This window comes from Parus major, chromosome Z, assembly GCF_001522545.3.
Source record: "Parus major isolate Abel chromosome Z, Parus_major1.1, whole genome shotgun sequence".
In the NCBI taxonomy this organism is placed as follows: domain Eukaryota; kingdom Metazoa; phylum Chordata; class Aves; order Passeriformes; family Paridae; genus Parus; species Parus major.
This window is the reverse complement of record NC_031799.1, coordinates 23,915,397-24,059,575: the sequence shown is the minus strand read 5'-3', so window position 1 is coordinate 24,059,575 and position 144,179 is coordinate 23,915,397. Positions and strand designations below refer to the sequence as shown.

At 39.8% G+C, this 144,179-nt stretch overlaps 4 protein-coding genes and 1 long non-coding RNA gene across 8 annotated transcripts; 3 read left to right on the top strand and 2 right to left on the bottom strand.

The window, feature by feature from the left end:
* The first annotated feature begins 43,438 nt into the window (after positions 1–43,438).
* Positions 43,439–54,284, top strand: LOC107215904. The gene is made up of 3 exons (XR_001525290.3): positions 43,439–46,304; positions 47,580–48,923; positions 49,691–54,284. It is a non-coding gene; the product is annotated as an uncharacterized LOC107215904 (long non-coding RNA).
* Positions 54,285–59,951: 5,667 nt separating this feature from the next.
* Positions 59,952–100,423, bottom strand: ENC1 (ectodermal-neural cortex 1). Of its 3 annotated transcripts, none has more exons than XM_015652270.1 (3): positions 100,342–100,423; positions 66,483–68,296; positions 59,952–63,054 (listed from the first exon to the last, which is right to left on the bottom strand). In XM_015652270.1, the coding sequence occupies exon 2, from the start codon at positions 68,282–68,284 to the stop codon at positions 66,515–66,517; it is 1,770 nt and encodes a 589-aa protein (XP_015507756.1). In that variant the 5' UTR covers positions 68,285–68,296; positions 100,342–100,423; the 3' UTR covers positions 59,952–63,054; positions 66,483–66,514. The 3 variants fall into 3 exon arrangements, with proteins under 3 accessions (XP_015507756.1, XP_015507755.1, XP_015507757.1); XM_015652269.3 differs by lacking the exon at positions 100,342–100,423 and adding an exon at positions 72,880–73,067; XM_015652271.3 differs by lacking the exon at positions 100,342–100,423 and adding an exon at positions 72,698–72,829.
* Positions 100,424–100,443: 20 nt separating this feature from the next.
* On the top strand, positions 100,444–117,559 carry HEXB (hexosaminidase subunit beta). Its single transcript, XM_015652272.3, has 14 exons — positions 100,444–100,776; positions 100,869–101,026; positions 104,358–104,423; positions 105,203–105,249; positions 105,455–105,565; positions 108,104–108,205; positions 109,728–109,857; positions 110,579–110,759; positions 111,749–111,835; positions 112,413–112,485; positions 113,140–113,314; positions 114,173–114,263; positions 114,494–114,598; positions 117,371–117,559. The coding sequence occupies exons 1-14, from the start codon at positions 100,490–100,492 to the stop codon at positions 117,432–117,434; spliced, it is 1,677 nt and encodes a 558-aa protein (XP_015507758.1). The 5' UTR covers positions 100,444–100,489; the 3' UTR covers positions 117,435–117,559.
* A 146-nt stretch (positions 117,560–117,705) lies between these two features.
* Positions 117,706–135,712, bottom strand: GFM2 (GTP dependent ribosome recycling factor mitochondrial 2). Of its 2 annotated transcripts, XM_015652261.3 has the most exons (22): positions 135,345–135,660; positions 135,039–135,130; positions 134,652–134,741; positions 134,024–134,108; positions 133,012–133,057; positions 131,923–132,020; positions 131,258–131,383; positions 130,772–130,860; positions 128,219–128,307; positions 127,919–127,979; positions 127,638–127,823; positions 125,750–125,830; positions 124,880–125,028; positions 124,216–124,356; positions 124,036–124,135; positions 123,312–123,501; positions 122,059–122,135; positions 121,402–121,540; positions 121,088–121,273; positions 119,567–119,682; positions 119,146–119,328; positions 117,706–118,611 (listed from the first exon to the last, which is right to left on the bottom strand). In XM_015652261.3, exons 3-22 carry the CDS (start codon positions 134,712–134,714, stop codon positions 118,483–118,485), a joined length of 2,334 nt encoding a protein of 777 aa, XP_015507747.1. In that variant the 5' UTR covers positions 134,715–134,741; positions 135,039–135,130; positions 135,345–135,660; the 3' UTR covers positions 117,706–118,482. The 2 variants fall into 2 exon arrangements, with proteins under 2 accessions (XP_015507747.1, XP_015507748.1); XM_015652262.3 differs by lacking the exons at positions 117,706–118,611; positions 119,146–119,328; positions 119,567–119,682 and adding an exon at positions 119,762–121,010 and having other exon boundaries at positions 121,043–121,273; positions 135,345–135,712.
* Positions 135,713–135,720: 8 nt separating this feature from the next.
* Positions 135,721–141,460, top strand: NSA2 (NSA2 ribosome biogenesis factor). Its single transcript, XM_015652290.2, has 6 exons — positions 135,721–135,938; positions 136,146–136,333; positions 137,900–138,050; positions 138,375–138,554; positions 139,621–139,813; positions 141,181–141,460. Exons 1-6 carry the CDS (start codon positions 135,936–135,938, stop codon positions 141,246–141,248), a joined length of 783 nt encoding a protein of 260 aa, XP_015507776.1. The 5' UTR covers positions 135,721–135,935; the 3' UTR covers positions 141,249–141,460.
* The last annotated feature ends 2,719 nt before the right edge of the window (positions 141,461–144,179 follow it).

Genomic DNA, 144,179 nt, shown 5'->3' with positions numbered 1-144,179 from the left:
GTTTAAATCTGTAATACCTCCTTCAGAGGGTAGCAGCAGTTGCCACTCTGAAGTCCATGGTTGTCAGGGTACCTCTGGATCTGGCAGGGCTCTCATCTTCTAACAGGGCTTAGAAATGAAACATTCTCTCCATGCAAGCAGAGACTAGATTTCTATCAGAGACAGAAATGGGATTTCCAGACCACTGCCTTAGCTTGGCTGGTTTTGAAATCAGTAAGCATAATTCCCAGTGGCAGCAGAGTTAGGTCAGTGAGATTCAGTGAAAATGAAAATTACCAATGCCTGTAAGTGCATGACAGTCCTCTGGATACAGAACAGTGCCTGCTTAGCTTTTGTCACTGTTTTGCATTGACGTGGTTGCATATTTTCTTTGAGCAAAAGTCAGATCCTCACTATTAATGCAAAATACCAGAGGCCAATTACTTCTTAATATTTATAGTTTGCTGGCTTTTTATAGGTTTATTGAAAAAGTGATCCTGCAGAAAGACCTGTGAAATATAAATTCTTATAAATGAAATTTAAAGCCATTTTGTTCACTCTTCAGATCTTGCCTGGAACCTTCTTCTGTGTGGAAGTTTTGATTAGACAAAGGCTTATCTGCTGGAACTTGATGCCTGTCAAAAGAACTGACACAAACCAAAGAAGGAGAGGTGGGAATTGTTCCCTATTTTTTCCTGTTCCTTGTCCCATATTTTCTTTCATTTTCTTTTTCATTTATCCTAAAGTCTGGGGTTTTTCTGATTACTGAGAATTTCTCTTAACATATTAATCTACTCTGCAAAAATTGTTTATATGTTCTTTTTTTTATAAACTTCAGTGACCCCAGATTAAATATAGTCCCTCCTAACTGCCAGTCAAACACACTTTTAGATTCAGAGTTAATATATTTTAATAGGGAAGAAAATACTTTCCCTTTACTGGTCAGCAGCAAAAAAACTTCTGAACTCCAGAACATAACTGTGCCCTTGTCACATCTACATTAAACCAGTAGAGAAGTTTCTTCTTACACAGAAACATTCACCTCAAGAAGAGAGCCTACTGGAAATTACCATTTACAGAACTAATCTGCTCCATCATTTGAAAGAAGTTCTGCATGACATTGGGGCAGTCCCAGGCCTCAGTCACTTTGCAATAGACACCAGGCAGCAAATTGAGAGTGTGCCTTTAGACAGCCTGCAAAGAGATGTGCAGTTCAGCTCATTTTCATGTGTCATGCCTCATAGGAAAGCAGGAAAGATTTCGTGCAGAAATTCCTGGCTATAATTCTGAGCAGACAGAGGTAGGTCAATGGAAAAAAATAAGCTTTTTTAGAACTCTAACTTTGCAGATTCCATCACATTACAAATGTTTTCTGACTTTGGATGTTTGTCCATCTTTTCTGTAACACAAATTTGCAGAGCTCTGATCATTTCATTGGATGGTTTTGGATTTTTTTTATAATGATGATAATAATATAAGTACCAAACTACCCACTTTGCTATGATCAAAGAAAAATGTCATATGTATCAGCAGACACAAAATAGCTCTAGCAGAGATTGCTAGAGCCGGAGGATATAGCCCCCATTATTCGTATAGAACACAGTGCTGCCAGCGATCATTATTCCTAATAGCAGTAATCCTCCCTGAATGGGTTTATTAAAGTGTCCCCAGAATCACTGTGGGCTGTTAATAATCTGGTGGTAGCAGCCTGCTTTGCTATATCTAGTGCTTAACCTACACTTATTCCTGTCATTGCCTTTTCCCCCCTCCACATTAATCATCCTCTGAAAACATTTTTAATATTCTCTCTTGCAGCACAGCAGGACAATGGCTTCTAATTGCCATTCTGAGTCTGCTTATTCTGGCTCGTCTGCATAAATATAATTGTAAAATCAGCAGCCTCTGAGACCCCTGCCCTCCCTGTCCTGCTCCACAAGCAATTGCAGTGGTCTCTTCCAGTCTTCTTCAGAGGGAGCCAGATCCTGCCCTCTACCCCATGCTCTCTGCCCAGACACCACAGTTCACTGTGGCACCCTGCTTCCTTGGCTGTCCAGAGAGGGTCCCCTTTTGCAGAGGGAGTATCAGACTCCAGCCTGAAGCACTCCAGATGCTCCTCTGGCAACCACACTGCAGGAGGAGTGGGGTGAGCCTGCATGCTGATGAGTGCACCCCGACACACGCTGATGGATCCTGGTGCACGCTGGATTCACTCAGATACAGTGCTGGGAAAAGAACCCCTTGGCATAAAAATGTGACCAGGAAATAACCTCATCCTCTCAGGTCTACAAAGAACCCCAGAATACCATGCACATTGTATAACAGCAGAAGTTTACTGTGTATTTTTTTTTTCCATTTAGCTTTATCTGAGTTTTCTGTTTTGCAGAAAGCATCAATTACCCCAGCCAGTCAACTTTCCAAAGGCATGCGCCTCTTTTGATGGAAAAAAAGAGGTCTCAGTTTTGCAAGTCTCAGTTTTCAGTTTATTTCCCTTTCCCAGTGAAGGTTTTTTCCTCAAAAAAATAAAGATAATAAAATATCTAATTGTGAGAATTTCTGTCAGTAATGCAATTAATCCTGCTGTTGAATTCCTGCCATCTTTGATTAGGTGATCAGTTGATGCTTTGCAGAGATGCAGCAGGAAAAATCCCAGCATTGATTTTCTTAATAGCTTTGCTGCTGTTTGGCATTGAATACCGTTAATATCTGGGCACAAAAATATGACTCAATTGTGCAAAGAAAACACATATAATATTCCCTATAATTGTTCTGCTTAGATAGCTGTTGTATTTTTATAGATGAAACAAGATAACAAAAACAATCCTTGAAGTACTATTCTCATAGGCAGTAGGATTAAGGGTATTATTCATAAGGAGAGATGTTATTTGACACCTCATACGAAGAGTAGAGTCTTTATTTTAAAAAGTCTCTTGAATTGTATTACCCCTAATACAATATTAGAAGAATTCTTTGCCTTGCTTCTTTATTGTGAACAGTATTAGAATTGTATAGGGTTTCTGTTCTTATTGTTGAACTTTGACACCTTTTCAATTTGCTTCTTTACCTTAATTCAAGACCACAGGAAAGTAAATGCATCCTTCTCAGTCACCGACATCCAGCATACAATATTTTTAAAAGCCAAGGCACAGAGGGTTGTTGACTATATCATCTGCATTAACCACTAAAGGGAAGATGTCACCTAAATCCAACACAGAATAGACTGAATGCTCTCTTCAGCATTCTGGCAGAGATAACCTTTAAATGGATTCTATACACTTAAACAATTGGCAGTGAAAAGAGGTATCAGTTAATCTAGCCTAGGTGTCAATTGGACAGCTTCAACTTACTACTCTGCCACTGTTCACTGTATATCTTACTTTTGTCTTAAAATACAATTCTTATTCAGAAGTTTGGAAAACAGATTGGTGGCTGAGGATGTTCTGAGGAAGCAATTGGCTATGAACATGAAAGATGCATTAATTGCTTTTGTCGTGTCTAGTTGTCTCTGGTGTTCTTAGACTCGTTTGGTTATAAACATGTGCTACTGTCTTGGAAGATCTTTAAGGCCAAAAGTAATGGGAAGAACAGAGATTTTAGTGTGCCTTGAAGACATCCAATCAAATTACAGTTAGATAGATCATCTTTTCCAGGTAACTGGCTGTCCAAGACATTTTTTTTCTTCCAATGGCAAAAGATATGAGGGTGGTAAATTACCAAGTGAGGCTGGTGAAACATTGGGACAGTTTTCCCAGGGAAGTGGTGGGTGGCCCATCCCTGAAACATTCAGTGTCAACTGGGACAGGACTTTGAGAGACCTGACTTAGCTGAAGATGTCTCTGGTCATTGCAGGGGGATTGGACTGGTCTATGTTTAAAGGTCCCTTCCCACACAAAGTAATCTATCATTATATGGCACAACAAAAATCATATTGTAAAGCAAAAACTCCCACAGCAATTTCTAAAGGAACGAAAGTTTTGTATTTCTATTTTATGCATGCAAAAGACAAGACCATAGGCAAGACCTAAGTCTCTGAACATACCCCAATCAGAAATTGAATTTGAATCCAAATAACTTGACATTCATGCTCTACCATCAAATTCTGACACTATATTCCAAAACATTTCAGATTTTGGGGGTAATTTTGTTATTCTTAAACTGACATCGCAAGAATATGCTGAAAATTAAGTTTATTCTCTTCCCTACTGTTTACATTTGAGCTGAAAACTGTCAACTGAAAGCAAAATTTTTAAATTTTTAATTTTTTTGTAAACTCAAAGCACAGAGACAGTACAGAAGAAAAAAAAAAAAAAAAGAGAAAAACCCAACAACATCCACCGAACACCAACACCCCACATACAATACCTTTGTCCCTTTAGAAAAGGTTCTGTACTAAGCTCAAAGGATTAGTTTTCACCTTTCACAAGTGCAGTTAATTTTGTCCTGAGTAACATCATATACCTTGAATATACTTCTGTTAAGCAAAGCAATAATTTGAAACATGGATAAGATGCATCAAGCCTCCAGTAGGAAGCTATGTTCCAGGAAGCAGAGATATTCAGACTTTCATTTGAAGCTATTGTAAGAAGTAACAAATAATGCTTTATACTGCCAGGCACACACCTTCACAGTCACTACAGAGAAAGAGCAGTGAAATTCTATAAAACAAAGCAATGGATTCATTTATGAGTTCTCATCCAGTAACCCCAACTCACTTAATTGGGACCTCATCTTGAGGCCACAGTGAAACCACTTACCCAACGAAGTCAGAGACAGCATTCAGAATGGTGAATAAATACTTCTAATTATGGTAAATCCCCAAACTGCATGGAGTTTTGGCAGACATTTCATCAAAAGGTGTTAATGCACTGTGGCATTAGGTGTGTCAGCTTGTTTTTTCCCAGAAGGGACTGAAGTGTACTAGAGGCAAGGATTTCCCAGGTTTGTGTGGAAGAACCATCTGTGATGCTTTAGAAAGACTCATCTGTGATTTCACATGGTGTTCTGAAAGGCTCCATTGACACTCACTTTTCACAGTGTTTTCTGACATTCACAGAGCACAGCGATGTTAGTGTACTCATCTGTCCTTTTTACTGGTCTTTCCATAAGTGGTTTTGCACTTTCACATTTCAGTCTGAACCAAAGCTTGTCTTTAACTAGAAACTCACAGTTCATACTGGCAATAAGTCACTGTGACACAGAAGGAAAGTTAGATACTGGTGACAGCCTCTGCAGACCACCCTCAGTATTTCAAAGCCATGTTGTGCTTCACCCACACAGTTTCTATCACCATTTTTTATAACCACACAGCCACCTGTTCTTTTTTAAGAGCAAAAGTCTGTGGACTTCTTTTTAATGCTCTGTTCTTCCTACAGGATCTTCAGCAAGTCAAAAGCTTATGTCCAAGAAAAATTTCACTCCTCATGGTAACTTTAGAGGAGCAAGGATGCCATTTCAAATTGATAGCTACGTGTGCATTAGTAAATAATTTCATATGCTGAGAAATACACAGACAAACCAATGCCTCTGCATTTTGGACAGTGTTATTTAGCTCATTATACAGGTTTATTCCCAGTCTGAATGGCACTTACACAGTTCTCGCCACTAACAGCCTACCAATGATTAAGCTGAGGTGTTTACGTGAAACAACAGTTACAATATCTGGACAGTGTTTCTCAAAGGAAATATAGAACTGAAAATCTATTTTCCAAATTTCAGGTTTATAGTGAAACCAGTACCAGACTGCAAATTATATCTGAAAAAAAATGTCTTCCAGGTACACCTAAAAGAAGATAAAGTATCAGGGTCATGTAGCTGTTTACTGCAACAGCTTGTGTTTAACTTAATTAAATGAAGTAATGTACTGATTTTATTTCATTTCTAACTGAAAAGCTTCAAAAAATATGCCCTCGTGACATTATTTTATAACATCATTTTATTCCTTACTCAAAGGAAGCCAATGTAAGGGGACAAATCTTCACACAAAATTGCACTGGTTGCAATTGCCCTTTGCTAGCATCCAGCCTCTCTGTAATTTGGGATGCACCAGACTACCTTGTCAGTGTTTTAAAAGAAAGAACCGACTGTGAGATACCTGTGTGTTTTGAAAACAGATAGAAAGGACTAGATTAGGTGTGCCACGGCAAAATAAGCTGGGAACCCACTGCCCTTGTGCAAGTGCATTTTGCTTAACTGTCCTGTTTAAGGCTGCACAGAGGACAGATGAAGTACATCCACTGGTACAGCCTAGAGCTCACAACACTTGCAAAGGGGAAGCTGCACAGTTTTCAGTCCCTTGTAGTCTTATCAGTCTGTGACAAGGAGTTTAGCAAAAGGTTTTAAAACAGAAAAAGTTACTAAAATTGCTTTAGACAGCTGCTATATGAGGTAGCAGGTGGTGAACCTACCCAGAGGTCCCTAGAAATATTATTCTTTAAAAGGTCTTATATTTCACTTACTTCAGAAAAGTGTGTGGCACTCTTGCCTTATGGGAATGGGAGCCGTAGAAATGGGAATGAGTGAATACATTAGCGAAGGGCCTTCAGCTTCTCTGAAGTATTTCTCTCAAAGCATTTCCTCAGTCCTGTTCTCCATCCTCAGCAGCTCATCAGCATACCAGGCTGACACCCTGCTGGCCTCCTGGTAGCCTCCCCTACCAACAATCTTTGTCCAGGTCACAGCAAGTGACACATATCTAGCTAAGCACTACCCCTTCCACCCCTGCCTCTGTAAATCACACGTTTAAAATTATCATTAAAATTCATGTTCATCACACAGTCTTCACTCATGTCAACAGCAAAAATAAAAAAAACAAACAAACAGAACAACCAACCAAACAAACAAAAAGCTTTATCACAACACTGAATGAAAGTGGACAATTTACACACAACTCACCTCCTGTTCCTTCATCACAGTTATAACAACAGACATTCCTCACAGTGACTCCACTCTCTCCCATTGTTCAGTCCATGTTTTGGCCATTACTGCTCCCCACCACCACCCTTATCTCAAATTCCTCATTCCCCACATTAGACATCAAAAAGATTGTGGTGATTTTACCGTATGAATGACAGATGCCCCACCAAAGCTGCTCTGTCACTCCCCTCCTCAGCTGAACAGGGGAGAGACAACCTGACAAAAAGCTGATTGGTCGAGGTAAGACAGGGAGACACACTCAGCAATTAACCATCATGGACCAAAAAAAGGACTCCACTTGGATAAATCAGTTGATTTTCTCACTAATTCAATCAGAATATTGAGATACTGAGAAGTAAAACCAAGTCTTCCACCACCACCACTCCCTCCTTCATGGGTTTAACTGTATTCCAGTTTATCTGCCTCCTTCCCCACAGCAGTGCAGGAGGATGAGAAATAGGGATTGTTCATCACACCTTTCTGCTGCTCCTCAGGAGGAGGAGTCATCCCTTCCCTATTTCAATACGGGATTACTCAGCATGATCCCACAGCAGACAGTCATCCATGAACTCCCTCAGTGTAGGCCTTTCCCAGAGGCTGCTGCTCTTCACAAACTGCTCCAGCATGGGCTGCTTCCATGGGGTGCAGTCCTTTAGGAATGCACTGCTCCAGCACGGGTGCCAGTGGGTCACAAGTCAGGCTAGCCAACTCACCCCAGTGTGAGCTTCTCTCTCCATGGGGCCACAGGTCCTGCCATGCTCAGTGTGGGCTTTCCATGGGGTCACAACCTCATTTTGACACATCCATATGCTCTGGCATGGGGTTCTCCATGATCTCTAAGTGGATATTGGCTCCATTATCATCCTCCATGGACCCTAGGGGCACAGAAGGCTCCTCATGGCATTCACCATGGGGCTGCAGGGGAATCTCTGCTCTGGCACCAGGAGCACCTCCTCCATCTCCTTCTGCACTGACCTTGGCCTGTGTAGAGCTGTTTCTCTCACATATTCTCATCCCTCTCTTCTCTGGCTGTAGTTTGCTTCTGGCCAACTTTCCCTCACTTCTTAAATACTTTATTCCAGAGGTGTTGCCGTAGTCACTGAGGCTTGACCTTGTGCAGCAGTGGGTCAGCCTTGGAGCCAGCTGGCACTGGCTCTGTTGGACGTGGGGAGAGCTCCTGGCAGCTTGTCAGAGAAGCCACCGCTGTAACCAAAACCATGCCATGCAAACCCACTACAGCTACACTTTGTAAAGAGCAGTGGTGTAAAGCTGAGCTCTGTCGTGGCTGCTGCTGGTACACAAGGATAGCATGGCATTTTTTCAGAGCTGACTCTCCACTGTCACACCAGTTTAGCCTGAAACAACCTGCGGTTCTCACGGAGCTGTGTGTCTGTAGATGCCACCACTACTTTTTTTAGCTGTGTGTTACAATTTTGTGCTGTTCTGGGCATTGCTTATAGCTAGAGGGTATTATGCTTCCCTGAAACTCACATAAACTCTGTTGAGACAAAGTTGGCAATTAAAAAAACCCTAACTGCTGTTTTACCACCTAAAGTTACCCTGTTATCTTTAGAATTCAAGGAGAGTCTCCACCTAATTCAGGTAAGTGGCCAAACAATGGTATCTTAATATCAACTCTCTCTGTCTTCTAGGTTAACAAGATGGTCCTTTTTAGGCAGGAAAAAAAGAGATACATTGAGGGGGGGAGGTTTGTACTGTTGGACCTAGACAGGTGCTACATCAATGGGAATAAGTATATTAATCTAACACTGATATAGATATTGAAAGATTAATTATAAAATTTAATACACTGTGCTACAAATCACCATGTTTAAAAATCCAACTGATTGCACAAATTATGTTTTTTAGGGAGACATTGAGCATTTTAGATTAAATCTCTTTTTAGATAAAAAAATAAGTATCTTCTTTAGGGAAAGCCTTGGTAAATTTCAGTGTTTCCAAAGAGAAAGAGTTCAAATCTTGCAGGCTACAATAAATTCAGGATTTTGTTTATATCTGTTTGTAGAGAACAAAATTACTTTCTAATTTGATGGGAAATTGCAAGCAGTTCTAATTACATTCACACCACTATCTTAAGCATAAAACTGTATGCAATAAATTGCATACTACATAGTCTAATATAAAAATATAATAAAGATTTTATGTCACAAGTTTGAAATTTCACTAGCCATAATGAGAATGCCACTGATGTGCTAAGCAGTGCTGAGACATGTATTAATACCAGGTGTTACATCCTTTTACCAGATAGGTCATTGTCTTAAAGAATACACGTGCTCTTTGCAAATGCATCTGATATTTTCCTTGCATTTAAACACACAACAAAGTAAGACTTGTGCTTCTCTCAGGAGGCACTTCAAAGTTACTTCAACAGCAGCCTGACAGAGAGTTTGTGCAGAATAACATTTTATTACAGAATTAGGCTAAGATTTTAGTACAATCTAAAGGCAGGAAACATGTTAGTTTCCATGGATTTCCTAGAGTGCAGGCATTCAAGTTGCATCCTTCTTTCAGGAAACTAAATGAGCAGACTGAACCACTACTTATCCTGACAATGCAGCTTGAGAGGGGGAGAGTGGAATGGCAGGCACAGATGGACACCAAATAAAAAGTAACAAATTTTAAAAATAGGATATTTTGAACTGAAAGGAACCCACAAGGATCATTGGGTCCAGCTCCTGGCCCTGCTCAGGACACCCCAAGAGTCACACTACATGCCTGAGAGCATTGTCCAAATGTTTCTTGAACTCTGCCAGGCTTGTGCAGTGACCCCTTCCCTGGGGACTCTGTTCTGGTGCCCAACCACCCTCTGGGTGAACAAACTTTTCCTAGCATCCAACTTAAGCCTGCCCTGACACAGTTTCAGGCCATTCCCTCAGATCCTGTCACCGCAGAGAAGAAATCAGTGTCTTCCCAGGACTATATCTAAAGCCATAGTTTTTAAATCTCACTTGGGAAAAAATACTGTTCCCAAGTTTCTCCAAAAATGCAAATGACACAAATCAGAGAAAGTAGACAAGAAGTACTTGAAATATTCCACCACCTCTCTTTTTGCCAGCATCCACTACTTGTGGGCTCAGAGAGGAAGACCCTTTGATTTCCAAATCCTCTGGCATGACTATAAAGGACCCCTCCTTGTTTGAATAGTGTTTGACCCAGTAGGAAGTCATGCTTCACTGGCCCATCCCACTCCCATCATGCAGTTTTAATGGCCTGCAGTAACAAGTAGTCCAAGGAACACGTATGACTATCTGTCTTTTGGCTTCTTCACTCCTCTGTTTCCTGGGGAACAGAGACCTATCCAAACCTATAAATTGTCAATCTGTCTCTCTCATTCACCTATAACACCTTCTTCAACTGCATCTATATTTTACCTGCCTGTCAAATATGGTTGAAGACTCAGAAGTAAAAATCTCCAAGAAACGTTATGAAAATTCATATTTTCATAGAAGATTAAATGTCAAATTACCTTTTGAAGGGTGAGATAAAGCTAAATTTTCCTTATCAATCCAGAGAAGCTTCATCTGGATGGCCCATAAGCACACAAGTGCTGTCGAACTGATGCACATGCCCATCTTTCAGGGAACAGTCATGTTCACCTCCAGTCAAGTATACCAGTGTGAGAGGAACTGGGAAGTTCACTCCCCCAGGTTAGGAGAATGGCACTTCAGAGAGCAACATCAAGGTCGTGGTAAGATGATGAGATATTCCAAAGAGAGGGTTAGTAGTGTTTAGGGCACACACAAGGCAAATCCTTCAGGAAATCAGGCTGTCTTTTTCAAAGGCTTCATTGTGGTGTGACATATATAAACAGAGACAGTAGGGAGGAATGCAAAATACTTTGTGGTACACTGATGCAATAGAAATACATTTTAACTCTGTGCCATATTGAAAAGAAGTGACATTATAAATACTGATCAAAGAGCAAAGTCATGTCATCCTATGGAAATAATCTTGGTCTAGACATCTTAGCAGACTTAGCTCATTAAAGAAGGCACCACCCTCAGACAAGAATTTAATGAGGGCTTTCACAGCACACAGGCAAACGTTGTAACTGGATAATTCAAATGTCTGAGCTGATAGTGAACAGGGTATTACCTCAAAAATGAAAAAGAACTCAGGATCTCCAGAGCCTGAATTCTTAAAAAATCTTTCTCAAAAATTGTAGGCTCTCAGTCACTGTAGTTTTGTTGACTAGAGAAGACTCCCATTGGATGTGAAGAGTGCAGCACCAGTGACCTCAATCAGAGTAGATGTTACAGCTAATTTTTTAATTAGAATTTGCTCATCCAAAATCCAACCATTAGAGCAGCCAAGCGCTATGTGCCATCAGTATCCTACTACTAATGCCCTGTAGACTGCTGAGAAACGGGGATTATTCTCCAGGAATACAGGGGACGGTATCATGTCAGTATCTGAAAGAATTTTATGCCTGGTTTAAAAGTAGATAAAAGTCCATCACTCCAGCAGCCTTATTCTAGAGAGCTTTATGAAGGAGAGCCTTTGTGTATATGGAAGAGTTTGAAGTTCTGTATCACATTCACACCACCAAATTTTCAGATATTCCCTAAGCTTTGAAATAACACTTTCCTCCACTTTAACTACCTTGTCCAAGAGAGTTTTATGCTTTTCTCTTTCAATATATTCAATATATTTAGTTGGGTAAGCATGTAACCTCTGTCAAAAAATGTCAGGGAAAGTATGTAAAAATAATCTACCATTTTATGGAATCCTAAATATTAGAATCAATCTATTAAAACAAATTTCTGTGAAGCTTGCTGCTGCTACTTGGCATGACTGGCATAATTCAAAATACTGTTGTCTCCTGAAATCTGGACAAAGTCCTTTCGGTACAATTTCTGCGTTTTCTGCAGTAAGACAAAGCTGGCAGCCTTGGAAAAGCACTTCCTAGATCCAAATTCTGCAGTTTCAGTTTTCAAAGTAAAGTCATAATCCTGACCAAAGTTTTCTAAATATGGCATAGCCTGATAGTTCAATGTTTTTAAAAAAGGAGCTGTATTTATTTGCAGCTAGAGAATATATGTGCCTGCCAGCATTTAACTGAAGTCATTCAGCAGTATTGAATTAAACATTTAATTGAATACATTCAGCAGTACTCTAGAACTGTACTCCGCCATTCTGGAAACATACTGCTGAAAATCCAAATGGTCTCATTAAAGAAGATCATCTTATGCTTCTGCATTCTTTGCTACCTCTTCATTTGCTGTTGTGAGCAAGGACTTTCTGTCGGATTTATGTAGTCATTGTCAACTTAGAGTATTCTATAAAATCAAGATTTAATCTAAAACACAGGACAAATGACAGCACTTAATATCTGGTTTCTACCCTGAGAATTTAAATAAAATCATCATGGAAGAGGATAAGAAGGGAACATCTTGATCCAGGGTTCATAGTGACCATTTTCATTTTCAGTGTTGTACAGAGGGCCCCCATATTCCCACAGGCATGTTTCTGACTCCCAGAGCTGTTCCTAGCACCTTGTGCATTAAGCCTAGTTCGAATAGGTTTAAAGGATTAAAGGACTGGTTCAGAGAATTAAAAGGAGTAGTTATTCTCTTGATTATATCACAAGACAAATATGGCCAATTCTAGCAGAGCTGAGTTACTGTTAATGGTAAAAAGCATCAGTAAAGCCAATAGCTTTGGAAGGTGCAGATTCACCACCTAAAACCAAAACAGGTGGCCTTGGACAAGTCCTTGTCTCTTAGCTACAGGGGGAACAAAAGTGTCTTGCTACCCTACAGAAAATATAAAGATAAAATGAGAATGGCAATGGAAGTTATATGCACACTTTCAACATTTTCCATGGTGAAATTTTTGCTACAAAAGACCAATATACTATTGATCTGTTCTCTGTGGTGGGACAGCACCTGATGGAATGGCCTGAAGTTGTTTCAGGGGTGGTTTAGGTTGGACATTAGAAAAAGGTTCTTCACCCATAGGGTGGCTGGGCACTGGGAAAAGCTCCCCAGGGAGGATGTCACAGCAGAGCACAGCTGGTGCTGTGACAGAGTTGAAGAAGCATTTGGACATTGTTCTCAGGCACATGGTGTGACTCTGGGGGATGTTCTGAGCAGGGCCAGGAGTAGGACTCAGTGATCTCTGTGAGTATCTTCCAGTTCAGGATATGCTGTAATGCAAAACAGTAATAATACATTTATAATAAATATATTATAATAAATAAATAAAACAGCAATAATACTTCATAATACAAAAGTAGATGTTAAAATTACAAGTTATCTAAGACAGAAGCTCATTAAAACCAAGATGACCCAATCCATGCGCAAAGGCTAGTCAGGCTCCAAGAAAGTTGTTCTGGTCACTCACAATACTGCTTTCAAACATCACTCCTAACTGAAAGCCTTAATACTGTGGGCTGCAAGATTCGATAACATTGTAATTTAGAAATTATTATTATCTTCCAATTTTGTAAAGCCACAGGTGAAATGAAATCCTGCCCAAGATGGATAATTCTGGGAGGTGTCAGTCACACTGCCTTTGGCTAGAACCAAGTAGCGTTGGGCTCTAGGAAAAATACATAAACAGATCAAGGAAATTAAACAAGTTTGTCATTTGCATGTATGCTGCTCCATAAACATGCTCACAGTAAACTCATTCCTCCCATCACTCTTTCAAATACTGTTTTTCTTTCTGCTGACCAGTGATTTCAAGAACATCACATTTTTGGCATCTTTCTTCCTGAGACGGAATGAGCTTCTTGCTGCCTGTGCCTCATCTGTGCATTGCAAGGTAACATGACAACCAGCAGCTTCAAAGAGTGCCAGGCTGTGTGAGACAAATAACTTCTTCCTAAACTAAAAAGTGGTTTAAACTAAATAGCTGTGTTGATAAATTATAGATATTAAACTTGCAGGAACCAATAGCATTCAGAACTTATTCATGGTTTCATTGACTTGCAAGAAGAGAAGGTTTCTAATGGTTCAAAATACATGCAAATACATCCAGACTTCAGTTCAGCTAAGCCCCTGAATTAAGAACTAGTCCAGCCCATCTGTTCATACCATTCATACACACAGAAAAAAACAAAGCACAGCACAGCAATTCTGAGAAAAGCACCTTAACTCAGGGCAATTAAGTAGGTCTTAATGTTCAGAGTTTGGGGATGGTGCTCTTTTCACTGAAAACTAGCAGCTTCTTTGGTAGGCAAGATTTGCTTTATAGCAAGTCCATTTTCTCTGGTTCAAATCAGATAATGAGAACATTAAACCTAAGCATATTCCAAAACAATGCTTCAAAAATATTTTTTTAATTCCATTTTGTAATAATCTTATATTCCTAAATAAAATAATTAACAAATAAAATCCAGCAAGATTTATAAAAAGCAGCAATTATGCACTAGCCTGACTGCTGCTGTTGAGGGAAGATGAGAGACAAATATTAAACAAAAATAATCTTTCAGGTCTGAAACAGAAGCAGTAAAATGTCAAGATAAATACAGGTAAAGAATAATTGCTCAGTTTCAGCTTAATGATAATCAAATAAAGGCTGGTCAGGTTGTATTAATTCACAGGAAGAGCATATGCCTTAGAGCAAGTCTGATTTCTAAATGGTAGCACTAAATGACTGCAAAGGCAGTAGGCTTGCAAAAGACTGATGGACTGTTTTTACTAGCGGAACGTGTATTTTTATTCCCATAAAGAAATCAGTAAAAAGTACTGGCACTAGCTGCATATTCCATGTTCTTTAGCTTTTTGGCTGTTTGTCCTCAGTAAGTAATTTCCTAAACTATGACTTACTTGACTTTAGACTAAAACAAGGCTGCAGCCTTCTTCACCCAGAAGATTTTTCCCAGATTATTGAGTGTTTTCTTTGAGATTTCTTTTTAAAAAGAAGTTTTAGTAAGATTGAGCTCACAGAAAGTCTATATCTTATTAAAACATTTTGGACTAGTACACAAATTTTTTTCAGACCTGGCTTTTCTCCATTAAAGCTCAATGAAACACTGTTAGCTAGTTGCCTGCTTTGCAAGATCATGAGCCAGTTGCTCAGATTTCTTTACAAAGTGAAAAAAGCTTTTCTTAAGATGCTGCAATACTGATGCTCTTTCAGCATCAGTAGGCAAAAAATCCCTCAGCTGGCTCAGCTAACAGAAAGATTTGTAAACTCTATGCCCAGTGGTATAGTTTGTTTGCAATACAGTAACACAGAAAGGTACCATCTAGGGAAAAGGACCTGCTTGTCTAAATACTGCATTTTCTCATGCATGGGAAAGAAAGGTCATTTACAAATAAACTGGAATCTACACAATTCACACAACTTACTGTAAGAGAAACTAAAAGCAGAGACCAATAACTATGAAGACTCTCACACTTCCATGTTATCTGTGTAGCTCCCCAGTGTTAATAGCAATTGCAGAACTAAATTTGAATCAGAATAACAATACTACTCATTACAAAGAATTATTTTCCCAAGTAGGGTATTTTGCTTGGAAAATCTGAACAAATTCGTTCAGTTTACCTCATGCCTAGCCTAACTATCATCACTACAGCCTTCACAGGTTCTGCAGTTTTTGGTATCATTAGATGACTTAATTGTAGGTTTCAATTGTCAGTGGCAACCAGCACTAAGCCTACAGCAGAAAGACTAAGTGAGAATGTTATGGTCAGGTTTATGATGCTGTTTGATTTATGGTCCTCTTGATTTACAATTTATGCACTAGTTACAGTCAAAACAGGAAGTGATACTAATTGAACAACAACCGGCATGTTGCCATAATACAAGTCAAGGATAGATCTTGTACACAGGAATTGTGTAAAAGAAAACAAGTTAAACCTGATAGCATGGTACAAGAGTTGTTAAACACCCCAAAGACACTTACTAGCACACCATGATTTACACTTGCCTTTATGACATGGCCTGGTTACCTAAATGCCTTTTGATAGAAATTTCCAGTAATAAAATCCAGAATAACATAGAATGTATTTGTAGAATAATTTCTGTTAATGGTGTACAAAATCCACAAATTAGTCCCTTCCACAGTCCTCAAGTTGAGACTTTGTTTTCAGAGTACATACAGCTCTCATTTTGTGCCTCTTATTTGCTTTTCCATTATTTCCACCTTCAATCCTGCCAGTTTCACAATTAATATGTTTCCTGATATTCCCACTGACACACAAGTACAGTATTTCAGGCTCCAGGTAGAAAATAAAAGTATGAACAAGCCAGCCCATTTATTGATAAACTAAGGCATAAAAGGCACTGAACAGTCAGTGCCGTGTCAATATTTCTCAGATGTGCATTGCGGTGCAACCCAGAGAAAGGTTTATAAATATCCTATTATATTCCCCACTGATGCATTTCCTGTAACCCATTTTGTTATTTCTCACATTCTGCAAGTTTTACAAGTTAGACCCATGCAATTAATCTCATTTAAAATAGTCTGGTTAATTAATTAAACTATGCTTCATATGAACACCTCTAACTAAGGCAGGATTACAGCTCTGAGCTCCCCTTACCTCTAGGTTGAGTCACTTAACATCTCTTCCACTCATACCCAATATAGGTTCTGTTGGTCAGGTACAGGGCTCCAGAAATTAGTCATATATCAGCCAATGAGTATATTTAATGTAAAACTGAAATAAAAACAAACAAAAATGTCTTTAAATTAAAAGGGGATATCTTTAAATTAAAAGAACCAAAGCTTCATGCGCTTGTTTTGGAATTCCTCAGAAAAGTCACCACTACCTCAAAGTCTGAGCCTTTTAAACAGCTTCAAGCTTTGGAAACACAACTCATTAAAATTAATATATTTTCGTATGTGTGTTTGGCTTTTTAATCCTTTTGTAATCTTGTTTTCTGTTTAATTTTTCCATGGGCCTTTATAGTTTTATCTGAGTTAAAGCCATGCTGGAATTCAAGTCATGCTGTCTTTGTCTTTTTTTTTTTTTTAATAACCAAACTTTGTCTCTGCTTTGATATCACAACTAACAACTGAGTTTCATTCTAGCATTATGCTGGTACATAGAACTTCAAACTAAAGAAGTGACATATTAATGTGTTGTTTGGACAATTTGATGTACAAACTGTATGGTGTGAGCCAGACATGACAACCTAATTCTATAAAATTTCCATTGCCTTTTTCAGGCAAAAAATATTACGAGTTCAGTAGTGTGTTTCATTCAAGTGCATCTTTTCACTTTCCTGGTCTGGATATTTGTTCTGTCTGATGTCTAAGTTGTATAGAAATGATGTATTAAAAAGGAAGAGCAATCTTGACAGTTTGTTACTCAATATTCAGATAAATATAAAGATAAATTAAATCTCTTTTTGCAAAGTACTTTCAGCTCTGAGTTTATCAGATCACTACAGCCTGAACATTTGCAAGACTGGGAGCCTCCGGCTACGAGGCAAAGTGTTTCCTAAAGTGATTAATGTCAGCTGTGAGGAAAGGAAACAGGTAGCACTTAAAATTAGAACAGAAAATAAAAATGTAAGCTCAGTTAGTTGCACTAATGCCAGTGATGGTGAATTTAAAGACACCCTGAAGACAGTAGCTTGTCATACTGCAGGAAAACAAAACACTGGAAAGCTAACCATTTATGTTAAGACAAGAAGCTGATTTTCTCTTTGTATTGTTATGTTATTTTCCTAGACAAAAAACAATATATATATATATATATATATATATATATATATATATATATATATATATATATATATATATATATATATATATATAATAAGATATAATCAAGAATGGGCAGTCTACACCCTGGTTTTAGCAACTTCAAATTGTTGCATGATGCCCTTTTTTTCATCTGTAGGGACTTTAAAAGGAAAGGGACTAGTTATTTGTAGTTATTTTAAATAATTGTAAAGTTACTAAAAAACACTATAAACAAGGTTCTCTGAGTGGAATTCCTTCAAAATGAGGATCCTTTTGACTTCTGACTTGTTAGCCATCTCATATTCTTATACAAGTCTTGGCAACGTGTCTTTGTGTGTTCTATTAGGGATTGTGTAATTATAGAAATATATAGAATGGCACACTAACAGGAAAATTGGTTCAGATTCCTAAGAGAATTTGTCAGCTCTGCTGCAGGCTTCCTAGCTAATTTAGGGAAGCACTTTCAGAGTTGTTTTTCGTTTCATTGTGTTTAAAGTGATGATTTAACTCAATTTTGCCTCTGCTCATTCTAGTTTATCTGTTGAGAGCCAAACCCAGAGATCTTCTTACATGTGGTTAGTTAGCATGAACCTCAATAAATCCCAAATATTGCCTGAAGTTTATAGGAGCACATAACAGTCTTCTACTGCCATGATCAACATACTTTGCAAAATAGACCCAGAAGTCCTGTCAGTTTTCAAAACAAGGCATTGTATTTCATCAGGAAAAGAAAGCAGCTTTATTCTAACCATGTATTTTGATGCTCATAGGTACATCAAAGTCTCATCACCATAAAGAAAAGAAGAGGGTGTGTACATTAGCATTTTACTTTGGATGAGAGACACTTTTCTGAAACCAATTTCACAATTAGTCCCTATTAACAATATTTTGATTTGCACTGCAGGTGGCCTCCAAGAATAAAATTAAAATCCTTTTGGATGAAACTAAACCAGAGAATACACTCTGAGAGTACAGCTAATACTCTTTAAGCTCCCATGGACTTTAAGCTCACAGGACCAGATGGGAGCTTCTCAAAAGTGTAATATACATATACACAGATCATCCACAAAATGCACATAATTTGGATGCTGAATATTCAACACCACACATTTCAGTATACTTAGATGTTAGGAATGATCCTATAATTGTATTTTGAAATATTTTAAAGTTACTCAGTTTACTTTATGTAAAAGTTCAGCCTCTACAAAGTCCCATTTTGTTTCCATGGCTTTAGGCACCTTAACTCAGTTTTTCTTCTACACAGCCAATAACAACCATGTCAGCAGATGCAGGTCTCTGGTTGAGAACTTTCAATTGCCAACTTCTGAAATAAATAAATTCAGAGTTGGACCTTGTCTTTTTCATCAACACATGCACTTCTCAGAAGCACATACCAGGATTATCAAGTAGCTATCCAGTTAAGTGTCAGCATCCTCTGTCACCCCACTTTCTTTCTCCTCCTTCCTTCTCTTGTTTCTGCTTTTGTTTGCCTGTTCCCACTCCCTCACCACACATTAAAATCCTTCATGAGCTGATTCACATTGCTAACCCAGTGGAAAACTGTTTTCTTTTTCTGAGGCAGGTGAGGGATGACTAAGCTAATGTTCCATAGAGCAGGTGAATTAAACTAACTCACAGGGACAAAATCAAATTGAAGACAAGAAGTACATAAGCACAAGAGTTATGAAGAGGAGGAAGTCCTTCTCCTGTAGCTTTCACCAGTAATGCTCAGTTTCAGCCCAGTTACTTCCAATCCCCCTACCTTTTAGAGCATTTTACAGCTAGAAACTCTTATCACACACCTGCAAACATGATTCATGTGCTTCAGAACTACGTTGCTACAGACAGATCACAGCAAACCACAGCCTACCTCCACTTCCCTCACCAGCAGTGAGAGGATGACCTATCCCCCATCTCTGTTTGCCCTCAGCTGGCTTGCATTTCACATCTCATGAAGCAGCTTTTGGTGACCCTTTCCAATCCAGCAAAGGTTTTGTACACACAAAACATAGATGTTATGACCCTTCTATCATCTGCCTTTAATAATCACTCCCCTTAGGAACTATGGGAATCGAAACCTTCTCTGTTCAGTTAATGGATCGATTGATATTACGAAGTACAGGAATCCAAGAAATATCCAAGCTTGGCTATTTCTAGTACTAAGAAAAGTTTATACATAGTGTGCTGAGCCAGTTTCTGTCAAAAGCAGATTGATATTATTATTATTGTGTTATTTCAGGGAGACTTTTATGTTTCCTCTAATTCCAAAGAGAATATTTTGCTGTATTTCTGCATATCTGAAATATTAAGGATTTAGAACAAAGAACTGAGCTTTGACAATTGTTTTCCAGCAGCTTTTGTAAAATAACTCAGTTGGCTTGTTTATGCTGGAAATTTTTTGTCTGATTTTTAAGACAGACTCATGTAACTCTATTCTCTTGCAAATGGATTTTTTCTAGTTTTAGTTTCTATTATTTTATAAATGTACTATCAATAACTATTGGAACAGGGAGAACTACTTCTTAAACCCATATGACTACAGAATTTTAACAATCACAGTGTAATCACTAAGACTTCCCAGCATGCACAAAGCCTAAGATGCTCTAACAGCTTTCTCTTCTGGTATCAAGCAGAAACCCCTAGCTCTACAGTAAGGGAAATTAGACTAATAAGAAATTTTGCCTTCTTAAAATAGCAGCAGTTTATAATCACACAAGTCTTTATTGCAGAGGTGTGTAAATATCCAGATTGTTTCAACAGTATGAAAACTTCTGAATGTCAAAACCCTGTTTATTTCTCTGTGAAACTGGAGAAAAGAAGTCTATAAACAGGGGATTCTTTAAAAAAATAAATTAAATTTCCTTGAGCATGAAGGGCTGCTGTGTACATGTTGTACTCTCTGCTTTTAAGGGATGTTGGGAAATTGAAGAGCATGCAACAAAGTAGTAAGAAAAAGGTACAATTGTGAACAACTCCAACAGAGTGAGTAGTGCTGGCTTCTAAACCCCTTTTTTATCTAGTTGGGAAGAACACAGAATGTAGCAGTTGGGAGGAGGTGAAGACAGGTATATTCAAAATAGTCTAACAATGTGATTTGCTGAACTCTGGAATACGCTACCTAGTGAAAGGTAGCCTCTTCTCTCCTGTTTTTGTATCAAATTTGAACGTCCTTCTGAAGTGAACTCTGAAAGGTATTCACCCCAGCCATGCACCAGTCTGCAAGCAAAATTCAGTGGCCTGTGTGGGATAAGTTTAGAGATCCAGCGATCTGTCCCAAACTCTGCAGAACTGTGACTGACACCAAATGAATTAGAAACAGGATCAGGCTGCATAAGTTCATTAACTTAGTGAAAAGAGATCTAATGAATAAGTGGCTCTACAAACACCCAGCACAATTATTTCTATTTGCACCCTCAAACACTCCTCACTCCAGCTGTTTGTCAGGCAGACGAAGCCTGTCATTCACTCCTTTGTAGCTCTACCCATTGTGCAAAACCTCTTTTCTTCTACTGAGAAACCCCTTATTTTGGTCTTACGGAGAAACCTTTAAGAGCTGAGAGAGGGAAAGGGAGCCTTTAGCTCAAAACAAAGGGAAATAGGGCTTCTGCCAGCAGGAGGCTAACAAGTAAATGACAATTTCTGTATTTCTAGGGTCTGAGAACAATCTCTGCAGGCAGTGTCAAGCCCTATGTCAGTTTCCTGTCCTGCCAGCCTTCCACAATAGATCATATCTGTCTGGGAGAATAAAACCTTCCTTCTCCAGTAAAGCAGCTCAGCTAGCTCCCAGGCTTAATGTTCCCTGGCTTGGGCCATTCCATGTGCTACCCCTCCACAACCCTGAGGCTGGCCTAAATAACAGCAAATTATAGCTGTGTTGAAACAATCAAGTACCAATAATGGCAAAGGCAGAGCATGGATTACATGCCTTGTGGACTCTGTTCGTCATTTAATGTTCTGCATTAATAGTCACTCTACTGTAAAATAAGGTAAGGTCTGTGACAGATGGAAATATGACTTGAGTTTGTTCTGTGCCTTACAAGCCCAGAGAAGAGTGAAGGATGGCTGCACTAAGGCAAGTCATTTAACATCAGAAACTAAGCCAGCTGCAGGGAGCTTTTTCTCTAAGCTTTCTAGGCAATTCCTCTTGATTGACTGGGAGGAAAAATCACTTCTGTGCAAATCAGATCTATTAAAGCTGTCTCTGCAAAGGCCAGGAGAATCTTCTTCCACAGGAAAAAATACAGAAAAAGAAGAAGAGAAAAAATAAATAAATAGCTCACTCACGAGGTGGAGGAATTCTAGAGAGAGCAATTCTGACCAATGTGCTCTCCTGCACCCGATAGGCACATTACATATGAGTGAAAAGATCATTAGGAATTGAATGTACCCAGCTGATACAACATGCCAAGACCTTTCTCAGAAGCACAGAGGGAAGTCACTGCATCTGAGGAAGACTTTCTCTGAGGCATCATAATTTAGAGTCATCCTGAGAAGTCTTTTTTCAGCATTTTTCTAATAATGTTTTTCTTCTGCCTGCTCCCTTTGATTTTTTTTCAATTTCTGGACAACCATATTTGTAATGGAAGAGAACACTTACAGAAGAAGCAGTGAGGTATGTCTGTCTCAATTACTGCTTATAATATGCTGTTCTAAGTGCAGCTTGATTTCTGTGAAAATGCATTGCTGAGACATCTCCAGTGATCAATGCTATTAGTTTCAAGGGAAGCATGAATTTTGCCCAATTCATGTAAGAATGAACCTCCTGTTGACTTCCAAGAGGACAGAAAATTTTTATACTCAGATCTCAGAGTAGAAAAGTACAAAAAAAAAAAAAAAAGCATTCAGAGCCCTTACAGTCAAATTCATTAGTGAGCTAAGCAAGAGTTCCTCCTTCATATGTCCCAACATAAACAAACATTCCTTTTACATGCTCTTGTGTGACATGTTTAATAAGCATTCTTTGATCATTCTTTGATCATTCTTTGGTACAAATAATTCCCTTTCTTAATTACTGCAAGGCAGTAAATAAAAGAATAGCCCTTCCTGTGATAAGAGTAACTAAAAATGTAGGAAGCGTTCTTTTTTTACGGAATTGACCTCTTGTTTAGTAAAAACAAAAAGATCATTTATTGTAAGTGATCCTCTGCCAACAGCCCCCATGCCTGTTACTAATTTCAAACACTTTATGTTCTCCCTTCAGAAAGGCTTTGTACTCTTTCCCACTCATTAGAAGATGGCTATTGTAAATAGCACTTCCAGCACTAATATTAAATACAGAAAGAAATATGTTGAAACCAGGTTATGGCTGTAAGGCAAACTGACACAAGCCAGGAAATTCGTAAGCTAAATCCAGCCCTTAGCTAGGGCTGTTGTGAAAACAAATAAGTGGGAGTTAGCAAGGTGCCCAGGGTGAGTGCAGAGTGTGCATTTCCTGGCTTTTGTCAGTCGATGTCAAAACAACAACCTGACGTAAACATTAGATTTGCTGTGTTGAAAAAGGGTGTTTCATGCAGGGAAGAGGGAAAGGCACACCTACCTACCTTCCTGTTGTCAACTCCCAGGATTCAAGGAAGGATGGCACATGATCACAATGCCTGCCCTGGCCCTCAGCGACAGAGAGCATGAACCCACTAAGCTGGTGACCTACCAATTCCCAGGATGAATACCTCACAGCACACACATTGAGGGGTGTCCCCTGGGTAGTGAGTAGTCTCATTTGTTTGGTTTGTCCACACAGAGGGGGAAAAAAAATAAATCAAGATCTTTTTTATAGGCATGTCAAAATTCTCTTTTTCTTCACCTCATGAGCATCACAAGCTGTTTTGTGTGGAAGGCAGGTATGCAGACTGGGTTGAAGGACCATGCTGCTGTGTCACCCAAGGGAAAATGCCCTGGACAGGCCAAAGCGTCTGCCAGGGCTGGCATGAGGCAAACTAACCCCTCTAGACACCCTGGTGTACTACAAGTAACAAAATGCCCAGTTCTTCCCTAGCAGGAGACACTTGGGAACATGCCATCCTTCATGCTGGAGCACAGCTCTGCAGTTTGGCAGCAGCTCTGTGCATTCCTGTGGGCTCAGGAAGCCTGTCCCTAGCTGGCTAGAGGTACCAGCTTTGCCCCACAAGTGCTCCAGCAGTGTGCCAGTAGCTCAGGGAGGCAGAAAAGGGGTGAGCAGCCTGATAAATGTTCATTTCCTCCAAAAAGTTAAATTACTTTGATGAATATTGTCTTGACAATTAATATTGTAGCAGATTTTCTCAGTAGGCAAAAAGACAAACTGAAGGGGATGGGGACTTATCTAGAAAGAGTTTCAGTTTTGTAGAAACAGTTTTTCTTTTTCCCATACGGAAGTGAGATGTGTAAAATCAGAGGACTCTGGTATTTTTTCTAGATCAAGAAGGTAGGAGCTAATTTCTGCAATACCCATGAGAGGGGAGGGAAAATATCTTGGCCTAAATCCTTTCCTTTTAAGCAACACATCTGGGGAAAAAATAGTTTCAATATCATAATTAGTATTTGATTTAAACTAGGTTAATTAAATGGCTTCAAACTTCATATAATTAAAAACACACTGTACATAGTTTCATTGATACTAATTCTTGTCAGTTCAAGTTAAACTGAAAAGAATTTGAATCAAGCTGTGCTTAGGCTGTTGGTGCAGCTTTTTGGACCAGTTCAGCAAGCATACACCATCCCCTAACCGAGTGCAGATCTCGTACAGCACACCCTGAGGTCACAATAAATATTTAATTGCATGACTTATATTTTATCTGACTCAGGAGGCTGACAGAAATGCAGGTGGTCAGCTGAGTGCAAGCTGAGAGAAAACAGGTGAGTCAACCTCATGCTGAAGTGTTAGCTTATTATTCCATGATGCCCAGTCTTTGAAGGAATACTTATTTTATAACCTAGGAGAATAACGAGGAGACTGCTTATGGAATTAAAAGTTCCCAGCTTCTAATTAGAAGGAGAATAATTGCAGTGTCATTTGTAGGGATCTTAGTAATTTATTTCATTTTCAAGACAGGTATATTTGTGCTGTATAATTTTCATTCATATGCCAACCAAAACAGGACACTTTTTTCATTCCTCGTGCTACATGTTTTCCTTCACCTTCACCCTATATTGTATCCACCTGGAATAAAAAAAAAAAAAACACATAACAAAGAAATATTAAACTTTGAAAGTCACAAAATGGAAAATTTAAGATGTTTTGGAATTTCCCATATTTTTTGTTTGTGTTTTCTTCCTCCTTACATAACATATTATTCTTTGAAATAGTGTAAACTCACTTCTTTAGCTGTTATTTACCCATTCCATTGGTGATTTTCAGCAAAATTTAAGGAATCAACAATTCCTTCAGAATTCCACTAAAACAATCTAACCATTTAGTCACTCGTGGTCTGGAGCCTTTTTTTGGTATTTTAGGTAAGTAAAATAAAGTTCCCTCTACTTTAGGCTCAAAGTCTAAATTGGAGACAATATCATCTAAGTGCATACTGCAACAAAGATGAGACTTCAATGAATTCCAGAGTTATTTATTTAAATGCAGTTTTTCATTGGCAAGCTACCACTGAAAGACCTCAAGAGGAACATGGAGGGAACAAGGGGAATTCCATCATTCCCACCCCGCAACCTCTTCTCCCGGACAGAGGACGAACATCAAGAAAATAAACCAGTCACCAAATATAGCACAATGGGCTTTTCCTCCTTAATTACCTTTTAAATTCCCAGCCGAGCACACGGACCTCACACAGGATTTCTGTGCTATGTATTACAACCAGTTCAGCTGAGTGATGAACCTCAGAAAATAAAACTGTTCTTCGTAATGGAGCTGCTGACAGAGCGGAGAGCATCCCCACACAGCAGTGTGGTTTCAGAGGGGCCGGTTCGCCCCTATCCCCGTCCCCATTCCCATCCATCCCAGCCCGAGAGGCGTTTCTCCCTTTGAAAATCTCCTTTTGTGTCTCACACCCCGATGGGCTGCACCCGGCCAGCCTGTTTGCTGCTCTTTGGGAGGCTTCTGCTGTTTCCTACATCAGATGGAATTTACCTTCGTGTAATTATTTGTTCTGGGAGCTTTGATCTCCACTTCCCTTGTAACTGCAGTGCAGTCACACTTTGAACTACAAGAAAGTACCAATTTAAGGCTCTTGCTGAAAACACCATAATAGTTAATCCTAACAAAAAGGTGTTAATTGGTCTCCTGGTGATTCTAAGCCGCAGTCACAATAGGTTCTTATATTTGTTTACCACCACTGAATTTCCTCCTCATCCCAGTAAAAGTGCACTAGATCCCATAAACTTTTAGGCAAGCTCATGGTGTCTCAGTTTACGATTTAGGGTAAAACCCAAGTACCTATTAGTGTCTGAGGGGCAATTCTGGCCCGATCTGATGACACTACAGACTGGTAGTTTCCGAGTCAGACATTGGAGACTGCCTACTCAGGCAGAAGTAAAAATTTAAATAACTCCAAAACTCTTTCTGAAGCAAAATAAGGCCTGTGTATGAGATGAAAGCTGTTTCTACATATAATACGTTTGAACCTTTGGCCCTGACAGAGAAATCATAGAGCTGGGGAGGAGCATATTCTTCTTCATTTTGGAATCATCCTGCTAAGAAGAAAGAAAGTGTTTAAATATCTCAAAATAATGAAAGCAGCTCATCATTTTAATCTGCACTGATAGATTTTCAAAACATTTTTTTGCTTTTTGTCTTACACAAACAAAGCACTTACTTTTAATGTAACCACTGAATTTTGGTCACATCCGTTTCTCTCAGAAAAAAAAACCAATAACGTTATTTGAGTGAAGACACTGAAAGTGATCTTTTCGAGCCCTCTGGCTGTTTCTTCAGTGCAATGACAAAAGAACCAGACAGAACAGCAACTTAAGTGCTTAGGCTGCATATTTGTGGAGGGCACACGAGTCTGCTGTTGATCGAAAGGTTACTCATAAGATAAACATGAAATGGTGCAGGACACCAGAATCCAGTCCAGCTATTCTGACTTCCTATGGACATTTCAGCAGTCTCAGTGAAGAGGAAACCTCCGCCTCATCCTCCCACTTTTTCATTTGGTATTCTCACAGGCACTTTAAAAAAAATTATTTATTTCTGCTCAGCCAACTCTTCCCACTGACCAGCTCTCCCAAGGTGAGTTTTCCTTTCATCCTCTTCCTGTGCTTACAGCATTTCAGAGTCAAACACTTCAAAAGTCCTGCTGAAAACACCAGGAGAGCCAGCCCCCCCCTCACTGAGGGCAGCTCTTGAACCCTGACTGAACTCCTAGTTCTTCCTGGTATACAGTGATGCAGATTTACTGTGGCATGATTGCTGTCAAGGTACATCCTACATCCCTGCAAGAGTGCTCTTGAAGACCAGCTCAACCTTCCTGCTGAGAGCCTGTCTACCATCCCCAGCCCACATGGAGAGGGCTCCATCCCCAAGAGCAGCCCTTCCTCCACAGGCAAAGGCTGCCCTTCCTCTCTCTCCCCTTATAGAAGCAAGATACACCTGAATTTCTCAATTGTCTTGGTAGATGTCCCACGCTGTGCAATGCCTCCACAGTGCACTCCCGTGTAGAAAATCCCACTAAGCCTGTGGATGAGCAGAAAAATTATATCATTGTGACATACTTCAAACTGCCTCATAAGCGTGGGAATTCAGAAAGGGAATATTGGTTGTGGGAGAGGAAGCAGTGTCCAGCAGGCTTGCTGGGAAGGGGATGATCTATGTACGGATACAGGCTGAAGGAACAGAAATATTTACTTTTGCTATGCTTCAAGCAATAATCTCGTATATCCAAACCAGGATCAGGTACTGACACTTTCCTATCAGCAAAAGCCTTTGTGAGTTGTTAAACATATGCGTGCACACTCAGTTGCAAACAGCTAGCCCAGGGTACAGTGAAATGGCAGCCCTGAAATGAAAACACTGCTACAAGGGTTTATGTCAGAAAAGCCTTTGTTTTACTTTTTCATGTTTGTTTTGCATTACTTTCTAGAATCTCCTGAATACAATCCAGACCTTTGGCAGCTGCAAGCTACAGTCTGAGGCACTGATAAATTTATTTTCCAAAATACCTGCAGTATTCTCATTTTGTCACAATGCCCCCTGTGAATGAGGGGAGGGGAAAAATATTTGCCTGATCTCTCAGGGATGTTACAACTTAGAGCCTTTGCCTTTTAACCCTGAGGAAGCTGACAGATGCTCTGAACATGTTTTTGTGTTCACGGTTAAGAGTTTGAATCTATGCCTTCTTTTTCTAGCTCCTACAGGCTGTTTTGTTCTCAACTACTTTTCCCATGTTTTTGTTTGTTTTTTTTTTATTTGGGATTTTTTAATCTAATCCGATTAGATAATTAAACATTACATGCAATTTTACTATGCGATAGTTATTGGGTTGGGGTTTCTTTTCATTTTAGGGGTTGTTTTGGGGTGGGGTTTTCTTGTGTTTTAAAAGAAAAAAAAAACCAAAAAAACCCAAAGCTTTTAGAATAAACTGGGCAATATCGTCCCAGTGGTCCTGCTCCCAGGATATTTTTAGGAAAACAAGGAGGTTTACAAGAGCAACTTGATACTACAAATCTAATCATAATCATAGATCACACTTAAAAGTTACATTTCAGGATTACATAGGTTTAGCAATGAGTCTAGGTGGTAAAAAGAGTAAAATTCTTGCTATGACAGATGACCAGCTGGAGTTTAATACCTTTGTTTTCAAAGTGCAATTCTTAGCTGGGAAAATGGGTCTCTACTCTATCTTACATAAACATCCCCTTGCAAGTTACATGTCTGCAAAAAGTCAATCACAGCACTTTTTTCTCATCTGCATACTTCATGGTATGTGTTTGAAGCCCACAGCTCATATTACAGCATGAAGATGTAAGGAGGGGAATTAAAACTATATGATTACCTGGAGTAGAATGAAAATGACTGAGACAAGTTTTTTGGTGTTTTAACTGTGTCAAAGTCAAAGTTAGCAAAGAATTTTAGTCATGCCTGGGGCTTGGAATCAGATGGGTTTCTTTGCTGAGGAAAAGGGCTTCTGGCAGTAAGGCTTCATCTTCTTTGATTGATTTACCCTAATTGATAAAAACAATCCAAGGGAACCATATGTTTTATGGCTGCTGGCAGCCCTCAGTAGGTTCATCCTGCCAGGACATACACAAAAGTAGGAATTTGAGGCTGAGGCAAGAAAAAAAAGCTCAAAGAGAGTAAACAGTAGTTTAGTGTCACTCACAAAGGTTCTGAGAAAGCAATTCTTGTTTGTGGTCTGTTCAGAATCAAACACATGCTCAAGCCAGACCCTATTCTCATCCTTCTTTGCAGGACTTTCAGTCTTAATCAGCACTGATTTATAAAAAAAAATAAATAAAATTCCTTAGTTTTAATTGCTAATGACTCCTAAGTCAATCTGGAGAAAATATCTGATCAAAGTCAGCAGTAAACAAAGGCATAACCAGTTGCAAAGCCACTGGTGATGCATTCTGATTTCTTGCAGTGCTGTTGCAGTATGTGTCAGTTAGACATCACATTGAGAGGCATGGCAGATGTCTCAGGAAACTATCCCTATCTTCTAGCCACTGTTCCACTCCTCAGCTGAAGAAGCAACTCAGTCTCTCAAGCCACTCTTCCTCAAAAAGTGCTAATGTAATTAAAGTTACAAAATATTTAAAAATAGTCATGTAGTATTGATCTTTTCAGAGAGGTATGCCCAGAAATCTGGAACTGAAAATCTCTTAAGAATAGGCTGTCTCCTTTCAAGTGTCCTGGTATTCCCAGCTGCCATCGTGGTAATTCAGCATTTCTGGTAAAAGACAAATGAAAATGATAGAGCAGTAAACTCACTGTAATTTACACCATATGGTAAATTAATACAAATCTTTAAAAATTAAATTATAATTGGATTAATTCTGTCTGGCATGCTTCATCCAATCTCTGAAAGCCTGTGGCTAGTGCCATAGCTATTAGTCTGCATATTGCTATTTCAGAATAAGGAAAGCAACCCTAATTTATTTTAAAGGCAGCATCCAGTGCAAACCTTGATATAGTCTATGTAGACAATGCTTGAAAAATTTCACAATTCAGGATAAACATTAGTCCACAAAGCAGTCACCAACATGTGATTCTTTCCATAAAATGTGCTTTTCCCTCCTTCCCCCACATATACACCACAGTATTCTCATATCCTTCATCACCACCTCCCCACCTGTTTATACACATTTTGCCTATGTCCCTTCCCACTTTCTTGCAATGTCCTTGCTTTATTGAGTTTTCCTACACAACACCACAGATCTCAAATACAGGTCACACTCAGGCTGCAGTTAATCTACCTCACTATATTGCCTCTTAAGTATTCCAGGCTCCCCCAATTTCCTTAGCTAGACCACAACAACCCCCCCAATTCTTCCCCATGTCCCCAGTCTCCTGCAGTGATACTCACAGCTATCCCTCTCTCTCCTCTGCTCCCTACAGCATCTTCCCACTACAACATCCCTCACACTGTCTGACAACCCCAGCCTCAGCTGCACACTGATATTTGCCATGGAGCAGTCTGCATGCACCACAGCTGGTGTGGAGCCACCCAGGCACTAGCTGATATGCATATTGCAATAGGCCTGACCACCCAGGAACACAGGGATTCAGAGAGCAAGGTGTGCACCACAAGCCTGGCAGCTGATGCCTTGCAGCAAGCCAGTGTGACATGCTGCCTACCAGATGCCCGGCAGATGCAACAAATGGCATCAAGGATGGTATCCCAGGCCTCTGCTTTTTCTGATAGGCCCCATTCAGTGCAACAGGAGTTTTGCCAGCTGTTTCCATGGGAAGTGGGACTGCATCCTGAAGAACAGAATGAGCAGCAGCCTCCCTTTCCTGTGATGTTAGTTTTGCATAGCGTGCTTATAACCTGACTGCACCCTTACAGCTGGCACCTCCCAGCTAGACTCTGGTGCCCTTATCCTTGGAAGGTGCACCAAGCACAGCCACAGAGCTCTTTCTTCAATGTTTTTAGACAAGTCTTCCTTGTCAGAATGCAAACAAAAGTCTGAGCCTGAGTGCACTGTCATGCTGAATGTGCTTCCACAAGATACTGTGCTCATTTGCTCATTTACTCGCCTCTGCTCTCTCTCTAACTTCCAGAGTGCACAAGTGTTTTGGGGACAGCAACTGTCTTTTCATTCTGTTACTGCACAGTATCAAAGATATTCTGATCTCCTGCCCAGGATTACAGTCACCAAAAGAGGGTCATTAGCAATCCAGCAAAGTCTTACCAGGCGTTCTGTTTACAAACAAAATGCCTGAAATTAGAAAGGAGAGGCTTTGCCACCACAAGCTCAACAGAAAATTTGCTCTTCCTTTGGGACAATTGCTTGCAGTGAAGAAAGGCTGCTTGGTGACATTGGGGAGTGAGCCCTTTTTCCAGCTGTTGACAAACAGTCTTGGTTCAAAGCTTCCAACAGAGCATGTGGAGAAGCCCTTTCATCTTCACAAAGGTGAATTCATGCTGTTCTTGCCAAAATGAGGTGGCTTCTTTTATTTCCTGTTATCATTTTCCACACTTCTAAATGCCCAGGAACAGTCTGCAGGCACATTCCAGAGGGGATATTTAATATTTTATTGCCAAGGAAGTACTAAAGAATTGGTTCCCATAGTCACTATCTGCAAAAGTTTTCCCCACAGGGCTCATGTAAGCAGAGAGCATGTTCCTTTCTACACCCACTGTTCCTGCTGAATACAATGCCAGGAAAACCCGCTGCTTCCAGCGAGGCTCATAAATCTCCTTGTTGATCCCTGACAGTTTTGCTTGCCTTGAAGAAGGAATGAATACACAGGCTTGAGATCAGCATCCTAAGCCATTATCAGACCTTTAGAAAGGTGCCAGCTGCATTACCTAAAAATAGCTCAGGTACCCTGAGAAAATATTTCCTGCCAAACTGTAAACTGAAGAGCCTATTGCCCAATTTACCTCTAACAGCTGAGAGGCAAGCAACACACACCTCAGAGGTTTGCGTATGAACTCTGAAGAGGAGTGAATTCAGAGTGATTTTAAAGTGAATTCTTTAGGGTAAATATTTTGTTACTGGATAGCCATCAGTGCACAGTTCTATTTGAACTTGTCATCTCTGAGGCAGTCTGTAACCCACCACATCTGCATTGGGTCTTGCATCTTACTGTGTAAATATTTTAGAATCATGATGGTTTTCAGTATAGCACCTGTTTCACAGCAAGTCACATGTGTACTCATTAATGCTGCCTGATTGACCACAACAGCTCTCTTACTCCTCCTATCATGCCAGTTCTGTGAGTCCTTTCAATCCAATTGCCTATGTATAGGCAAGACACCAAAAATGGCTTTCTAATTAATTAAGTTATTCACAAATCCTCCTTTTTTCCCCCTAAATAAATCCCAAGCCATAGCTATGCCAAATAAGCAGATTACTATTCTGCCTTACCACATTCTCCAAGGTTGTGTGCATCTTGCTTTGCTTCTGTTGTACATCAAAATACCTCTCTTGTATACTGTGCACTTCTCAGGCAACTGTTTTCATGGCTCATGCAGTCATGTACACGTGAGAATAGCTATATTAGCAATGTTGAAGGATGCAGTTCATAATATATTTTCTACTTGGCAAAGATGGTTTAGAAGCTCCAGTTCCTCCATCCCAAGAGCTGCCTATTTCTTTGCTATGCCACAGCCCTGGGTGTCTTTGGTAATGCTATGCACTCCTGTCTGCAACCTGGTTTGCAGCATGTTCCAACCACCACTAGAAGGGTGGTGGCTGCAAAGGAGGGTGGGAAAGAATGACTGAATGAAGAGCTGAGGATGAAGAGAGATTTCCCAAGCTGACTTTGTTGTTGAAGAAAACATGGAATGACATCCTCAGATGGAAAAGATTTTTCTTATCTGCTCTCCTGCCAATTATCATCCCTTCCATATCCATAACATGAGCCAGCACAGCTACACAAACATGTAAGATATCACAGAATAATAAGTTTAGCCGCTGTGAGAGGCCTTAGATCAGATCAGTTCTTAGGAAATCTATTTGGTAAGACTGGAGATTATACAGCTTCTCCAGAGTAACATTGCCAAGCATGTAATTTGAACTCTGACTTTTTGAGACAAAGAGCTTTTACACCTACTTTCAAACTACTCTAAAGTCACACCCAGATGATACATCAGTGGTGTTCTGCACAAAGAAATCGTACCAACACAACTTAGGTGCTATCACCAGATTAATTCTGAATCAGCTAGTGGCCACCTAAACCAGGTTGAAAAACAGGTACAGTGCCTGCCTCTGACCAGAATCACTACACATTCTCAGTCTATGCCCTGAAGTCCCACATGAACATGCCGTTTATATACATAAGACTCTCCAGTACATCCAGAAGCCATTGTGACTAGCAGATGTGTTGTGCAGTACATTTGGGTGCATAATTTCCACCACCTTAAACACATTAAATTTACTATGCTTGCAACTATGCAGAGTGTGTGCAATACCAATAGCAGATTCAGGTATCCGAGTGTCCCTATCTGGAACTATTACACAGAAATATAGGCTACATGAAAATGCCTCTGTGCCAGTTTTCTACCAGCCCCATACACTGCTAAAGAAAAACCAGTCAAAAAGGCACAAACTGTTCCACTTCACACAATGTGCTGCCTCTGTTTGACCACATCTATTCATTTTTCTAGTCATAAGCAGGATATTCTAGTTGTTTGCAGGTAGCTTCATGTTTTCTTGAAGAGCAAATAATGCCAGGTTTGAACAGGGGCCAGCAAGAGACTGTGGAGATTGCAGAATCTACATGAATTAGTATTGTTTTCTAAGTACTGTGATATCTTGATCTGATTACTGAAGAAAGCAAAACATGTAGGAAGAGAATAAAATGGATTTTGTCACCCTTCAGGCAGAAATTACATAAGAGAACAGTTGTATTTTGATCAACTACATTACCATTGAGTAGATAGCTCAGTTAATTCCAGGGAATCAGTGGCAAAACTCCTATGGATTGTAATTGAGCCCAGATGTAATCCAGTAATCAAAACCTGTTTGGTCTTCTTTGGACTCTGTTTTGACCAAAAGTTAAGTGATATAAATATGGTGGGACAAACAATCTAAGGACAAAACAGAATTCAACAGTATAGCATTCTGAATTGAGTAACTCTCAAAGATTTAGTGTTTATCTGTGTGCACGACTCATAGATTACAGAATTTATATGCATAAAAGTCTCATATATCAGAAAAACAGAACAAAATGGTCATTAGGATAAATTTACCCTTCTTTTACTTGCATAACCCATAATTCTGCTGAATCACGTTTACTGGTGGATAATATGCAAGTACAAAAAGGCTGTATTGAAAAGCCAAAACCAAAACAAAACCCACAACAACAAAAATCATCATTCACAATGTAAAAATTGCCCAGTAAGACTCTTCTATTGTGGCAGGAATTGATGGGGAAATTTCAACACATCTGTTAGACATCAAAAGGAGCTGAGATAGCACAATGATATAAATGTGAGAGCAAAATTGTTATAAGACTTTGGCTCTCAATTAGCTCTTTGTAGAACCAAGATAATTAATTATCATGGATTAATGAATGAGTCTGCCTGCTTGTACATAAACTGCACAAGTAAGAAGAAGACTATTTCAAGATACAAGACATTTACAGATCAGTACATATGTATGTATAGACATATACATACAGACATAGATCAGTACAAGAAAGGAAGGTACATTTAAATGATAAAACAGCAGGAGACAGAATAGACAGAACAAGTTCTTTCAAGAAAGTTTCAGGCAAATTTACTTTGGGGTACATTTTGGAAGCATACTGTTCAATGAAATGTCAAATGACTAGCCCAATTGCAACAATATTGACCCTTCATATGAGAAACCCTGCCTCTAGTGACCTCTGCATTTGTATATCCATATAAAGAGATATTTCCTTCTCTCAGGGAAGCCAGATATCTACTAATATGAGCACTAGAACATTCATAAAAACTTCTTACATAGCCCAGGAGAGAAGGAGGTCCAGTCTGGGCACACTTTGAGTCACCAGAAATCAGAGGACAAGCAGAGAGGCATCATGTGGGTTGTGGGATATTTCTTCGCAGGATTATCTGGATGAACTGCAGCAATTAAGACTTCATCTGAGCTCAGAAAAATATTATACTCTTAACTCTGCAATTTTGGTTGACATTTTCTCATTGTGTCATCTAGTGACTACATATTTATGTGTCTCCTAGTTTTGTTCTCATCCTGCAGTAAGGAAATTGGCAAGGGTGGCTCCACTACAGTCACCTCACAGCTCCCTCCTATCCATTTCTCAGTGGGAAGAAAGCCAGACATTAGCCAAGATAAACCTCATGTGATCACTCACTTCTGCACCCCTGGATCTGAGAGAAAATGAGCCTTACTAGCATGCTGAGTTCTTAGAAATGGAGATAGTTTCCTGCTGCTTCCTACAAAAAGTTATCTTCCTAAAATGTTATCTGAACTTTCTCTCAACTGATGCACAAACAAGTTGGAAGAGAATGAGCAGAAAGTCCAGCAATCTACAAGTTTCTCCAGACATGGGTTTTAAATATTGGATGACCTCAGGACACCAGTTACAATGAGGTTATTGCCATCAGAGAATTCACTAAGTTTTCACTGGGAGCAAGCAGGGTACCTCTACCATACATAAAAACAGTTGGGTCCCTGTGCTGGAATTGTTTTAATTCTTAGCTTCCATTTCCTCTTGCTGTTTATGGAGGGCAGAAGGGCATTTGCTTGGGTTTGGCCTGTATAAGTATTGGCCCTGTATCATTTCGCTAAAAAAAAAAAGGTTCAAGATGATTGATATGAGAACAGTGCTGGAAAAGTTATGTTACAATTTCAACCATAACTGATTTCACTTGGTGCTATTCTGTGGGAAATTAAATCAAATACAGTAGCAGAGCAATCTATCAAAGAAAACTGGTTTCACTGAGCAGCACTGAGCAGCAGTATCTGCTTAAAAGTATGTAACTCCTAAGCATATGAAACAAATGAGTTTTTCCATTTCTTTCATTTCTCATGTCTTAAGAAAATGGGATCTAATTCATAAATTGTGATATACAAATCAGAAAACCTCTAAGAGGCAATGTGTGTAGGTTAGACTGTTCATTCAAAATTGTTCAGCAACTCTACCTTCTTCCCCAAGGCTTATCTCTCAGCCACATGTGTCCTAGTAAGAATTATATGATGTGAAATTGTTACGGACTTAAAGAATGTGCAGGGAAATAACTGACTAAAGGATTAGTCATTGCACTCCTGGAATCCACCAATAATAAGGTGGTATCTTTGCCACTAAAAGTAAATTTTCACAGTGACATTAAACTACATTAGGCAATTTGGGAGAAGGGCAGGCTGGGTAAAATAAAGGCTTTTCACAAGAACAACAGAAATAATTGGTCATTCAAAGTCAGTTCTGCTGACTCTATAGTGTAAGTCTTGCAGGAGACTGCAAGTAGGTAATTTGGCTTGAATTTCTCAAGTTTACCCATGCAGAATAAAACAGTTCAGAAATATGTAGACGTCCTGGATGCCAATGTTGCTTACTAAATGCTATGAGGAAAGTTATACTATTCTGTTTGGGGTGTTTGGTTTTGTTTTTTTTTTAATTGGAAAATGGAAAGGTTTAATTTTTTTATATAACTTCAGGGTATTAGGCTTTTATTTACATTTCTTATTGGTTTCAATGGCAATGGTTGGGATGGACTAAAACTTCAATTCTCCGTGAGTCCTCATTCAAGTTTCATCACTTTTAAAGAAGCAGAAAATCACAAAAAAAAGATTGCCCACCAAGTTGAACCCAAGCGGTTCAACAGTAGTTTAAATTAGTGGGCAGGGCTGTGCAAGGTGATACCTTTTGGTGAGAGGGTGGCTGTAAAGGCAAGAACAGTAATCTCCTTAGCCACTGCAGCCAGAGCAGGCAGGAACCATGGCTCAGAAACCTTAGCAACTAATTTCCTTTTCTGCTACTCTACATCACCTTCTTCCATGCATATACTTTTCCCAGTCTCATTTGGACCTAAAGTGGCAAACATAGTTTGTGGGACTTAAGTTGGTATTAAATTCCTAACTTTGTCATGATAAACTACCAAAGCACTATACCTAAGCAGCAGCTCTCTTCAACTTTTTTAACCTCTACTCTGCCCTTCTGCCTTCTCTAAGCCTGCATTGCTCTGACAAGTCATCCATGCAATGTGAACATGTACATCACACATAAGACTTCTAATGGCTTTTCTTGTATTGGTGATGTGTTTTCATCATGGCACTCTGCCTGTCACTTTCTGTTAAACCTGAGTATTACATCTCAGCAGCAAGGAAGAAGCCTACTCAGTAGCAAAAGTTTTTTTTCAAGACAAGAAATGTGCACAAACACATCAAGGATACCTTTGACTGCAATGTTTCCCATTACTGTACTGTATCACATTATTTGAAATCAGGAAAATCAATACATTTTCAGACTGTTTATAGTCAATGTATATTAATTATACTAATTAATATATTAATATATCGTAATTAATTAATTAACTGCAGGCCCAACAATATTGTGGTTCACAATGTCACTCTAAAGCTGGCTAGAAATTAGACATTTAGATCTACGCTGTTGCATGATTAACAACATATCACTTTTCATTTTTGCACCTCAAACTGTTTTTCTGCTGCTGAATGCACATCAGAATTTAGTGCAAGTTAGCATAAAAAAAAAAAAAAAAGCCAAATGGGGATGGGAGAAGGGATATATATTTTCTTGTTGTGTCCCTTACTTATATAAAATGTAGCACAAAAGTATTATAGAGGAAAATATATACTCAAAGATATTAGCTACAGAAAAGTAAAATGATATTGCTATAATTTCACATTAATTCATTGTTTCAAAATATTTGATTTCTTGCTGTCACACAGCAAGATTGTCATTAAGTGTCTTACCTGAATCACTGAATCACTGGGGAAGGGATCAAGCTCTGAGGCGAGGAAGAGTGTGGTGGTCCCGCAGTGAAAATAGGTAGCAACACAAGTGGACGTGCCTCAGAGCTTGCAAGAGAAATCCAGATCTCCGAGTCCTTTTATGTTTCCACTTATTATAGACCTGTGAAAATCATTGCCCAGAATGTGATAGATGTTACTCATTATTAATATGTACTGTTCTCTTAGCTAGATCACACTTCTGCATTACCTTTGTATCAAAAGTGCTAATGGTCTTCTTTGATATAGTACCACCACACCCAAGAACATAAGGAAGAAACTTATCTGATGATCTGATAGGAAGAGCAAAGGAGCTGATCAAGACAGCACTCCTGTACAAAATTCCCTGCCACCAGAGTGGGAAAGGTACTTCTGACTCTAGCATGATTGCATGTGAGAGTTGTGGTGGAACAGGACCAGGACTGGCCACAGCATGCAAATTCTACATTCTGGGGAACTGAACAGTTTTGGAAAATGTTTTCTTTTTAAATCTGAATGAATGTTTGATGAAAGGCTAAAGATGCACACACACACACACTATCAGCGACACTCTCCATGGCGCTCACTTGCTGGGAAGTGAGGGAAGCTGCAGACTGCAGCTTTTGTTACACCTGATCTGAGGCCAGGCTCAGGACCTGATGGTGAGAGCAACTACCCCAGGGCTGCTGTCTGACTTGAATGTGCTCATCTTCTCTCTCTTCTCATTGCCTTTCAATGGAGAGTATGCAAAGAAGGCTCACCATATGTATTCCATGTTCTTAACCTCTTTCCATAGGCATCTAGATTCAACCTGACAAAAAAATAGGATCTTTGATCTGATCCAGTAGAGTCAAATGTGCTCCTCCATTTCTTCCTCTCCCTTTTATCTGGCACCCACTCAAAGCTCCAATCCTTTGTGAGAATCCTTTGCTAGCTGTCTTCAACAGAGTTGCTGTGCTTCTCAAAAAAGATTCCTTTTCAATAAATCAGAATTTTGCAATAATATTTCTTATTATGGAAAAACTGTCCAACTCAATCTTTTTAAGAATTTTCTCTTACAAAGGAGATAAGCAGAAGTTTATCCTTACGTTTTGCTGATACCATTGAGGTTGTCATGCAAATAAAGTCTCGTTGACTGTGTGTGCAAGTCCTTGAAGTTTAAGCCCAGGTTCTTTCCTAGGTAGCAGCAGTTTGTCTCAGGCAGCAATGTTCCTGGCATCCCACCAAATCCATGGAAAAGTTGTGATATATCTCAGGAGGCTCTGATTTAGACTTTATCTGCATAAACAGAAGTCTGGGCCAATACAAGATATACCTATCTCCATTTAAAAAATCATAGCACATTAGAAACCAAGTACCTTGAGGTTATCTTACTTGGACAGTTGATCCAGATTATTTCAAGAGCATTCCAAAGAAGATCCAGTCCTTGATACAACACTGAGAACAAAATAGATTTGTTCCTCAATTAAACTAAATGTCATGCTTTGTGTAGCCGTAAGGAGGTGGTGTATAAAGATGGAAAATGTCTGTTGTGCTTCAGTCCATGAGTTGTCCCAACAACTGCAACCATAAGCCTGGACAGACTGCTGCCTACGCTAGCCTGTTCCAGCATGCCCACAGTCCAGAACAGGAAGGAAACATAGCGCTGAGCTGTCACAGATGAGACTCCTCCAGGCGTTTAGTGCATCAGAAAAGGGCTATAGATGTTTTAGGATCATTGGCCCTAAAACACTCCCTAGGAATTAACTGGTTTTCAGTGACCCAGATAGCCAAACTTGAATAGATCAATTAATTACTCCTATGACATTCTCCAGTGACCCATAACCCAGAGCTGCAACTGCAGAATCTTGCTGTACTTGAGCCTTATGAATAACAAGTTCCCAAATAGCCACAGCAGGCAATTTTGCAGGATGTGGAATAGTCATTCTGACCCCAGGCTCCTGACAGCTCTAGTGAAGCTGGCTGCCTTTTTCCTTACAAGCCATCAGGAATGACTGTGCTGAAGGCAGTGCCTACACTCACTATACCTCCTGCCAGAGCAGCTTTAAGCACATAGTCCCACAGTGCACTCAGACCTGTAGGGCTGGCCAGTGCTCAGGAAATCCCACAGTCTCTTTAAATGGCAAAAATAACTTTTCCTAATCTTCCACAACACTGCACAATACATGTTCCAGATATCTCAAAGCACAAAGATGAAGGGGGAGTAAATTTTAAAATTTCAAATAGGATTCAGCTTCTCAGTTTTAAGGAAATCTTCAGGTATGACAGCACAGTCTTTTTCACATATTTATATTGAAAAGGCCTTGCAGAACAGCCAGCAAAGGAGCATAGGTCAGCAGTTGATCTGTTCTGAAATTACAGCCATAACTCTGGAATGCTATTCCCTCTACACCAATGCTGCTGTAGGCACTTACAAAGTACCTGTAATACACCTGAGTGCACACAAGTGGTTGACCCTCTGTGCTCTGCAGAACATTCTTCAGTTGCAACACCAGCAAGGTTTCAGCCTCAGTGTCTGATAGGATTGGGTTTTGTGAGAGGTCTCTGGTGAGTCTTTCATACTCCTTCATACATTTGCTTGGGAGCAATCAACGTAGACTGGTATTTCTTCTACCTTTCTCTCTGAGACAGAAAAGACACCATTACCCTGCAAATGACAATGGTTTCTGCAACTGATAGTGAAGGAAAAGCAGAATAAAAGGGTATGACTCTGCATGACAGTATATCCCCATTCAGCATGGATGTACGTGTATGTGCATCTGCATGCACATGTTCAAAAAGTGAAGAGACAAGTCTCAAAGAAGTCAACTCCTGGTTTCAGCCTTTGCCAACAGCCCTTAATTTTCATTCTCCTAGGTGGAGTAGAAGAGATCCTAAAACAAGGGTCCTATCTGATTTCAAGATGATTTTCAGGTGGGGAGAAAGAAAAAAGGGAGGGGAAACGGCCTTTCTTGTCACCAGTAGTGGCTACATGTTGGTGGTGTTGAACAAAATTAGGGTTTCAGCCCTCAATCCCTCAAATCAGCATATCTTGAAGTTTTCTTCAAAACAATCCCGGACAATTTATAACATTTGGAAACCTATAAAACAGACATTAATGGAAAAGTTAGGAGACTGGATAGTTTATTTTAGCATAGTTAGACAAGCCATTCTTAGAAAGAAAGGAAAAGACAGAATTACTGAAATGGAAGTAGTGGAGTTTATAGCGGAGAACATAGCAGAGTGGGAGAGAAGCTGCTCTGAGACCAGTGAATTGACTTGCCTCATCCAGATAAAACACATGAAGAATCTGCATACCTGTTCTCCCTGGAAAGGCATGGTTAGGTGAGACCAAGCTATGAGTTACTCTCAAGCAGAAGAGTGGTTCCCAACCTTCACGACTGCCTTGAGTTCATTGTGTAGCACTAGCTACCCAACCCTGGATGCCCCAAATTTTCCCCTTTCCACATGGTTGCAAGTTGCTTTTGCAGTATCAGTGACCTGAATATATGAGAGCAAAACTCTCAGAGAGAATTAGATTCAAGAGGCTTGAAGCTTCCCAGAAATCTGAAAGAACTGGCATTTCAGTCTTCATGGACCACTAGAGCCAGTTAAAAGGTCAGAAATAAAAGGTTATTGACCTGTAGATTTTCTTGAGACTCTGAGGGCACTGTGACTTCAGCCCTTGAGTTCTTCTCACAACACAGGGATCATAAAGGTTTTGCAGGTCACTGACCCCACAGCATATGAAATCAGAAAAATAGCTGGTAGATTACTCTGCATTTTATATTATAAAATCACATAAATTACTAAGCAATATCACTAACTGGAAAAGCTTATGAAGGGCACAAGTAATCCCACTGCAAGAAATACTAAAAAACATTATTTAGCCTAAATTATACAGCCAGTCAAATTAGAGATCATACGGTCCTATCTGATCTTACAGTCCACTAATCTATTGTTTCCCTCTAGCAAAACTAAGTCCCTCTATGTCTGGTTTTAATTTTTCTTGTATTTCTTAAATTATATTTCTCGTAGTCTTCCCAAAATATATGCAGCTATCACTTCTTCAAACAAATATATCCCTGCATTTATATTATATTATTATATATTATGCCCAAGGAGGGTTTGTTCTTGACATGTTGCCAAGAAAGCTTGAGAACACAAGTCTCTCTATCACTTTGATCATGAAAGACAAGTGGTTGCAGTAATTTGAAACTTTATTTGACAGGATGGAAGTAAGATAGGAAGTGAAATGTTAAACTTCACTGTAAAGATCAACGCTTGAGAAACATATAAACAGAACAGAAGTGGATTTTAAAAAGGTAATACAAAAGGAGGGAAGGACTCTGGTATACATTTTACCAAATGCCCCTTAAATGGCACTTCCCTCACGAAAGTGAACTCTTGATTGTTGCTGTGCTTAGAGCACTCTCGCTATTTCTAGAAAGCCGCTGGCTGGCAACAGCAGATTGCTAGTGATTAACAATGCTAATCGGCATCAAAATGCTGCTGCAGCCTTATGAGCACCTTTTCACCCACATTCTTCCCTCACAGCGACTAAATCCTTGAAGTCAATAGAATTAGTCCTGATCCAGGCTGGTGGAAATGAGAGCAGAATAAGTACCTTGTCGCTTCAACTGATAATCCTTGTAATAGTCTTCTTCCAAAGGAAAGCAAAAGGCACTGCCTGAAGAGGTTACCACAGCTTTCAGCTAGACTGAATATTTTACACACAAAGGAAAGCCTTGGAGAAATTACATCAGAAGTGGATGTTTATTTTAGTTTGGTTGTTCTGACATTACAGAGCAACTCTAGCTTTGCCTCAGGCCAAAAGCATATTATATAGATGAAAGGCCAATACCTTATCTAGCCAGCCTGATCACAATTAGGATAGGACCAAGCAAGAGCAAATTTTGAAGATGTTAATAGTTGCAGTATTTTAAAAGATTCAAAGAGCTGAGGTATTCTTTGTGCTTTCCTTTATATGGAGTATATGCTTCAGGACCACTGGCAGCCAATATACTAAATGAGACACTAAATGAGGCATTGTGGTGCCTGCTGTTTTTGTGATCTTCTCCAGGTCAGCCGGGTTAACAGCCCCAGAAGTACACATCTGTATCTGAAGCACTAACCACTACTAGGGACCACTGCACATAAGACATAAATGCAACACAGCACAGCTGCCACAGGCATTAAAATTTTCTGAACTCTGCTTTGTATTCCAGTGTTTGATCCTGTGGAGAAGGACACATAACATGTAGTCACTGGATAGTAAGCTAGTAGTCAATTTTTTCCCACATTAAACACCCCTTTATGGATGTTTTCATCTCACAATATCACTGGGCAAATGAAAACTGGTTCACCTATTTTTCATCAAAGGGCACAAAATTTCAAACCAACTCACCCAGACCATGGAGGAGGAGCAGGTATGGGAACCTGCAGATCAGATGATGTACAGCAACCTGTTATCTTCAGTGACTTCTTCACATGAAGAACTCTCACGAAGTCCTGTAGCTATATTAGCTGTATTAACACCACACAACTGGGAAACCCATTTTCAGTTTACATATGAGAAACAAGAATTCAGTCAACCCTAACTAGAGATTTATGAGCCAAAGACTAAGCCACTAACCTTCTTGCTATTGTTTTATCTAAGAAAATCAGTTTCAGCAGTTAGCCTTTTTCTTCCTTGTAGTGGTTTTGGTTTGCCAATCTGAGATTTCCCAGCCAATGCACCAATTAGATACAGTGGGTTTTGTGCTGGCCAAATGCCAGTGCACCTACTAGAATCACTGACTCATTTTCTGCTCTGAGATAGGATTAAGCAGAGAGCAAAGCAGGCTCAAACTTTAAAAGGTATACAGAAAACTTTATTTAAAAAATTAAAAGAAAACAATGTAAGAAATCAGAATAAACCTTCAGAACACCTCTCCTCCCCCCACACTTTCTTTTCTTTCCTACTGACAATGTAAAGAGACAAAACCTGGGACCACCTCTAGAATAGTCTTTCTTCAGTTCTCTTAGGGAGAGGAGTCTCTCTTGCCATTCCATGGAGACTTCTCCACAAGAAACAGGTCTCTTGAGGCTTTTCATTTCCATGAACTGCAGCCACCTGGAAATCTGCAATGGTGAAGTTTCTCCCATCTTTTTTCAGCCTTCCCACAGCTGCATTCATGGGCCATGCCAGCTTATTGGGGTGCTATTTTAAGGATGTGCTGTTCAAAAACAAAGGTTCTCTTCATCTATCTCTGAGATTATCTTCAACTCCAATAACAGAGGTCTTCTTCTTCTTCTTCCCTGGGAGCAAACGGTCTTCATCACCTTTACCTCTCTCTATTCAAACTTCTCATTTGGATCACACCTACTCCAACATATGCTTCAGTGTGGGTGCCTCTGTTCATGGCTGTGGTTAGAACTATAGTCCCTCAAAATGCATTCCATGAGTTACAGGGAAAAAAGTCTGATGTATTGATCATATCTTCAGCCTAGTCTTACAAGAGAATTTCAGCCCAAGACTAATCTCCTCATTCTCTTCCCATCTGGGACTTGACTCCTTCTTCACTGACCTTCACGTCTTCATGCTGTTCTCTACCAGTCTTCAGTCATTCCATTCTCTCACTCTAGAGAGGACTGAGGTCTACAGGTGTCATCTATGCACTAAAAGAGTTAATCTTACCTAAGCCTTGCATGAGGGACTGGCCTCTCGCAGTTGCTCCTGTGATTCCCACTGGGAGCGGCCTTGGAGGCTGGCAGCATTGATTTCGGCTGCATAGCCTCCTGTGGTACCCGGACGGCTCTTTTCAGCATGATTCCAGCGGCCACGCTGAGGGGCTGTGTGGGAACCCAGTGGCAGCAGGAAATGGCCAGGCAGACGCTCAGGAGCCCATGCTGTGGCCCAGCCCAGCCCAGAGCTGCTCCCGGGCCCGGCAGACCCCAGCTCAGCGCGGGCTGGGATGCGTGTTGGCAGCATGGTAGCGGCTGAGGACGGCCCAGCACCACCAGGCCGCGGCAGGGAACTCCTCTCTTCAAAAGCCGGAAGGAAGAGAGCTTTTTCTAGGCTTGTTTGGTTTAAAATGTGAACCTCAGAGAGGCGTGTTCAGCTCCTTAATTGGGTCATCAGCATGCCTATTCTCAGAGACAACTAGCAATTGGTTTTTGCCGGGCACAGAGGAAGCTCTTAGCAGTATCTCTTAGAAAATCACTTCCGTGGTTGACTCATTTCCTCCTCACCAAAAAAATCAATTAATACAAAACCAGCACATTCCTCCAGTGAAAACTTGATCATTACTCCTTTGAGACTAAAGTGCACATCAATCTCTGCAATATGAAGCCTGGAATAATATATTAGGACCTCAAGTGCTTGTTGAAGTGATCTGTGAGATAAAATCAGACAGATGTCATTGCCAATACCTGGCTGGTAGGCCAAGTAAGACGGTGATGTATCCACTGATCTGCTTTCAGTCTGTTTGATTCTGAGCATATTTTGGAGAAAGAAGGAAAATAGAACATTCCCATGATATTCTCCAGTAAAGAGGAATAAAAGAACCAGAAATACATCAGTAGGCATCATAATAAGCACTTGAGAAGCAATAGCGATAGCCTGATGTCTGTAATTCCTCCAGAGCACTATAACAGCAGAGCCCCTGAAATGTAACTCCACTTGATCTTTCCACTCTTTACTTATGCTCTGACATCTGAAAACACTTGTATTCTTGTTTCTTATGCTGGACATCTTGCTCTGGGCATAGGTTGAAACATCTGCATGCTGTGAGGTGATAAATATTGACATATGGTATTACAATAATAACAGATTACATTTTTCTTTTGTTGTATTTGATAATAGAGATGCTGGAACTGTTAACCCCAGTAGGACTGGATCTTTTCTGTTGTTCTCCTCCTACTACTGAATACCTCCACACTGCTTCCCTCTCTTTCTGTGAATTGCTCCTGATCAATAGCTATTGATCCTCTCTATCCCTTCCTTCTATAATTTGGTCATTACTAAGAGCTGAAAGCCTTCTCCACAGCTCATTACCTAGCTGTTTTGAAATTACAACTAAAAGCAGAGCTGATTGATGCACACTTTGAAGCAAGAGAAAGAGAAAGAGCAGGAGAACATTCTCCTGCAGGAAGAGCCACAGGATCTCGTATTCTTCCCGACCTGTTTCAGTTAAACAGTTTCTTCCTGCTCCCTTAGTAGTTCTCAATCTCATACTTGTAGAGCTGGGAATTTGGGCACTACTGCTGCTGACACAGTGTTTGGGGTAAACTCAGGCACCAATGCTGCTCAGTAATTCTTGGATCAGAATTATCTTACCAGAAAATCTTGGTTGATCTTAGAAAACTGGTGGTGACTGAAGCAATAGGGGTACTTTCACACAGATTTATCCAGCAACATTAGTATATAACTATTTAAACAGTTCTCTGAATTGCAGTAACTGGTCAAACCTGTTCTAACAATACCTTCTGGCATTGAGAGCAAGCAACTCCAGTGAAGCTGCTTCTGGAGGGGAGCTGATGTTTCAAATGAAAGTATTTTATATTAGTTTGGACTTTCTCCAGGCAACTGTAAATTATTTTTGGGACAGGGCAAAGTCCTTCAGCTATCTCCAAGATCAATCATCATTCTTAGTTTGCAGCATTCAGTATATTTTTTTTCCCACCTTAGCAAGACATATCATTGTAGGGAGATTGTTTATTCCCACCGTGTAGTTTAACACAGCTGTTAATGACTTGTGACTTCCTCATGCAGTCAGGCAGAGAAGACTTGTTTCATGCTAAGCAGGTAAGGTAAATTTAAACCAGATGATTCCAAAAAGGATGGGCATTAAGGGAATTAACATAATTTTATATATTGAAGTAGTGGGGGCAAAGCATGGGAGGAAAACAGCAATAGATTGGGAGCTCTCAGTGATTACTTGGAAGATTTGTATTCAAGAAATGACTGGATGTGGCACTTACTGTCAATCTAGTTGACAAGGTTGGACTCAATAATCTCAGAGGTCTTTACTAACATAAATGATTCTGTAATTCTGTTAGACAGGAAAAACAGCTCAGTAGGAGTTCTAGAAAAATGTCAGTAAGAAAGTTCTCCAAAGTATTTATAAACCTTGACTTAGAGAATTCACTTGATCTAACAAAGTTCTTGGTCAACTTCTAACTTGTTCAGTTGGACTTCCAAGACACACTGTGAGACATTAGTTGCACGACAAGAAATCAGCTGTGAGAATACCACTTCATGAGCTGTCATGTGAATCCAATTTCTTCTGCCTCTCCAGTTCAAACAACTGAACTACATGAACATATGGAATTAAACAAGTCCTCCCTTTATGTAATCGCAACATTGGCTGGAGTGGAGGGATGATGCAAATGAAAGCTTTTTGTAACATTTTACAAGAACCTCATTTCACTGGAACAGGTAGCAAACTGGTATTTGCAATCAATCTGGTTCCAGTAATTAGAGGGATCTTCTAAATCTACTCCTTAGTGGCAAGAGACTTTATTTACTTGCTAATTAAAGGCTCTTTCTTAAGCTCTCTCAGAAGAGATATTAAAAAAAAAAAAAAAACAATAAAAAGAAAAGAAAAAAATGAGAGAATGAGAATGCGGGGCTGAAAATACTTCTTAGACTCTAACCAAAAGAAGAGATTTTACATTGATCCACTAGCCCACGTGAGCCTCTGTTTTGAAATGTCTTATTTCCTTTGATAGAGATGAGGGTGAAAGGGAAGGTGCATGTGTCATAACAGCTTCATGGACACAACTGAGCTTACCAGAGCCCTGTGCCCCAGCAGTGGTGGCACACCTGGGCTCTCTCTTGTATGTACTGGCTGCATGGCAGCAGTCATGCACTGTCATCAGTGCTGCAGGGGACAGTCCAGGTACTCCTAGGCAGGTAGTATACAAGAGAGGTGGAAAGGCAGTAAGGGACTGATTAGCACAAGTGCAATATTAGCACAATTTTATGACAGACAGACTGATCAGGGAAAAAGTATGTATGTGATATCTTTACATGTCAAGATATTTAACTTAGAACAAAATTTCTTGTGTTTTGTTCTAGCCATCCAGCTCATTATCTTTCAGACTAAGGTGGTCCAGAAGTCTGCATACTATTTAAAATCAGAACTTGTTTCTGTCCCACACCACAAACTTATTTTTTAACCCCCTGTTATTGTAGCATAAAACAGTAAAAATTACAGCTTGCATGGTTATATCCCTGTGTCTCCTTCTATTCAAGTGATTGCTCAGTAAAATCACCCACACAAAATTCTCTGTCCCTCTTTGCCAAGGTGGAACATGAAGTCTTTCACAGTGGACTTGTAAGAACAAATACATAAGCAACCATCTGGTTCCTGGGATCTGTGTCAGTGGGCATAAAGTAGGTATATCAGCTAGGGGAGCATGTTTGGGCTGTTCTTAGATCCTAATGTTAAGCTGCAAAATCAGACTTCCCAAAGGGAAGATTTTGATAAGGCATCTAATCAGTTGTGGAAAGTTCTTTCAGATTCAGTGCTAAATTGTGTGCTGGGTGTCATTTAGTCAGGCAGAATTGAGTTGTCTTCCTGCTCCAAGCCAACAAGAGCTCAGGTCAGTACTCTCAGCAAGTTGCTACTACTCCAGCTAATATAGTCTGACCCCCTACGAGGCTTAATTCCTCAGATTTAGAATAATGTTATCTATCTCCACACGGCTTTCTGTCAGTCCAGGCCACAAAAAGAAAAAACAGTCTAGCCACAGAATATGGCACTAACTGTAAATTATGTCTAGTTTGTTGTTAAAAGAATGGGGCTGCACTCATCTTAAAGGTAATACTCTGAACATTTGCAGTGATTTACTGCATAATAAAATATTTAATTTGCTACTACTTATGTAGCTCACAGCCTGGATTAGAAAGATTTATTCAAGTCCAATGCAGATGTCTCTTCTGCCCTGTGCAACTTCTTACTCCATCCTTATCAGCATACAAATGAGTGAATTCAAACAGTGTGCTGAGCATACATGCGTGCTGCAAAGGATAGCTGAGTATGAGGACAAGGGTACTTTCTGTGTGTACACCTGTATTTAGAAATGTGTATATACACACATGCTGGTAAGCTTTGATTCAGAGAAGTCAATTGAATGTGAGAAAAAGTGCAATTTATTGGGTCTTTGATTCAAAGGAAGTTAATTTCAGGATTCTCTAAAGAGCCTGTTCTTGCATACCAGCTCTCCCTTCCCAGAAAAGTCCAATTTCCTGCCTGTGTAGTCCTGACCTTCCTGTGGAAGGCTTGGGAAGCAGACTCCAGCCAGGTACCTGCAGTGCTCAGTGAATAAGCACAGTAACAGGGCACCACTCAAGAGACACTATGATGCAACTCTATGAAGAAAGCCTTCAACTACTGTAATAGCTGTAATACATCAGCAGGTAAGTGTGAAAACAGGATAAAGTTTGATACAAAAGCATCTTAACTGCTTGTATTTTGTACCAAATCATCTGCCTTTTTTTTCATATGGTAAAATCTGTCTGAGTATTTTCGAATAGAGGCTGCATAAAAGACCTCAAGAGACAGGTTGTATGGCAGTGCTCCCTTTACTGGTTATGTTCACAATCCTGAATTCAGCAGAAAACTACACTCCTGGTCTTCTGAGGACTATCTGTCTTATTCTCAGTTCTTGCTGTCTCATAGTGATTTGCTTTTCCAGCAGGAGTAGTCTCCTATCACTGCTCTCTGGTCTCTGTATAGTTGTCACTGTTGGGAAGTTTCTTTCTCCACCAGTTAGGTTAGCTTTTGCAAAGCTCTACCTCAGTTTCCTCTGTCTTTTCACGTATCTCCTCTAAGTAATTCTGCTTATTTAATCGTGCCTTTGGACTCCTTCCTCATTCATAGGAGGGAAGTGTGACAGACAAATAAATCTTCAGCTGTCGTCACTTCTCCCCTGGCAAGAAGAAGAACTGACAACCAAGGCTTTTCCCACGGCTGAGCAAACTAGAACCCATGGGCTACACGTTTGCCAGTAAATTAAACCACTAATCTGTTGTGCTTAACTGCTACAACAGGTCTAGGCATACTTTCTGCCAGGGCAAATTTATATTCTTCTAAATTTACTAATTTACAGATACTACTGATTGAGTAGTAGATTCAGTTCTTGTAACGGGATGTTTTTACTTCTTCACTGCATACTTTTCAACAGGAGTGATCTGTCTCAATTCACTGATCAAAAACTGCTCACAACATGCAAAAGGCAAAACCTGCTGTGGTTAAAGTCAGCAAAGTGCAATGCCATGCAGCTTGTTCTGTTTGTGTAAGTAACTCCAACGCCCAGCATCAATCAAGAGGTGAAAGTTGCTGACAAAGGCCACCTTTCATGGAACATTTCCTCATCCCACCATTTTCTCAGCCCTTTGTTTCTCTCCTGGGAAACAAGAAGCTTTTTTGTTTTGCTCTCAAATTCTCCAAAAGAGTATGTTTCCCAGCAGTGTCTAATAAAGTTCCCTTGGAGCACATCACAGTTCTCCATCATCTTCTGGTGATGAAGCCTCATCCTTCCAATACTTGCAGGGAAGAGTGTAGAGAAGTCACAGAGCATGCCGTCTGTAAGATGTCCTCAGCAGCAGTCACATACAGCTCAATCTCCTCCTTGCTGACAGCAGGGACATGCAGTACACAACTCATAGCCAAACTCTTCACTCCTTTGTCATGAACTGAACTGAAAGCATAAGGCTATTCAAATCAAGTCATATTGTATGGAGGAAGGGCAGTCCTCCAACAGGCTTCCTCCTTGGAGATCTGTCCCCTAAGATAAGAAAAAACTACTTAGTCATGGTGACTAAGCTGTGGACCCCTTCCTGCTTCGGGACCCCATGTTATCTCCCTGTAAACTATTGGTCATTTTACCCTGGTCTCAGACCATTGGTCCTTCTCCCGATTCTCCCCTTCCCTATAAAAACCCCAGCTTTTGCCCAGCTCAGTGGAAGTCATCACTGGACCCCTTTGCTGCAGCCTGCCAATAAAGGACCCTGTGGAATGCTACACGGTCTCCCATCTCTCATCTATGCACAGCTGGGGTAACCCATGAGAGGAGCTGGGCTGATCTGAGCTGATCACTACAGAACTGAAATCACATCTAAAAGAGCTGATCATTTGAAGACCACTCATAAGAGTTACGCCTGGCAGAAACTGCCTGAGACTCCCTGGACAGCCATTCCTTGCAGGACCCCTGTCCAGGATAGTCGCTGAGAGTGCTGGAAGTTGGAAAGACCTCTGAACCAACCACCAACAATATTCAGCACTTAGGAAGATGGCTTCCAGATGGGAGACATAATTTCTTATTCTTCATAAATTATGCGGTAGCACAACCTGTTGCTTCCACTCTTTTATTCTACCTAACCAAAAGTGAAGTTTACACTTGATTATTTAAGCAGATGTAAGATTCTTAGCAATGACAGTTAGACTTCAATCTCATTGGTTTGCAGTCAGGAATAAGTACTGCAGGGAACATGGGCTTATATAATGGTACATTTTCACCAGGTACACACTCCTGCAGATCTAAAAACTGCATATATTTTGGTAGACATAGCAGCATCAGAGATCAAAAAAAAAAAATCTCTCAAGCTAATAAATACCAATTTGCATTAACTTAAATGCCACATTCAATGTTGCCAGCAAGTTTGAGATTTTTACATTGGAGGCAGAGAGATGCCAGCTCCTAAATACCTCTTGCAGGCCTTATTAACAAAAAGCACCCTGTTAAGAAGGCTGCAGAGAGATTATGTATGATCAGATGAAAGCAGGATTAGATATGAATATCTGAATCACACTAAGTGATACCTGAGGGAGGCTGGAAACTGAAATTCATATACAGATATTCTGCACTGATCTGATAGTCCCACAGCTCATTAAACCCTTTGTAGCTCAGGCCTGTGGCACTATGATCACATTTCTTTAATGCAAAGAGATAGAAGTGAACATTTTAACTATTTTAAATTTTGGGGTTTTTTTAATAGCAAGTATCTTGAAGAAATAATATTCAATTTTTTGGTTGAAAATATATATTTTTTTAGCTGTTGTGGTTCAAAAACAAGATGTAAAAGATTGTGGCTGGAATTCATGAAAGGGAAACAGTATAAATCTAAGTGTTGAATGTGCAAGGGCTCTTCCCTACAAAATTCTTGTTCTCAAAGTATTTTTACCCACATAGAGCTGTTTGAGAGAAGGTTTGTGGGCAATGGCCACAGTCAAGGCACCCTCCACATTTATTCTTTTTTCCGTGTCAAAACAAAACATGCAACTAGTTCTCTTTTTCTGATCTATAACACAGGCTATAACACTGAGCTGATGGATAAACCGTGTCTTTTACTATTTGTGTCAAACACAATACACTGTTTACTCACTTGCTAATAAACTTATGCCTCCTAGAAAAGCCTCTCATACTGTAATTTTAGAATTTTCAACACCTTCTCTGCCTACAATATATCAGTGCCAAAAGAATGTGCAGTTAGCAAGATTTGTACTTTGTTGGCTGTAGGTCTGCACACATCGTGCTCTATTTCACACTCCCATTTCCTACTAATTTCTTTGTGAGCACTGCACTACCACAAGGATTCAGAATCAAGATCCAGCTACAGGCACAAAGTATCCCTTACTGGATAACAACAGGAAATATTTTCCTTCCAAACCATACAGATTTTAATATATTTTCTAACCAACTGCCCCCCATCTCTGTCCTTTGGAAAGATACAACCTGTCTAAAAAATAACAGTAATTGTCTGGTGCCTTATCACAAAAACATTGATCCTTTCTTTATTGTACTATGAAAGTACGTACCTGCATGTGGTGGAGCGGCAGACTGTATCTTGTATACATGATCAATATATTCAGGGTTCATAGAGTAAAAGTCCTTGTAAAAGAATCACAGAATTATTAAGGTTGGAAAAGACCTCTCAGATCACCAAGTTGAACCATTAAGAAGACACAATATATGGAGTTTGTAATTTGATAAATACCGCCCCCTCCACAAGAGACACTAAATTCAGCGGGTATATGATAATACATTCTTCTTAATTTAGTACCAAATCTTGGTTATATGGGTCAGAGGTAGCCTCTACTAGATTAAATAAACCATATATATATTCATTGCAAACTGCAATAAAACATCCTTTCTACTATTGTGCCACTTCAGCAGACGATTTTAAAAAGAGAAACATCTGTCTATATTTAAAATATAGCTAAATTGAAGAGATATATGACCTGATGGGAGAGAGTGGAGACATATCCAGACTCCAGAGCAGGGCCCAGTGACAGCACAAAAAACAATAGGCACAAACTGAAATATAAAAAATTCCACTCCTACATAAGCAAAAATATTTTACTGTGACAGTGATAAAACACTGGTTGCCAAGAATGGTTGTAGCATATCCATTCTTGTAGATACACAAACCTTTGGACATGGCCCTGGGCAATGACCATGGCCATGGTATGACTGACCCTGCTGGAAGCTGGGGTGGAGGTTGGACTGTACCTTTTCCAGAGGCCCTTTCCAATCTCAGCCCTCCTGAGATACAGTGATTGTGTGATGCTTGAACATGCTGGACAGGGACTCGTTTTCAATCTTCATACCAATAAAACTACAAAATTATTATGTGCACCATTTTCCAGTTCAAGACTTCTGTCCTGTACTGCAGGCTCAGGTGAAATATGAGGTGGAGAAAGAGCATTTCCCAGAGCTGGAGCTGCTGGCAGACGTAACTCTGGCACCGGTTACAAAATGCTACAGGAGAGGCAGTACACAGTCTCAGTAACTTCAAGGAAAATCTCTCATACCCAGGAAAGCAAAGAAAAGCTCCTCAAAGTTAGCTATGTCACAGGTTCCTGCTGCAAGGTTTCTCACACCTGCTGTCATGCATTTTATCAGGTGCATCCCTGCAGGATGCTGAGCTAGAGTAACAACCAGTCCAACTGTAGCCCTAGTCCAAGAATCTGATTCCAAGATATGCTCAGTGCTAACAGCACATTCACTGAGCACATCTCCATCAGATCATGTCCAACAGCAGCACAAAATGGGTAGATCACTAGTTCTCATCACCATAAGAAGAGAAAGAAATAAATTTAGTATTTTTGCATCTAATTCTTCACAAATATTGTGAATTCTCAGACTGGGCTGTCAAGATCACTAAGAAGTCAGTCTCTTCCTATTTTTTCTGAGAAGAAAAAAGAAACATCATCTCCCTCTCTTCCAATAGAGTTCTTGGAAAACTACTGTGAAGTATCTTACTTGTTTTTTAAATGCACACATCACTGTCTAGAGAGGGAAATACTCAGTGAACACTTATGTTTCTGCATTATATGAAACTAATAAAGCATATTTAAGAAACTAATACAGTGTAATGAGAAAAGAATGCTAGATAAATTTTGACAGTGACAATCTAAAAGTATTAAAATTCTACTGTTTAGATAGGATTTGTAGTAGATAGTCATTGTAGTTGATTTCTGCCTATTGTATTGTTCAAACACCCTCAAGTGAAAGTAAAATCTGTTTGTCCGTGGACCAAACTTTTTGATGGCCTCAGTAAAAAATTACACAGTTTGGCTCTTTCTCAACAGTTCATTTTAAAAGTCTGCAGTGCTCCATCATGAAATTGTTTCCTGTTAGCCTGTGCCTCAATCCTGCAAGTGATGCATGCTAACATTGTGGTCTCTGAATTAATCCACTGAACTCAAAAGGAATACTCAGGCTGTGTGAAGTTTAGCACATACAGACATGCTTTCAGGGTGAAGACTTTGAGATGACAGGGGGAAAGCTAAGGCATTTTATAGGACAGCTTTTAACCAGATTAACTTAACAAACATAGGAGGGAAAGAAAGGTTTTGTCTATTTTAGAGATCAAAATTAATACATTATTTGCCTTTCCAACAAAGTTAAAAATTATTGTTATATCTTTTTATTTAAATATTCTTATTATGGGAGCTTGTGATTGTACCAATTGTCTAAGCAGCCAGCTAGTTTGTCTCTGAATTTATAAAACCCATACCACAGTTTTTAATGGTTTGGAGGGGGTTTTTACCACAAATACTGTTTTCATGCTTGTAACTAAAGCAGGAGAAAGAAATTGGTTGTACTTTTAAGGACCAAAATAGCTGCAAAGAGTGAGAAAATGTGCCTCAGCTTATTGGCAGCTACACCTGTAATTATCTGAAGTTGAGCCTCAGTGTAGAGTCAGAATCCAGGTCCATGTTGCCAGTTTCCGAGGCTGCAAACAGCTCTGTAATTTTTCCCATTTTCTGCCTGTGGTCTCAGTTAAGAAACACTAAGGAGCAGCTCAACAAGACCCAGCACGAGACTTAAGGTAAATGTGCTCTACCCTTTCATGACAGCAAGATGGACCATAGATGTCTATGGGCTTTTAATCAAGAAGTTAGTATTTTACTAACTTCTAACTAATAGAGACCTATTTATTCTGCTGTAGATATTTATTTGTCAGATAAAATAACTTCTAAATAGAAACCAAAATGCACTATGTGAGATCAACAAAGTAGAGTTGCTTGACCACAAATGTCATGTCTTCTTGGAGGAAAAGTGCATGACAGAAAACTATTTTTTTCCCCTCCAGTCTTGCCCAAATCCAGCAACTGTGAGCACTCAAGAAGCCCCACAGAATCTTTTCTGGATTCCAAAGAAACTTCCTCTAGCATCTTGGAGGCTATTAGGTCTGCTCCAACTGGAAGAAAGTTCCTATGTTTCTCAAGGTGCCACTCTCAACACTCCTATTATCAAAATCTACATCCCTGGTCAGAACTAAAGCATCTCCCACAAGAAGCTGCTTTTAAGCCAAGCAGATGGTCCTTCATCCCCCAGTACTCAGCGCACTGCAATGCTCTGGCCAGGAGTACACAGACAGCTGAGTTTCCCAGCCCCTGTCAAGTCACACTTTAAAAAAAATGTTCCACTTTTGTATAGAAAATCAAGTAAGCTGAATGTCCATCACAAGAAGACTGGCAAATCTGCAAAAAAACCCACCGGGTGATGAAAGACAGACTTCACTGCTCTCTGACCAAAAGGGAGGTATTTTCACCAGTGTGGGAGGTGGGGAGAGGGAATTGCTTGTACCAACTCAAATTGTTTTGCTGAAAATGCAAAGTAACCAATAAATGAAGACATAAAGTACATTCAGTAACCAGGAAAGTGTTTGGAGACTCATAAGCAAGGCAGTCCCTTGCAGAGCATCTGCGTCCACCCAACTGTTTCAGAACCCCATTTGCAGGACCAAACATAAAAGGCGTCCTTCAGGGAGAAGAGGACATACAGAGGACACACATCAACACTGATGACTAACCCTTTTACAACCAACAAAACCCTAGCTAACACATCACATCAAGTGTTACCTTATGACACAACTACTTCCAGGATTTTTGACCGGTTAACCAGAAACAGCTAAGCACAGGTCTGTGCTACACAGGGATGCAAACAGCTAATAGCTACAAGCTGTGTGGCTGAGACATACAGGTAGACCAGGACAAAGGCAGATATTCCTCAGGATTATCAGGCCATGGTATATAGTTCTTGGACCATATTCAGTGGCAATATATAAAAGCTTTTTACCACCCTTCCTCTTAATTCTGCAATATTCACTGCTCCCTGTCAACTATAAGGGCTGGGGCAACAGCTCCACGAGGAATTTACACAGGTATGGACAAGAAGAGCAAAGATGGGGTGAGGGAAAGTAACGTATACATTCACTTGAAAATGACAGCTGGGTATATCCTTTGTACTCAAGGACACTTCCACCAGCCACTAGTCTCCTCTCACACAGCTAGTGTGTGAGATTAGTCCCCAATCCTTGAACCAAGCCACTCCAGCCAGCCATTCACCCTGGGAGGAAGTCCACATTGACTGAGTCCCTTTATAGGACCCCCAAGCTTTAAAACACTGTTTCCAAGTGTTTTAAGACAAGGTGTTTCTTTTCTCGGAATGGAAAAGAAAGCCTATTGTCACTAAGATAAAAGGTCCAATCTGCATCTTTCTTTTGCTCAGCACCTCTCCATACTGGGAGGGATGCCAAAGAGCAGGATAACATTTTAAGCCTGTGTAAACACTCTGCTACCAGCAGTTCCCTAAACTTGTCTGCTTCCTATCAGTGCTCTTTAGGTAAAGAGTAACCATCTGCCTGAAAGAATTATTGTTCCTCACTGCTATGTAAAAAGCCAAGTTGCTTATTTTTAACTGATGGCACGTCCTTCCTATTTCTTATAGACCTAGTTCTGTTAGTCTTGGGAGACAGTATCTCTGTGAATAGTTTAACTCTTCTCAAGCCAATTAACAACATGAATGAGATGACAAGTTTTCACAGCCAATCTCACAAGGCAGCCTGACATCTTGTTGATTGGTGCAGTGTCCCCAGTGTCTCCAGGAGAAGGTGCTGGGAGAACTGAAGAGGCTCTGCTGTACTCTATTTCTGTTGCACCCTTCAACAAATCCACCATGCCCCAGCTTTTCAGCCTCAGGCTGGGGACTGGTGTTTTTGCTCCTTAATAAATCTGTTGTTGGGATGAAACGTGATGAGGTATGTTAAAATCTCCTGGAAAGAGCTGCAGGTTTGTAAAATCTTGGTTTGTATTTGTGACTTTGGCTAGTATAAATACATAATTGCAATTAAGTAACACAGACATAGGATTTACCTTTGAATCAGAGCATGAACTATGACCCACAAATTCCAGAGTGATTACAAAATATCTAATGAACTTCATCTACTACCAAGTGCTCAGTAATTTAATGTTGGTGTGATAACATAAGGATTAGGAGGGGTCTTGGAAGAAACTCCTGTGGCTTTGCCTCCTTCATAGGTACCCATTGCTTGAGAGATACAGATTATGGTTTCTAGGATAACTAGATGCACACACACACACACAAACACATAAAAAAGGACACATTGTCCAGTTTAGTTTCCTGACAGTGTCAGGGCATTTTCTGGCCAGTAGCATTGCCTAAACATGATTATGAAAGAGATTTTGTAATTTATTTAGCCACTTACTTTAATTCACAGTCACGCCTTATGTACTATGTTTTGTTTTAAGCGTAATTCTCATATTTAAATGTACAGTTTCTAACAAACAGTGAAACTTGAAAGTTCACAGACCATTATTAAAGACACACAGAAGACAGATGGTCTTTGTGTACATTGTGTATGTGCATATGTTACTACTGAGTGAGTTTGTACTTGGCTTTGTGTCACACACAAACATAAAAATTGGAATAAACATAAGACTTTTCTATAGTATTTATATTTCTGTATGGTTTACATGCATACATACACCCAGATGACAGACCATTGCAGATCACAGCCCTTCACACTATGGAGGTGAGTAAATTGTGTGGGTGTAAGAGGTGCAAGGGCCAAAACTGAGGCCATGCTGGGTAAAACTGGGCACTATTTTTTATAACAGAAGTGTAATTTGGTGTTCACCAGACAGGGTTATGGGCACATGTATGTGTTCCCATGTGCACACTTGTGCTGTCACTCTGATAGAGTTCTGCTCCATCTTCCTTTTTTTAAACCAGACACCATGCACCTGCTGCAAAGCCCACAAGGCACTGTCACCAGTAAGGCTTTGGGCACACCAAACATTTTTCACCTGCAGTGGGGACACTCTTACCTTCTTCTCTCTGCACTTCCAACGCTTCATGTCACTGCATCTAAAGAAGCTGCATGACTCCACCTCTTCAGGACCCATCTTTCCCACCTGCCAAGGTCTGTGTCACTCAGAGACAGCATTTCTTCCTCCCTCCACCTTCATCAGCATTTAGGTCATTGATGCTGGGTCATACAACCAGTTATCAGTCTGCCCAGCTATCAAGGACCTAAAGGTGATGTTACTCGTGTTCTGGCTGGGACAATGGCAATATATCAAACTTTATTTGGCTGTGTTCCCAGGCACAGAACTGTCAGTTCTGCTCAATCATTTGAGAAGCCCCAGCGTGGTTTTGGCCTGTGCAAACTTGCACTCCTCTGTAGTGTTCCTGAGTAGGGCTCAGGAGCCAGAACACTCCAGCAGCCACTCTAAGCAGTTTGTATGCAGCCACCCTGTCTTGCCATGACAAGAGGCTGCTCAAAGTGCTCAAGGCTGTTTTCTGCCAGCTGGCCACCATGCTAGACCATCCCCAAGCATATTCAATTTACTAGCATAAGCAGGGCCTTTGAGACTTACAGGTCAGGGCTGATCCACCACACGATGCTTGATGAAGCCATGGTCAATGCGAATGAGCTGGGGTTTTTTTCTAATCATTCAAGGCATTTAGCTTCCATACTTACTATGAATAAAGCAAATGTCTTGCAGATGTCTTGTACAGATCATCAGTTGTTTAAAACCTAAATGTAATTTTTTTATTACACTCTCACTATAAATATCAGGTCCTCCAGTGTGAGAAAATTTCCAAGCAAAGGAGTTTGAATCTATGACCAGACAGAGTAAGTAATCCAGTGCCCTAAAATTACATCAGCTGAATCAGTCTACAGTAGTTCATGCACAGTGCTGCTGTAAGCGTCCCATGCCCTGGTGAAGTCCAAATAAAGGAAAGCAACCCAGATTACTCTCCAGCAAAGAGCTTTCAATAAGCACTGAAATTAATTTAACCTTACCTTGTTCCATGGAAAGGCTGATTTCTTCTGGTATTCCTCAAATTCAAAGATTCTCTAAGTATCCCACTCCCCCATCCAAAACTGCTGGAAAGTATCTCAAACACAGGTTAACCAAGTTCTGCCAAGGCCAGAAAGCAATTTAATACTATGACCCCAACTCTTTTGAGCAAAGAAAGACCATGAAGAAACCTGTGGCTTTTCACAGACAGGGCAGCTGCAGGAGTTTTAAAAGAGGTTGTTTAGAATATGTCGAAAAACTTGCTATTTTATATTTGGATGGTATTCAGCCAGACAGGTGCTAAGCCAATGCAGAAAATCAATTGTATTAAAATGGCATTTAAACAACCAACCAAAAGCACCACTACCATGTATACACAAAAAGGTAAGATGAAAAGTTCAGAGTTTGACTATAGATGTATATAGAACAGTTGGAATGTTTTACATGCAGCCAGCATTTTCTGACTTGAGAATAATTACAATGGATTCACCATTGGAAGTGGATACCACTTCCAAGTGGTATCAGGCACTAACTAAACTGTACTGCAAGCACCAACAAACTTGCATTTCCTGTTCTTAAATGTTTTGAGGCTCTCTGAGTTTTAACTGCTGAACTTTGAGATAGAGATCATAGTAAGAGCAGCAGAAGAGAACAAAGGGAAGGAAAGCGCAGCTGAAGCAGAAGCTTAAACCAAAGCATTTAATTGCATGTTGCTGATGTGCTTCTTTTAAGAGGACATAAAAAAAGGGCATTATAAAAGATTCAAAGCATTTAAGGGTGAGGAAAGAGGGGAGGAAGAGACAACACTTCAAATAAACATTCCATGGAGAGGAAATATCTAATAATTTATTGACCTTCAGTTTCACATTGTGAAAAAAGTGAGTTTTACAAAATCTTAAGACATAGTAGCAAACGACATAGACAGTTTTACTTCTACTACTTGTAGTTTTCTTTTAGCACATGAACCACATCTTCAATGGCCAAGAATGGGATTATTCTGTTCTAATCACTCTTATTCAGACAGGTGTCAGACATATAGAAAAGGGGCTGCACAATTATACCAGAAGAGGAAGGCTGTCCTTTGTTACATGTTTCTACAGTAACCAGCCTGCAAAAAAAGAGGAACCTTCCCATCTTATGCCAGGGTTTTTGTGTGCACTCTGCTGTGAACTGCATTTGCTTCTACGTCTGGGGTGTTTCACAGGACTGAAATGGTCAAGTAGCTAGCCAGGATTCCCACAACAATTCATCAAGCAAGAGTATTCCCTGCAGAGCCAGAGGCCCACCCTGACTTCAGTTTCCTTCAGCCTACACACAGGAATTAATTGAGGACTTGAAAGCAGACCACAAGTTTGGAAACAGCTGCAGAAAATTCATCCCACTTTTGGCAGCTGCATGGTGCTACAAAACATTTCATAAGCTAAATAGTCAGATGCAAGGCAGCTTCACCTCTGGACTCTGATCAGCTTGTCAGAGAACACAGATCTCAAAGCTATATGTCCTTATTCAAACACAGGGGCCCCTGGAGACCCAGTTCTTTACTTCCTTGTACCTTATGTAATTGCTAGTGCCTGGGGAGAGGACATGCAAAACACAGGAAGTCTGATTTTATGGCTCCCTTCACACTCCTGAGCATGATCCACAAGATGAAAGGCAACAAAAATTCAAGGCTGTTTGCTTCAATATGGCAACCTGTGCAGCTACAGATATATAGAAAGGAGACCTATCCTAATCTGTATTCCTAGTGCTAAAGGTCATCTAAAGGGGGACCAGGATAGAGAAGCTTTGAGTTTAAATACTTTTTTACTCTACCACTTCAAGGAATCAGTTGCATCAGTGGAACTATAATTTTACCACATCTAGCTGGAACTCACCCTTTTAAAAACTGCAAATGACTGCTGATTAATCAATGTTCCCTCAGTACTCACAGAACTCCAAATACTTTATTTCTGAAATGTAAAGAGTCTACTCCAAACAGCAAATCAAATGTAAGGCAGAGAAACTTCCAGTGACCAGTGTAAACACTTTCAGATGACAAAGCTTTCACAAATACAGCTACATCACTGTCACAAAGAAAGGCAAGCATCACATGTATTTTTGTTTTGCATGCAGACATGCAGCTGTTTACTTATACCACAGCACACACCAACCATGTTACTGAATGTGCCAGTTAAATTGGGCTCTAGAAACATTTAAGAAAAAACACAATACAATACCAGCTTCATGACAGGATATGGCAAAGAAAGTACCTGTGAAACACAAGCTTCTGAAATTCCTAAGAAAAAGAGTAGCTTCATCTATGTCCAAAGACCAGAATAATAAGTAACAATTTATTTAAATATCAAAGTTTGGTTTCTCAGGATTATCTGAGACTTCTGAGCAACCAAGTGATTAAAGACACACCTGGATAACAAAAATAAAAAGCAGCAGAGTTTGAGGGTGTTTTTTTGTTTTTGTTTTATTTTTTCAAGATAAGAGGTTTGAAATTAATTTTCTATCCCCATAAGAATTTTTCTAGAGCACTTGGGTCTTTGACATCTGGCCACTCAGATGATCTGAGATCCAGATGAATGAGGCAATCCAGTCAGTGCAAAATTGCTGCTCTTTCTTCTTTTTTTTTTTTTTTTTTCCTTAAGACTTCATCATTAACCTATGTTGAGGTTTTTTTTGTTTTTATTCTTGAATCACCATTCTCCACTCCTTCAGGACAATGTGGCTATGTTGTACGTAACCCTCCTCCAACCCAATAAATAAATAAATAAGCTTGGACAATGACTTCATCTGGGCTTGGTATCCAGAAGCTCTTCCACAGTATTTGCAATCAGGAAGCTGCACAAAGCAAGTGTTGCAAGAGACTTTGGCTATTTCCAGGTTAGAAATTGAAAGGCATGACCAACAAATGAAATGTTGCAAGGACACCATCTACAAGACACACCACATGCAACCTGGGGAGCTGGTGGCCTAAGAAAGTGACCTCCATGGCTTCTTCCTTTAGTACATGTATAATTTAAAATCCTGTCTTGTAATCCTTCCATTTCCGACTGGGAAGCCACTCCTCCCTCCCACCTCCAACTGTTACCCAATAATTTTCTTTCTTTGTGCAGCAGAGCAAGTCAGCAATCACAATATGTGCAAAACATACAATTCACACAAGCCCTTGCAACATGAAGACAATTGCAGGCATTGTTTCAGCATGCAAGCACTGAACAATAAATAACTATATCTACAACAAGTAACATAATAGGAAAGGGACAGACTGAAATATAAATACAGGGAAGAACAGGAACAATGAGCATTTTGGGGATGTAATGTTTGTTCCCCATTGTTGCAAAAACATTTCACCACTGGACTGGTCCTTATGAAGCAGAAGGTCACTTACTGCACACAGGACAATGCAACATGGTGTAACAGATGCTGAAGGCACTGCCCACAGGCAAGCACACTCCAGTCAGCAGAGTTCAGCAGCAATGCTGCTGTATCTTCATTCACAGCAGCATCTTGCTGTTTCAGATCTGGCCTGCTTCCCCTGCAGCTGGTGCTGGCACTTCAAACCACCACAAAGAGAGATGACAACCATTTCAAATTTCACATAAAAACAGTGGGGTCCATGGAAATCAATTGCTGTGTGGTGCACAGCTACGAGAAGTTCTGTCTCTGTTTTCTCATCTTTGAAGGACTGATTAACATTGGCATTAATCCACAATTACTAGCACAAGGACCAAATCTCAGGTTTGTCCATTCATATTTAAACCACATGTTGAAGCACTGAAGACACTGGTTTCTTCTCCCATTCCTTCATGTCTAGGTTGGATAATTTACAAGGTGCAGATGATCTTCTTCAAATGCAAAAGATGTTTAACAATTTTTCTTCATTAAAATGTCTCCAGATCTGAGGTTCCAATTCTCTTCTCCAAATAAAAGAGTAAACTAAAAGCATGGAAAGAGGTGGAGGGAAAGGAGAGAGAAATTACTTTAAAGGTTTTGCTGCAACAATATACCACAAGGTCTTTGTTAGATGTGAAAGAAAACCTAAAAGCTAGGCTTAGGATATCCAGTTGATGGGCCTCCCTGCCTGCCCTGAACCTCAAGGTTCTTGTGCAATACCCAACTACTAACATATAAATCAGTCAAGAACATAATTATTTAGGGTCAGATTGTGACTTTATTATTTTATTAACCTTACTCTGCAAACCATCCAATTGACAGCAAAAAGGCTAATTTTTTGGCTATAAGTTCAGTCACATTAAACCTAAATCAAAGTGGCCTGACAAAGTTCAAAGTGATGGACTCTTTATTCTGTATACTTCCACATTTTTATGTTCCACCAAAATCTTAAAAGTTTGTGGACTTCTTTTAAGCAAACAACCTTTTGTAACTTCTCCTTCACAAAAATCCACATAAATATTCAGTGCAGAATTTTTTCTATACCTCAGCCAAAACATACCTCTGGTTGGAGCAAAGCAGAAAGGAAAGTTGAAGGTGTCTTGCTCCAGTATCTCCGGTTACCTTAACAAATTCTGAATTGAACTTACAACAGAAGGAGTGTCATAGAATTCCCTTACTTAAAATACAGCTACTCTCCACTTAAGCAGAATTCTGCTTAATTTCTTTTTACACAGCAATATACCATCCATGAATAAATCCATCCTAGAGTCCTTCATAAAACCAATTATTCAATGAAAAACTCAGCCTTTGGATGCTGAGATTGTGCTTTGCTTTTTCACTGTGAAGCTGTTATCAAAATTCCAGCTTCCAAACCATCATCAGTTTATCACAATAATTTCTGACAGCACTGCTAGAATTTTAGAAGGCAAATCCTACTTCATTACAATGCAAATGAGCTCTAGTGCACTCACAGATCCTTTGAGCACACCACATCTCTCTCAGGCTGTGATGTCTAAGAACAACAGAGAACATTCACAGGAAACAAATCAGCCTACGTAACAGTCCATAGTGTTTTTACAAGTGTGGGCTATTTTTTTATGTCTAAAAAAGGGTCCTAGTCTATTCTAGGCATTCTTCAGCATACCATGACATTCTTCCTATCAAAACAAACTATCAACACTGAAGTCAAAATGGTGTTTCTTGTTGTGGGATGAACTTTAAAAAAAGCTATAAACAGTTCCAAAACAGAGGGGGAAAAGCCCGACTCGAAACTCCTAAGTTTGAGGAACAAGACAAAGCAGACTGAAGTCTTCCTAAAAGCTGTCAGACTGGGGCCACACAACACCAAGAAAACAGAGTAATCACAAGTAATTTCCTTTTTGGCCCTCCCACCCACTGACAAAGCAGCAGGAGTCAGTAGAAAAAAAAAACAAAACAAAACAACCTACTTGCTGGATGAGCACACAGCACTGGTGAGATTTCAGTCTACAGCCACATTCAGTTATCTTCTGTGCTAGTTAAGCCAGTTATCTTGTGTGTTAGTGAAGATAAAATACCAGCTTTTAAAAAGCAATTCCAGAGTAAAGGAAAGCTTTTAGCACCGTTATATTCAGAAAACTGTTTTTCAAAAATAAAACACTCCCTCATGCACTGTAAACTCCAGAACAATTAAGTCAGACTGAGAAGAATAAGTCAATATTTTTCCTGGCACAAACCTGAGTCTGGGCATTCAATACTGCTGTTCTGATAACATTGAGAACCGCATAAAGTCAGTAATAATACAAATTAACTGAAGATATTCAGGTGTAGTTCCCAGCTAGGGAGGAAGCTAGCACACAGAAATAAGGGCTTCCATTTGCTGTTGGGGGGGCAATTACTGCCAGTAACCAGGACCTGGTAAGCCTCTAGGATTTGCTGTGCTTTCTGAAGAAGTCTGGGAAAAAAAAGCAGGGAGAGAAGTAGTGTTTTCAAGACAAACAACCACCTGAGAGAAGAGCATTGTGGCCATGGCCACAACACGGCCCAGTTTCACACTAGATTTCAAAGCTGAGCTGCTGCTTTGCATGGGCCCAACCTTGTACTCTTTACTCAATCAAAACTCCCAGTCAACTGAAAGGCAACTACAAGAGTGTTTGCACTGTCTACACTGTTTCAAAGACCTTTGGGGTCTGCATTTACTGCAAGTCAGGCAAATGTCTATTGCTGCAAAAAATACCAAAAAGCATCCCCAGCAATCTGTCCCAAAGAGAAGAAGCTACAGAAGTCTTCATACACAAGTTCTTCTTCCTATATTCTGGAGAACGTCTTCCATCTGAACTTTTAGGTAACCCAGAGGTACATGCCTAGTTTGTTTAATTACTGTAACTGTATTTATTTGCCTTTTTCTAATAACCTGCCCACCTTCATAGGTACAATATACACTGCTCAAATCCAAAAAGAAATCACCATTCACAGGGCATTGATTATTTAGGGTCAAGGACATCACTATAGTTACTTGGCTGGCAGTAACTGATTTTGTACTGAAGCCACAAAGAGGAAGTCGGGAATCAAAACAACACAACAGAAATGGGAATCTGCCAGGTTTGTTGCAAAATACACAGATTAATAGCAAAAGTCTTCTCCCCTCTTCCCAAAAATAAGAAATGCAGAGCAACCAATCTAGCAAGACCAAATTCAGACTTGCTTGTGAGAAGATACAATGCTGAAGTTGCACCTGGTAAGAGCCTGGCCCATTATGTATAATTAAATTGTTTTGGAACAGTGTGTGCTATAGACCAGTAATTATTTCAGGGTGCAATATTAATTACATATCTTCCTGACACTATACCTAGTTCAACATATATAAGCATAAATATTTTGAAAAATCTGTATTTTTATGTGTAACAGTGGAGAAAATTCGACCACAGTCCATGCAGATGCTAAGATGCTGTCTAGCTGAGATTGAAAATTAGGCCTGAATTCCCTGTAAAACACCTATCATAAGACAGCAGCTTTCTCTAAAGGCTGTCTGCGTGGAAATTCAAGTGAATTCAGTATCAGGCTTCAGATCAGAATTTACTGTATCTTTTTTGGGTACTGTTACTGGATGCAGAGTTATCAGTCTCAGTCATCAGAAAAATGGCACTGGAACCTTTGTTTAGCATGCATTTAGTACTTAAGAGCCGGAGTCAATTTCCAAAAGATGACCTGCATTTCCCCACAAGTTGAAAATGTTATTTTTGCTCAGTCCTTTACATCTAAATCATGCAGGAAAAGGCCTTGTAAAAGTGGGTGCAAGATACCTTGGCAAACTACTTCCAGGATCTGGCACTGTCACGCACATGGTGCCTGGCTTGCAGTAGCCCGTGAATGTGTCTCAGGTGATGCAGATGTAAAATTGCATCAAACATACTTACCCCTCCTCAGAGCTTCTGCTGAAAAGTTTTTTGAAAAGCATTATTACAGTGAAATTCTGAAGTGTTATTTCTTACCTGGTAACTTGCAATTGCCAATGTGCACACAATTAGGAGGGCAGGTGCTTCCATGTGCTGACAAATGCCGTTGGAATTAATGAATAGGGCACAGTTGTTATGCTGTTCCATACATCCAATGTGGGATCGTAGCAGTCCAATGTTTTGCACCTCTGAATGCCAAAGTAGCCTCCAACCACATACAATTTGTTTCCAGATGCCACTGCATGGCAGCTCATTCGCTTTGCTGTCACATCTCCCACCTTAGTCCACTGGTATGCCTCACTGTTGAACTTATAAGCAGAGCATGCAGAGAATTCAGTATCTCCACCCATAATAAAAATCTGGTTTCCCAGAACAGCTGCAGCTGTGTAGCGCCAGGGCTGCGGGCAGGTGGCTGGTACCGTCCATCTGTTTTCACACTGATCGTAGCACTGGACTTTGGGCAGCTTGTCATGACTAACACTGGTACCACCAAAAGCAAACAGCTTCAGCTTTGCACTGACTACAGCTGCATTGCTTACTCCCTCTCGCAGTGGGGCAACCATGGTCCATTTGTTGGTCACGGGGTCATACTGTTCTACTTGCTTTAAGGATACTGAAGGGGAAGCTGGAAGGCAGCCAGTTGCTGCAGTGTGCCCTCCTACTACATACAAACAGTGCTTAAGTTCAGCAGAGCCGTGGCCAAACCTAGCGACCAGCATGGGAGCAGCCTTTGACCACTCCTCATGAAGGGTGTCATACACCCACACATCTTTGGAGACTCCATTTTCTGATCCTCGTCCCCCAGTGATATACACTTTGCAGCCTATGGCACAAGCACTGAACTCTTTCCGTGGGCTTGGAATGTCAGCCTTTGGAATGATCTCCTTTGCCTTTTGGTCCACCAAATACAGCTTGTCACACATAAAGGTTTGGCCACCCAAAAGAAAAAGGGAATGGCCAGTCTTTCGGGGTCTGGCACACAAACTGGTAACCACTCCATCATTCTGCAAGATCTTCAACTTGCATCTTATTGATTCTTCTACAATCTCCTTGCTTTTCCTTTGCTTGGTGATGAGTTCTTCCATGGCCACATTCTCCATAAGGTATATGGCTGGCAAAAGAGCCAGTCTCACTGTCTGCAGGAGTTCTGGCAGGTAACAGTGGCGCTTATTCAGGTCATAGTTGACCCAGTTGATAGCTGATTCATATACCAGCCTTTCATCTTCAGTTTCTAATTCTTCACTGGAAAGGAGTTGCACTACCATGTCTTTTGGCAGCTGGAGGAAGTCTTCACTTTTACTGATACTCTGAAAGTTGCTAAGGCACATCCTCCAAGAGAGCTCATACAGCTTGGTACACTGGTGAGCATCTGACAGCAGCAACATACCAAGACAGTTGGTGGGATGAAGGTTTTTCTCCAGAAATTCTGCACAAGCATCTCGAATGTCCTGAAACTCCAGCATGTCACCAGCCTCCAGCAGCGACTCTGCATTTTCCTCATTGATAATAACTCTGGAGGAATATGCATAGTCCAGAAGAAGCTCCAGGACTTCTGGGTGAATAGAATTGTGAAAGTTGACTTCACTGTCCTGGCTCTCTTTCAGTCCTCCACTGAACATTGCTTCAAAATAGCGGCTACAAGCAGCTAGAACTGCTCTGTGGCAGGGGAATGACCTGTTTCCAGCATGGAGAAGTACATCTGTAAAGAGACGCTGCTGACGCAGGAGGTTTAGGTGAGTAAGGACACTATCAGCATAGGATGACTTGTGGAACAAGTATATGTTTATGGAGCCAGTACTGGCCCTAGACTTGCGATTTTCATGCATGCTGACCGACATTTTCTTTCACACCTATAAGCAAAGAAGAAAATTAATATAAATAAAAATCAAAAACATTATTAGTTTTACATATCAAAAAGTGTGTGTATTATTTACTATAGGATGGGGGAGAAAAAGCCTTAATTTACAGCTGAGTGGACAGAGAATTACATCTACCTTCGGCATGCGTTTACTTTTTTGTAAGATGAGATTCATAAATGACATAGTCTAAATTTGTTGCCCAAGAGCAGGTTTATCCTGGGAAACCTGATCTCCAACTTTCATAGCAATAGAGTAAGCAAGTAAGTTGGAGAAAGAAAATTAACCAGGACTGATTTTCTCACCCTTCCCCAACCCAGACCAGCTGATTCATTACATACATACACATGCACACGCTTGAAACATTCTCCTGTACTGAATCATAGCAGGAAGAGTTACCAGACAGAATACCTAAGGAATGTCAAAAGCTGCATAGGGAACAAAAACCTACTAATCCCATTAGGAAGTTTCCCTTTGGTATAGTGATTCCATATGCAACAGCACAAAAGGAAAAAAAGGAAAGACCCAAACTTTAAAATAAAACGCTGGTATCAACCATACATTTAGACTTGTATAACTGTAAAAAATAAAAAAATAAAAAATTATTAGTAAATTCTACAGATTCCAACTTTATTCCACATCCACAGAATTCAGTGTCTGCTTGCAATTGTGATACAGCATATATATAGGCAGGGTCAGCAGAAAAACATATTTTTCTATAGGACTACCTGCCAAAGTCACAGGGTCACTGCCTCTGAAACCACCTAGAGAGTTAGGTTCTCAGAGATTAAGCCATTAGTTCATTCTGAAGTTCTGAGAAGGCATAAAACAGAACAGGAACAGGCCCTATTCCTAACAAACAAAACGCTACCCAGATTCTGTTTAGAGGTGAATATTACTGTTACCTGCCATGATATGCAGGTCTATGTACAATTAAAGCAGCAAGTTTCCAGATTTAACTAAGTCAAAATAGTATGGGTACAGGGTAAGGGAGGAATATTGGCAGCAATATAAAACTAATGGCCAAAAAACCACAGCACAAATAGTAGGAGATGAAACATACAGAACTCAGTGCAAGCTGTGACTGATACTGGGATTATCTCACTTCTGTCTCTTCAAACTGCAGAGAAAACGCAGAGAAAGCCAAGAACCAAACTTGCCTAATTACTATGCCATTTGCATGTCCAGAGTACCTTTTATTGCACCTTCAAATAAGGAACTGGCCAAAAGATCTACCTGGAAAGCATGCAATGTCCTAAATCAGAGCATGATCTGGGGCCAGTTGTGAAGGTTTTTAATGTGAGTATACTTTGTTCTCACACAGACATTTTTGTATAGTTGAGCATCTTTAAGCAGTACAGAATTGTAGAATTTTGTTCCCACATTTCATGCTTCAAGATAATACAAGAGCTTTACAAGCCTCAAAAATAGCATTTTTTAATACATGCATTTTTCTAGATTCATATGACCAGAAACACTGACAAAATCAAAACCACATGGACCGCAGTCCCAATTTCAGAACAAGCAATCTGTGTTTATGGGACATGCAACACCTGCAGTCTAACTGCAGCACAGCCAGTACCACTATCTGTGCTAATATAATTGATTCACTATATTGAACAACAGCAAGTTTGTGATACACCTTTCCCTTCAGTTAGAGGAAAAAAAGAGCCCTTAAACCCAGCTTAAAGTAAGGAATAGAGACATTACTGTAAAATACCATATCTCATTTCCTTCAATATGAAACAAAATTTGCATGATGAAACTTAACTGCATTTGAAAAGTAATGTATATTTGCACAATCCAAAGTCTTCCAAAACAGAAAGGAGTAATACACATCAGAGCTACAAGGCAGAGTATCTGTCTCGCTCTACTGTGACACAGCTTAGAAAGGGATCATACCAATGCTAGACCAACCTATTAAATGCACTAAGCACAGAACAACTTAAGGCAGCTGGTATGTCTTCAAAACACAAACTCTTTTAAAGGAAAATTAAATGACCGTTAATGAAGTTGTATTGTCTGGCAAAAAAACTACCCAGATGGTATTTGAGGGTCTTGAGCACTAATCTCAGACTAAAATAACCCACTTAACCTATAGCCAAAAATAAGATACTGACCATTTACAGGTTGAAATCTCCTGGAACTGAAGGATTACAGAAAGGTCATGGCCTGAACTACTAGTATATAAGCAGTTTGAAGACACAGATAGGAAGCTGAACACTTTACTGTCAAATTTTCCTAACTTTTCCAGGCACCTTACTGTTTTAAATGCTGTTATATGCAAGGCATAGTATTCACTGGATCCCTTTAGGTAGGTTTTCCTCACACAGGGGATTTACTCTTTCAATATTCCTCACCAGGGAGCAAGATGAGAGCTCAACACCCCACTGATCAGAGACAACAGAATAACCAGTATCTGAATATGCTCACTGCCCCCCACCCTCCATTCCAGTTAACTCAATGTGCGTGTAGACATCACAGGCTAGGCATATCAGGATCTTTATGAAAACACAGATTCTCTTTTTTGCCCCCATATATTAGAGAGAATTTAGGAGAATTAAGAGCATACTGAAAACTTTCTTTCATAATGCACACAGGGTTCAGAAATAGGGCAGGTGAAGTTCACATCAGAGGCTGCAAATTCAGGCATTTAGATCTTCCACCAGGCTGTGTACTCCCATGAGCAACGCTTGTTCAGCACCATTCAGAACGAGCCCATAACCACAACAAAATAGAGGCAAACAGAAAAAAACCACCCTGCAGTTATGCATACAGTAGAGGCTAGTGAACTACAGACCACATGCAGAGGGGAGGAACAGATCACTGTCTGTTACTCAAAGCCCACCCACAGTCATAGTAACAAATACCACTTTAAAAAAAAACTTACAAATTTGTATAAAAACCCTTCTCAATCAGCTACTGAATAAGGCACTCAGCATTTCACCCTACTATAACAGAAGACTGTCTCTAGGTGAGAAGTAGATTTCATACATGCTGGTCTTGAACTGTTCCCATAAGATTGCCTTTATCATCACAATGTCATCTATTGAGAAGAATTCAAAATATGCCAATTCACATTTAAGATAAGCCAACATATTTCCCCAAAGAGAACAAAGATACATATCTAGATACATCTTTTTCCTCCAGTGTGGTGCTGAGATGAGTTTGCCCACCAGCTGAACACCCTTAGAAGCACGTATCATCATTCACTAAAAGGCAGTGTTTCTGTAAATAGCCTTCCTGAGTCCGTGGCAATTAGGTCAATCCAAAATCTTGTAAGAATAAAATGCAAAAATGACATCTCCAATTTCTCTGTTTGGTGCTGGAAATTATGCAAACCTCAAATAGTTCAGCAGAGGTAATTTACAGTCAGTGATCAAGTGTTCATCTTGAATAATATTAGCCAATTCCCTTCAGGCATTTTTTTTCCTCAGAAATAGTATTTGTATGTAAAAGACAAGAAGTGGTCAGTAAATTACAGATACAGATTTTATCTAGGAACAGAGGTTGAACCAAGACTTTGATTTATAATTACACTTCAACAGGCTACTTGTCACAGCAGCCCAGAAGTAAACATTCTTTAAGACTAAACAACAGGCTCCTTGTCCTACTTAAAGTTCTATAGCATGCAGGTTTCAGCCTAAATCAAATTAAAAATGAAGTATTTTGAAATTACTGACACATCCCTGATGCATGCTCATTTTAATACGACTGTGTAATTACACAGTGGTGGTTGCGTTTTTCTTAGAATCAGTGGAACAGCTGAAACAGAGGAAGTCTACTAATCATCCCATCGATGTAAGTAACACCGCTTTCAATTGCTAAAACTGCACCGATATTCTATCAGTGCGGCAGAGGCAAACCGTGACACTGCCTGAAGTCTTGAAACTCAGTGTCTGCCTTGGACCTGCAGCGAGACAGAAAGCAGAACACGCTGCTCCTGCTAGGAATGCACTGCAGCTCACCACATGCAAACAAAGAAACGCAACTCTAAATTCCCCTCAGTTCGCCCCATCAAAACGCCTAGATAACTCCATCTCTGAGAAGAAATTTACAGAGCTTTTTCCCAGACTGATATAAAAACCAGTGCGAGAAGCGAAAATGCGTTTGGTTTCTTTTATAGACCAATAACCACGTGCAAAAGTTTCTGTACCGGCGCAGGGAGAGCAGCGCCGCAGCCAGCTCGGGGAGAAAAGAGGCGCTCGCTCATTCCCTGCCCTGCCTCACGCCCGCTGAGGGATGCTCCGGACCGCCCGGGACCCCAGGCAGGAAGCTGAAGTCCACCGGGGAAGCTAGCAGCTTCTCTAATAGAGCCGACGCTTTCCAAGGGCAGCCGAGTACAGGAGACAGAAAACCATCGCGAATGCCTACCCACCAGTGCCCCGCTGGTACCTGGCGTTCCAGACAGGGCAGAGGAGAGCCGGGCTCCGCCTGTGCTGGGGACTAACAAGGTAGCCCGACTCCAGCCGGAGAAGCAGCGCGGCGGCAGCCCTGCCCGCCAGCTCTGCTCCGCCGCTGCCCGCCCGCCTCCCCTCCGTGCCGGGAGCTGCAGCGGCTCGGCGGCACCAACTTACAGCAGCGGCTCCCGGGCGAGCGCGGAGGTCCCTGGGCGACGCAGCGCCGCGCATGGGAGAGGAGCTGGGCTGAGCAGGTTCGGCAGTGCCGGGACGCGGCAGGCGAGCAGCAGCGCCGAGAGCCGCGCAGCGCCGGGCGGAGCTGGTGCCACTGGCGGGAGGCGGGTCGCGGAAGGAGGGCGGGAGGTAGGGAAGAGGGACAGAAGAAAAGGAAAGGGTGGCTGCTGCTACCGCTGGCACGCCGGCCGCAGCTCTGCCCCGGCGCCGGAGCGGAGAAGGGGTATATGGGCTGGGGGGCGGGGGGAGGCTTTATGCAAAGTCTGTGAGTGACAGGCGGGGGAGGGACGGCAGGATGAGGGCAGCGAGCTCGCAGTTGCCGTCCCGGCCAGCGGCAGGGAAGGTGTAGTCGGGGCCTCGTGTCGCCCCGGACGGGGGCTGCTGGATGTCCGCTCCTTCCTGCCCTTCCTACGCTGCCCCGCACCCGACCGTGGCGGCGTGGGGGCCCCGGGGGGGCGGGCGGAGCAGCCACTCGCTGTACGAGCTCCTGCACCGCGCTCCGAATGAACAAGGGTGCGCGGACACCAAAACAGCTGCGCGGGATGGGGAGAGCCGCTCGGCCGGGAGGGGTCCCGGACCTCCTGGCGTGTCCCGTTGGGTGGCGAAGACCGAGCAAGGCAGACGGCGGGAAGCTCCTCCTCGGCGCCCTGGGAGCGGCCGGGAGAGCGCGGAGGAGCCCGGGCATCGCTGGCTGTGAGCCCGCCGCCGAGCGCTGCTCCTCCCGCGGCGGGGCGGTGCCGCGGAGCTACCGCGGGCCCTGCAGTCGCTGCGCTTTCGGGAGGCCTTGACAGAGCTGCCGTTTCATAGCTGTCCAGTGGAGAGCTCCCGCAGCACAAAGGGAAGCCTGGCTTTAATTATTTCCCAGTTAAGAAAGTATGTGAAAAACGCATTTGTGCAAAAGGCCGATTTCAACAATAAACGTAACAATAGACATAACAACAGTGTTTACATAGTGGTATTGTGTGGCTCTGTACAAGAAAAACAAGGTACCGTACTAAACACGGCACTTATTGCTAGTTTACTTGTTGCTAATATCACTTAAAGCAATGGTATTGGTCTAGAGAGGCTTTAAGGAAGATAAGAACAATTACTCGAACCAACAGGTAGCTTGTTTTTGAATATAACACTTTGGAGAATTTGCTTATTCTTCATAATGAAGTGTCACCCAAACTTCTGTTGAAAAAAAGAATGCCCTGCAAGCAATTTGCTAACATCCAGAGGGTTATTTGTATTTGTGTTGCTGGACTCCAGTCTGCAGATTAGCACACACTTAGTGTACAGCAGGCCACATCTGTAATTCCAGACAGCCTGTGGGCATATGCAAGCCTGGAGAGCATAGCTGAACAGGGAGCAGATGAAAGAGTAATTTGTTTCATAGATTATTTCTTTTCACAATATTGTTTTATTACAACATGAAGTATTGCATGGTCTAAAAATGTTGCACATCTGTATGTAATAAAGAATGTTTCAAAGTTGTTTAGGTGTGTGAAGCTATTGTAAACAACCTTGCACAAGGGGTACTCATGGGCATTAATGTTCACTTGAGTCATGTACCTGTAGAGGATTTTGGATTAGACTGTAAACGTTCAAACTTTGTTGCACATGTATTGTCCATCCTACAAGTCCAGGTTTTTCCTTTCATCGTAACATAAATGTAAAATGCCTTGATTTTTTCCACATTTCCACACAAGTGAACCTGCAGAGATTCCACCCAAATCCTGTCCATTATGGTGAATCTTCCACAATCTGGTGCCAGAAAATCAGATTATCTCATTCTATGCAACTAAAAACACAGGGACACATTACTTCGTACAGTTAGGAAAATCTTTGAACAGGCATAGTTATTTATCACTATGAGTGATAAGCCAAAAGGATAGAATAATGTTACCTATATATTGCTTAGCAACATCTGAACTATAGCTGTAAGGAATGGTCAGTGAAAAACGAGATCCACAGAGAGGACAACATATGTTATTTACATATATGCCCACAGCATGCAGATTTGGGCAGTACCCTGCATGAAAAAAATGGGGCAATAATCCTGTAAGCAAATGATCAGATGAAGTACTGATCTTCCTTTTTTTCCATGAATTGAGGAACCTGTTGAAGTTAATCGGGGCAGAATGATTGGATGAAGCTTTAAGTCATCTGTTCGGGAAACAAGTACACAGCCAGACAGATCCTTCTGTGTGTGTAAAGCAGTGGTACTGGTTGAAAGCAGAGAGAGAAGGAAAAGAAAAAGGAGCTACACAGTCCATGCTTACAAACAGCAGTTGTTCTTTGGGATGTGCTCAATTGAGGTCTTATTTATGGTTAAGTGAAAAAACACCCAAAGTGTTTCTTCTTTCTGCACAGAAGTTAGAAGTAGATAGGTTTGTCTGAATACAGCTTATAGCACGTTTAGAGTAAGAAAGCTTGTTTTGCTAGCATGGAAAAAACACTCAGGAAATTAACTTGGTCCAAGCAAATCTTTGGCCTGGTTTATGTTGGTCTGAGAACTAAGTCAGATCACAGTTAAGCACTATTCTGGTTAAGCCAGTTTTGTAGATGGGCCAATCTGTATTTTGACATTGCTGAAAACAAAGCTGGCCGAGGCTATTCCAGGACATAGTTGAACATGCCCGCTGAACTAGTTGAAACATGTTTCTCCTAGTATTAGTATGCCAGGATAGATAGGATCTTTGCAATGTTGCTAAATATCATGATTTTATCACAAATCACAAGATAATTGGCCCTTTTCTCAAAGCCTCAGCTTCTAGAGTCATGTGAAATTGATAATCTCTTAGGGTTGGTTTTGTTGTTTGTTTGTTTGGTTTTTTTTAAGAAGAAGCCTAAAAGAACGAGTATGTCAATATAAACCCCTAAATATTTTCATTTTAATCTCTAGAATTTAAAGTGCAACATTTGACTCCAAAAACATTGGCAGAGGAAAATCTTCATTCAATTGAAATCCAGCTTGCTTGCTATGCAGAGAACACTGCTGTTTTAACTAAATTATTTCACCTTGCTCTGTATTTAAATTGGTTTGGCTTCTGTGTTGAGACAAGCTCTTGGAACCTTGAATGTATAGCAAACTTTATCATATGGCTTTATTGATACTTAAATGTTTTGCAGGCATAGCTGTGCAGCTAAAAGATCTCCCAGATTACCCTAGCAGCACCAGCAAGAATACTTACATGGGCAGAGCTGTACTGGTAAAATAATCCATTTACCAGAGGAGATTATTTCACTTAGGGGATGGAAATATGTATTTTATTTTGTTTAGTTAGTATCAGCTGCATCTAAACTAGCAGGGTTTGCCAGTACTATCTTGGCAAGCCTTTCAAATGCAAACAGGCAATATGTGCCTGCAGCACAGTCTGAGATCTCATTTTTAATGCTATTAAACAGCTGTGTCTTGGGCTTTTGCCTTGTTAGACTCTTTTTAACCACATTATTTTGTTCAACTGCTAAATAAACAGCATGGGGGTTAAATGTATTAGTGTAATTTATCTTCTTTCCTTCCTAATTTACACTTTGAATGAATTAATTAGAATGATTTAATTAACAATGTACAATAGCAGTACTAGTGCCAGAGCCCTCCCAGGGGGATGGAGCCTGAAACACCCCTAAGTGACCCACACCTGCTTTTCTTATCATTTGCCTTTGATGTGCTTCTCCAGGCTGGTCTGCAAACAGAGATTTGCATGGAAACAGCACAATGCATTATAGTGCTTGTTTAGTCCTAGAGACATACTATAAGTGTTTGGAGAGGTCAACATTCAGTATTTCCTAGCAGCAATTACACCAGTGTGTCCACCAGTTCTGGGGTGAGAAATCCCTCTTTACCCAGTTCTGCCTTTCTCATCTGTGTGTGTGTTTGTTTTCAAAAGGATTACATTCTGTCAGGCTGGCCATTAGATATCATTCCTTTGTGTCATGACAGCTCAGACCAAAGGAAGAGAAAATACCTGCTGCTGTCTAAGCCAGCAGCACACAGGTGCATATATAGTTGTATGTGACATAGTAACTGCTCCTCTCCAAAATATCAGTGTGGTAAATTGTTGTGAGGTGTGAGTACCTTGTCACTTTTAAAGTATATGAACACTAGCCCATTTGAAGTCAGTGAGTTATGCCATAATATTACAGGAAAGAGACAGGAAATGTCAGGCCTTGGTTTCCATTCCATGAATACATTTTGTACAAAAGATTTTCAGAAAGACCAATTTGGGTGTAAATAATGTAATTAATATGAATAATGTCCAGAGTGAGAAAGATTTCCTTTTGAAATTTCTTGATTCTTAGGAAAAACCCGTATAAAGCCTGACTATTGCATCTAGTCCAGAATCTGTACTTCCAGAAGTATGTACTTACAAAGATAAGCAGTATGGAGAAAAAAAAAGTCTCAAGACTCCAAGGAGAAGCCACTCACTTCTCTTTTGTATGTAATTCCTCTGCCCATCTTATCTTTTTCCATTTTGTCTTGGTCTCTAATTACTCCTCAAAATCTCTGCCATAAAAACATTTTTACCTATTCTATATTGTCTGTTCTCCTCCTTAACAAGTGATTCATAGCAGATAGTGATGATGATGATGACCCATTTTTGTGCAAGTTTGATTAGTAAGGGGTCCCATTTATTACTGATATGCAAGCCCTTCCCAAAGATATGTGGATCAGCACAGGACTGGGAATACCACTGCAAAGGTTGAGTGGTTGCTGCCACTTCTGTCATCACTCATGATGATACTTGGCAAAAGTCATATGATGATTGACAGATTTCCGTTTCCTGTGCATATCTTTGCTGGCTATTCCCATCTCTTAAGCGACTCCATGCTGAGTAATTTTCTTGCCTCTCTACAGGAGCTGTCTCCAGTAATGCAGACTCCAGACCACGAAGCAGCTTCCTTTTCCTTCTCTCTTGCTAAGTAGCAGTGGCCCCCAGTGGTGACAGCTAAGCTGGCTCCTTATTTCAGGTTTTGCCATGCCACACTGAAAAGCCTCTATGCTGAACAACCTTGGCATAAGAACTTAGGAGTTTCCCACATCTTTCACTTCTGCAGGGACCACAGGCCAGTTTCTCCTGACCACCTTTCCTCCTGCATACCCCGAACTGACCAACATTACTGAGGCTTTGAGAATAGGGATATGTATTGTGTTATTCTCTAAGAAGTTTAGTCTTTAACAAGGAACTATATAACTTAAATGGTACAGCATGTTATCTAGAGAGACTCCTAAATGATGGAGACATTTTTTTTTGTCTTCATCTTTTATGTTAGTATTAAAAGCAGGAAGACAAAAATGTATTCATTCAAACAATTGCTTTGGAATCTTAATGACAGTAATGCACCTCTAAATAGCTATTTTTACACTGCTGATTAGCATTACACATTGAAATACAAGGTATATAAGGATTTTAATACTTAAATGTATTAAAGTCCTTTATTTAAGGACTTCATTGAATGTATTTAAGGACAACAACTTCTGACAAGGATTTTAGATGGAAATACGTACACTCATTTGGAGGTGCAACTTTGAGTCACTGATGTCTGCAAACACAGACGTATTTGTCTCAAAACACAAAAAAAACCCAAAACGTTTTACCTGGAGGACTTGTTTCACTGTTCCACTCATTAGATTATATTTTGCCCTCAAGTCAGAATGGAACATGCTTTTTACTTCTTCAGGCCTGCTGCAGAAGACAAGCTGTATGCAGACAGGTACCAGAGGAAAAGAAGGCAACAGATAAGGGCTGAAATGCCCTCACTCTGTCTCATATTTAGCTGAGAGAGCTTATCAGATTTATTCAGGTGACTAAGAGTAAACATGAGAACTTTTCTTGCTCCTTCTGTTTTTCAGCACCCAGGAGACTGAGTTCATTTGTCCTTATGAATACATGTAAGGGAAGATCAAGATCTTAGGTATAAATCCAGATTGTTGCTCACCTGTCAATAGTCAATGCCTCAATGCTATTATCATCCACTGTACCAAACTAAAATGAGAGCAAACAAACCTTCTGTAGGCCATAAGGTTATGGGAAGTGGTCCACAGAACCAAAGAAAACTGTAAAGTGAGTGTATATTATTTCCAATTTTCAAAGTTTGATAAGAATACATAAGAAATTAGGAAGCTTAACATGATTTGTTGGAGACCGCTGCTTTAGGGAGAAGGAGAGTACAGAATTCTCTGATTTTAGTGGGTTTAGGACAGATCCAGACAAGTATTTTAAAGCAAGCTTGTTTGTGTAAGTATGACTTTATTAATTTTCCTGCTCAGCAATTCACCACAAACATCTAAACAGCATTATTAGTAGTTTTGAGGCCACATTAATTCTGTATGTTCTTAAATGGAATTTTTACAGATACTTCAGAACACTTAAGAAAGGAACACTTTAGAAGACTCTTGGCAGAACATGAGAAGGTTAAAAGAGACTCACCTAGTTTTAATCTGTGAAGTTTGATGGTTGAGAGGACTAAGTAATCTGATTCCAAACTTTTTAACAAAATGAAATGTGTCCTATGGAGTTGGTATTTCTGTGGTTTAGATCAAACTTTTGAACATGTTGCCTACAGCAGGGGTTGTTTCTCAGGCATTAAAAGCACAAGTAGCCTCAGTATCCCCATCAGGCTGTGTGTGTTTAATGGGAAGGACTTAAAAGGACACATTTGCTTGTTTTAAAAGACTTGTTTATGTGCTTTGACACTTTATTGTTCTTGTGCACAAAGGAAACCAGTGAATTTGTTTCTGTCATGGAGCCCATATACTATAGAACCATTTAAAATCTTTCATGGTGGTGGTTTGAATTATTTTATCTTTTTAATGACCAAGCCTTTCTAGAACATTAATTCACTGTTGGTGCAGTGTGACGAATTTAGGTCTGCAGCAAAACCTTTTCCTAAAAATAAACGTGAGCTTTAGAGTGAAGAAATGTCACATTATAACAGGCAAAGCCTTTTAAATTATACATTCAACAGGATGAGGAAACCAGATTTCTTAAGTGAACTGTATTCAATAATAGGCCAAAAAGGCCTATTAACTCTTCTAAATGTTCATCTGGATGATTTAGTTACAGCCAACTTAAGTCAGAGGGCTTAAACTTAGAAGAATTTGTAGTGTGGGCAAAGCTTCAAAAGTCTCTTAACACAGTCAGTGTGGCATTTACTCTGATTATTGATTCGTGTCTTCAAAGCTCTGCCTTATTTTAGGCTAATGGAATTTAATTAGACATCTGATTGCTGCTGAAAGTAGTAAAAGTGAAGCTGTTGATGCTTTATTTGAGCTAAACATTTTTTGGCATTTTTCCCAATCTCCAGGACTTGTCTGAACATGTTTTTACTTTCCTACCTGAAGAGCCACTTGGCACATCAACATATGTATATTTTGGCTCAGAGAAAAGACAGTAGTTTGGAAATACAAAAGACAGCTTCTGTCTACTGTAACAAGTCTTGTGTGTTAAGTTGTAAAAGAGGTAATACATTAAATTAGAAAGAACTTGAAGAGCATAGTTGGAAGATAGCTGACTGATCACTTGTGCTTTCTTAAAGAAAACTATTTAAGGCTTCAGTTAACAAGCAATTTCCTTTTCAGAATCTGCTTTCATCTATATGTAAACTTAGATTTTTGCTAAAATAGATTAAAAAAGCCTAGTGACTCACCACATCCAAATAATTAATTGGAAGAATCTTGGATTTTCCTCAAAGGCCTAATGCAGATACGGCTGTGGAAGCAGTCTTATTCTGTGATGGCTAAAAGGATAGAAGATTTCAACTAATACATTCTCTATACATCCCTGAAATTCATTGCTTATTGTGATAAAACTGCACGTATCATAAGTATTCTGGACAGAAAAATATGTGGAAGCTTTGTCATATCACAATATGGCAGTAGAGGGTGACAGCCTTGAAACAGTGGTACACACAGTGCAATGGTCAAATATATGTAAATGGATTTAGTTGTTCAAAAGTAATAAATAACCAAAATATCTAGGCAGGTATCTCTAGTGCTCAGTAGCTTGTGTCACGTGCCACTGCATTTATGGTACACGTACATAGAGCCCATTGTATGCATAAGCCCAGGCAGAACTTGTGTTTGTACATGTGTACATTTTCTTATTTAGAAACAAACAAAAAACCAAAGAAACAAACAAAAAAGAAACTTATGGATGACAAATTATATGAAAATTCACCAGATTTGGAAATTTGATATCAAAATTATCTCAAGTAAATTTTATATAATCATTGCTCAAATGAAGATTGGAAATAACTGAAAATCTCAATAAGCATTAATAGAACTACCAGATTTTAATGCAAATGAAAGCTGCATTCATATGCAAACAGAATCCTAAGATTTAGCCTGAGTATCACCTGAGCTCCTATGACTAACGTAGCTCAGAAAAACCCTCTATTTCTGTTCTGCTCAAGTACTTTTGAAGAAGCTTTCCATTTGCTGGGGGTCTTCGAGATTCTATTCTGCTAATGGGGAAAAATCTTAGAAATAAAATGTCTGACAAAAATTTTCAGTGGTTTCATTAGATGATATTAACCACCCCAGATCCTAGGCATATCAAAGGAAAAAAACAGATTATAAAAAACAAATAACAAACAACCCCCTCCCCAGAAAAAAACAACTCCAGCAACTTAGAATTCTCCTTTATGATTGACACAGCAGATTTCATTTAGTTTCTATAAAATTAATAAATGAAATTATTTTATGTTGCTACTCTGAGCAGTGTAATGAAAATGTGTTTCCGCAAAAGAGTTGTGTTGCCTGAGAGCAAAACAGTTTTAAATTTTCTCCACTTCCTTCATCTCATTTCCCACCAAATAGCATTAATGCGTGAACTTCAAGACCATGCAGTAAGTAATGTGATGTGGTTTAGCTTTTTCATGCTAATGCACCTCAATAAACACCTCAATAAATACATTTAAAACACAGGACTCCCAGCCCATCCAAATACAAAGCATAAAATTTTGTCCATGATCTTTAGAATAAATTTAAGCAAAGAGCAATCTTTAGACATCTTGTCACATTTTTCCTTTTACTATAGTCTAAACATTTTTATATTTCAACCTATCCCAATATAATCCTGTCTAAGAAATTAGCTAAAAAAAAAAAAAAAAGGAAAAAAAGAAAAAAATCCAGTCCATTGTTTAAGGAGACAAAAGGAAAAGATACTTTAGTCATTTATTACTTCAACAAGGCTTATAAGAAGAGGCAATCTCTTTAAACCTTCATTCTTCTTCCACTGTTAGTAACAGCACCTACCACTGTGGAATTATCATCTTCAACTGTGTACTTGCTACGTATAATGATTTAGACCCCACATTTTAAACAGTGATAGTTGTAAAATCCGTGCTGAGTTCTGCAGCTATCTCTCCCCAGTCTCCCTGTGGTGAGGTGGCCTGCCCAAGTCAGCACCTCTGCAGGTCAGGAACATCCTCCCTGCCTGACTAGGAGACAACCATATGCCACTAGGCAAGGCAAGGGACTGCCCAAATCGCATGAGAAAGGATGTTAAACTCTCTGTTTAGTCAATCCATTATCATGAACAAACTCAGACATCTGAAAAAGGAATGAGTACATCCTGGCTTTGTTGAAGATAGTAAATGGACGATTGGAGATGTGGTTATGTCTCCTTAATTATTATGGAGTTAGGCAATAATGCTTAGCGAAACAAATATGCATTTATATTACCTACGCTCAAAAATATAAAACATTCTCCACCCTTCCCTCGTTTAAATACATTCCTTTCCCCCTTTTTTATTACTTACAGTACAATTACTTATTCTTTACAGATAAACACATTCCTAAGGAACTCATTACAATAGCATTTTTACTTTCTTTTCTGCATATATTTCTCTTTGTACAATTCCTGTTTTGCTCCATCTTTGCAGAGTGTAATCATGTGCCTTAACTGTTAAAAACATACTGCCCTTCTAGCTTAGCAGTATTTGACCAGAGAGGTAAGAGGAGCTGCAGAGAGAGAAGCCTGCCAATTGCACAGCCAAAATATACTCAGTCACACCCTGGGAATGGACAGATTCTGGAAGGATTGCACAGATTCCACCCTGATAGGTTTTGGTACCACACACCCTATCTGATCCACTTATTTCAGTAAATCCCACAACCATGAAAAGATAGGTCTGACCTGTTAATGCTTGTAGGCACAGTTATCCACTCTACCCTGATCAGAATCAACAGATTAACCCAAAGTTTCTGAAGCACATTTTTTCAACATTATTTATTTAAGACTAAAACCCAGCTCCTGTGAAGTCAGAGAGAATTTGTCAGTGAATGTCAACGCCTCCGCTATTTTATTCTTTGGCATCCTAAGCAGGAACTGCCAATCATACCACATTACACAGTCATTTTATTAGGCATCCAATCATGCTTTCATGAAGTAGAGACAAGTTACCATTTGCCTTTGCCAGCTACAGAATTGGGCGTCTTCAGCAAACCACCGCATTCTCTACATGTTTCTTTTCTTGGAAGACACAACTCTAAACTTCAAATCATTCTGCCTTATGAATGGAAAAAAACCCAAAACATTAAACCATCATGTATATATAGTATCAAATTCCTATCTGCAAGCCTATTTCCTGACATTTTTCCCCTTTCAGGACCTAAGTGTTTTCCTATTTCTTTCTGAATAGCAAAGCCTGTAAAATAGACATTGGAAAATTCGACATGATATAGTTTTGCAGAACTAGAACAAAGAGTCAAGGAAGCATAAGATAATATCTAGATCTAAATCTCACTTTTCATCAGAAGATCAGCTTGAGCATTATAAAAATATGTAATTATGACTTCAGATTATTTGTCCAGAGGTGTTTATTTTTGACTGAGGCATCTTTTTGTGTGATTATTCTTAAAAATACTAAGCCTACATATTAAAATATATGCCTAATAATATTAGGCAATCTCCTTAAAATATTGGCATCTTAGCATAGTAACTCTTGGCAGAACTGAAAGCAGCAGACAGATACGGCTTAAACTGTCTTCTTTTTGTTTACTTTTCTCCAGTTCCAGCTACAGCCAAGGCAAAAAGCTACTTCCAAGCTTCTTTTAACATTCAACAGCCCATGGGGAGGGAAAGCAGAAATATGGCAGTACACATGCACTGCTTAAGGAACACAAAACAGGAATAACACAAGACTTCTTCACCCAGGAGGTTGCTTTAAAGTAATTTTGCACTGTCAGCATCAGTTGCGGCAGCTCTAAGTACCATGTGTCATTTGACTGAATGTTCCCCCTATTTACACTGTTGACTTGAACAAAGCTGGCTTTCTAAGCACTCTTCAGCTGACCAAACAAAGTGCTGAAATTAATAATAAAAGACATTTTAGATTAGTACAGTCTAGTTTTGATACCACTTATTTATTGCAGCCCTATGAGGAACATTTACACAAAGCATCCAGGTCATACAAACACTATGGACCAAAAGAAGCAGGAGTTAAATAACATGATCTGTCCACGTCTGACAAATTAAACTGCAAACACAATACGCAAGCCTTAGAGCTCATTGAACAAAAGAGATGACTTATAGATTGCCAAAAAAAAAGCAACATCTGTTACTGGCGTCTATACAGAGAAAGTATTACTTTTTAACTGCAATCAAAACCATTCTGCAGCTCTTAAAATCCACAGTTCAATTGAAATGTATTGTTTGGGTTTGTTTTTTTTTTTTTTTGCAACTTGATATTTTGTAGGGTTTTCTTTATTGCTTAAAAAATGCTTTTCTCCAAAATATTTCCCAATGAATCTTGAAATTTTTTCAACAGGTCTAAGTATACTGAGCAATACTGCTCATAAAAGCCTTTTAGTTATATTGTGGTAGCTCTTTGGATTTTGAATCAGTGTTTAGATATATTTTGTTTGAGACTTTTAGGGTCTACACTGTCCTTTTAAAATGTTACCATAATAAATTAAATATTCACAGTAAAGATAACAGACTTTGGGAGGAGTGCATATCAATAATTATATTGATTATATATTAAAGGATCAATTATTAATTTTATGAATACACAGAAATTTTAAAATATTTCAAAGCTAAAGTCTTATAAACTTAAAGCACTTTAAATATAAACTCCATAAATTCCATCAAATTTACTTTGCACTTACCCATTAAGTGCTTTATTTAAGTTAATTTTGCGAGCTGAGATTCCTATGATGACTAAAGTTTATCAGATTATTTTCTCTATTATGGCAAAATCATAAGCTGTTGGCAGAAAAGGGTCTTCAATGTCTCTAGTCTAACTTCTTGCTCAAAGGAGCACTGTTTTTCCATTTAAATCTGGCCCCTTTGAAAATCTCTAGACAAATTTGGAAAAATCTTCAAGAATGGAGAATATTAACTTCCCTACATCCACTGGTTGTGTTGCTTATACCACCCAGGACACCATTCACCATCATTTCTGTGAGATCATGCTGCTGAACAGATTCAACCTGCTGTTTGCCAAGAGGCCCAGTCCTTTTCTGCAAAGCTGATTTTTGGGACAGACAGTACCCAGCCTTTACCAGTGCATGGGGGTTTTCTGCCTCAAGTGCAGACCTTTACACTTGTTGAACTTGTTTCTGCTTGTTCCACGGCTGCAAGGTTCCATGGGTTTGTACAGCTCATTTATGCACACTCTAACTTGACCCTCCTCTGAACTATGACAATAGTACACAACAGAGCACTATAAAATAGCCCAGGTCTGTTGAAAGGGCCCTACAATGACCATCCAGTCCAACTGCCTGACTGAGGCCAACCAGAAGTGAAAGCATGTTATTAAGGGCATTGTTCAAATGCACTTAAACATTGTGACAGGCTCAGGGCATTGACCACCCCTCCAGGAAGAGTGTTCCAGTATTTGACTGCTCTCTCAGTAAAGAAATGCTTCCTAATGTCAAGTTTGACCCTCCCCTGGCACAGCTTTGTACCATTCCCATGCATTCCATCCCTGGGTCCGAGGGAGAGCCGTCTTTGCTCACTCCCTATGCTCAGGAAGCTGTACAGAGCAATGAGGTCACCCCTCAGCCTACTTTTCTCCAAACTACAGAAGCCCACAGTCCTTAGTGACTTCTCACAGAGCACATCTCCCAGAACTCTCACCAGCTTTGTTGCCCTCCTCGGGGCACATCCAAGAACTGTCACATGCTGCTTCTCTGATTCTCTGATTTTTAAATCATAGAGCCCAGAACTCCACTCAGCACTCCAGAAGAGGCTACACCAATGATGAATACAGTGATAATCACCTCTCCTGCACTGACAGTGCAGGTTTTGATGCATTCTACAGTGCTGTTTCCCTGCCAGGCTGTCAGGGCTCACTCCTGACTCAAACTGAGCTGCTGCTGACCAGCACCCCACACCGCCCTCTGAAGGGCTGCTCTCCTGCCACTCCTTTTCCACTGTACTTGTGTCCAGTCTTACCCTGACCCAACCCTGCATTTGTCCTGAATTTCATGTCCTTGATGATTGCCTAATGCTCTCCTTAGATCCCTATGCAAGGCTTCTCATCGCTGAAGAGTCAAAAGCACCTCCCAGTTTAGTATCAACATGATAATGGTGCATTCATCTCCTGCATCCAGATCACTTTAAAAAAGATTGAACAGATCCAGCAGAACCTGGAAGGCTTAGCAGGAGATTCTGCCAGTAAAGACTGAAATAAGTAAAGCATTAGGTACGTCAGCATCTTTTATTCCCTTTATTAATACATCACCTACCTGATTTACCACCAGGTCTGTGATTTCCCTGGTCTTGTTTTGCTGCCAATATACCTGCAGAAGCCCTTCTTGTTGCACTTCACATGTTTTGTATGCTTCAATACCAGCCAAACTTTGGTACTGCTAATTTCAGCCTTGCATCCCCATATGGTGTTTCTATTCTTGGTAGTGTATCCCATCTTCTGCTTTTCATACACTCCTTTCCTGCATTTGAGCTCAGTCAGATGGTCTCTGACCACACTGGTTTCCTGTGGTGCCTGCTGTATGTCTTGAATATTGGGGTGATATCAGTCGCCAATAAAGACTGAGTCAAAGCAGGTTGTGTCTACAGGGATGGACAAATTTCAAAAAAATTGTTTCAGTTTGGACTTTGGGAACATTCTAATATTTTGGCTTAGAATTATTTTTTCCTGATGAAACTTCTTCATGTCCCTCACATCTGAGTTATACATTAAGGCTGAGACATGCTATCTTTTCTCTGTCAGGGCTAGACAATGAATAAATCCATGTGTGACTGTTTATTTGTTACTATAATGAAAGGGTTGACAGGAAACACTGAACAACTTGAACTTGAATGTTAGGCTATTTTCTCTACACCATGGTTTTAGTTTGTCTTCATCAACCTTGCTAGTGAATGAAGCACGTATGCCCACTCTGTTCATCACAGCCGCAAAAGTGGAAAATGAGATACAAACCCAGTGAGAATTCTACAAAGCAGGAGCTTAATGAACCTGAATTCAAAGATGCCTGACTGAAGGGAGAGATGAGAATATACATTAAAAAGTAACCTAAGCACAGAATTCTGTGTCTCCTGAAGCCTAAAATTATGGCGATGAAGAAGAACTATAAAAAAAAGCTGAAAAAGTTGAAAGAGGAAATGATTCAAGAATGAATAAGATTTTCAGTAGAGCCAGAGCTGAATCAAGGAAGAAGCCTGGCAGTGCCCCAGGGATTGTGAAAGGTCAGTGACACACAAGCAAACTGTGAGGGTAGAAGGTTTAGAAATCAGGTCAGACTCAAGGATGGCTTCAAGATTTCTGGTCTTGACTACTGCAGAAGATAATTAAGCAAATTATTGCAATACTGGAGTCCTCTTACAAAGTTTAAAAAAACCCACATATTTCATAGCTGCCAAACCAGCATCCCTGCAGACTTTTTTCTCCCTTTCAATAAAAGTTAATGGATGGAGGGATGCACAAGTAGGATTCTGGTATTGACACCTGTCAAGGCTGGCCTTAATGCACTTGCTTTTAAACAATCTGTAACATATTTGGAAATGCACATTTAGAGGATTTATTTGTTTGAGGAGATTTTGCAGAGTAAAAAGAAAAAAAACCCAAAAAACAAATTAAAAAAAACTGTAAGAGATTGACATTGACAGTTCTTGTACAGACAATAAACATGTAAAAATACATGGAACAAAGGATTATAGCAAATGCAGAATGCCACGTAAAAAAAGTTCAATGTGCTCAACAGAAATGGCAATGGTAAATGAAACTAAATTCCAAGTATCAGTTTTGAAAAAGCAGTGATTTTTTAGGGTGAAAATAGTAAAATCCTTAGACAAAGAAAAGGTGTAAAGTATTAAATAGTTTAGTTACCTGCTTTTCAGAGTTATTTAGAAATTAACAATGGCAAAAGTAAGTTGGGTATGATTTAGTGGAATCCCTTTTCCACTTGTTAGAAGTTCAGTTCACCTTACTTGAAAATGTCATGCGAGACTGTAAAAATGGAGACTTTGCAGCTGGCTTTTATGCAAAGCTGTTGTCCTAATGAGAAAATGTGAAAGGCTGAAGAACAATAATTTCATAGACCTGTAAATCTAACAGAACACAGTCCTAGAGAAGAAATAAACAAGTCTTAGATCAAAGGCTTCATAGATCACCTTCACTGGAGGAATAAGTAAAAATTTATTAGTCTTTTTTTTTTTTTTTTTTTTAAACCAGCTCACAATAAGTATACAGTTTAATGTCAACTTAAATTACATCTACAGTTTTGTGACAGATTCATTTGCTTTTTGAGGTTTATGTCTAACACACTGACAGTTTCTAATCAATAGGAGACAATTCCCTTTGAGAGTTATTAAAATATACCTTGCATTTAAATGCAATAAAAAGCATGACTGAACATGCCTCTGTTCCTCATAACACATAAATACCACATCTGGCCCATAAAAAATATGCATTATACAAAGGTTGTATGAGTGCCAGATACATATTACATGGAACTGTTTTATCCATCTAGCCTAATTTCCAGATGGTTTATTACTTGTAGACAAGAGTATTGTCAAAACTGTTGTTGGAAGTTCATTTATTTCAAGAGGGCAAGGGACAGGAATAGCAAGTTAAGCTACAGGAAATGTTTGTGATACAGTTAATGGCAAATCATGTGACTGAATCATCAGTGCTATCATGTTTAAAGAGATGCACTTAAAAATTCAATTTCAGACTAAGATTTCACTTGACTGCATTTTAAATATGTACTTACTTATTCTTCCAGCAGTAAATGGCACTTAATTGTAGGTAATATTTACGAAAAACAGAGCAAGCAACTAGAAATTGCTGGTAACTGTAACCATATCCAAAAACATATCAAGCAGTTAGCTAAAAATTTTGAAGACATTGAAAACTAATATCCTTTAATTCCTCCAATTTGCAATGGGGCTGTGGGATTCTTCTTGGGTTTTTTGGGGGGGGTTTGCTGTTTTTGGGGTTTTTTTTTAATCTCTAAGGAACAGAAATATATTTTTCAATATACTTGAAATTAGAGTGACAGTTCTCAAAGAGCTATATGGCATCTGAAAAGCTTGTTTGGGTTCCTCACAAAAGCCAAGCTTCTAGTGCGATAGCAAAAGTATGAGGTAGAGGAGGGGATGAAAAGGTGAGCACATAAAAGAAAGGAAAAGCAGCAGATGCTATGGCATAAAAATGGTGTTTCACCAAAATGTCAGAGAAACGAAAGAAGTGAAGAGACAGGGCACAGAAGACTTTAAGCACAGCAAAGTAGAAACGAAGAATTGTAAGAATGCCACTAAGAATAGGGACTGGGCAGTAACTACTAGTTTTCATTGTAATGAAAGTACATTTTATTAAATGCAGGGTTTGGTTTAATGAAATACAAGATATACATAGATGTAAAGGTTACCAAGTAAAAACACACAATTTTAGAATAATTGATATATCAGTGTGACATTTCTGACTTTATCCTTTAAAACAAACAAATAAAAAAGCAACACTCTTAGAATGACTATAGAAAATATACTTCACAATTCTATTCAAAATGGCATCATAACTTCTGTTTGTAAAAAATAACATTAACCTCAGGGTCTTTTCTGTCCTGTAATATTTCCTATACCAGCACTGAAAACCTGAAAGTTCCTCTGCTCAATTCATTGTGAGTCCTGTTTCAAATTACATATTACTTCTCACGCCATGCCTTCCTTTTTAGTAAGTGCCAAGCAGGAGCCATTTAATAAAAAACCCAGACATTTCAGATGAAGGGAGGCAGACCTAAGAGGGTCTCAAAGAAAACTGGAAGCTACAGTCTAGGGTTGACTTAATAGTTAATGATTAATTTGTTTACCTCTCTTCAAATTTACTAAACCAAATTTACCAATATTTAAAACAGGGTTACACTATATCCACTAAAAACATAAAAAAACCCAAGTTTTTTTTTAAATACATAACAGCTGGGAGGGTACAAATAATTTCAGTCCTATGAATACCCTGACACTGTATATACCTGAAACCCAATAAGGACTACAAAGACATCCTAAGGTTTCAGACAAGACTTAAAAGATTGGAAAACATTTGTCATTCTGTCCATTAAAAATATGATGGTTGATCCACCATCACTGATAATTCCTCGGAAGTTGAGCTAAGATGATGATTAATAATTTACCCTACTTCTCAAGGTAAGACCTGTCCTGTTGCAGCCATCAGTTCTCTAAAGACAGCTTCAATGACTGGTTAGCATTTCAGCAGGCCCCCTAAACCAGAAAACCTGGGGCTTAGTGTACTGCCAACTACAAGACAAGAACATTTAGAGTTACAGATTGAGTAGCACAGCACAGCGGGTTATCCTTGGTAAACACAAAGCTGGCTATTCACCTGCCTTGCTGTGAATAGCCAGCTGAATGGCTTTTCAGTGTGGCTTCAGACCAAAGCCAGAAGACTTCTTATATCCCATGTCTAAAGGTTTGTGTATAATGACTGAGATAGCTGTGATAAGACTAAGGAGATAATTAATATTTCTCACTGTATGTATTAGCCAAATTGTCATTGTATTTCTCGTGGAAACGCTTTGTTCTTTTATTGTAAATAGAAAGCAATCTGGACCAAGAACATACCTGATTCTGCTTGTACAATGGATTGCTCAGGGAGGACAGAGTACACAGAAAAAATTTGTATACAAACACTAGCAAGAAGAGAGAAACAATGCACTTGTGCAATGCTGGAAGGAAAATAACCTGTACATTCCCTGCAATGTTTCTCAGTTGGAAACAGAAGTGAATTATTCCTTTTTGGATCTCACAAAGAAAGCCTGGTTAAATCAATCTTGAGACTGCACGGCTCCTGCAATTTAAAATAAAAATTACTCAGACCATCTGCACTGCTGAATATCCTGACACCTCTAAGGATTGAATCTGTCACTTAGAACGTGTCAATAATGTATCTAACAGAACAAAATCAAAATTTACTGATTACAGCAGTATAAACACATAACAAAAAAAACTTCAGAACAAGCAGCTTGTTACACACATCACAAGACTTACACGTTTATGCTTAAATTATTTTTTTCTCCAAAGCTAAGAACACAAAGATAATGAGTACTACAAGTAGTGTTTGTGTTAGGAGGTCTCCAAACACTTTTCAAAGGAGACACTGCTCTCTAAATGTAACATGCTAGCCAAAACCATAGTAATCAAGTCAGAGACAGAACAATCACAAGCTAAATCAGAACAGATGCAAATTATATGGCAGGTAGAAGAGAACATTCTTACCCGTGTTCTGCTATCAGTTTTTATTGAAAGCATCTGCAAGCGTTCACTGCAACACTATTGTCCATGAGAAAGACAAGTGTTGTTAAAAACAAAACAGTATCCTCCAAGTTTTCCTCTCTGGAGATTTTTTAATCTACTGTTGCCTACATTATTATCTAAAACATAGGTATTCCTTTCACAGTTCTCCTGAAGTCCAAGGGGAAAAAGGATATACATTTATCTTTGATTTTCTGGTCTAGAAAATGCATCTGCCTTGTATGTACTCTGGGTCCTGTTTGCATACATGCTGTAATCCTAACACATGTTCTTGTTTCATTTTATAAGGACCAGTGGAAGAGTTTGTATGCACTGGCTTCTTTACTGCTCCATAAAGCATGACTCTTCTGTAATCAAAGTTCATGTTAAAAATTAAATGAGCCTAAGGAGGATAATTTATATCTCCTTCCTCCATATTCCCCCATCCATGCCATCCTGCATCAAAAAGACTGTACTTGACACTGAAAAAAAAAAAAAAAAAGGTTGGATTATTTTCTTAACAAACTGCATGCTTGCTGCTTTTGGGGATTATAATGCTAGATGAAAATAATAAAAAATTAGTAACAAATTGCCAGCAGTGAACAATGCACCAGATCTAGTTTGGCAATATACTAGAACACATTACTGGTCAGCAACACTATCTGACCTTCTGGACCTAAAGATCCCAAATCACAGAATCATAGAATGGTCTGGGCTGTAAGGGGCCCCAGAGATCATCTAGCTCCACCCCCCTGCTACAGGCAGGGACACCTACCACTAGACCAAGTCCCAGAGCTCCATCCAACCTGGCCTTGAACACTTCCAGGGATGGGGCATCCACAACTTGTCCAGGCAACCTGTTCTAGTGTCTCAGCACCCTTACAGTAAAGGATTTATTTCTAATGTCTAATCTAAACCTAGCCTCTGTCATTTTACAGCTATTCCCTCTTGTCCTATCTACGTGCCTTTGTAAAACGTCCCTCTCCACCTCACTTGCAGACCTCCTTTATGTACTGGATGATGTTCTAAGGTCTCCCAAGAGCCTTCTCTTTTCCAGGCTGAATAACCCCAACTCTCAGTTTGTCTTCATAGGAGAGGTGTTCCTGTGATCATCTCCATGGCCCTCATTCTGACTAACTCCAACAAGCACATGCCTTTTTTTATGCTGGAGGCCCCAGTGCTCCAGGTGGGGGTCTCAGCAGAGCAGAGCAGAGGGGCAGAATCCCCTCCCTGGCCCTGCTGCCCACGCTGCTCTGGATGCAGCCCAGGACACGTTTGGCTCTCTGGGCTGGGAGTGCCCATGGCTGGGTCATGTCCAGTCTCTCACCCACCAGCACCCCCAAGTCTTTTGACTCAAATCTATTGTCAGTCCATTCTCAACCACCCCTGTACTTGTGCTTGGGATTACTTGAGATGTAGTACCTTGCATTTGACCTTGCTGAACTTGATGAGATTTACATGGACCCTTGTTAGCTCTCAAGACTAATAAGGTCCGTCTGGATGGCATCCCTGCCGTGCAATATATCAACTGCACCACGTTGCTTGGTATTGGCAGCCTTGCTGAGATTGCAGTCAATCCCACTGTCTGTGTCACCAATAAATATTTTAAACAGGGACAGTCACAATATTAACCCCTGCCAGAGGAATTCTAGATATCACTGGTCTCCAGCTGGACATTGAACCATAGGCTGCAGCCCTTTAAGTGTGACCATTCAGCCAATTCTTTATCCATCAAGTGATCCACCCATGCAATCCACATCTCTCCAGTTTCACAACAAAGATGTCATGCAGAACAGAGTCCTTTACAACAGAAAGAGCAACACAAGCATTCTATTTTTGGAGCACCTCTTCCTTTTACCTTTCACTAATCCTTTACTTGCTAGGTGATCTTACTGCCCTTGAGCCAGAACTTGATGTATGGGACTTTATCTCAATAGAAAAACTGGAGCACTGAGTGACACATGCACTCTTTTCTGTTCTTCCCTTTTGCTCTCCAAAAAAACTTCTCTTCCAGGACAACATAACTGCAGTCATAGCTTTGTTCCATGTCCAGACCAGCTTTAGTAAACCCTACCTACCCCAACATACAACAGTGAAGCTGTAGAGTCCCTCTGTTCAGCTGCAGCAGAGAGAGGCACAGCATGGCCAGATGACATAGAGCAGATGAAACTCTCTTAGGGTATCCAAGGTGGACAGAAGACAATATCATTACTGTTACTGCTCCTAGAAACTTTTACATCATACAAATTTCCCACATTAACCAGTGCATATTCTTAATTTAAATATAGTGTGTAACACAGATATACTGTAGCTGGCACTAAGCCAAAACAACATGGCTGAAGGAGTATGACTAGGAAAGGACTTCTGCCCAAAATGGATTAACAGCAACACCAGATGAGGGCAGCTTCAGCCTTACCATGCCAAGCTCAAACGCCCTATGGATGAAACACCACAGCCTCTCTGGACAGCTTGTTTCAGTGTGCACTGAAGAAGTTACCAACCAGCCTGTTCTGATGCACAGGGCACTAAAGTTAATGAGCTTTCTGTTAGCCCAATCCTTAAGTTTCTCAAAATCTCTCTGAAGTTGTACCTGCAGGCATGTCACCCTCTCTGACTAAATTGTACTGTCCATAAATTGGATATTTCATCACAACAGACCAGACCAGTGGGTCTCCACTTGAAAACACTGTGTTTGTTTAGTGGGGACTTAAGTTTCCAGAGTAAAATTAGGAGAAAGAGATGAAAATTTTCCAAGGCCACAACAATTTAATTTTTCCTAAGTTTAACATTTTCATTGACAGCAAGAAAGGAGACAGAAACAAAACAAGATCTGCTCAGGTCCCAAGAAATAATAATTTTATTTCTTGTCTCTTTAAACATAGCAGATTTAGCTCTTTATTGCCACTGGAAAGTTCTTCTAGCGTCCCTAAAGAGGACACAGACTTACCACTATATACCGGGGTTCCTATTATTCTGTAATCACTCAATTTGAATGTTAACTACACAGAATACAAAGAGTAGTTAAGTACACACCTGATTTGTATGAATTTCTGCAGTGACAAAATGCAGTAATATTCATTTTGCTGTATAATTATAGTATGGAGCAACTCAGCAAAAAACTATGTGAATAGAATCCTGGGATGGTTTGTAATCAGCTAACAAGATGTACAGAGGAGATTAACTGTTGTTGCCATCACGCCTGTAGCTACACTTCCAGGGTGAAGTTCCCAGGAACGAGAGACACTGATGCAGTGAGAGCATAGCACCACCTACTGATGAAGACGTGGCTTCAGAAGGCAGGAAAAGATTTTGTCATCTTTCTACATAATAATTAGATATAAATCAGTCAATCAAGCCTCTCTGTATAGACGTTGTCCTCTTTGACTATTAAAGAAATCACCCAACTTGCAAGCACTCTGCACTTCACTCCTAGTGTTTTATTACAAAAGACAAAAAAAAAAAAGAAAAAGAAAAGAAAAAAAAAAGGTGTGTATAGTACCTCAGCCAATGGGGAAATGAAGAGAGTGATGTGGCCAGAAACTCAGGATAAAAAGGGGGTTGTGTCCCCCAACAATTTTGAGAGATCCCAGGGGAATGCCCCATTGCCTCTCCTGTATATGAAGTTATATAAAGTGAATAAAGTTACTGGACTGCTCTGTTTCCTTTCTGGATATGAACCTCTAGTGTTGTGAATTTTTTCACACACTTTTAGTCCTAAGGACAGCTCTACTATGTCCTACTTGACTAACTGTGTCTGCAGTGATGACCAAAGTACTTTTAGAACTAAGCAGTTACTGAACAGGCACAAAACATTACTCAAAACAGACTGTACAAAAGGCTTTACTCAGCCTTTTTCTCCTTCTGATATCTCAAATGCAATTGTTGCAGAGCAAAGAACCAGTGCTGATGAACCAAAGGTGCCAGAGCAATCTATTTGCAAGCAGCATATCTCTATCAGAATAGATTTCATGAATCTGAAGTCACCAAGCCCAGAGGCAGCACCTGCTCCAGACCTCACTTTCAAACTCCCAAACAGCTGTGAAACAAAAAAGACAAATCAACAAAGGACCATAGCCACCCAGTAGCCTAGAAACTTTCTGCATCTAGCATATGTTTGCACTTTCTCCCAACATGTTTTTCATACCTTCTAGGGGCTTAGGCACTGAAGCCACAGACCCGACCCAGTACTAGAATCATTCCGATTTTTTTCTATCCAAACAACATAATAAATACAAAAAGTAGTCAGACAGTAGCACACAATGAGGCTGGCAGCCTAAACCACAATTCCCTTTACAAAAGAATGTGTATTATATATGCTGTGTCCACAATTTGCTTTCTAGCTGGTTCACCTACTTACACTAATCACGTAGCTGGCATGTGCATCCATTCACAAACTGTCCTTGCTATTATTTGAAACATTTTCAGCCGGTGAGTTTCCTTGAAGTTACATCATTTAAACATCCTGTTTTCATTAGTTCTAATCCCTAATTATGTATGTCAACATCAACACCGACATTCTCAGTGTGTAGCTCACAGACAGCTCATGTGTTATCTTCCACTTGGAAATTCTCTTCAGCCACCAAACATAAAGTCAGACAGTTCTATACCCATCAAGCACTCATTGGTCACCCACAGGAATTCTAGGCCATCAGGGTTTCCAGCCTTCTAGATGTAATTGGTGCCTGGATACTCCTAATTTATAAAAGACATCCATAAAAATATATCCATACGAAGTGGATAGGATGAAAAAGAACATATATTTGGAAAAATGTGGGCATACAATAACCATACAGAAGACTGTGTGCAAGCTAGGTTAGGAACTTACAGTGTAAGAAGGGACTCCCTGCTAGAAGTTTATTTCATTTCTAAACTGCAGCCCCCGAGAGAAGTTTATTTCATTTCCAAACTGCAGAATCTTCACAAACTTTCCCTATACAAAATTATTGTCAGCAGCTATATGTAATATGAAATTATCATCCTACTTTATTCAGTCACAACACCCCTTGTAGACAAGACCTTTGTCTGAGGTACCTTGTGCCATGTACCTAGCAAGTAATCAGCTGTGTGGAAAGCCTCCATCCCATCTGCAAAGGATATGTGCTCCTCCTATGTTCCACTACTCAGATAGTGGAACAGCAGAACTTATGAGAAGCACGGTAAAAAAAAACATTTACTTGTGATCTGTCAGTTTCAGGTAAGTTAAGAATTTAGCTTAGCTTGGCAATGCAGCAAATAAAATATCACCTGGTTTCCAAATAATGGAGAGAAGTCATACTTTTCATTAACTGTGATGAATTTCTTTCAAAATTTAATGGATGAACTTTTAACATACTCTTGAAATGTCTTCATGAGACACTGATGTGCAATTCCCAGTCAGGTCTCAATTCACACCCTAGTCTACTGGGTAGTAACATTCCCATATGTTGACCAGACTACAGTGGCCAGAAAATATTACTCAGTGGTAGTAAGTCACTGTTTCCTCTATGCTGCATTGTTATTTCTCAAATAAGAAGTCAACAGCAGAGACTATATGGAACATTTATTGGCACACCAGAAAACATTGCTGAGAGATCTCCTATCACTTTGAAGTAACTGCTGTAGCCACAAAAAAACTGCAAGAACTGAGAGCTACAGAAATGGAAGACCTTCATTCCATAGAAATTACTGTTGTGCAGCCCAATTCCACCATTTTGGTTAGCAGTGTGAATTTTAGAGATTCCTAATGTCCAAAACTACTGTTTGCTTTTGTGGTTTTTTTTCCTATTTAACATAGGAATCCGTGTGAAGGAATCTACAATTCTGTTGTAGAAGTCAAGCTCAGCTGCATTTACCATGGTTTTTTACTGTAGCAATTTTCCTCCTCGTTTCAGAAGGGATTAGTCTGCAACTAAATGGCATGTAACTTTTATCTTGGGGAATGGAAAAGCCATATCTGGTAGAACCAGGGGATTCAAGTTTCTGATCTGAATAACTCATGATTGCACTTTTCAATTTTTTCACAAAAACACAAAATAGTACTTTAGCACTCATTCAGTGTATATGTATAACCTATAAAACCATGTAAGTCTTTACAAGCCTAGATAAGAGTACATTCCCATTCTAACACAGTTTACAATCTAGGCAAAATGTCAACAACAAAGAAAGATCAAAATCCATTTCTCTCAGAAGCACAACAACAAACTTAGAGAACAGGCTAAGGATAAAGTATGGTGGATTTCAACATTCAAGATTTTGAGTTGATACTGGAGCTCTTTTTTTTTTTTTTTTGTATTTTTAAAGAGTATGAAGCACACTATTTTTTTCTTTGATTGTGTATAATGTTGCAAACAATTACAGTCCTAGCTCTGCAGTTTCATCATTCTGCTGTGTTCAGTGGAAAACCCACTGAGATCACCTGGCCCCTGAAGAGAACAACTAGAGCCTGCAGTCCAGTACTCTTCAATTCTATGCATCCTGTTTATCCTCTACTGTGAGCTTAGAACAAATCCTAAAATGCAACATCAAACTGAGTTACATCATAACACTTTAAACCTAAATGTCTAAAAATGCCAGTGCAGACTTAGATTGTCTAGATAACTATAGCAAGGTTTCCTTAGAAAATGAGGATAGCATATTTATGTCTCAGTAGTCCATCCACTAATTTTTAAATCCCAGTGGCCAAATTAAAGTAAAAATGGCAGATATATAAATATCTCTAAGATACCAAGTTTCTACTATTTTGTCCAGTATACCAATGGGTAAAAGAAAGAAACTATATTCATGGACTTACACAAGGAAAGACTACCTTTACTCTTTACTGATCATCAGAAAATCTACCCAGAGAAGATAAAAAAGCAAAATTCATTTAATTATTGTTTTGTGCACAGAGTATTTTAAGCCATGATAATAATAAATGATGAGATGAATATTCATTACATGACTAATGAATAGGCACACTTCATTGGTATAAAACAGACCTGCTCTGCTTCCACTGAAAACAACTGAAAGAAAAAATTCTGATTGTGTCTTGAGAATTACCTTAGTATCTTAAGAATTACCTTAGGGGTGGCCAGGCCAGTTAACACTTACCTGTAAACAGAAGATTTAGTTTCGTTTCTTACAGTCCCCCCTGCAATGACAGCTAGTTATCCTCGCCTTCCCTGAGAGTTTACTGATCTCTCAGATATGTCAAAGAAACTTATGAAATAATCCATAATTTCTAAATATGTCTAAAAGGATGAACAGAGGTAGGCAGCAGGTTAATCAACACAGTTGAAGAGAAAATCACACCAGGCAAAGGAAAGAGATATAAGGTATATGTAACAGGCGACTGAAAACCTCTGCCACAGCTTGAAGAGCAGTGTGTTATAATTGTCTCTTGAGAGACAATTGAGAGCACCAGAAAAGACAGCACTGCCATCTCCATGTGTCTTCTAGCATGCAGGGGCAGGAGGGCAGGCTTGCAGGTGTCATGTCCTGTTGTGCCTCTTTGGTATCACCTAATAAAGAATTAGGTGATATCAAATTAGCATTACAAGATTAAATAATATTCTGCTATGGATAGCCTGCATCAAACACTTTCCATTAAGCCTTTGCACTCCACTTGTATGGTTGGGCATAGCAAATGGCAAAACTGGGATATTTTGTGATCCATCCTTTTCAGGATGGCTGACTAGCTCCTCAGTTACCCCATAGTAGCAGAGTGCAGGTGCCAGCTCCCTGAATCATTGCTGTGGGTTTAACTGGTGCATCAGCCAAAGCAACAAACAATGACACTGCAGTGTTTGATTTAAGCATTCAATTAGAAGTGTCATAAAGACTGAATTCCTTGCCACTAACACTTCCAGCCTTGAAGTGCTTCATTTGCCTTCTTCTCAAACCCTTCAGAACAACTTCCCCAAGTTTGCCCTGAGATTGGCCAAAACACCAGGTTTGGTTAAAGGTTAAACCACTTCACTGCAACTCAGACTCCTGCTTATTCACCATATAGCCTGTAACATATTCTACAGAAAGCCTGTGAAAAAGTAGTTTCTGCTGAGACTGAAATTGTTTTGTAGCAGTACAAGATATGCAGAGTATTTCCTTCATAAAAGTGTGGCCTGCATCACACCCTTTCCATACAGAAATTAAGCTGGCCCAGCCATGCTCCCTTATTCTGTACAGCAGTGTCATGTGTAGGACCTCATGGTGCCAGCTGATGGGAAGTCATGGAATATGCTGAGTTGGAAGGGATGCATCCAATCAGTGAAGTCCAGCTCCCAGCTCTGAACAGGATAGTCCCAAGAATCACACTATGTGCCTGAAAGCATTGCTCAAATGGCTCTTGAACTCTGTCAGCCTTGGTGCTGTGACCACTTCCCTGGGGAGCTGCTCCAGTGCCCAACCACCCTGTGTGTGAAGAACCTTTTCCTGATAATAACGTGAGCTTCTCCTAACTCAGCTGCATACTGTTACCTCAAGTCCTGTCACTAGTTATCCGAGTGAAGAGATCGGGACCTGTCGCTCTGCTTTCCCTCACGAGAATGTTGAAAACCATAGTGAGGTCTCCCCTCAGTCTCCTCCAGCCTGAGGCGACGAACTGACCTCAGCCGCTCCTCATACAGCTTCCCGCCTAGACCCTCCACCATCTTCGTGGCACTTTTTTGGGCGCTAAGAGGTATTTTATGTGAGAAAATCCCTCAGAGAAGCGTGAAACACCCACAGCAAATTGCCCCCCCACTCCTCTTACCCTGCCGCACTCCCGCCGAGGGGCCACCGGGCGGTGCCGCGGGCGGGCACTGAAGCTCCCGAGCCCGCCCTGAACGACTCCGTGACGCCAGAGGCGGAGCCGGGCTGCCCTGTGAGTGGAACGGGCGGGCTGAGGCAGCTGCCCCACTATGGGTAGGGCAATGGGTCTGGCTGGGTTGCTGCTGGGGCTCGTCGTGCTGCCCGCCGTGCTGGTGAGCACCAGCCTCCGCCACGGCGCCCCGCGGACCGAGGCTGAGCCGTCCGGCTGGGAGCTGGTGGCAGATGCCGTCCCCGAGGACTCGCTGTGGCCGCTGCCGCAGTGGGTCCGCACGTACCCTCGCCAGCTGCAGCTAGCGCCCAGCCGCTTCCAGCTGGTGCATGGCGCCGGCTCCTCGGCGGGGCCGGACTGCGGGCTGCTGCAGGATGCCTTCCGCAGGTGAGCGTCGGCGAGGCCGGGGTGCTGCAGCGGCGGCCCGAGGACGGGAGCAGCTGCCTCAGGGCCCCGCCGGCGCCTCTGCTTCCCCGCAGGTACTACGAGTACATGTTCGGGCATTCCCGGCGGCGGACATGGGGCCGCAGGCCGCTGGCTGCCCGAGCGGAGCCCGAGCTGTTCCAGCTGCAGGTGGTGATCGAGGCGGGGGACCCTGGCTGTGACAGGCACCCGCACCTTGCCTCCAGCGAGGCCTGTGAGTACCCGCTCACCGCGCTCCTCCTTCCCCGGCTTAGGCGGCACCGTTAAGCGCTTGTTTTCCTATCACGTGTCCGGTCTAGAAGTCAGCAGGGCTTTGGGTCTGTTTTTTTAAGGAACTGGAAAGCAAGGGGTCTCAGAAGTGCGCAAAAACATTTCACAACAGTGGCGACCAGAAGATAATTCTTGCTCTTGATGCTATGGGAGATCTCAGCCCACAGTGAATCATGAAGCTCGTTACCTGTCGCCTATGATTTTTGCAGTTCAGCTGTCATACAGCTCACTCGCCTACCTGCTACTGCCCTTTCTAGCAGCTAGCATTAGGAATCGGAGATACTATAGTGTGCAATAGCCAGCTATCTTTGGTGAGATCTGTGCACAGTCAGGAGATTATCCCTTACAGTATAGGGTATTTATTGGGTGAAGGCTGTCACTGCTTACCGGTCTCCTAAGAAATGACTGCATTTGAATTGAAGCTTCTTACACTGAGTAATACATGGTATTTCCTGTTTTTCCAGGAAAACCAGAAAGTGCTTGTTGAACTTGTTATTCTTCTTGCAGTGCTATAAATCTACTTCCTGTAGATACAATAAAGGATTTAAAATCATGTTTATATTTAACTTATTTTTCTATGCATCTTTATGAAGTCCACAAGCATGGAGTAGTACTCTTAAGTGCTAATCGCCAGAGAATTTCCTTAACAGAAATAAGACTGAGCAATAATACTGTTTTTTGTCTTGGGAGGGTAACACAAAGATCTACATATTCCGTTAATCTAGGCCTGTTTCAAGATAATCTTCTGTTGTTTGGTATCCAGGATACAGATCCTTTGAAAAAAGATCCTTTTAATCTCGAGTCATACATCTGCAGCAGTATTAATTCCACCTGACTTGTGACAGAATATGCTGATATTAAATTTACTCAATCTTTTTGGGACATACAGCCAAAGAGTTCAGTTTTTATGTGCAAGCTTATAGTACATTTCAATGAAAATTAAATATAGCAGCAAAAATGCTAATGCTCTTAACATTGTTCTGCCAGTCAGGTTATTGTGCAGCTTTATTATTATTTGAACTTTGAACTGGTTTGTGAACTTTAGATTTTAATCTAAAGTGGTTCTTGTTTTATGTCACGGAATCTGTCAGACCACGTGATTTCTAGGTTGCATTCTTTAGAGCAGGCAGTTTCTTTCTTCTGCTTCAAGAAATAAGTTTTCTGTTACAAGTAACATGTTTTCTTCATGTAATAAGCTGAGCTTTCTAGACTTAAGCAAGTTTGAATTTTTTGGCTTTTAATTTTAAAATTAAAAGGGCTGTCTTTTTAAGGGTACTAATTCTGGAAAATGCTGTTATTGGCGACTTGGTGGTTTGGGTGGTCTGGCTCGTTAATAAACAGTATGGACCAATCAGGGACTGGTAGCAAGAGTGTCTTGTAGCAAGAGTATTGGATTTGTAATCAATGGGCATGTTATCTTCCCTCCTGTCTTCTGAGTTCTTGACTGTTCGTGTAAAATGTTTCAAGTAGCTTATTGCAGCATTTTCCAACTTCATTTAAGGTATGATACCTTTTTTTTCAGAAAAAAAAAACAAACCCTGCTGTGTTGTAAATAAATCCTTGACAATCTATCACATTTTCCCTACTGTTTACCTAGAAAGATTGCAGTAGTCTTCTAAATTCTCTTTCTTCCAGTATGTGTAATCTGTGCTTTGGTTAGCACGGATAGCTGTTCTTTGGTAATTTGGATAAATGTTTGAACTGTGTAAATTGTAGCCAACCATTCTTTCATACTAACACAGATGAAATAAGTCATTGTACAGTAATTCAAACCTTGGATTTTTTTCTCTTCTGTTTCAGATGTGCAATTATTGCTTTGATGTTTGAATACTAATATAAATCTATATATTTTTATATATAGATATCTATAGATATCTATATAGATGTGCATATATGTGTATGTGATTTTAAAAAATACTTTAAATATATTTGTTTCTTCTCGAAAATCTACTGAATCACCTTAAATTCAAAACCAAAATAATTTTAGCTATTTTTTTCACTAGTGCTTTGTACTGTACTTCAGTACTCAAACTTAAGGGAGGATTGTTATGGATTCCTTCAGGTACCATTCTTAATTTTACTTACCGTACTTCATGTCACTGCCCCCATATGGGTGCTCAGGTCAAGAGGGTGACCTGGCACCCTGTTGGTGCATCAGGCACAGCATCAGCCCGGCAGTGGAGGGGATTGTCCCACTCTGCTCTGAGTTGGGCTGGCCTCACATCGAGTGCTAGGGGCAGTTTTGGGTGCCTCACTATAAGAGAGATATTAGTGAAGAGAGATAATAGTGAAGCTATTGGGGAGTGTCCAAAGGAGAGCCATGAGGATGGTGAAGGGCCTTGAGAGGAAGATGTATGAAAAAGGGCTGAGGTCACCTGGTCTGTTCAGTCTGGAGGAAACTGAGGGGAGACACCACTGTGGTCAACATCCTCACGAGGGGAAGGTGAGGGGCGGGTCCTGATCTCTTCACTCTCATGACCAGTGACAGTACTTGAGGTAACAGCACGAAGCTGAGTGAGGGAAGGTTTAGGCTGGATATCAAGAAGTTTCTTTACCTGGACTGTGGTTGGGCACTGGAACAGGCTCCCCAGGGAAGTGGTCTCAGCACAAGCCTGACAGAGTTCAAGAGCCATTTGAGCAATGCTTTCAGGCACATAGTGTGACTCTTGGGGGTGTCTTGTCCAAGTGTTGGACTCAATGATCCTGATGCATCCCTTCCAGCTCAGCATATTCTGTGATTGTATATTTTGATTTGTAATTTTTTTTCTTTGTATTAAGACCTTAATAGTATGCACTTGACAATATATGACAATATATGACAAATTATATCTCTAAAAAAAACATGTAACCATAAACTATATAAAAGGAAGGTAAAGGGAGAATTTATGAATTGGTTTGGCTTAGCCACCCAAACCTTATCACATATGTCTTAAATGGAAAAATACAGTCTGTTTTAAGTCAATTGGATTAAACTTTGCTGGAATTTTGGCTCATGTACAATATTTTAACATTGCCCTTATTAAGTACCTTACTTCTTTTATCTTCTTTCTGATTAGCTGTTGACTCTCTGAACAGTACTTTGCTTTTATGGGAAAACATAGATGAAAAATAATTGCATGCTATCACCATTTAAAGCAGGATTGGTTGGAATTTAATACACAAAGGGAAACATGTAAGGGATTCTTCTCACTTGAAGAATATTCATAATGCCTTTTGGTATTGCCCTGTCAATTAATTCATTCTTGATGAGTAAGCATTATTTTTCTTTTCTTTAGACCATTTAACTGTAACTGAGCCTGTGGCTATACTGAAAGCTTCTGAGATATGGGGTGCTTTAAGAGGTAAGCTGATGTTTTTCACATTGAGCTATTTGTTTAGGCTTTTTGCAAATTTCATGTTTAAATTTTTGCAAATTTATTTCAAAATAACACCTGAGTCTTGTCCTCATTCAGTACTTCATTGGAAGTAAGCTTAGTAAGGCCAGAAGGATACTCAGATGTATGATTTAGACCCTTGGTCCAGATGCTCAGCATCTCAGATCCAGGTGGCACACTGTGAGTACATTCTGGCTGTGCCCAAAATAAGCCAGGTCAAGCAAAAAGCTTTCTGAACTACAGTGTGAACAGATTATTTTCTGACTGCACCTATAAAGTGGACATGCTGAATACATCGCAAAGAATAATAACAATCCTTACATTTAAGTCTGCTGTTCTTACTGGAATTCTAAGTCTGTATATTAGCTAGCTATAAATCAACATATTTTTCATGCTGAATTACAAACTTCACCAGTTCCAGAAATTACAGGAATAGATGTACAAGACCAGAAATTCCCACCTTGCTCACAGTAACTTTCTTACTATTTGGGAATTAATCTGCTGCAGCTGAACAGTAGCACAAGTATTCAGTATCTGCAAAATAGAGAATTTGAATGGTTTTCTCCAAAATTTTTTAAATGGTGATGCTTGAGCAATTAAGGGAACTGTGCTAAAGAGAAAGAAAATCAGGCACAGAGCATTATTTCTGGCTATGTGAATGCCTGTAAATGGTTACGGTGCTGTTTAACTAAAATTTTAAGGGCAAGTACTGGGTTTTGAGATCCCTTTCTTGGATATTTTTCCAGGTTTGGAAACCTTCAGCCAGTTGGTTCATGAAGATGACTATGGAAGTGTAAGTATGGCTGTTAGGTAAATCCACTGTCCTGATAACTGGGTGCTTTTCTAGAAACAACAGATCTACCTGTTTCATTCAGCAACATTTCAGTTTATTACATATTTCCAATAATCATTTTCTGAATAAGAAAAAGTATTTCCTGTTTGAAATTATGAGTATAAAAATAAAATAAAATTCTAATTTTTAAATCTTGTTCTCATAGTTTCTTGTCAATGAATCTGAAATCAATGACTTCCCAAGATTTGCTCATAGAGGAGTCTTATTAGATACTTCAAGGCATTATTTACCGTTGAAATCTATTCTTACAAACCTGGTAAGTAGGCAGTTTTGTATCATTAATAATGAACGCCTTTTGTTGTTGTATTTTGGTCCCTGAAGTAGCAACTGGAGCAGGTATGAAAGAAGAACCCATCTCCTCTGTCTGACTTTAAAAGGACAGAGTGAACTTTGATAAACAAAGGTCTGAACATAGACTGGAGAGAAATCAAGTAGGCAGACACAGTGATTATTGGATCTGTAAAGGAGACTTGTGTTCGTGGTACCTTGGATTCTCTGTGTTTTCTGACGCTTAAACCAGCTTATGTGTTATTTCTTGGAAGCATGTTTTGAGACATCTGGCTGTCATCAAGCAGTACAAGGGATACCTTGCAAATTCTAGCTTCAGTGCCAGTGATTTCAGGAAAACTCCAGGCTTTTGGAGCAGACTTTGGTAGTCCAGCAGCAGGCTTTGGGAGTCCTTCCTTAGGCTGCTAAGTGCAAGCCAGTAATTAAGTACTATAGAGCAAGGAAGAAAATTCAAAATGTTCACTGGAAGCTACTGAAAAATAAGCCCAGACTAACCAATAAAACCAAACAAAACTACCTCCAAAAAGCTTAAGTGTGTGGAACACATTAATTCTTAATGTGCTCCAGCCCTGATGGAAAGGTGATTTGTATAAGCTTAACAGCCAAAGCTGAGGTTTTTACTGTTTTGAACTCCCCTTTTCATTTTTTTTTTTTGTTAAAGTCATTGTAGGTGGGATATTTAGTTAGTTGAAGTGGAGGAACAGGCAGTTTTCTGTGTTGTCTCTGTCTTGCTTCTCCAAGATGAAATAATATTCAAAATTTCCCCAACATGTTGCAGAATTTGGAAAAACATGTTTAAGATAGGCAGAAAGAGTGCAGATAAAAACAGTCTTTAATTTCTGAGGTAATCCTTGAATTATGCTCAGAACTTGTCCTTTTGGTATTTACCACTTGTTTTCACATTCAAGGTCAGTGCCTGTTCAGCAGGTTATGCTTGTGTAGCATTTGCGAAAGAGGGTTCTTCAAAGTCTCAAATATTTGTGTCAATATTTTTTGTCTTGTCTGAAAGAGATATCCAAAGAGACTTGGATTTTCTAACTGTGTTTGTGTTTCTGTAACTGCTGCTATTCTACTTTCTTTCTTTAAATTGCATATCTGTCTCCAATACATTATCAAAGCTACATTTCATGATGTTTGCTGGTATAAGAGCGAGTATGCTTTTCCTCCCACCTCTGTGCCTGCTTGCATCCAGACTAATAAAAAGCGTCAGTAATCTCTTCTCTGACATGTGATGATTAGATACTTAGGGCAGCAGTTAAAGTACATTTCGTGTTTGTGTTCAACTGCTGCACTGTATTTCCAGGAAGGGCATTTGTCCTTGAGGAAGGAATAGCTGAACTATTGAATCTATGAAGGTCCACAGATGTAATTTTCTATGTAGAAGGATGGTATTTTTTAGAAAGGCACGAAGAGAGAGCAATTAAAACTTCCGCAGTGTCATGAAACAGATGACATAAATTTGGGGAATGGACAAGATATGAATCTTCCTTTGTATTTGGTGGGAGTTTCTGAAGAGATTTTATCACCTCTTTAAATGCACCTAGGTAAGAAAAGAATGGGAAGAGTGGGTGGTGGAAACAATTGTTTTGTGGCAAAGAATTGGGAGCACCTGTGTTGCAGTCAATCATGAGCGATGCAAACACTTATTTGGTCTGCTCACAGCACACCCTTCTAGTGACTAACAAGCCAGCATAACTCGAGGTATGTGTCTAACTGTCCAACTGGAGTCGTAATTCTAAAATAAGTGTGTTGATATTGATCTTGATTATCTTAAAGATCAAAAAAAAGGGAAGAGCTGACACTGTTATGAATGAAAACAAAAGAAACACTGTCTTTTGTAGGGAAAATGCATGGTTTATTTTGCATGCATTTGAAGTGGATTCTGCAGAAGTCACTAGTGACAAGGGATGTACTATGTAATAGGAAACTTTCATTCTGTTCTGTTTCCAAGTCCAAGGTATTTAGTTATAGAAGTGTAAGCTTTTCTGTAAGCTGAAACAGCTGATGGTGCATAGAGAATTACCCACAGAACCATCTTTGTTGGAAGGGACCCACAATGATCATTGAGTCCAAATCTTAAGTGAATGGACCACATGGAGGTCAAACCTGCCACCTTGGTGTTAGTAGCACCATGCTGTAAGCGCCTGAGCTAATCTCAGGGTATGTGTTCTGAAGGAGAAAAAAATGGTAAGTGTTCATAGCAGTTCATACTACACAGGCTGGTAGAATGGGGGTCAGATCAAGAGTTTGTTGACAGCAGTGGTGAAAACAAATTGCAGAGGGGTGGAGCAGTTAGAGATACATGTTTACTAGGCTTTAGTGAAAGAGAATGCTTTTTTAGTTGGTAGGGGTACTGATGGGTTTTGGTTGGTGGTTTGGTTTGGTTGAGGTTTTTTTCTTTTTTAGCTGTTGCTCTAAGCATCATATGCTGGGATAAGACCACTTTTTGCATAGACTTTCTATGAGAATGAAGTGTTTAACTAGACTGTTGCATTATTTTTTACAGGATGCCATGGCTTTTAATAAATTCAATGTTCTCCACTGGCATATAGTAGATGATCAGTCCTTCCCTTACCAGAGCATTTATTTCCCTGAATTAAGTGATAAGGTGAGTGAACATCATTGGAGCAGGGTGGAAGGGCAGAATTCTGGCAAATATTTCACGAAAATAAAATGTAGTTTACCAATGCTTGAGTACATCTGCTTTGGCTGATTGTAAAACAGTACCATGGGACCAGTAACCAGCAAATCCACATTTTGAATCCTGCCTGAGTTTCTGTGGGGACCATTTTTAAGTCTTCTTTTGGGTACATGGTAAATGACCACCTTTACTCTTCTGTGCACATTTTCTGAATGATCCTCAGTGTTTGCAGGCCTTTGAACACTAATGGTATGCAAAAAACAGTAACACTTGCTTGGATTTCTCTTGATGGGTTTCTTTAGCTGGTAGATTTCTGCCACTCAAACAAATGTACAAGATTTTCCTGCCAGCTTTTGGCAGGAAATAACCACTGCAATAGTACTTTTGTCCTGTCTGACACCTAGTTAGCTTTACAAAACACACCATGTCTGTAAGAGATCCGAGAAACAAATACACTGGAATGTGTCTCTTTATTTCTCGACACATAGTAGTCTTTGTTACATTAGTGAGAGCCATCGTGAGGTTCTTGCTCAGTCACTGTACAGTAGGAGCCAAATCAAATGCAGTTAAGTAGTTAAGAATAGTTAAAGTAGACTAAGCCTAAGATTTGTGATTCTGTTTTAAAATGCTTGCTAGAATCTGACCCCCATGAAAATTTTGTTGCCAGTGCTTGAGCCGTTGCTGTGAAGAATTTTATAATTCAAAAATTGTAGATGTTGCGTAGTGTGGTCAGATTTTGTCTAGTAAAGGCAAACTCTAGTAGAGTTCTGTTGTTAATCCTACTGACAGGTAGAGAGATGGAGATGATCTTTGTCTCAACAAGGTTCTTTTTGAAAGGCTTCTTGTCTACTGTTTCCTTTTTTGAGTAACTCAGCTTTGGAAACCATTTTCAGATAAACAGAAGCTTAAGGTGCTATTAATCATGAAGAGTCATGATGTATTCTTGTGTAGTTTGGCTATTTGGCAAGCATCTATTTCACCAAACTGTGGTCATCTGGGTCATTGTCACATTTGTTGGCTGTGTGGGAGTGGAATTACACTCAAATTTAGTGTCACAAAAGAAACATGTCCTAAGGCTAAGCTGGTCCCTGTATCAAAGCCTAGAAGCAGAAATGTTGGAAGTTCTTTCTGACTTGGCAGAATTTTTCCATTAGTCTTGCATGTTATGTTTCAGAGCTAATGGGCAAAACAACTTGCCTCTGTACAGAAGAATTAAAAACCATATCTTCAGAATTTGAAGGGAAAGAAACTAGCTTTGTGTGTTCTTCAGTAACTGTGCGCTAAGGAGGAGAGGAAGGTCTCCTCAAGGAGATCTGTCTCAGTGCTGTGAGTCTGTTGGTTTTTTCCTCTCCACAAGTTAAGTGAAAAGTTCTGTCTGTGCAGTTGATAAACCACAGCCAACTTGTAAAACTGCTCTCCAGTCTAAGTCTTCCGTCCAAATTATATCTGCTGATATAATGTGTTGTCTCTAAATGTGAATATTTTACAGGGGGCATACTCCTCTAACCTCATCTATACTCCTACTGATGTCCGCCTGGTGATTGAGTATGCCCGGTTAAGAGGCATCAGAGTTATCCCGGAGTTTGATACGCCAGGACACACACAGTCCTGGGGAAAAGGTATGCCCAAGAAAGTATTCATTATTAAGAGATTGTGGTAAGTAGTAGCAAGCAAGTTACGTTTTTAAGAAGTAACCAATAAAGTGCTTTGGAGCACCCTTGATAAGAGGTAAGGAAGAGGCACAAAGGGATGTCATGACCTTTACAGGTTACAGGAAATAAAATTAATGAGGAAAGTTGACATGTTCTATGCTAGGTGTGTGTGTGCAAGGGGACAGATACATTTTGCTTTACAAATTTTTTTTCTGTATTTTGCAGATACATTGCTCAAGGCTTCATTCTGCCTTGAGCTATGTACCTCACACTGACTTAGGTGTTAGAAAAGCAGAATAATAAAAAGAGAAAAAAAGCCTCTGAAACACACTCCTTATGTTTGGCCTTCTAACTGGCTTCCATCTGAATGATATTTATTAAAGCTTTTTTTTTGTTGTTGTTCAAGTAGTCATCCAAATACTGATTTGCAGGTATTGTGCCATGTTGCATGTATTAGTGTGTGTTAAATTATAGATCTGAAAGTCATAGTCCTGATTGCCACTTAGAGGATTCTTTAACCTTTTACAAGTTGTCTTACTTCATCCTGCCTCTATATGATTATACTTAAAACAAGTGAGCACTCAGGTCATGAGTATTTACCTTTTTAATATAGCTAACTGCTTCTTCCTGCTAGCAAAGTTAGCATAGCAACATGAAGCTGAATATAATCTATTAATGTTTTTATTAGGTCAAAAAGATCTTCTCACTCCTTGTTACAGTGGAGGACAGCCAACTGGGTCCTTTGGACCTGTAAATCCCGTTTGGAATACAACTTACGACTTCATGACTAAGTTCTTCAAAGAGATCAGCAATGTATTTCCAGATGAATTCATTCATTTGGGAGGAGATGAAGTGGATTTCAATTGTTGGTATGGTGACAACTCAAGGAACAAATATCTAGTGCCTTTTGAACTTGTCCACCTCCATCAATTATGGAACCCATTTGCATAAGAGTTTTCACTGCATAAGTGAAAGATCTCCACTCCTACCTCTGTAACTATTTACAGGCAAATCATTTGTGAACCTCAAAAAGCAACTGATGTGCAGAATTTTGCTTTGATTCATAGTTTCATAAATATTCAGTTATTCTAAAGGATTTCTTTTTGAAAATTTACCCTGGCAGAACAGAGAATTAGTATGTTAGAAAAGTACTTGGTAAGAAAATCAACATTTAAATGATTTGTGTTAAAGTAGATGTTTACATTGAGTTCTGCCCACTAGAAAATCTGGTAACTGTAAGAACTACCAGATTCATGTGTGTTCGTATTAGAAGTACAGCATGTATTAATTCAGTTGTGGATGTTGAATATTTTGGAGTCTCTCTGCTGAAGAGCCTAACTAATAATAAAGAACTTGGAGCATTTTGATGAGTATTGCAATTGATCTAGTTAGTATTTCTACATTCTCTTTAAAGATCAAGTCCAAACTCAGGACATGATTTAATTTTTATTGAGAAGGAAAACTTCTGACAAATGCTTTAACACAAAAATGTTGGTTTGTTTTATGTGGTAGAAACACAAAATTGTTGAGTTCTCAGACTGCTGATAACCTTGGCACAAATTGCTGAGATGCCAGGAGCCCCAAAGCTCTTAGGGGTTTGAGGCAGCCTGCCAGAGACCACTTCAGAACAGACTCCAGCAGATTTACCAGAGAATTAGGTCCATTGGCTTTATTTCAAATTAGGATGAAACCCTTTCAAAATATCTAAGTCATGTTAGATGTTGCTCTGCAGTGTGTTCCAGTCTGTGGCATGCCTAAGGCATCAATGTGCTGCGAATAAGTAGAAATGATTAGGAAATCTGGTTTAAAACATAACAAAAATGGTTTTTTAAAACTTATTTTCTTGTTATTATTTAAGGAAATCTAACCCTGAAGTGAAAGAGTTCATGAAGAAGCGAGGTTTTGGCACTGACTATGCTAAACTGGAATCTTACTATGTTCAGAAGTATGTTGGTATTTTTAATTCTTGCTCAGTTTTTCACAGCCATTATTTGAGGGTGGCATTGAGGTGCAGATATGGAAACTAAATTAATATCTACATTATCTTGAAAAATTAAATATAATTAATATTTGGGACTATCCACTTCATTTTAAAATACTAGGTCTGAAGTTCATAGCTTTAAAACTTGGGACACAGCATGGATATGTAGGCTGGTTTTACACATACAGTTAATCTATTGAGTATCTTAAATTGGGTTTCTGCACAGGGTGTAGAAGTTTTTGGTGGGATTTCTTTCTCTCCTTAAATAACACGGATTTAGTCACCCTGTGACTAAATGATTTGCTGGTAGTTTTGGACATCAGTTTGTGTTAATGCATGTGCACATTGTTCTACATGGTAGAACATGCTCTGCAAGACAGAGCACTGAAGGCCGAAACCAGAACAACCTGCTTTTTCTTGGTCCCCTGTGTAGTGGTGGGAACAATTTGATGTGCCTTGCGGTAGGAAGTGTTGCTCTACTTTGAGTGCTTGTACTTATCTCATTGAAGTTCACAACCCTGATCTTATTTCTAAATTCTAGCATTTTGGACATTGTTTCCTCCTACAACAAAGGACAAATGGTCTGGCAAGAAGTGTTTGATCACAAAGCGCAGGTAAGGTGGGAAAATAAGTAAGGTACTCTTGCACAACAGCAGAATATTGTGTGAAGCTTCCAAAGCAGACTATTAAGTAGATCTGGCCTTGTCTCTTAAGAGTTAAAGCAAGACTACTGACATTAGCAAGTCTCCCCAGCTGTGAGTAATTTCAATCCCTTGAAATTACCATTTGTTGGATATGTAATAGGTAAAACAGGGACACCAGCATTGAAGTGCTTTTTAAAGGTGAACACAGTATAATATGCTTTAAAGCATCAGAGTAAAGGGTAGAGAAGTTTCTATGCGTTTTCTGTCATTTTTTTTTCTCATGTAACTGTGTGTCTGGACTAATAACACCAAATGCTCAGCTTTTTAAGAGCTGGTCAGATATGTGGTGCTTGTAGGAGTCCGCTTAGTGCATTAACTGTCTGTAGTATAACCGAGGCTTCACTCTAGTTGGGTGTTTAAAACAAGCAAAGAGCTAATCAGCTTTAGACTTGGGGGGGGAGGGAAAGGATGACAAAAGGTAGTTTCCAAAATGTTCCTCTTCAAAACAAAATAGAGAGTTTTGAAATTCATGATCCTTTTCCTTGATAACAGCAATTAGGATTGACATTAATGTTTGTGGGTTAAGCTGGTTAGTTTGTTTATTTTGTCTTCTTTCTCTTCTAGTTGAAACCAGACACTGTAGTTCAAGTGTGGAAGGCAAGTAACTATGCTCATGAGCTGAGCAGTGTCACTGGAGCTGGGTTCACTGCTGTCCTGTCAGCACCCTGGTACTTAGACTACATAAGTTATGGGCAAGACTGGAAGAAATACTACAGTGTTGAACCGCTTAACTTCTCTGGTTTGTTACTTCTTTTTATATGCATGTTCTGTGCATGACACTCCTTGGTTTATAGTCCAGTGTAAATGGAAAAAATAGGGCTGTTCAGAGTGGCCATTCCATCACTGTGATTATAGTATCATCAGAAGAATTATGGTCAGCTACAATTCTGGAAAACTTAAATGTTTAAAAAAAAAAAAAAGGAACTTTCACTTCTCACAGGGAAAGGTGTTACCTTCCTCAAGCGTCTGATACTGGTATTTGCATAAGACAGAATGCCAGACTAGGTGGGCAGATGCTTTAGGAGCAGAGTTGTACAAAATGGCTGTTTGTAGACAGACACTGAATTTATATTCCCAAGCTTCTTGAGTGTTAAACTGGTGGAGAAAAAGGCATGTTCTCTCCCTGTATCTGAAGTTGATACAAACATTTTTACACTTGCTTGGGGCTTTCATTTTGTGAAAGGAAGCTCTCAGAGCTCATTAAGAATACCCAACTAAGTAATTTTTTCAAGGAATGTTCTGCGTGTGATAGAATGAACAGTTTTTATCAGGATTTAAATCCCTGAGAAATGTCAAAAACCAGAGGAATCTCTTCAAAGCATGAAAGGTAAATCTTTCTGACAGGGCAGAGAAATGTCTCCTCTGGGCAAATGCTTGGTGGTTCTCACATTCAGTAACAAGACTATCAAAATATAAGTAACTGCTCAGGATAGGTATTTTATATGAAAACAACTGAATATAAATATATCTATATTTATATAGATATATCTATATTATATATATAGATATATCAGATATATAGATACATCTATATATCTGTTGATATATGCCCATCATCTGGACAGAGAGAAATGCTGACTTTCTGCTTTGAATTCAGGATCTGAAAAACAGAAGAAACTTTTAATAGGTGGAGAAGCCTGCCTATGGGGGGAGTTTGTGGATGCAACTAACCTGACACCAAGATTATGGTATGGACTGCTTCATCATTAGATTTTAAAAAGACAGCTACAAGAATCATTAATTAATCCCACAGGACTGTATGCTGGTGGTAACAATGCTCTGTGGTGAACCTAAGCAGCTATGCAAATTAATGCCTCTGAGTATTAAAGTATTATATTAGACCTGGTATTAAAAAAAAATAATTATCCATTCTGGGTTATAGACCATACCTACTCTAAAACTAAGAATACCTTTACAGGCCTCGAGCAAGTGCTGTTGGAGAAAGACTCTGGAGCAGCAGTAATGTGACCAACTTGCAGGATGCCTACAAAAGGCTAACTAATCATCGATGCCGCATGCTCCGGTAAGACTTAGTAGCTACAGTGTATCTTGGTTCTCAGGTTTTATAACCAATGGAATAAAGGTACAGGCACGAACTGCTGCTCTGGAGATGAAGGGAAAAGAGCTAGCAGTTTAACCTGACAGTAAATGCAATCCCATTTGGTTTTGTAGCCACTGAAGAGGAAGACACAGATACATTAATACAGGAGTTCTGGACAGTTTTGCAACTAAAATGGTCAGAACTCCCTTTCAGTGAAATACTAGGACTCATCTGTGTTTTTCTTTCCTGTAAAGGAAAAACACCGTGATTGACTTATTTCAGACAAAAATTATATTAAAGGGTATGTGGGAAGAATGCATTGACAGAGGGAAAAGCAGACTTCTAAAAAAAAAGGTGGTGTTATTGTTTATTATGAATAATAATTAAAGACCTGCAGCAGGTAATCTATTGGAGCTTTGCATGAGAGTTGAACATGGGCAAGCTATTCTTTCAAGTATTGCCTTACTTTAGAGGCTGAGAGGGGTGGATAAGCAGTCCATGACAAATTTAATTCATTTATAAAGTGACTTTGTTTACAGTAGTAATAACACATTCTTCTCCCAGTTCTTTCCTAAAATGTACCTAGACAAATTACTGGTTATTTATTGCTAATGTTTTTTTTTACATTCACAGTTTTAGATTCAGAGATATGAGTGATTTCTAGGTTTTAAGTCCAAGTTTGTCTCCACTTTTGAAGTATACAGTCAGAGAACTGGATAGTTGAACTGCAGCAAGCATGAAACATGCCATTTTGTTTCTCTACATAAGTTTATGACAACTCATTGAAAATCTCAACTCTGTGTGGTACCAGTTCAAGGTAGATACAGTAGCAGTTACAGTCAGCACTTGAAACTCAAGCTCTTTGCTCATGTTCGTGAGACATGAAGATATCTTAGCATGATTATCCACTGGAATCACTTTAGAGTGTATAGTATATGTTTAGCTTACTGTCACTCTTTAATCAAGAGTGACTGAAGGAATTGAAAGTTTTGACTTAGCTGAGTTATTTCAAACTAATTTAAAATAATGATGTAGGAAAATAGCTGTATGTAAATTGTGATAGCTCCCTCAGTCATGAGAAAAATAGACACATTAAGAGAGTTGACAAATACATGTTAAAAGCAAGATTAAAGGGATTTCAAAACTTCCATCCTGTTACTTAGCAGGCTGGTGCATCTCTTTGTGGAGCTCAGGAAAACACTGCTACAGCTGAACAGTTAAGTGTACAGTGGCTGTGCCACTAGGATTAGGGTTCTACAGTGAACTAAACTGTGCTGTTCCTGGACCTGGATTGACTTCACTGTCGCATCTGCATCTTCTTCCTTAACACTGGTACTTGTATTGTTGTACAGGGAACCGGTCCAGATGACAGCAGCTGCTCTGCTACTGCTGGCATGAGAGATGCAGAATGCAGGGGCAGACTAAGGACTACTCCCTGTACTTGTTGTACATATTTAGCAGCAGATAGTCTAAGGAAAAACTGCTTTGCTGGCATAGAATGAACAATTCCTGTTAGAAAGTAACTACCTTAATAAAAAAGGTATGTTGTCCTGAAAATGATTCTTTTTAGACAGGCTTTGAACCAGAAAAACACTAGAGAAACCATTCCCTTTCCAGTGATGAAATGAACATTACACGGAGCTGCTTTTTTCACATTTCATGTATATGGGGCTTCCTCAAAGAGCTGACTTGGTATCAGGCTGCTGTAGTCTTAGCATATATGCAAGGACTATGTTCCTACTAATTTTTTTACTCATCACATATGCACAGATTGTGGCAGTTGTAGCAGGGCAAGGGGCTTTTCCAAGAGAACTGACAGCTCTGGCTTGTTCTGCTGCAGGTTACCAGGGAGCAAGGAAAATGGATAAGGTAGCATTTTGTAACAGCTATATGCTAGTCACTGGAAGAACAGTAACTCTGCCTATTGAAGAATGAGGCCACTGCTCTTGAAATAGTACTGTGAATGCAGTAGGTACTATTCAGATCTAAACTCAGCTCCTTCTATGATACAGCAGACCAGATTGCAGAGAAATGGTGATGGGAGAAAGGAAACAAGAATATATTCCAGAGACCTAGACACCAAACCATGCCTTTACTAAGAGTATGTCTTGCTTAGCAGCAGCAATCATTCAGCAAACTATTATTCCATTTCTTTCACTGCACCATTTTTAAACATTAGTAGCGGGAGTATCTATGTCTTAAAATGTTTGAGAAATAGAATGTTGTTTACAACTACTTTAACTGTGAAACATGTTTTCATACTGTCTTACTGCACCATCATAAGCCACAGTTTTTAATGCCACATGAAAACAGAATAATTTGTGATAGTGTCAGCTGAAAGAAACTGACTCCTCCCCCTGAAATAATGAAAATTATGGAACTAGAGCTGCATATGAAGGAAACACTGATATTGGGAGATGGGAGAATGGGTAAATGTCAGTTGATTTATATTTGCCTTTCTTATGACTTCTTTTTAATAAAAGCAATAGATTTTGCGGAACATCAAAAAGAACTAGCCCCTGAATTTAAGCTTTACAAGGTGTCTGCTAATAGCTTGGTGCCTTTGATTGAAACAGAGTTTCAATCAAAAGTAGAATAGGGCCTTTTTCACTCCCTAAATAGGCCGGCTGTTGTTTCTTGGGAGTAGTTTTGTTTATATAGTTATTAAAATAGATTGCCAGTATCTGTCTTCCTGCCTGCACAAGCAGCCAGTTGTTTGATTACAGTCATACCCATTCTGCTTTACTTTAACAGCCGTGGCATAGCAGCTGAGCCAGTGTTTGTTGGATACTGCGCCCATGAAGCAAGAGGGCCATAACTGCTGCAAAGACTTCTTGTGAACAGCCTGAAGTGCCTCTGGGGTATGAATATGTACAGGTGGTTTTGTATCTGAATCAAGACTTAAAATTTTCACTTTTAAAATAAAATTATTTGACAGCCTTGTTGGAGTAAAAATGATTGTTTTTAACCTTTCAGAAATAGGGATTCTTCACTGTGAAGTCATGAAACTTGATACCATAGAGTTACTAATTCCAGTTACTAATTTTCTTTCACTGAGGTTGAAGAATAAAGCTAAGATACTATTTAAATTAGGAGCAAACTATCTTTTTTATTTCAAAGTATCACTTGCCACTTTTTTAAGACACCAGATAATTGCAACCCATAGCAAACCAGAACCATTACAGATTAATTCACTAATTCCTAAAGGTACACAAACAAACCAACCATTTCTCAACCTAGTGCAGGGTGGTAGGTAATAATTACTGTCATGGAAAAACTACCTTTCTTGTATTTTTCTTTTTTGCACAGCTCTTACTTGATTTGCAAAAGTATCCGTTTCACTTGCTAAACTCAGGTAGAAATTACACCCAGTCCTGAACTCTGGTTCGTACCTGGGTTTTACCAGTAGAACTAACACGTGTAATTTGTACAGTGTAAAGTGCTTATTACCCATATCCTTTCATACAGCTGAAAACAAATCAAGATACAGAATGCCAAAACTGTGAAGTTATTTCAGTGATAGACAGAAATTTCACAAACTTTATTTACTAGATTAGGAAAACAGTTCCGGTGACACATTAAGATGGACTTAATGCTCATTTCTATGAAAACGATTTCCATCACTTCTCATTTCAGATGACCGCAAGATAAGAATTTGCAAAGCGACAACTTGTGGTTGCATCCCTGCTTTGCAATCACAAGGTTATGCCAGCAGAGCTGAGTCTCTTGAAGCTTCCTCCCTGGACAGTTAAAAACAGTCTGTTCATACAGCTGCTAACTCGTTATTTGCCATCACCAGTTGGTCCCAGACGAACACACTGGTGCACATACGAAAATATTTAACAGGAGGATAGAAAATACTGTTCCTAGAGAGTTCCCATCCTCCTCTGAAGAAGTGCACTTTGCTCTTGACTGCTTAGAGCTTTATAACTGGCAAGCTCCAATGTGAAGGTTGCTGAGCCTGATGTTAGAGAACGCAAAACTGTTGAGTAGCCCTGGAAAAAATGGAGAACACACATCACTCAAGTTAGGATAACGGGAAGATAAGTTAGCATAGAAGCTGCTTAGACCACAGAGAGAAAGAAAAGGAGTGTCAGAAATATACTAGTGTATAGCAACTATACTACACTATATATACTACACTAGTATACTAGTAAGTTAACTTTCCAATATTACTGTATTAGAATTGCAATACATGCATAAGTCAATAAAATCTTTTTTTATTCTCTGTAAAACCTATTGTAAAACCTTTTTTGTTCTCCATAAAATCTATTTTAGTAGTATTTCAGTAGTATTTACTACTTATCTAACTTAACAGCTGAACGAACACATGCTGCTTTAATAATCTGAATTGGGCATAAAAAAGCTACTCAATTTGTGGGCACTTCCAACCTTCAATATTTAAAATACAATTTTAAAACTCCATTCTAAATTTACTTATCCATGGCAAAAGGAAAAGTTAAATGAAGCCAAATATTTTAAAGAATATAAAAAAGATGAATTTTACCATTGGTAAGGTAATCACATACCATCATTTCTGCTAGTGGAACAGCAGCGACCACAACTCTGTTATCTTGACGGGACTGGATTTCCTGAATATTACCTCTCCTCTGTGCAAGATCAGCAAGTGCTGCACTGAGATGATCTTCACTTACTGTGATTTCTAGGTTCATCAGGGGCTCCAGTATTTGTATACCAGCTTTTTTCAAAGCCTACATGGAAAGGAAGGAAGTTATGCTGATGTACTCTTATGGGGTCTTTCTAAATTGACGTAAGTACTTAAATCACTGAAGCAGACTCAAACTCTCCAGTTGCAAAAGCTATAAATTTCCCAGCAAGTGCATTTCAAGGGCATACAAAGAGGAACAATGTCCAGATATTGATACACATATGTTTTCCCAGCAGTCTATCATGCTACTGTGTTAACAGCAGCTTACAGTTTTACTGTACCTTTTGCATGCAACGGGAGACACAGGCTGATACCATTGTGTGCGAGGTGTCTGGGTGCACTGTCAATGATTGCACAGTCACATCTATATCTTGAACTGGGAATCCCAACAGAGGTCCTGGGCAGCACCATAGAGAAGAGATAAAAATTGAAATAAAAACAAAACAAATATTTGTTTTTCAGAATACTAAGACGCATGCAAAAATTTTTCAGAATTAACTTGAAGTTTCTCACTTTGCTCTTTCCTTCCCTGTCCTTCCCCCATGTGGCTGCTTTTCCTCATTTTGAGGTTTTGTCATTATCTAACTTTGCCAAAAGTGACAAAGGAATGCAGACACATACTTTCTCACTCTCTTTATCAAAAGTACAGATCATTTTCAGAACCTGAAGCTCCTGAATGTACTCATCCAGACAGCCATTACCAAAAAGTTATTTTTAGATACATTTTATTATCTAAAACTAGTCTCTTGAACAAGACATCATTTGAAAAAGTAGGGAAAACTTTTGTTTAACCAGAAGCCAGAATATTTTCTGTATTTTCCTTCTGAACACAATATAATCACAGCAATGCCTCATACTAACACATAACCAAAACTCCAAGGCTAACTCACTTCCACAAAGGATAAATTAGTGTCCTAGGCAGATTACCTCCCTCCAACACAGGACTCTCAAACAGACCAAACTGTGTTAGACTAAATGTGAGGCCTGAACCACATCTGAGGAAAAAAACATAACTTTTTTTTAACAGAGAACACGTTTATTTTTTTAAAGCACTTAATGGCATCAATTTTAGGCTAGAGACAGCACAGTTCTGATGTTTCTTCAAGAAGCATAAAGAAAGCACATGGCTAAGAGATTCCACAGCCAAAGATGGGAGATGCTTTCAAATTCCACAAAACTACTTTGAAAAATCACTTCATGCTGGTTCTGAAAGGGAAATTCTCCTTTGTTAATCCATTACCTATTGATTTTACTGTAAGGCACTTTTCTGCCCGTAAGTTACTTAAGACTTCTTGTTTTTGATCAAAAGTCAAGGACACTTTTAGTCCTTTAGCAAACGCACACTTTGCAATTAGGTAAAGCTTTTTACTGAAAACCCATGGATTTAACATATTTGAAAATAAAAAAATTCATGAGCAACTGTAATAGAAGTGTAACACGTGCTAGCCTATGCAACCATTTTTGTTATATCACTATGGTTTACATGATGTCATAAAGCAAATGCCTTATCTCTTACACCAGATTAAAAAATAAACCAAAAGAACTCCAAACTCACTGTTGAGTGACTGAGAAGACATCAACCTTAAAAGCAAACCAAAGACACACTGACTTCCATTCCTGGCATAGAGAAAAAGGTGTCTGGCAACTTTTGTATTTGAAGACATTTTGCACCTTACATATATGTTAGTCACATGTATATGTACTATCTGTTAGTTTTCAAGCTACCAAGCAGCTTTTCCTTCTAGAAAATTGCTTCTTACAAAAATATTGGACCGGTATAGCTGACAGAGCATTTCCTTCACCTTGAACGCATGAATTTGTGATTCCATTTTCTACAGCTCCCTGGAGTTCTTTCGGCAGTACTTCACTGACATTCTCAGCATAGCTGATGATGGGTTTTGTTGTTGCTCCTTCTCCTGACCTGGGCCTCACCTCTACCTCTGCAGTTACACAGTGTCGTTTATCACCTACTGTTTTGTCCAATATATCTGTGGGGGGAGGGAAAAAATAATACATAAAAATCATCTGAAAGTTACTCTTGTATTGCTTAAAGTAAATCAAGCTACAAAAGCTTATAGCTTGAAAAAAAGATGTTCCTTCCTTTCACTCATTTTACCTATAGCTTGGGCTGCATTTAAGATGGTTTCTCGGTATGCTATTTGAAGAGGTCCCAAATAAGTCTCAATTCCATATTCACGTTTGATTCGGTCATGAATGATTTCTATGTGTAGTTCTCCCATGCCACAGAGGATAGTCTGGTGAGAAGATAATTAAGAGGGAAGTGGAAAAACATGCAAAACTCAGGTTTTAATACAAATTCTTTAGGCAAGGACTTGCATGCTTCTAATTTGTAAGAACAAATGCTTCTAATTCTAATGGTCATAATACTTCAAATTCTACGGACTCTACAGAAATACATTGCTTTAAGACATCTGACATAAACACCATTTAAGTGAGAGAGTTGTTACCAGTGCTATGCTTACCATAAAAAAGACAATCTTACCTAACCTTAAAAACTAAGTAATTCAAATTTTTTAAATACAGAATTGTCAAAAACATGCAGAGCATGGGGTGACATCCTCCATTCTGTAAAGCACAAGTGTGCAAGACTCCATTTTAGTTTCATACACAGAACCTTATACGTGTATCATAGGAACATTCAGAGAGCCCTTTTTATTAAAGAAAATCTCAATATGCAGATGAGCTAACTAAAGTGCAGTCTTGATGTTCTAAACTAATAGTTATAAGATGAGCAATACAAGATTCATCTTACTTGTCCTGTGTCAGGATCTGGCTTCACTTTTAAACTTGGATCTTCACGCTGAAGGCAACTCAATGCATTATCCAAGTCTGTACAGAAATACAAAACATTATATCTGAAGTTTATTTAATAATTTGAAGATCAGAGTAAGTGCCTAAATATCACTTTCCTAAAAACAATCAAAAAGATCCTAGAGGAGCATAGATTTTGGCAAAGTCAGCTCAAATTACAAGTAACCAGCAACTTCTGGTTTTATCCCACAAATTAACTGTGCTACAGTTAACTAATTTAATTATGATACATACTATTTTCAGAGTGATATTGTGTGCTTCTATGAAGAAAGACTGGAACCTACAAGTAATTCATGAAGTCAGTGAATAACTGATAAGGAAAATATCAACTGATTTACTTAAATATTTCAAGATGTGTTTGACATGAAATGGTCCAAATGAAAATGTACACAGTTTTTTATACAGGGTTTTGGGTTTTTTTCTAGTTCTCCATTATCTTAACTGCTGAGGAAAGCAGCAGAATGATGAACCAAGAGCTGAGACTGCATTAATCATACTTTACAGTCTTTGTGGGAGAAAAAAGCAACAAAAGCAAACAAAAGCAAACTAAAACATCCAAGCACCACAAAATCAATAAGACCTTATAACCCAGTGGTTCAGCCTGCAGACACATTTTCTACCTTACTCCATTCTGTCACAGTACATTGGTACTTATCCCTCCTCCTCTTTACCCCCAAACAAGCTCGAGCTTTGTTAGAACAAAGATACAGAATTTAAAGAGTATTTCCAAAAAGAGTTGAATTACCAAGCTATCTGGTATGGGTACTGTTTGGAAAGACAGTAAGATTACAGGATTATAAGGATGCAAGGATGAACCCTAACTAGACATAGAGAAGTCTTGGTATATGAAGACTTCATAGTGTAAAACTGTGAGTGCCAACTGAAAAAAAAAAAAAAAAAAAAGCCACATTTCAAGGTTATTTGCACTCAGGCCACTATGTACAGCCCACCACTGTAATTGCAGTTCAGAATGGGTGCCTCCATCCCTCTACTTTTAAATGAAGAACTACTACTTTTCTAGACACAAAAACTAGGAAAGTCATACCACTACTGCTTGACACTGTGATAGCAAAGGATATGGACAATCATGATCTGAAATATACCATCAGTATAAAAAACACCAGAAAGAACCACTAGATCACTGGCCATGAAGTTTGTACAACTCACTCATCCAGCTAGGTTGCTGCATTGTACCTTGCTGTCTGGCCATTGAAGGCGGTTCAATGGTACAGAAGAAGACAGGTTCAGGGATCTCAACACCTGCCAGCAGAAGACTGTTTACACCACTCACAGACCTCTTCTTTTCCCCAGCATCCCTTCCAGCTCGGCGTGCTGCAGCAACAGCTGAAGCCTTTGATGACACTATGGTATCTCCAGTGGCACTCTACAGATCAACACAGGAAGTGATGTGAAAAAAAAAAACCAACCAAAATCCCCAAACTCAAAATGTATGCCAAAGCTGGACACATTTTAGAAAATCTCTGCAAATGAGATTCATGCAGCCTATTCAGTCAGTAACAAATTATTAAACTAACAGAAGAAGCATGAAACACATTTATTTGAACGTGAAACTTGCTTTTGGGTAACTGATTTGGAACATCATTCCCCTTCCCCACAGAAGGTCTCTGTGACATTACACTGTATTTTAAAAGTTACAGTATTAATACAAGCTCAAACCCTAACAACATACAACTTCAGCTTTCAGTCCTTTCCAATCAGCACTGCAGTTTCCAAGTCAATTACTGGTATTTGCACACTGTGGTATTTAATTTTGGAGGAAGTATATCTAAATGTACTTCAAATAAAGCAAGTTTATATATATCACCATAATGAAGAACACATCTGAGATACAGTATCATAGAAGTAGAAAGCAAACCCGTGAAACAAGCTCCTTTACAGTATAAGTATTTTTCATTACCTGTTTTAACCCAACAGTCAAGGCAATGTTGCCAGGCATTAGTGACGGTATTTCAATTTGCTGATCAGCAAAAGGCAGGAGCAGCCGGCTCATTCTCTCTCTGAAAATTAAATTCTCTGTTACTCAGGACTTTAACAGGCATTCCAATGCTACATTGAACTACACCTCTATCTTACTCACGTGCAACTTTTGTTAATATTATATACAGCTGACTGAGGTTTCAATGAGCCTGAGTAAACACGAACAAAAACTAGTGGTCCACGACATTTATCATGAAGAACTTTGAATGCCAGGGCACACAGGTCATCCTTGTACCACTGCCTGCAAAATAAAAAGCACAACAAAATGCATACCTGTAGGATTAATCCACTCATACTCACATTTACCTAAATTTTCACTCATTTACGAGATGATGTTTCTTACTGCAATGCTAATGGAGGCAGATTCTCAGAAACTGTAATTTGTACTGAAAAATAATAATCTAAGTAATTCCAGCTCCAGTAAGACATGTAAGATGTTACGTGATTCAGACAGTACTAAACAGGATTCCTAGATAACATTTGTGTAAAATGAAAATGTCCTCAGATTAAAAAGACTTAAGAATTCCAAAGTGCAAGTTTGACAACTGGAAATAAATGCATCCAATTCAGGAAGAACTGACCAAAGTAGGTACAGTACTCAAGTGTATTTTTCTGTCTACACATTTCTACTATTATTTAATACCTAAAGAGGGTAAATACTTCTAAATAATATGAGTGCTTTGTTAATATACTTTTCTCCTTTTGTGTTTTCCTACTTATTTTTCCTTCTTTTCTTCTGAATCTCCTTTTCTATCTGTACTTACAGAAACTCATGTGAACGCTCATTAGGTGCAGGCAAGTACAGAGTAATAGCATCCAGTAATGGCTGCACCCCTTTGTTCTTCAGTGCACTGCCACAGAGCACAGGGACAGCCTTCTGAGCTAGCGTGATTCTGCGGATAGCAGACTGCAACTGCAAAAAAATAATTATTTTCTGTTAACACATGATCTACAATTTAGCCTTAAGTTGCACCCCAACTACGAGATACTGCTAACTAATCCCCAAAAAGCTAAAAAGTATGTTTGTAAATATAATATCACTCATCCAAACTCCTTTCACTGCTTTTTAACAAGGTCCAAACCATAAACCCAAACATTTAGATCCTTAACCAGAAGACACTGGTTTTAAGATTTCTAAACGTTTCACACAAATCTGCTGTTCTTGTTATAACAGTCCTTTTAATTCAGTATGTTGTAACTCACTGCTTTCAACATGCAGTGTCTAAAGTTCCAACCATTTCAAAGTAGCTGACATGCTATTTTTGTTGATGAGAATCAGCAGCTCTGTCACAAACTACAATAAGTCTATCTGAAAGTTCCATTCACCTTTCCCTGAACTCTTTTACAGCAGTTTAACTTTCAAAAAAAAATAAAACCCCACCTTCCTGAATAAATGTACCCAACTTTTAAAATTATGCCTAACATGCCTAAGAATCATCGCCCATCTTTATAACGTTCCTACTAACTCCAAACATATTGTGTTCTAAATCCATACTACTGTTAATTTACTACATAAGATAATGTGATCTCTTTTATTGAAAAATCTGAAAAATCATAATTTGCATGTGTCAAAGGAAGAATAACCCAAACCCTTGCAATGAGAGCTAGTAAATACTTGGAAATGTAAAATATACCTTGTCAGCTGGTATTAAGTCAAAATTTTCACCATTTTCTCCTAGAACCAGTTCAGCAAATTCATCATCCAGATCTGCAACCTTCAACAGAGCAGTTCTTTTATTATTTGGCATACAGCAGTTTCACAGAAAACTACTTACTTAGGATATATAGCTAAATACAGCAGGAACAAAGCCTTTAAAGACATCAGTAATTATAAACTCAAATAATTTAAAATTATGGAAATGAAAGCTTCAAGAAATGCATGGGGGGAAAAATACCCACTTATAAAGTTGCTGTCAAGCAAAACATCATTGAGAGAGAGGACGCTTTCTCCCTAAAATGGAAAAAACCTCCAGCCACACAGTGAAAGCTATGAAGGGTTTAACTGATGTACTTTGGTCCTGAAAACACAGGGAAGTCTGAAGTAAGCAGCAAGAAACCTTTGCAAGCCAACAGATACTGAGCAGGAAAAAACAGACAAGCATCAGGGCATTTTGGCCTTCTTCTTGTCAAGGGTTTGTAGGTCCCAGAGCATGTCTCTGTTTTCAAATTATCCCAGTTAGCTTGATATGTAACTTAACTCCTTAAACATCTCACATACATCCCTGCACTGTCACAGACTCAGGACACCCAAGCACAGGAAAGCACTTTGCCCCCTCTATTGGCTACAACATCAATTGGCCAAATTCTGAAATAAACCCTCGATAACCAACTAGAAGTCTTATCAAGTTAATAGTTAAAATGTGAGAGATAAAGGAAATAGTTCGTTTAATTAAGTGAAAGTGAAGTGTGCAAAAGGACCAGTATTCAAAATGCTACATTTTACAGGGTTTCTGATAAGGAATATTAACAGCATAGAATGCATTTTGAAAAATATTTTACAAACACAAAGTTATCTCAATTATCACACTACTGGTCCACCCCTTCCTCCTTCAGGAAGGACACAGAAAACAAAGGGAAAAAAATTAACGCTGTTCTTACAAACCTTTCTATCTGACAATATATTTTCCTAAGATAAAAGGCTGGGTATTAACATTGCTATTTAAAACCTACTAAATTTGAAAATCAGATTGTGTGTATGTTCTACTGAACACAGTGCAATATAAAACAGATCTCTCCAATTTCAAAGGAAATGGAAAGCTAGCATCATCCATTTATGCACTTCCACAGTGTTATTCAAAGTTGTGTGGAAGGCAGCCCTTCCAGCAAAAAGGACTGATTTGTGATTAGATTGAGCTGCTTCTAACACAGCAGTTAGTGCCATTTTGACCAGGCTGCAACATCCCATCCAGCTTCTACCTGTCACTTAGAGCACCATGGATACCCTGCAGGTTTCAAATCACATCTGTCACGCTTCTTGTGAATGTACCAACTATACTTTGGCATCTAAGACAGTAAAAACATTCTCTGCTTTTAGCTTCCCCAGCACAAAAGAGACTGACATATTGTAGGAACTCCACTGGAAAACCACTAATGGGGCTGGAGCGCAGCTGGAGGCCCAGAGAGATGGGTTTGTCTGTCTTGGAGAGGCTGAAGCAGGATGCAAATACTGTCTCTTACTATTTGAAATAGTGGCCCTGCTTCAGGCCACTGAAAACAGAATCAGATTCTCCTTAGAGGTACGTAATGAAAGCACCAGCATGCCTGTCCCAGCTTGTGACACAATAAAACCTCATTGGACATTAAGAAATGAAGATCAAGCACTGGGACAGGCTGCCTACAGAGAATCATCATCCTTTGATTTGAAAACTCAGCAAGCCTGAACAAGACCACCTAATGCAGAAATCAGCCCTGCTTTAAGCAGATCACTTAACCAGATACCTTCAGAGGTCCCTTTCAGTCTATTTTTCCTACTACTCTGGGTAATGGTTTTAAATGTATTATGTATTTACTTTAGAACTTTACTTGTTCTATTAAGGTATTTCTTGCATCCTGGACTTCTTGAAACAGGTTTGGATCGTCAGTCTCCAGCAGCAGCTTTCGCTCAAAATTTTTTCCATCATCCAAATCAGAAGTAGGTTTCCACATTATTTGCTCCTTAGTCACAACATCAACCAGTCCTCTGAAGGTCTTGGCTTCCCCAATGGGCAACTGCAAATAGAATGGAGATTTTAGACAGCTGAAAAATATTAACAAAGTAGTTCCATTCAAAAGAAAGGAAACAAGCATTTAATTTCTAAGCTTACCTGCAATAGTAAAGGTTTTGTCTTCAATTTTTGTTTTATGCTCTCAACAGCATATGTAAAACTACAGAAGAAGAACAGATACATAGTTACACAAAACCTTATGATATCAGTAAAACAGGCTCACCATTCCCTGTTTACTGCAAAAATTACTCCTATAATTACACAAAAACATACATTTGCATAACCAAAGGAGCATCTAGTAAGTATTGACATTAACTGGGCTGCTCTATGCTTAATTGGAAAATGCTAGGCATTCTCTTACAAGCTTTTTAGCAATTATTAAAATAACTGCCTAAATACCTTGCCCTGTTTTTGTCCATCTTGTTTAAAAAGCAAATCCGTGGTATCTGGTATTTGTCTGCTTGCCTCCACACTGTCAGAGTTTGTGCCTAAAGCCAAAGACAAAATGGAAACAGTGTCAACAGCTGAGCTATATGCTCCCCAACACCGCTGAAGGTCCTAGCTCAGAGTAGAAAAGGGAACTGTGCTGTGTGTTGTGACAATCCCATATCTAGCATCACAGATTAAGTCTGCAAACAGCTTTGTCTTGTCTCTGATCTGTTGTCATTACCTTTCCTGCACTATGGGCATGCAGGCATAGTGGCAACTTTTCTACAGGGCTGAATTACTGAAACATCTCACACTATAAGAAGTCCAGTCCTAGCCTGCCTCCACCTTTTCTGCACTCTGTTAAAAGAACCATTGGGGATGGAGAAAACCTGCCTGAAAATTACCTATTTTCTACATAAAACCTGAAAATGAGAAATTGACAGGTATTAATTTCATTCAATTTGTGGAGCTAAGCAGAAGTATTCACCTCAATCAACATTTGTAAAAGATAGCAACAAAACAACAGAAACATTCCAAACTTCTAATGGTAATCACACTTCTTTGCTGCTTACTACCATAGAAATTTCTTAGCACCATAGGATTTAAAATTACATGCTCAGCTTCCTGAAGCTGAATTTTGATAAAAGCATTGAGAAAGATAATACAGAGAAATATCTCTATACATTATTTCAGCCTAATTTAAGTCATTAGACATGGTGGGAAAATAACTGAGAGTGACTGGCAGTAAAATCAGAGAAAACTGGGAAGGTATATTTACCCTTCTCCTGGGGTGACTTTATGATACTGGTATCCCCAGTTGCCTGGTTTATGTTACATATTAAGTTCTGCACCTTTAACACTGGCTCTGAGAGTGAAGGGGGGAAGAAGAAGCCGCAGTTTGTGTTGAGGACAACATCACTCCCCCACATCCTGCTCCTGGACTGTGGTGTCTGCAGCATGGACAGACAGCAGGACACAGCTTCTCTTTTACAGTTAGTTAGTTTTAGCTAGCTGAGGAGTTCACTGGACTTTTTTTTCCTTTTTTTCTTGGATCTGTTCAAACCTGCTCTGGACTGAACACCCAGCCAAACCCCAGGAGCTCACACCTGTGGCCCACCGGGGTCTGGGCCTTGGCACTTTCCAGCACCAGAGGGACTGATAAGAGACTGAGTGAGCTGAGCTACACCACATGAAAAGGACTTTTCTTCCTTGATTTGCCATCTCATCGAACAGCAAGAGGTTTTATTTTTCAATATTATTCAATTTCTGTTAAATAAACTGTTTTTTTCCACTTTTCTCCGAGGAAATCTTTTTTTCCCAAACCAGCTGGGGGAGGGGCCACTTGAATTTGCTTTTCTGGGAGGACTCCCATTTGGAGGTTCTCTCCCAAATTTGCCCTAAACCAAGACAACACTCTAACAGAATTTGTAACTGTGGAAATTATAGGGTGAAATGCAGTTGCTACTTCCCAGATAGGTTGTGGTCAGCATGCTCTATTTCCCACACACAATACATGCTGACGGGGACTAAATGAGGCTGGAGCAGAGTGGAGACATTGTATCCAGGCTCTGTTGAAATCCTTGCAAAAGGGAGAACTCAAGGTGGTACCTTGCAGCTGATAAGCCACACATAGCAGCTGTCAACCAAGTGAGAAAAAAATAAGATATCTAGCTGCTGAACCAGGAACCATGGCAAAATCATAGACATATACCTCCATCTTAAAGGTGACCTCAGATGTAACACTGATATTACCCACCTACAAGGTACGACCACCCCCCACTGAATATGATGCATGACTCCAGTCACTCAAGCTCCACCTAAACACACAAATAGTATAAAAGTAAATTAAAAATGGGGAGAAGTTAGAGATTTCTGGGAACTTCTGGGATCAGACAACAGGCTGAACTTTTCTTCATTCCCACAGTCACATCTATTGGGTAAGAACTGTGCTCTATCCATGCTGAATGACTACATCAAGCTAGCAGCAGTTAGGTATTAGAGCTGGTTAGCATACTGCTTTGAAGACATTTTTGCAGCCAGATGCTGTCACCAGAAGTCTTCAAACCTTAACCTGTCAGAGTTTTCAATTACATTAACGAGGAGTGTTATTATATAAACTGTTAAGCCTGAGTCCTGTAAGGGTGCTAACAGTTGCTGGCAGCAGGTAACATACTGCACTGTGGAGGTCCAGGGTCTCTCTTCTGCTGTTGGCAGATCTGTCCCTGGATCTTTCCTGAGGCACCAACAGACCAGTTAAGACCATCCACCACAGGAGGGTGTCTTTCTGTTTGCATATGACCCCAAACAAGGTAGCTGAACCACACTCAGATCCATGGACTGTTCACTGAAGGATCCCCGGGTCCCCATAAGAGGATACTGACAGACTGAACTGGGCACAAGGGTCTCACCTTTCCTGGGGAACTGACAGACTAATCAAATACAAAGGGTTTGAGAAAATCTCTCCCCTTTCCTGTGACAGACTGCACACACACCTCCCCCCAAAAATCTAACAGTTGATTTTACCTCAACACCAGCTGAAGCATCAAACACTGCTACTGCTCCATCCAGTACTCTCAAACAACGCTCAACTTCTACAGTAAAGTCCACATGGCCTAAAAAACAATCTTCCTTTTATACCATCATAATTTAAACAGGCAATATTAACAGGTCATTACACATTACTTTTTTCTTTCAATTAATGTCAAAACAACTTTTTCTTTACTTGGAGGGAAATACACCTATCAGTCTTTGAAATAAACATCATTATTATAATGCAATCCTAGAACTGAGAACAATTTAATGCGGAAACATCTGAGCTCACTTTATATAAGCTAGATTTGGAATCAGCAAACAATAATTATCCAAGGCTGAACAAAGCTTAGTATCGGCATTTTTACCAATGCAATTAAACCAATTAAATTTTGCACCATATTTAAGACAAAGACACTCTGTAACATCCCACCTCATCCTCTCTCCCTTAATAAAGTAAGTACCACTAAAGTGCAGTACCTGGGGTGTCAATCAGATTGATTCTGTAGTCCTTCCAGTCAAATGTAACAGCAGCAGACTGAATGGTAATACCACGTTCTCGCTCTTGTGCCATAAAATCTGTCACTGTGTCTCCATCATCAACATCTGCAAACAAGAAGCAGGATTGGGTAATTCACAATTCACAAGCCTAACTTCTTCTATCAGTCATATACAGTAGAGAACAGGGTATAAAATTTAAAAGGTCAAAAAGAAATACAAACAGAGGGTGCTGTGGCCATTTCAAACTAGAAGAATTCTATTAAACTTGGTGTAGCAAGGAATTCTTCCTGTGCCATGGCTTTCAAAAGAAATGGACACATTTTCTTACTCTGGTTTCTTCACCTATCAAAAAAGAACTCAAGAAATTTTACCAGAATGGCCAATGAGCAAGCAGAAAAATAAGGAGATTCTCTAATTAAATGTTAAACGAAACATAATGTGCTGAAAGTAAAAGAAAAATATCAACCTGTAGTAACAGAAAGCAAAATTGCCTTAGTACATAAAAAAAGCAACATGCCTTAAAATTCATTTAAACTGCAGCACAACTGCCTCCTACATGAGGTATTCCACCAGCAACTGTACAGCATGTAATTGTACACTATTCAATTTCTTCAACCTATTGAAATACAGAAAGCATTTCTAACCTCCAAGTGATCTTATATATCCAGAATAATATAGCATTCTCTCTGTTGTCGTAGTTTTGCCTGCATCAATGTGGGCCATAATGCCAATGTTTCGGATTCTGCATAAAGTGAAAACATTGTGGTTAGTGCAGTAATTCTTTAATCCTGTGATAATTCTTATTTGCATAAATAGCTAATATTCCCCCAGAATAGCACACCAGATTAATAGCATTGCTCCTCTGCTGCATATCCGATATGGTGAACATTCTAACACTGAAGAATGTCAGTATTGATATGGTGGATTTTCTTCAAATCAGTAGTAATGAACAGTGTTGCAACAGGTTTCCAGGCTCCACTTCATGGAAAGCCCCTTCTTTGGGCTCATGCTCATCCATCTGCCCTCCCAACAAACAGAAACAGCCCCTCCCCTCTCATGTCCATCAGAATCCCTGACACCTGGTGTCCTTAACAACTACTGCATATAAACCTTTATACCCCAAATACAGCACATCCCAATTCCCATGAAGTTGTCCTTGATCTGGTTCAGCCTACTTTTTCTTCCTGAAGTACCTCACCCGTATCTTCCAGAACTGCTTCGCTTGCTCTGCGCAGCACAGGCCTGTGATCAGCCCCATGTTCGCCATTAACGCTGCCTTGACCTCACCCTCAGGTACACCCTACCCTCAGCAGCCTTCCAAGGGAACTTCAGCCCTAAGGCATGTCTTTGGCAGCTTAGCTCCTAATTGCCTTGCCCATGTCTACGTAACATGGCAGAGTGCTTCCATAAACACAAAGCACACAGACTTGCCCACCACAGTGGTCCAGTTGCCAAGACATCCTTCCGCCTTCTTCAGCTCCCAGCAACACTGTGGATTTGGAGCTTCCCTAACAGCCTGGTTTTGGTTATGATGGTGAAAACCAGAGACAACACAGGACCTCTGTGCCACCAGCAAGCACTCTAAATTGAAATGTCTCAAGGGTAGAAGTGAGCAAGTACTAATTTTATATTAAACATGCACATGAGACAGGCATGGCAACAACCTACAATTCTTTATCTCATCAACTTCTCTGACTGAAGTTACATCCCAGCAATAAACTAGCTTGATATACCTGGATATATGAGGATTAATGACAGAATGCAGAGACTTAACATCTCCTGGAAACAAACAAAATGAAATAACTTTTCAGACAGAAGCAAATGTAGAAGTATATTTAAGAAAACTTCTAAAATCCTTATTCAAAAAAAAAGATTCAGAGCCACAAATCACAATAATCTGTAATCTCTACCACCTCAAATTTTTAAAGATACATACTTAATTTTAAACAAACCTCTGCCCACCTCAAAAAAAATGAGAAATGCTTGAAAAAACAGCTGTAATTTAAAAACAACAGGAAAAAGCCAACACAGGACAGGATCGTCATCTTACTCTGCAGAAGCATGCTTCAGTTCAAGACAACTGTAATGCTGACATTCATCTGAACTGGTGATAGATGATAAACTTGAAAAGTTATTTCTTCTTTAAACCTTAAAGCTATACAGCATAACTCTCAGGGATAAAAGGCAAGCTGACCTGTGTTAAGAAAATATGGGACTGGGAAGATTTTAATCGCTATTTTCTTGCAAAATAGATTCTTTCTCACACAGTTCAGCTGTAAAATAAGTTGTCAATGTAATTTTTCACAAAACTAACCCAAATTCAGTTATTCAAGCTATTGAAGTTGTGTTTCAGGCCACACAGAATTCAACAATATTTTAGCTGACATTCCTTCACCGCCTGCAGATCATCTATCTCATCAGAGACACATTAAAGTAGCATCTTACAGGAACCCTTAATGAGGGGTTCAAGCACACTTCACAACTGACCTGACTTCCTATAACATGTACCTTTGCTTATTATTGTTTTCTAAAGGCTACATATTGTGAATCTACTCAGCAAGGAGTAGCAACACAAAACTCTTCAGTCCTTGAGCCGTTTAAGTGGTCTATTCATGTATTAAATTCTATAAAGAATAACCAAAAGAATACAATAGGACAGAAAGTATACAGAAATAGAAAGTATTTTTTATTCTTATTCACGTTAAAATTAATCCTTACTATAAAGAAAACAACATAAACTTATACCTGGTGGAGAACTGTAGTTTCTCAGACTGCAGTTTAGCTGTGTCACACCCATGATTCTCATTTTTGTATTTCTGAAATACATGCACTTGAAAGAAAAAAAGAATCACACAGAATGTTTATTGTTACAACTAGCTACTTTGTAACAACATTTTTAGGCATTGTAGAAAAATAAACAGAAAAAACAAATCTACAAGAACAAATATTATTCTCAGGTATTATATAAGATGGAAACATTTACTATTTAAGAGCACATGCTTAAAGATGATGTCCACACTGAGGTCTGAGCCAAATTTGATCCCCATAATATCTGGGATATTCAGTAAAAATTTATGGCAATATCAAAATATTTTTAATAGGCAAAATTTTTTAAATAAATCTAATTATTTGTGTAAATAATTTAACAATGACAAGAGTTAAGCAGTCAAAAAAATACACAAAAATTACAAATTCAATTCCCAATTCTGAAGTCCCATTCCAACACGAAAATATGCATTGTCCACAGGCCAACTGTTAAAGACAAAAAAAAAAAACTCAAACAGAAACCAATACCCCAATTAAAGAAGTTTACTCAGAATAACCCAAGTGTTTCCCTTGCTCATAGATGAAGTATCAAAACTGGGAGGTTTACCTTATTGCACAAACTTGATGGCTTCAATACACTCGCTGAAAATTTCCCCATAATTTTCAACATTCTGGCTCTTGTCTCTAAAGCTGCTCCCTGGCAAGGTAAGTAAACATTGTACAAAATGTTTATGCAAGGAACAGGACGATTATGTTCCTTTGACATAACTCAATCACAAAACTTCATTCTTTTTGATGGGAAATTAGGTTAACATTTTTCAGGCTATTGTTTTGTAACTTAAATCAGTGCCAGATCCGTAATAATAATGCTATTAAGCCTTAACAATGCAGCATAAATGCATGTCCACAAACAGTAAATATATTTCTCATGGAAATAATATATTTCTCAAGGAAACGTTACAGTAGAATAATGAAAATAAGAATTAACACTTACTCTCAGGTAAGCTCCAGAGCGTCGATTATTGGTGTGCAAAGTGCAAATAGCTTTTCTAGTCTTGAAGAATGAAGGATTTTAGGGCAAAGTACCTGTTTAGATCAGAAACAATTGAAAATATTAAGTACTATGACCTTTTAAGCATAGCCAAAAACCACTGCAACAAAAAGCCCAAGTGCAGCAGCGTCAAAAGCATCCCTACATGGATGCTGACTATCTGAGGAGACGTCACTGTCCAGCTGCCTTGACTTTATGCTTCGTAGTAGTTTCACAGTGAAGAGTACGCGGCTGAGGGCACACGCTCACCTCCGCTCCCTCATCTCGAGCCCACACGTCTCCCGATGCTGCCGGCGCGCTTTGCTGACCGGGGGAGCGCGAAGGGCGCGGTGTCTTCACGCTGCCCGTGACGAGTCCTCAAGCCGAGCCCAGCCGAGTACAGCCAAGGGCCGATCCTCGGTAGCTCTCCGCAAAGTGACACCGCCTCGTTCGGCGCGTTACGAACCTTCGCGGCGTTTCTGAGTCAGTTCCGGATCACTTTCAGCCCCCTGGACCTCCCAGCAGGCCCAGCCCGGGACCGCGCCGTCCCGGCCCTATCAGCACGGCCGCCGGAAGGCAACCTGCTTCTCCCTTCCCCGGCTACTTCACCTCCCTCCCGCGTTCCGCTCTCCCGTCACAGCCTGACAGACCAGGCAGCAAAAAGCGACTCTTCGGCCTCTCCCGTTCCGTTTCTCCCCCCCTCCCTGGCCTCGTCAAGCCCAGCGTGAAGTCCTCGAGGGGCGCGGACCGCCGCCTCTCCGCCGGGAGCAACCAAAGCGGCGCGGGGGACAGTTTCCAGCCGGAGCCCTTTCCCAAGAGGCCCGCCCTTTCCGCCGCGGAGGAGGCCGCGGGACTGCCGCCATGGTGGGAGCCGGGGACACGGGGTGCGGGGCCGGGGCGGCGGGATGCAAACGGCGGTGCAGCGGAGGGACGGGGAGGCTGCGGGAGGCCGGGCGGGCCCCGCAGTGAGGGTTCCACCGTCGGGCCGCCGCCTCGCCGCGTGTGGCGGAGGCGCCGTCCCCGCCCCACGGGCAGCCGTGCCCGCTGACCGCGCTGCCTTTGTGCCCACAGCCGCAGAACGAGCACATCGAGCTCCACCGCAAGCGCTATGGCTACCGGCTGGACTACCACGAAAAGCGGAGGAAGAAGGAAGGCCGGGAGGCGCACGAGCGGTCCCGCAAGGCCAAGAAGATGATCGGGCTGAAGGCGAAGCTGTACCATAAGCAGCGGCATGCCGAGAAGATACAGATGAAAAAGACGTGAGTGTCCGCTTCCTCTCTGATAGCGTCTGAAGAGTCTTCCTGACTCTTGAAGGATGAGACGAGACGTTGATACTGTTACAAAGAGCGCTATTGCTTGGGTCACATGTTATGGTCTTAAATAGCGATCAGGCTGCAGAAGCGAGGGGGCTTTCACGTTTCAGAGGCCCTCTATTTTAAATTAACGTTAACAATTCCGCTGCTCAAAGTACTCCCTGAGGGAAGATACGTATTAACCGTGACTAGTGTAATCATAACAAAAAAAGTGAATGCATTTTCGTGGAGCTTTTATATCAACTGGTGTGTTAGTGTAGCAAGAGGCAGCTCACATTTTTTAATGGTTAATAGAAAACGTACTGTAGCATATGCAGTATTTAAGCAGAAGGTGAAGCCTGTTTTCAAGGATAAACAGCAGTGTCAAGCATAGACAAATAAAAGCTTTTCTCTGTAAATTTTATCCAGAACTTGAAATCAAAACTGTTAATGATGCCTGAAAGCTAGACAAGAAAACAGTACTCCATAATATAAGGCCTACAGAGCACATACTTGTTTGTCCAATGCCAGGAATGAGTGGGATAGCTCCACCACAAATTCACCTGTCCATTCTTTGCGCAGTACAAGCTTTTATACTTTTCTTACTTAATGTGCGTGTTATACTTTCCTAACCTCCATATTGCAACATATTTTCTAATTATGTGATTATGTAAGCCCTTGTAGCACATGCATGGTTTCTGCACGAAGTGGTCATCAGCCTCTGTGTGGTTGTTTTTGATGAAAGCTCCTAAGTCTTCCTCGGGCTTGAACTTTCTACCCCTGCTTCCTGCACATGCTCTATAAGATTGTTTAAATAGCCAGCGGTTAGCCTTTGCAGTTAGCTTGTTCTGCTGAACTTTCTGATTTCTAAAAGGTGCTTCATTCACATACCCTATTACAAAGTAACTAGTTTTTTTCTGCATAGCTCCAGCTTTTTGCATAGCTCAAGCATTATCCTGCTACCTAGGCATCTTTAACAGTCTCACTAATTGCTACTGAACTTCATACCTGTCCACCGTGTTGTTTTTGCTGCTTTCAAAGTGTAGATGTTTTCCTCTGCTACTTTTAAAGATAATGGATTTATTAACCCATTATTAGTTTGTGTGTAATTTCTTCCACCCAGTAAATGACCTCAAAATTAACAAAACTTGTCCCTTTTAAAAACACACATTCCTCACATATATAAGCATTGGTATCAAATCTCAGAAGAGGAGTAGAATGGTTTTTTTTGTCAATACAGAGGAAGGCTACTGTCTCTCAAAATGGTTGCCTTTACTTTCAGTCACTCAGAAATTCCTTAAAGAGGTGCATGTCTTTCTTGTCTTCCTGTCCTGGTAGGAAGTGACAAGATTAAGTGAAGTGAGTAGTTTACCTTGAGAATTATTTAGTGTTATTCCTTAAATATAAATACATAATACTTCACAAATACCTCTTAAAGAAAAATTTGAGGAGGCGCAGACTAAGTTAAAATGGTATATCTAAAAATAAATCCTTTTTTTTTATGCTGTTAATATTGATTTTCTTTCTTTGCAGCATTAAAATGCATGAAAAGAGAAATACAAAGCAGAAGAGTGATGAAAAAACACCCAAAGGAGCTGTACCAGCATACCTGCTGGACAGAGAGGGCCAGTCCCGGGCCAAGGTCCTCTCTAACATGATCAAACAAAAAAGAAAAGAAAAAGCTGTAAGTAAATGTATCAAAGTTCAGATACCTAAAATTACATGTAACAATGACCACTTTGTACTGCTGATGCTCAGGTTACCTATCAGCTTTCAAGCAAAGAGTAATTAAAACATGAAATCTTGAGTAACTGAACAGTTTAGGACAATGTGAATATATGCAGTATCTTGACTTTTGGAACTTTTACGTGCTAATTAAAGTAAGTGGCTATGAGTTACGTGTACTTCACAGAAATTTGATTTTATGCTTTGGTTTTTTCCCCCCTTTCATTTAACTACATGACATGTAAGAATACTGACCTTTTTTTTTGTTTTACCCTCCTTCCAGGGGAAGTGGGAGGTTCCTGTGCCAAAGGTTCGTGCACAGGGAGAAACAGAAGTTTTAAAGGTGATTCGTACAGGAAAGAGAAAGAAGAAGGCATGGAAGAGAATGGTTACGAAAGTTTGTTTTGTTGGAGATGGCTTTACTAGGAAGCCTCCTAAGTACGAGCGATTCATTCGACCAATGGTAATGTTTTGGAGCCTTAAAGAACATTTAAAAAATAATTATTTTGGTTTACTGCTTTGCTTTTCTGTGGTAAAGAAGCTTTCTTGTAAGATAATGCACTTGATCTTTATTCATGTAGAACATTCCTGTTAGTTTCTTTGCAAAAGAATAAACTTCAAATAGCATGGGGAGTGGGGAGATGCCTCTACAGTCCCAGTTTATATTGAAGTACCTGCTTTTATTCCTGTAATTCAGATGTGTCCCATAAGTTAAAGCTACAAGCTCTCAAATTAGCACGGAAAAGGCTTTATCTAAGGTACTTTGCATAGCTTTTAAAGATGTAGGTGTCTTTTCCAATCTGCTGTGATTCTCTGCACTGCAGAAGCCTGCTTTGTTCTAGGACTTCAGAATTCCCTCCTTTTGGCCTAAGTAGGCTTGAAGCACAGTTGTGACTGTGTGCAAGGGAAAAGCTGTGCTTCCAGCTTTACTTACACAGTTGCAGGGCCAGTGCCTGGGCTCTATCAGTCTGGCAGCACACAGGCAGAAAAGGTGGATTCAATGAGATAGTGTTTTTTTTTATATAGATACCCATTCCTTTCCCTTACAGCAACCCACAGTCACTGTGCAGGCTGCCTGTTGAATTGTACTTTACTACTAGTTTAATTGTCTCACACAGCAGCCTTGGAAAAATTTTTTTGACACAGAAAAATTTTTGGTACATAATGGTAAAGTACCCTCTATGAAGTACAGATCACTAGATAAAAGTGCTGTATGAGTATTTCATATTTTTTGTACTTCCTTCTTGGAACAGAAGTTGTCCAAGGTAACAAGTATTATTGTTGGACTACATCTAAAAACTGACATCCTGAAAACATACTTGGAAAGCTTTATCTTGTCATTAATCAGGTTTTAAAATGTCTGGCAGTCTACAATAGGTAGATGGCATTCTGTATTTCAGGTTGTTTCATTCTTTCCAGTCTCTCTAGACATATAAAGATGAGGACATAATTCTCAAAAGTGTTTAACTAGATCGGTTGTGAGAGCTTAAAGCAAATACTAACTCATTCTAACACTCTTTATTCAACAGGGCTTACGTTTCAAGAAGGCACATGTGACACACCCTGAACTTAAAGCTACATTTTGCCTACCTATCCTTGGTGTAAAAAAGAATCCATCATCTCCTTTGTATACACAACTGGGAGTAATTACTAAGGGCACCGTCATTGAGGTGAACGTGAGTGAGCTTGGTCTTGTGACACAAGGGGGCAAAGTTATCTGGGGTAAGTAAGTTTAACTAGTTATACTGCAGAACTCCTTTTTAAAGATTTTCGTCTTTATTGCATAATGTATTGTTAAGACCTCATTCTCTAGTCATAATTGATCTATTGTTAAAAGTTAGGTTTGGGCTGTAGCAGAAGCAATAATAGCAACTCTAAAAATAGAAGCTTTAAGTGTTAATATTAGGTGTTCCATTCACACTTCCAAAATCAAGTTAGATGAAGTTCAGAACAAAGACTCAGATTGCTTGCCTGTCATGTTGAGCAATGCCACAAGTCTGAAACCATGTGAATCATGAACAATTTAATTACATTTGCAGTGGAAGTTCTGTGTAGGAGCCTCATTAACTGATTCTGCACCTGGGGTGGGGCAGCCATATTTGTGTGTATGGACTGGGGAACAGGCTGGAAAGCAGTGCCATGGAAAGGAACCTGGGGGCCCTGGTTAATGGCAATCTGAACATGAGCCAGCAGTGCCCTGGCAGCCAGGAGGGTCACCCATGTCCTGGGGACATCAGGCACAGCATCAGCCAGGCAAGGGAGGGGATTGTCCTGCTCTGCTCTGGGGCAGCCTCATCTTGAGAGCTGGGGACAGCTCTGGGTGCCAGAATATAAGAGAGATATAAAACTATTGGAGAGTGTCCAAAGGAGAGCCACAAACACGCTACAGAATCTGGAGGGGACACTGTATGAGGAGAGGCTGAAGTCACTTCGTTTGTTCCACCTGGAGCAGAGGAGACCTCACTGGTCTTCAGCATCCTCACAAGGGGAAGCTGAGGGGTGGATCTTCATCTCTTCACTCTCATGACCAGTGACAGGACTTGAGGTAACAGCACAAAGCTGAGTCATGGAAGGTTTAGGCTGGATATCAGGAAAAAGGTTCTTCAGTGGTTGGACACTGGAACAGGCTCCCCAAGGAAGTGGTCTCAGCATAAGGCTGACAGTTCAAGAGGCATTTGAAAAATGCTTTCAGGCACATGGTGTGACTCTTGGGGGTGTCCTGTGCAGGGCCAGAAGTTGGACACAATGATCCTGATGGATCCCTTCCAACTCAGCATATTCTGTGATCTTCATAAGACCAGACTGCCTTCCTGTAACAGAGAGGTTCACATGGACAGTAGGAAACCTAAGAATTTTATTTGTTAATCCTCTCAGAACTCTTAAGTGATATATTTATGAAAAAGACCTTGAATGTAATGTTTTGAGAACAGAAGTTTACAGCTCAGTAGAAGGTAGATTCAGATTTCAAAATGCATTTGAGTCCCTGTACTTCAGAGACTTGTTAATTGAATTTGCAAACATAGAAAGACCTAATCCATATGAATGATTTCCAGGGTTTTTTTACACATGTAATTCCCTTTTCTCTCTAGGAAAATATGCCCAGGTAACTAACAATCCGGAAAATGATGGCTGTATTAATGCAATTCTTCTTGTTTAAATTGGATACCAAGAGTTGGATGTGGGCATCTACAAAATAAGTGGACTTTACCCAAATTTACAAAATCTTTGGAACCTTCAGCCATTCTGTAACAGTGACCCCACAAGCCGATGAGGAACTTCAGCCAGAAACAACTGCTCACATTTTTATATTTATGTTTGCTCAGCTGAACATTGTCCAAATAAAGATATTTAATTTTCATGCTTTGTTCACATGGTGTGGATTTGGTCTGAACTTTCTTGGTGTTTTTACAGTAGCAGTGTCCTTAGGTGTGTTGTACCTAATTCAGGTCACATTCCCATAGGGGAAATTTCCCATATGGGAAATACAGCCACTGTCTCACACAATGTCCTGCTGTAATAACCAAAGTTACAGAAGACTATGTTAATTTGTATTCGACTTCTGGGAAAGCAGAAGAGCTGGGAGGCTGCAGCTGGAGCCTTACTGCAGACTGACATAAGAAATTAAGCACCAAGTTTGATATTTGCCCCTGCAGAATCACGGGCATGGGAAAACATGAGCAGGAATGGGGTTGTGTGTTATGAATGAGTGTTTGAGATGGCTTAAAAATCACTGGGGCAAGGGCACCAGAGAGAAACATTTAATATTAAGCAACAGCATGACAAAGTTCATTGGCAAGATTGACTCTACAAGACAGCTAAGGCATAAGATGTCAGCTATGGAAAAAGGAATGCAAAAATCAAAATCAAGTAGATCAAAATCAAAATTACTTAGGCGGTGTGTGTGTGTGTGTTTAGGTGTGTGTGACAAAAAGAAAGGTCAACGATATAAAGTAAAGCAGCCTAAAAGCCCAACAGCACTCAAACTTAACTGTACTTAACTTATACCTTTAATCTTTACTCATAACTTATAATTTAACAATTTAGCAGGGGAATAACACTTAAAAGGACTTAACCTATCTTAACAACTTCACAACTTAGCAAACACTTGACAGCATTTAACTTAGCTTATGTCTTTACCTTACAGGCCTAATTTACTTAGATATCTAAGATACTTAAACATCTAAGAAAGCAGAATTTCTCCCATATTTGCTGTAACATACATGCATGCACACAAAGAGTTAGTGCAAGGTACCTGTGAAACATTCCTTTCAAATGAAGTGAAATGCGCACTGGAGATGCTCTTGTATCTCCTCAGTGGTATCCTTCAGCAATCCTGTGAATACAGGAAGGAAGAGTTAGCTGGCTCTGAGAGGCCCCAGACTTGAGGTTGATGGTTACAGCCTGCAGAAGCTCAGGAGAGCTCACAAAGTCTTATTTTTTACCTCTGTTTATGGGCCTTGAGAGAGCGGGCCTTAATCATAACGATGTTTCATCCTGGCCACAGTTTGGGTCAGCACTTTCTTTGAAAGTGTTGGAACAATGATGTAGCAGTTAGGAGAGAGAAATAGTTTCCACAGCTGTTCATTATGAAAACAGGATCTTGTTATCAGCTGTTTCTGGGAGCAGACTGTATTTCTGATGAGCCCAAGAGGAGCTGAGCCCCAGTGCTGTTCACTCATGGCTGAGGCCTTACAAGCATTTGTCAGATCACAGCGCTGCCTGGAAAGGGAGCAGGGGATGCACCACCATAGAGCAGGGTGAAAGAACCAGAAGGACAGCTATTCTCCACCTGCTGCCTTTCTTCCCCTTGTTTCCATGACTGTATTAATGGCATGAATAAAGATGGGAGTGTATAGCACCTTAGTTTCAAGCAAGAGAACAGTTTCAGAAGTTTAAATGTATGAATTTTAAAGGGCTTAAAGATGTTAACTTTCAAAATGGTCTGACAGTAATGATGCTACAACTATATGCAGCAATTTTGGTATCTTTAAGAAATACTGAAGAGAAACTAAAGGTCACAAGCCTCAGCTGATCAATTCTTGAAGCTGCATTCTTGAAATAAAAGAATAAAAGGCTCCTTCTAAAATGGAAGCTTTCAGCAATGGTGTGTATAACTGAATTGGTAATCTTCCAGTCATGGATTTAGTAGTAAAAAGAAGTATTTCTTCACTATAAATAACCACACTCACCACTTTATATTCTTACTCTTAAATAGTACTTTGCTTATTGCCAGAGAGCTTTTAGCACAAATTACAAGTCAAACCCTAATAAATTTCCTCTGGTTTATGCAAGCAGTATTCACCTACAGCAGATTTGACTATATCTAGGTGTGGAGATTCCACCAACTCTCTGAGCAACCTGATCTAGCATTTGACCACTTCTAGTTTAAACTGTTTTTTGCTAAAATATAATTTCCTGTATTCCAGTATTTTGCCCAACTGGGCCCCACTGAGTCTTAATCCATCTTTATATCCTGCAGTGATGCATGGCCTCTGCCTCATCCACCGACTGCTCTATGATCTCATTAGGTTTTTGCCCTGATTAATGATTCCTACTCCCCTTGAGCTTTCCAGAAACACTCCATAAATAGGAACTTCTGCTGCCTAACTAAGGGCACAATAGATAAGCAGCCATCCCCAATAGTCTTGAAACATCCCGGAACCATAGCCAGTGGAACAGTATTATTACTGGGCTTTTGAAGAATTCCAGTAATTACTTACAGCCAGAATGAAGATTAACCGATGTCTAAAGTCTATCATCTTGCAATCCTATAAACGATGCTTCTAAGTAAGGCTCTTTTCACTCTCCTGAGCCACAGCAGGCTCCTCTGTGTCGCCCTGAAAACTCAGCTTCTGAGCTTGCTGACATGGTTTTCTAAGGACTTTCCCAGGACAGTAACTGTAAACATAGATATGTGTACATTCTTTCTGTTACACGTCTTGTGATGGGCATCTCTCATGGCCAGTGCAGTGAGAAAGTGTTATCCTGACCATCCAATCCCTGGCCATGGTCACAAGCCTATAAATCCTGGGAAGGAAAATAAACTCTCCTCTTTTTTGCACCACACCTCAACCTGTGTTCGCACGAT

Coding starts and splice junctions, on each gene's coding strand:
- ENC1 (XM_015652270.1), bottom strand. CDS start 68,284: ATGTCGGTCAGCATGCATGAAAATCGCAAGTCTAGGGCCAGTACTGGC.
- HEXB (XM_015652272.3), top strand. CDS start 100,490: ATGGGTAGGGCAATGGGTCTGGCTGGGTTGCTGCTGGGGCTCGTCGTG. Junction 105,566..108,103: donor AATCTATTCTTACAAACCTG/GTAAGTAGGCAG, acceptor TATTTTTTACAG/GATGCCATGGCTTTTAATAA. Junction 110,760..111,748: donor GAAGTGGATTTCAATTGTTG/GTATGGTGACAA, acceptor TTATTATTTAAG/GAAATCTAACCCTGAAGTGA.
- GFM2 (XM_015652261.3), bottom strand. CDS start 134,714: ATGTTGAAAATTATGGGGAAATTTTCAGCGAGTGTATTGAAGCCATCA. Junction 123,502..124,035: donor TGACTGTTGGGTTAAAACAG/GTAATGAAAAAT, acceptor GTTGATCTGTAG/AGTGCCACTGGAGATACCAT. Junction 122,136..123,311: donor TTCAATGGCCAGACAGCAAG/GTACAATGCAGC, acceptor ATTTCTGTACAG/ACTTGGATAATGCATTGAGT.
- NSA2 (XM_015652290.2), top strand. Junction 138,051..138,374: donor AAAAAAGAAAAGAAAAAGCT/GTAAGTAAATGT, acceptor CCCTCCTTCCAG/GGGAAGTGGGAGGTTCCTGT. Junction 139,814..141,180: donor AGGGGGCAAAGTTATCTGGG/GTAAGTAAGTTT, acceptor TTTTCTCTCTAG/GAAAATATGCCCAGGTAACT.